Here is a 125,317-nt window from a genome sequence, read left to right as displayed (position 1 = left end):
CGTGATCAGAGAAACACGATCGTGTAGTTCGTCTGCTTGAATGAGCGGGTAAATTTATGTTTGATCTGGCACCGAGGGCTGGACATTTTGTACTCACCATCTTCTGCAAGATTTTTCTCTCCTGCAAGCATGCGGGTGAGTTCCACCACTGGATTAAATCTTTTTGTAACAGTTCGGGCTCGGCTATACAAGACAAGGTTGGACTTTTTTTGTCCCGCGGCGTCATGTCCTGATTTGACGCGGCTTCATCGGAATTACGACATTTCGACTCTTGTTTTGCAACCTGCTTAAAGTCCCCGGCTCTTCTACCTGACGCAAGCCGTGTACGTAACCAGTGCAGTGTTCGGCCAATGAACGATTTGTTTTGAGATAGACAACTACTGTCATTTTCTAAACGTATTTCAACAGAGAATGACGAATTATCGGTGGCGTTGCTTTTCGTGGAATCGAAAGGCAGATCTTCAATGCCGTGACTAGAAGCGTCACTGTTTACCGTGAGATTAGAATGTTTGACTCCTCTTGGCGGCTTTTTCTTGGTGACCGTCTTACGACTTCTGTTGTTCGTCGTCCTTTTCTTCTTGGTTTCTTTAGGGTGTATTGTGAACGTTCGAGAAACTACGTTATCTCGAGAAAATGGCGCCTGAATATAAACATCCTGTGTTTTTACGACTTCCGCCGCAACTTTACGCAACTTCTTAGTTGCAGACGTCGGCTTTGAAAAATCGTCTCCGTCCACGCAAGAACTAGTATTAATTTTATTTTTCTGATCCAAACGGCTTTCTTTTGATAAATTTATCTGGCAACTTTTTGTATTTATTTTAGCAGTACTTTCGTTTCGATTAGTTGTTGATGAAGATAATGCATTGCTGTAATCTTCTATTATTGTTGTATGGCGTGGTCTTCTAATTTCAGTCTGCGAGTCGTAAGATCCACCATTACCACAGTAATGACGGGAACTAGATTCTCCCTTACCATCTCCACTATCGCCTTTCTCGAACCCGGCAGAGCATTGTACGGCAAAAGGAGTTTGGTACAATTTCTGTAAACCAGCTTGGTCGTCAAAAGACAATCTCGTAGGAAAAAAGTTTTTTGCAGGAGCTTGCGTGTTACCGTCAAAAAGGCAGCGCATTCCACTCCAAGGAGTGAGGTACTGAGCAACACTTCCGTTTGTGAGTGCTGGGATATGGCCGATATCGGGGTTTGTCGTGACTGTAGTTGTTGGTACGATAGGCGTGGTATTGTCTTTGGATTCTGCAAGCGCGTCGATGTGTTTGGTTGTTTTTCGCGAGGCGAAGTATTCGGGGGTTAGAGGTGTACCGAAATATCCTGGCATCGGAGTAGCTCCAAAGTATTCAGGTGTGAGGGTGGGGACTAGGCTTCCAGGTATTAAGTTAGGGACAAGGCCTCCGGGTGTCTGGGTATTACCAAGGCCTCCAGGTGTTAGAGTAGAGACAAGGCTTCCGGGTAATAGGGTAGCAGCAAGGCTGCCATGTGCTAGATTAGTATCAGGGTCCCCAGGTGCTATATTAGCACCAAGGGTTTCAGGTGCTAAATTAGTACTAAAGCCTCCAGGTGTTAGGGTAGTAGTAAGGCCTCCAGGTGCCATATTATTACCAATGCCTCCAGGTGCTATATTAGTATCGCCTCCTGGTGTTAAATTAGTACTAAGGCCTCCAGGTGTTAGGGTAGGACCTAGGCCTCCAGTTATTATGGTAGGACCAAAGCCTCCAGGTGTTAGGGTACTACCCAGGCTACCAGGTGTTAGATTAATACCCAGACGCCCTGTTGTCAGATTAGTACCAATGACTCCAGGCGTCAAGGCAGCGCCAAAATAATAAGGCGTTAAAGTAGTACCAAAGCATTCAGGTGTTAGACTAGCCCTAAAGGCTCCTGGTCCTATCACGCCTCCAGGTGTAGTTCCAAAGTATTCAGGTGTCAGATTAGTGCCGATATATCCAGGTACGTCAGAGTACCTGGGTGGAGCTGGATTGTCAACGTGGCGATCCACAGAATTAGTACGGGGTCTATTAGATCCATGAGGGTCATTTTCTTCATTTTTAACAAATGTACCGTTGGGTTCAATATGCGTGCCTTTATTTCTAGATGGTAGAGTTTCGTTATATCTAGCATCGCCGGTGGCTTCGCTAGATCTTGGTTGGAATGAATTCTCACTACATCTTCGGCGGTGTGGAGTCTCGTATTTTCTTTCGACTGACCTGTGTTTGTACACTTGTGGATGTGTGTGATTGGGAAGACGGGTCGTGTAGATGTCATCGCGTTCATCACGTCGCGTTTGTTCTGAGAGACTCGAATGCGAAGGGGAAGGCTCCACCCCTTCGTGGATGCATTCAAGGTGTCGCGTTGAACGCCGTGCGCAGCTTCTGCTGGTGTGGAATCTACGCTGAGTGCTGCAGGACGAATCCTCCCCGCGGAGCCCTCTCGAGGTATCGTTCGCAGAGGAACTTGCAATGTCCTGCCTCAGCTGCGAACACACCTCGTTGTTTCTGTTTCTACACGCAAGGACTGCTTCATGTGGTGTTTTGGTCAGGAAATGTCGACCAAAACGAGAAGAACGAATGACTTGTTTCTGAACCAACCGGTCGTTCGCTGCTCCACGCTCAGGCGGAGGTAGAGCGTTCCAGCTTTGATCTTGTTCAACAGCTGCCGTGCTTTCTTTTGCTGGAGCCGGGGCTACAGTTTCTGGTATTCCATTAGGAACGTTTGGTTTTTGGGTTAGATCCTGATTTGAGAGTTCTGATTTAACCTCATCATAGGTGTGGTTTTGAGGTTGGTAGCTCTTTACTGAAAAGCACACGTTAAAAAATACCTGGGGGATTGTTTTCTCGATGAAAGGTTTGGTCATGTACGCACCCGAGTTATTACAATTGTAGTCCGGTTTCTTCTTCTCTGTGTTTAAGCAATGTTTGGAGCATATGTTGGATAGTTTTTTCTTGAGTTCATCAAGAGAGTCGTTCAACTCAATCTGATAACAAGAGTAGCTAGTTTGGCTTTCATTTCCGGTTTCGTTTTTCGGCGTGCAGGAAGTCTGACCTCGTTTCACTTTATTCGCTTCTTTTTGTAGAATTTTACTTTTCGTTATAATTTCCTCTATTTTTACTTTCAGCTCCTCGGCTAAGTTTTTCATACTTTTTTCCGTGGATTCCTTCTTGTAGGTGCCGATGTTGGTGCAGCTTGGCGACTTGGTCATTTTCTTGGCCTTGTACCGGATGTGGACGATGGGACGGCGGGACTTGGCGATGATCTTGTTGAACTTGTCCACCTGCAGCACGTTAAAGTCGCTGCAGGAGTCTCGAGGTTCGCACAGCGCGCAGTTGGGCTGGGTCGGGAAGCAGCTGGTGGACGGCTCGCTGAACTTGGTCACTGGAGACTTCTTGCACATCTTGCAGTCCGACTGGAAGGTGGAGATCTCCGCGATCGTGTCGGACGCGGTGTCTCTGTAGCCCGCGTCCCGCTTGTTGCTGGGTGGCTCGGCCGTCGCGGAGCTTGTCGGGGTCAGCTCGCTGTCCTCGCACACGTCCGTTGTCCAACACTCCGTGGCTGAACGCCCGCATTCGTCCACCTGCTTTCTGCAGATGATTTTCCCCAGGGTCTTGCCGTTGGTAAAGATTGGTTCGCCGGTACGTAAACCAGCGTTACCGATCTGACATTTTTTGTTGATTTTTGTAACTTTAGGGGTCAATTTTTCGCATGGGCACGTCGTCTTTGCGTGAGATTCGCCAGCTTTAGTACTTGGATATATAATCTTTTCTTGGGGTTCGTTAGCTTTAAGACAAGGACAGGTGGTTTTTTCAAAGAGGTCATGACCTTTATAGCTTAGGTAGGTTGACCTGTCATAGGGTTTGTTATCTTTAGCACACGGACATGTAGATTTTTTATAGGGTTCACTGGCTTCATTACTTTGATAGGTAGCTTTATCATAAAGTTCGTTACTTTTAGCGCAAGGACAGTTAGTCTTGTCGCGATCCTCATTATCTTTATTACTTTGATAGGTAGCCTTTTCATACGGCTTACCTTTAGCACATGGGCAGGTAACCTTTTCACTGGGTTCGTTATCTTGAGCACACGGGCAGCTGGACTTGACGTAACGATCACTTGTTTTTCTAAGCTCACGTGAGCTCTGATATCCCGGGCACGGGTCCACCTCCTTCCTGCACACAAGCTTGACCGAGCACTTGGGTCGATCTGACAGGGTCCCACACAGGCAGAGACCGTCGGGTTTAGACAGGCAGGCGCAGGTTTGTATGGCGCTGTGGGCCACGCCCTGCTGGCAGGGGTTGGGGGATTTCTTCAAGGAATCCATCTCCGCCTGGCAGCCCTTCGTCACTTTCCACTGCCTCGAGCTTGGCTTCCTTCTGGGTGAGCACATATCATCGAACGTGCACGGGAACTGTTTCCGTGACTCGCAAGGAGGGCTGGGGTAGGGTGGGTTCGGGCTCACATCTAACGTGGTTTTGCTGATTCGCGGCTTGTCGTAGTTTCTGCTCCGGCACGCCCGCGGAAGGTCGCGCAGGACAGACGTGACGGCATCGTCCGTGGGGTTCCTCCGGCACCGGCAGTCGTCCTGCCAGGTGCTGAGCACTTGGGAGATGTACGCCAGCGTCTCGCGCTGGATCTCGCACAACTTCCGGCCCAGAGTCTCGTCCATCTTGCTCGCAGAGTCCAACTCTTTTTTACTCTCGGCCGCTTCGGAGTGGATGAAACTATCGACAGCGGATAGACGTTTGGAAGTGGGCGAGTGAAAATACTCACAGCTTCTTCTCTCGTAAGGCGAATAACCGGAAGTCTTTGCGCTTTGCAGGCGATCGCAGCAGACGTTTCTTTTAAAGCAAGTCTTGGCTGTTTCCGGTCTTCGGCAGTAGCTTCCCCTGTCTTGTTTGATATCGCAGCGAAGTCTGGGACGGGGAAAAGTTGTCTGGGATTTCCGGCAAGGGGAACATGAGTATGGGTTGGACTGGGATAAGAGATTCGATGCGTAGCGCTCGGGTCTGGGTGACGTGAGTTTCTCGCATGGATCAAAGCATATTTGTCTGCTTTTGAGGTCAGCGCAGATTAAAGATGGCGTTCTGCAAAGGGCGGGGGTGTACTGCAGGTCTACGTCATCAGCTCGGAACTTGGAGCAGGAGAACATGGTGGAGGCGTCGTGAAGGGAGTGACGAGGCGAGATCTGCTTGGAGTAGGACGTGCCGGCCTCTGGGTGGTTGTAGCGCGACGTCTGCATGCCAAACGACATACGCGAGAACCTGGGCGAGTGGAGGCCGCTTTGTATATCGTGGTCGTACGGCGTGTTGTACGTTGGCGCCTGCTGACCCAGCGCGTGCGGGTTGGAGTGCGCCGGCTCGACCGGGTTTGCCGTGGACAGTTTTGAAGTCTGAAATTCGTGGCGATTGCTTGCAGATTCGTTGGTGGCGCTCTGGGGGATGGAGAGGTGGTTTTGGTTTGACTTCTGGGAGCTGACGTTAGACGGCTGTTTTGGTTCTTGCTCTCGGCTGGGTGCGCGCTTCATTTGGTCAAGATCCGACACGGCCGCTTCGTCGATGGAGTCCATCGCGTTGGCGGGAAAGGAACCTTGCGCGAACTCGGATGCCAGTTTTTTTAACGGCGGCGGTCCTTCCGATTCTTCCGTGTCGCTGTACTGCCGGTTCTGGGTTTCATCCGTCTCATCAAACCGGAGAACCGGATAAAAACCGGGCAGGCCTAGATCGTCCCAGTTTTTGTCTAAACTCGCCGCCTCCTTCTGGGGGAACACGTACATTTTCGTTCTCGTCTTCGACACGTCTGCTAAAGGCTGAAGACACCCGTGTGGGTCTTTCACCACGGCGTCATCATGCTCTACCGCTTGCGGGCCGGGTCCCACTCGCCAGCCGGAAGAGTTAAACGTGTAGGTCCGTGACTCCGGGAGATTCCCATCACTTTCACAGTCGAGCTTGGCGTAGCTGTCGAGGATCTGATCGAAGAGGCAGAGGATCTCAGCCGTGCCCAGGGATGTTGTTGGTTGTGGGGGCATCTTCTCCATGGATTTGATTGGTTGTTGGAGCATCGTGTCCAGGGATTTGGTTGGTTGTGGGAGCACCTTGTCCAAGGATTTGATTGGTTGTGGTAGCATCTTGTCCAGGGATTTGATTGGTTGAGGGAGCATCTTGTCCAGGGATTTGATTGGTTGTGGAGTCATCTTCTCCATCTCATCCCTAACGGCGACTGGTTCTTGCACAACGACCGGGTTCAGATAACGATTAAATAATCGGGTTATGGTCGGGCTCATGTCTTCATTTGTGCTTGTCACCTGGCATTTACTCACCTCATTTTGTTCACTATCCGACTGTGATTCTTGTGTATTGACGTTTGCAGTGTAAACATTAATTATTTCAGTTGGCGACCTCAGATCTTCGTTGGCGTACTTTGGGTCGAGGCTATTTTTATGCCGTTTGTTCTTAAGGTAACGACTCTTAAAATCCTGTCCCAGAATGTCTTTCTTGTAACGCTGCATGATATCGGCATAAAGTTCCCCAATCTCACGTCTCAGCGAGTCCGGGCTACTGTCACAACTTATTTCCTCGCAAGTGGGGCTCAGGGCCTGACTATGCAACTCCCCGGTGTCCCCCCGGGCCGGGAGATCGTCCACCTGGTCGGTCCGGCTGCCGGATCTCCATTGCTCGCGGATGAAATCCGTCAAAGCTTGCCGGGCAGGGTCGTGAAGAAGATTCTCTTTGGGGTCCGGGGGGTCTTTTTTCTGGTCCACGAGCCCGCGGAGGAACGACATGTCGCTTTTGTGGCACGTGACCTCCTCGCTGTCCTTCCGGTGGACGAGGTAGACGTCCCGAATGGGCGTGGCTTCCGCCAAAAACTCCTGCGAGCCGGCGACGTCGTCGAGTAAATATTTCCCCGAGTACTCGATCACGTTCTCGTTCCCGTGCAGGGAGGAGTTGCTTCTGTCCTTGACCTTAGGAAGGTCACTCGGGCACTGATCTACAAAGCGGACAAACTTTAGGTTAGCCTGGGTGTCGGGAGGCTGAAGCTGTGGTTGCTCGGATACCGCATGTTGAGTAATAACACCCGAGGCGCCATCTCCTGCAACACGTCGACCGCGATCTTTTCTTTTCGAGCTACCCGCCTTTGACGCCTTTGACGCCCTTTTTCGTTGTCGCTCTTCCAGCGTGTTGTCAGTTTTACCAGTACAGCTGTCGCCAGCCGAGAAGCTGTTGTCTGTTTGGATTAAATTATTCCAGCTTCTGTTAAAACAGCCCGCTGACGTCTTGATTTCAGTATCGATGTGTGGACAGGAGTCAGATGAATTCCCAACCTGCTCATCTTTTTTGACGGAGGTTGTTCGTATATTCCCAAAATTGTGAGCATTCGGCTGGTTTACTGGTCTGGATCTATTTTCATCGGTTTCAACTGTTGATGCCTTGTCTCGCTTCCGGTTTCGTTTTCTAAAAATTTGATCCATAATTTTAGATCTTTTCAACGAAAATTGTGTGCTTGATTTTGTATTCATATCACCGGCAGCAGTTTTCCAATGGTGACTGAAACTGAGGCACCGTTCAAGAGGAAACAAGTCGTCCACTGTATCATGATCTTCTTCGGTTTCGTTACTCTCTGCTTCTAAAGAGTCTTTTACACTGTGGGATACCAAAACCAGCGAGGGTTTGCTAGTTATCTCATTGGAGCTCTTCCTTTGGTGAGTTACGTTTATAACACTTTTGTCTATTTTTGGTAACATTGCATCACGTGACTTTTGACACTCGGCGTTTAGTGACGTGACCTGCACTTGACTTCTTTGTTCGACGAAGGTCACGAGGTTAACCCCATCACCGCCGGAATGACACAGCGGAATATTCCGGACCGCGAGCCGCCGCGGAAATGTGATCATGTCCTCCAGCTCGAGGAAGTTCGGCACGAGTTCCGTACCCGCTGGGGCGATGTCGATGAACGCGTCGTCTTCCAGAACACGGAAAAACCAATCCGGAAGTACAATCATCTTTTTGATACCCGGCAGCGCCCTCTGGCGTGACGCGTCAATCTGTCCTGTATTTCTCTCAGGCCACGGAACTTCCACGTCTTCTTTCATCAAAGCGTGGCGCCAGTCTTTCCTTTCACCACTCGTCTCCTTTTGGGTTTTCTTAGCGACCAACAGCTCACCGTCACCTTTGACATTCGCATTGACATCCGTAACCGACGCCGGCCGGCTGTGGAAAAATAACGGATAATACAACGGATGCCGCGATTTCCGCTGGTTTCGGTGACACCTCCGGAAAAAATTCCGCTGCGCTTTCGACATGGAAAGCTGGGCGTTATAATCCAACAGCTGAAATTTGGAGACGTTCCGGAGTATACGGCTTCCCATTTGGGCGATGGCGGCCTCTAGGTCGCTGAGCGACGGTCGTTTCAGGACACAAGGCAGCCAGATCGAGAGCTGGGTTTTCAGGTACTGTTTGTCGGCGTCGTTCAGCGTCATGTCGCAGGCGCAAGACACGCTTGACGCCCGCTTCAGCAGCTGTAACTCACGGCACGATTTTTCCCGGACCAGTTGCCTTTTCATCAAATCCATCGTCGCGGAATTTCGTTTCGATAAACTCGTCGGCATGCTTTTGCGTTTTAGCTCCTTGATGACGTCACTGACCGGCATACTTGGCAACTTTCTAGCGCTGGTTTTTTGCGCATGATAATGGGTTTGTCGTGCCGGAAACAGATCAGGGGCGTTATTCAAGTTCCGGCTGGGAACTGGTTTCCGTGGTTCCGGAGTTTGACCGGTCCGGCCAAGAACCGCTTGCTGCTGGCGTTTAACCATGGTCGCTTGTTGTCCCTGTTTGCCCACCATCTGCTAGACTTTCATCCTAAACAGCGGGTACAAGAACCAAATCTAGCCACAGGTCCAGCTTTAGGGCTACAATTCTTCTGTCACCTAGTCAGAATGTATATATATATATATATATATATATATATATATATATATATATATATATATATATATATATATATATATATATGCATGTATATACATATATGTATATATATACGTACATATATATATGTATATATATACAATGGGGTCACAGGGCTGGGCATCGGTTGTCACCATTTAGGAGCTGACAGCACGACGAAAAATGGTAACATTTATTTTCGAAACAAGTTTTATACAGTTAATAAAATGGTAGGGAGAGAGGGTGACACCTAACCGAAAATGCTAAATTGTTCGAGGGTGGTGGGGGTGACACCCTCAGTTACCGCACAGGTTGACACTCGACCTAGTGACACCCTTCCCCCAAGATTTACTAAACCTCTAATTGAGTATTGTGTAAAAAAAAATTTATTTTATCCTATGAAATATCACATCGCCTTGTCAAATTATTCTCCTCTAAAATTTCAGGACTCCGTGACTTCCATATACAGCGATACGCTCACTTTGAGTACAGAAACACAACAGAACAGCTACTCAGAGAGCAATACTTAAGCCATGTACTAGGCTGGTAGACGCTACTGAACCCTACAAAGACACAAAAACAAAACAGCTACCCAGAGAGCAGCAGCTACCCAGAGAACAACAGCTACCCAGAGAGCAGCAGCTACCCAGAGAGCAACAGCTACCCAGAGAGCAACAGTTGCCCAGAGAACAGCAGCTACCCAGAGAGCAACAGCTACCCAGAGAGCAACAGCTACCCAGAGAGCAACAGCTACCCAGAGAGCAGCAGCTACCCAGAGAGCAACAGCTACCCAGAGAGCAACAGTTTGCCCAGAAAACAACAGCTACCCAGAGAGCAACAGCTACTCAGAGAGCAACAGCTACACAGAGAGCAACAGCTACACAGAGAGCAACAGCTACACAGAGAGCAACAGCTACCCAGAGAGCAACAGCTACACAGAGAGCAACAGCTACCCAGAGAGCAACAGCTTCCCAGAGCAGCAGCTGCCTAGGGAACAACAGCTACCCAGAGAGCAACACTTACAGCCATGCGTCAGGCTAGTATCCACTGAACTTGACTCGGTAGTCCTCGAGCTAATCTTGAATACAACTTGTCGCATACTGCCGACATCGGAGACTACACTGCAAGACACGTGAAGCAAAGAGAGTTCAATAACTGTAACAAACAACAACACTTTTAAGATAGCCGGCAATGTAATGCCGTCTAATATCCAGGTTTGTTTTTAGAATCAGCTATGCGCAGAGGGGGAGGGGGGGAGTGCAAATGAAAAGTTCGAGGGGGGGGGGGGTGCAAATCGAAAGTTTGAGGGAAGGGGGTGCAAATGAAAAGTTCGAGGGGGGTGCAAATCGAAAGTTTGAGGGAGGGGGTGCAAATGAAAAGTTCGAGAGGGGGGTGCAAATCGAAAGTTTGTCCCCGGGCGCCGGGAAAGGTCGCTACGCCTCTGGCTATGCGTACGCTCAGTGATGGGCTGGGATGCACATAAGACTATGAGGGTAAGCAGAGTTTTTTCCAGGCATCTCTTCGGGGGGGAGAAGCTCCCCCCCCCCCCCGAAAAATTTTTACTGCCCCACCTTCCCCCCCCCCCCCCCCACCCCGAACGAAATGAAATTTATATAATTTATATAGAAAAAATATATATTTAACAGTGTCCGCCCCCCCCCCCCCCCGAAAATTTCAAGTGCCCCTCCCCCCGGAGAAAAAAGTCTGGAAGAAACACTGAGGGTAAGGCTTGAAGTTGGGTTAAGGCTTAATGCCAATGCCGGAGTTATGATGCCGATGCATGAGATAAGATTTGATACACACTATATGAGATCTTAGAAGTAGGCGTGTCCACACCAAATAATGTATCACAGTCATTCAAGTATCTAAAGGTTAGCTATGCTCTGGTTTCTTTTGGTCTATGTATTGGCTTTACTTATGTCCACAGCCTCACCCCCCCCCCCCCTCACCCCCCCCCCCCCCCATTTGCTTAAGCACCAATGAAAGTTAAGTTACAACTATCGATGGAAGTGTTCTGGTCTCGAATTATGTTTACACAATAGGTAACGATATCTCTTGACCGACCAGCTGACCAGAGTTTCTTCCAGGCATGGAAGAAATGGAATTTATATAGAAAATAAAGAAAACATACTTTTACTAGGGTCCGCCCCCTCCCCCCCCCCCTATAAATATCAAGTGCTTCCAGGAGAAAAAAAAAGTCTGGAAAAAGTCATTGGTTCCTACCTGTTGGTTCTCACCCCAAGCTACTCTCAACTGGTTGACCAATGGTTATCATTTATCTTACACTACTCAAGCCCTCCTGTCTGCTTGATTTATTTCTAAATATATGTCTCATCACTCTGTCACACTCTATCCCTTTATATCCCGAGGTCCTAGAAACAGGTGAACTCTACTTCATCTATCCCATGGAGCTTCAGGTATATAATAATAACTTTATTTTAGACTTAGACTTATATAGATCTAAACATAGATCTACATTGACATCTATGTAACAGAGTTAGATTTAGATGCACATTTATAAGAGAAAGGCCAAGATCTACAGTCTACTTTTAGCTAATAAATGGCTATTTAAAACATTTTTAATAAACACTGTTAGAGTTAATGCTAAAGTAGAGAAATAACCATCAAATTTAAAATTCCCTCAACTGATACATTCCTGCAAGAATGTACCAATAAATATTAGCGCTCTTACTTACTTTTCAATGTCGACACATCAGCGTGGTCAGTAACAGTGCTAGTTTGCGTGCGCCACTTTGAGCTTTTCACGTGGATGCAACACAAAGAATATCTCGTTTGTATTTTCCAACGGGGCAGAGGTGTCACTACACTAAACATTGAATTTTTTTTTGCCAGTCACTTATTTTAAATAACAAGACGCAAACTGAGCCAAACCCTTAGAACAGAAATTGTACCTGGGGTTCAGAGTGTCTGCCGCCACCCCCCCCCCCCCCGAAGAAAGTCTACCCCCCCCCCTCCCGAACGAAATGGAATTTATATAGAAACTATATACTTATAATAACAGTGTCCATTCCTTTCTCTCCCCCCCCCCCCCCCCGGAAAAAAAGTCTGGAAGAAACACTGATTAGTATTATTACTGAATAAATAATACTAGATCAATTATAAAAGTAGACGTTTTTTTTTAATTAAAAAAAAATAAAACATGTTGAAGTTGTGTCTAGAAGCCCAGTCTTGCCTAAGTCAATGTTAACTTAAAATTTAAAACATAACTTTCGATTTCCCACGCGTATAGAAGAGTGAAGAGTCAACATTTTAAGTCAAAGGGAAACCACTGCAAAATACAGTTACAAAAACATAACAAACAATCGATGAAAAAAGTTAAAACAATACATTACAAAACAAGATTTTTAGACAGGTTTCAACGAAACTCAGTGTTAGAGGTCGTTTTATTTTGAATAGTAACTGTAGTAAGCTGCAGATTGTCGATATTTTTATCACAGCATGTTCTTTTTATTTGTCGTGTGTAATAATAGAGTGTAGAGTCACTGTAGAGTCAGAGTGTACTCAGTGACAGTGTGAGTGTAATCAGTGTAGCAGTAGAGTAAATGACAAATCAAAATCAATGAGACTCAGTCTGACTCAGTAAATTACTAAATAAATTACTAAATAATAAATAAATGAGAACTGCCAAATCTTGATTTCTACTCATAGTACTACTCTAGTCTAGATCTAGATAGTAGATACTCTAGAAAGAATCTCCGTAACCTTGCTCCTTAACTCTTAACTTAAAAGTCTTAATCGTAAATGTAGATTTATATCTAAAAATAATCTAAATTATACTATTATTAGTATTAGGCCTAAGCCTTATGCCTTATTAGTTAGTTATGAAATGTTACAGTTATTACTATTAGTATTACTATTAGGCCTACTATTTAATTATTATACTTATTAGGCCAATAGTGCCATAAAGACACCTGCCTAACTAATTTCCGCAAAATTCTGAAAGGGAGAAAGAAACAAACACTCATTGTCTCTGAGATTTAGGCCTAGATTCTAGATAGGTAACTAGATCTACATATTTAGCTATAAGTTTAAATAGCCCAGACGCATGACCAGTAGAATAGTATCTTGTTAGGATTTTTTTTTTTGCACAGAGTACAACAGCTGATCTGGTTGCTTGTATCTCAAAATTTGCCCGTATTTTAAAGAATAAAATACTTAAAAAAAACTTTTTAAAAAACCACGTTTTTCTTGTGGACTAAAAAGTAGAAAATAACTATTTACATACATTTGATGACAAAAAACGTGGGTACGTTCACCATCAAATTTCCCGACCCATCTGCCCGACCCACGTTTTTTGTCATCAAATGTATGTAAATAGTTATTTTCTACTTTTTAGTCCACAAGAAAAACGTGGTTTTTTAAAAAGTTTTTTTTAAGTATTTTATTTTCTCCTTTTTAGTCCGTTGCTACACATGAAAAACGTGGTTTTTAAAAAAGTTTTTTATATAGTTTATTTTCTACTTTATCTAATGACTTGATTAAGTATGAATTGACTAAGTGTTTATAAATACACGGACTAAAAAAATCTTGAGCGACCAGGATTCGAACCTGGGTTGTCGCGGCCACAACGCGAAGTACTAACCACTATACGATCACGGCCAGCGCGCTCACATCGATTGGGGCCGAAGTAACTGTGTCTATAAGCCTCCAGTCTTGTCGGTATCTTTAGAAATCATGTCCTCAATTTTATGGTCCTTGGGGCGTAATTAAATTAAGCTAATTACCGTCTCTAATTGCTAGTTTTTATGATTGCATCTGAAATTGTTAGGCGAAAGTAGCCTACATGCCAAATTTCAGATCTATTGAGCAATCAGAAGTGGGTTAATTTTCGATGTCAATTTTAACAACAAACACACGCGAAGCTGAGTTAATAAAAACGTGTTAATAAAAAACACCCCTCACACAATGACTCATATTTTAAAAGTTCATATGTTAATGCACTCGCACCACTGTATAAGATTTTTAGATAGATATCTACAAGTTTCTAGATCTACTTAAATCTACTAGATTCTAGTAGTGAATCCAATTTATTAATTAGGTTAGATATTAAATCATTTAGTATCTAATTAGGCTGAGTGCTAATCTAGACTAGTAGTAGGCCTACACACAGCAGTAGATTTCTAGTACTTAAAGTAAGTATGTAGTCATAGAGTAGTATAGAGTCTACAATTACTCTAGAGTAGGATCTAGTGCTGTTTACTTCAGAACATTAAATTCAAAGAATAAAATGTCCATTAATTTTATAATTTCTATCTAAAAAAGTTCTCTATCTCTTAAAAGTCTGTAATACAATACAGTCTAACAATCATACCAGATTTTCTTTTGTGGGGGTCAGCTTATCAGTGACAAAGTTATCATGATAAACATGGTATTATTCCCCTTCTTCTTATCACTATCAGTGTCTTATGAATATGAACTCTAAACAGGTCATCATCGAAATTGTGTGTATGTTTCACTGTCCCTGATTGCAATTTGAGAAATCTGTGAAGGGGCATCCATGGGAGCAGTGCAGTAGTTTAGTTGATCTGATCTCTAACTGCAACATACAGTCTATATATGTACTGATAAATACATATAAATAAATATATATATAGGCCTATATATAAATATATATAGATATATGTATATAAATAAATATGTCCACATATGTTTGTGTGTGTATATATATATATATATATATATATATATATATATATATATATATATATATATATATATATATATATATATATATATATATATATATATATATATATATATATATATATATATATATATATATATATATATTAATATTGATTAACTACTTTTATGTAGGTAGTCAAATATGGATGTAGATGAAAAACAACCAGTGGCCTGGGATGCTGTTGTGCTGACCTGCTCCAACAAGGAATGGACCCAAACATTACAGCATGGTAAGTGAGCTGAAATATAAAAAATGTATTAAATTTGTAGATTTTTGAACCCAAACATTACAGCATGGTAAGTGAGCTGAAATATTAAAAAATGTATTAAATTTGTCAATTTTCTATATATCTAGTGTTGTATTGGGTTCACTTCTCCTGCTGATATAGCTGTTTTAACTAGGGTTATGATTAGGTTGGGAGCCATGGTTAGGGTAGAGATCATATGACTAAAAAAAATCCCAGCTATAATAGAAAAATCCCAAGTATTTTATATCTTTATCTTACATATATTTTTAATCATATTTTTAAAAATCTCCCTTTGTATAACTAGAACTGGATATTCACCATAAAAAAGGCTATTTGGGTAAAGATGTGATTCACTTGGTGGTTGAAGATCCCAAATCAAACGTTGGGAGTGGTGGAGCTACATTGAATGCACTCGTGACTGTTGTGGAATATATGAGTGCCAGACGTGGATTCACGGTTGGTAACACACAGACAAATTGTTTTATAAATTTCACATTGTGTTGGTAGCACACAGACATCAATTGTTTGATAAATTTCACATTGTGTTGGTTACTTCTCACCTAACACACAGACAATTTTTTTTATAAATTTCATGTTGTGTTGGTAACACACAGACAAATTGTTGTATAAACTTCACATTGTGTTGGTAACACACAGACAAATTGTTTTATAAATTTCATGTTGTGTTGGTAACACACAGACATCAATTGTTGTATAAATTTCCCATTGTGTTGGTTACTTCCCACCTCTTGTGTACATGATGGTAGAGTCACACTTTCAAGTTTCCCCTTCAGTCCTTGTGGTCCGTGGTGTAGATTAAGTAGAATTTATTTTACCATGGCTTATAAAAGGATAATGTCATCTTGACTTCCCCCTGCCCTGAATGAATATTGAGTACATATTGAAGCTGGGTGGACTCCCTGAAATCTTAAGGAAACAAACTTGGAATCCGAACCTGAGATTTAAGTTTGAGAGTCATGTGCACTACTCTTTGAACTTCCTCTATACTTTACACTTTTATATGGAAAATTGCATTTTATAAGAGTGGAGCAAATTTTTCACTACACCTCCAACTTGAGTTTGATTTCAAACTTTGATGATACATTTCATCAGTATAAATTATCTGATTTTATCACAAAATCCTTGTCTAATTTTTAATGAGAGAGAATAGAAGCTGTAGTATTACAATTTATTACATACTTATTAATTTTATTTTTAAAGCAATTCTTATCAGGTGTATCATTTCATTGCAGGTGATCAATGGCGATGTTTTGAAAAATGCTAAAATTTTGATACTTCATACTGTAAGTTTTTTTTTTAAAAATATAGTCCTTCCATTATCAAGTTTTCTCTTTTAACATAATTTATATAATAATATGTTACATTGACTTCTGTTATTAGTGCAGTGGCTCCTGTTTTTTTTGTGGTGTAGTAAAGTGAAGCCACAACTGATGTTGATATTTGTCTTTTACTTTTGTTTGATAGGGAAGGAGGTACACATACGAGGCCTGTAGTCGGCCTTTTGTCACTTTACCTGCTGTTCGAAGCCGACCAGAATTTGATGGGTTGATCTACAACTTTGATCTCATTTACTCCATCATAACACACAAGGTGAGTCAAACAAGCCTGCATGTATTTGTGGAGTGTGCTTTTTTTAATAAGTTGTGATGCATTGAAACGATGAGTTGCAAAAATACTCCTATAATCTGCAAGGTTAGTTAAACAATTTTTGGCTATATACAAATGTAAATAAAGAGTAAAATTACAGTGCTTGAAACCACACAGTGAAATAATACTTTGTTAAAAAAGTAAGTAAAACAATAGCCTTACATTACTTATGCAGATGTTGTAAAAAGAAAACAGGTGTTTGAATCTATGACTTGTAAAAATAAATGCTACTGAATTAAAACCATGAGTAGATGTAAATTTGTATTGTTTTTAAGAAGGAAAATTGTGTTTCAAAGTATGACTTGAAAGAATTCAAACAACAAAATTAAAAATATGAGCAGATATTGAGGTGTTTTTTTTAAAATTTCCAGATTGGTGTGTTCAGTGGAGCTGGTGTGTGGGTGTGTAGTACAGACATGGTTCTGTCTCTGCCAAGTTTTTTAGGTAAGTCAAATCACAGTGGATTTCTAACACCACAGTGGATATCTAACTATCATCATAGTGGATTTCTGACATCACAGTGGATTTTTAACAATCATCACAGTGGATTTTTAAGTAACATCATAGAGGATTTCTAACATCACAGTGGATTTCTGTAACATCATAGTGGATTTCTGAGATTGCAGTGATTTTCTGACTAGCATCATAGTGGATATCTGACAGCACAGTGGATTTTTAACTAACATTACAGTGGATTTTTAACTAACATCATAGTGGATTTCTAACTAGCATCACAGTGAAATTATAAATCACAGTGGATTTCAAAATAGCCAGTGGAATTTTACATTACAGTGGATTGAAGATTATCTTTTCATTTAATTTTTAAAAGTTGTACATTTATATCACAGCTGGATAATTAAAAATATAAATCTGTTTTCATAGCTTACTACTCCAAAAGAAATTAAGATAATAACATTTGAAATTTTAGGATGGATGGATCTTAAGTAATTTAGAAAAAATCTACTCTTGGTATTAGCTTACAGCCATTTGAATTATTACTATGAAACTCTCAGTGTGGAAATGATAATAGCAGAAAAACTGCTCCATAGAAAGAGACCAACTACAAATTACAAATTTAAGCTTTAAGAAAATATTTATAATACATCTTTTGTTTGAAAATTTAGTTTAAAAATATATTGAAAACACTTGATGCCTATTGTTTTTAGACTGTGAGTCAGCTTTCACTAATTGTGATGTGTGTGCTTTGAGTATCCCAATGCCACCCAAAATTGTCAAAGAACATGGAGTATACCAGCTTGACCCACAGGTACTGTATTTTAATGCCCCTTTAATTACCAGCTTGACCCCCAGGTACTGTATTTTAATGCCCCTTTAATTAGCTGCTTGACCCACAGGTAAATGGTAAAATACCTAACTTAGTCAAATAAAATATTTCACCAGAGCTATATAGACAACATCATATACCAACCTTAGTCAAATAAAATCTTTCATCAAATAAAATCTTTCACCTGGGCTATATTGAGAACATCATATACCAACCTGAATTAGTCAAATAAAATCTTTATATAGAGAACATCATATACCAACCTTAGTCAAATAAAATCTTTATATAGAGAACATCATATACCAACCTTAGTCAAATAAAATCTTTCCCCAGGGCTATATAGAGAACATCATCTACCAACCTGACTTATCAACATTGGAGGGGTGCACACGACCTGATGGAACAGTCCCTGCTGTATGTCATCTCTTCTAAGTCACCATAAATTTTCAATCATTGACTGCCGTGGGCATTTTGTGCTGAGATTTAATTTTTAAGTCTCTTGCTGTTTATGTCCAGGACTTGAATAAACTTTTTTACTTCTGTGTTACAGACTGTAGGGGCTGTGTTTCTGTCTGAGGCTGTTGCTGAAACTCTCCTGTCTTTTTACACCAAGCCACCGTTAGATGCTTGTACGTACGTGGGGCTGGACAGTGGTCAGCCACAACTGAAGGTCAGTAGCTCAGTGGAACCAGTCACAGTGGATCATACATCATTTGTTTGATCTTAACCTCTGTCTATATATAAATAACTGTATGTCTGTGTGTGTATGTGATAGTTGACTGTCTGTTATGCATTACTACACCATATGTATGATTGCCATGAAACTTTGGGAGTTGTTGGGTACACTTCAGAGAAGGTTTTATATTTAAATATTAGATGTCCTGGTGATAGTGTGCAGTTGGGTGCCCAGAGTTCTCTCTTAACCTCATTTCAACCATGCAGATAAAAAGAAAAAAACTCACAAAACTTTAAATCTAAAATAATAAATATTTTTCCATTCCTTGTAACTTGGCTTGTTCTGTTTTTCGTATTTCTTCAGTTGTTACCGTTATAGTCTCTGAGAAGCCAATTATTATGAATGAGAACATATACAATGTGTGTAGCATTTGAAAATTTTAAGTTTAGTTAGGAAAGGAAATATTTATTAATTATATTGAATATTTTAGTGAAATTTAAAAATTGAATATTTTAATGTAAAAACACTATAAAAATCAAAACGGAGTAGTTTCCCTGGATGTATAGAGTTAAAGGAAGATGGACAGACGAATAAAGCAAATTATATATCAAGTTGTTACTGTATGAATGGAAATATTTTTGCTCCCTTCCTCAGTTGTCCTTTTTTTTTGATGTGCTACTACCAATGACATCAAATATTTTTGCTCCCTTTCCTCAGTTGTCCTTGTTTTTTGATGTGCTACTACCAATGACATCAGCAGTAACAGAGGAAGATTTTGTCAGGGGAAATCGCAGCGGGCCCTATGGGAAGCCAGGCACAGCAGATCCCACCAACACAAGACTGAACACGGAGTACGCCAGACAAACACTGTGGAAGGAGCTCCATGGATACCGCATGAAAGCATGTGGGTAGTCAGTGTGTTTGTTTGTGTCACTCAGTTGATCTGTATTTGAACAGACACATGAATACTAAAATACTTAAAGAAAGCTCTTTTAGAAAAAAAGGGTAGAAAGAGTAGTTAATGTATTAAAATTATATTGAGGCTGATACTGATAGGAGAGTTATTGTTTACATTTAGTAAAATAAATACAATAAAATTACACAATTTTCTTTCTTAACTTTTAGCCAGTTTCTACTTGAAAAAGGTGAGTCTGAAAGAAAAGTACTTTGATGACTCTGAAGTTAAAGTTTTATTTGTTTTAAAATAAAATATTGCTGTACGTTTTAAATCATTTTTTTAAATTTTCAATTCAGAAAAGCTGTTGCATTTCTACTTTATTAAGATTAATTTATTTTTTGTTAAGTTTCTGAATATAAATTTTGTGTGGATATTTTTTTTCTCTTAAAACCCATAATTTTTTAGCGTATTAAGAATCAACTGTTACATAATATTTACATTATGTTTTATACTATAGAATACGATATAAAATTAGGAAATAGTGTAGTAAAATATGAATGCAAAACTAAGCCTAGCATCCACACTGACTCATGTTTTAATATATGTTCAAGCTGATTACCTGATCCTTTTTGTACAGTTGAAGGGAATCAGCATTGTTAGTATTCATTGTTTTGGACGTAGTGCGTCTATCCAATACTTTCTTCTCATTAGCATTTTCAATACTATTCTCTTTTGTTTTATGAAATACCACCTAAACAATATAATACACTTAAAAACTTAAGAGTTTATATTTAATCGTAGATCAGATGAAAAACTAGTTTCCAAAAAAAGTATTGATAATCTATATTACACATATATTGACTGTTAACCTTTTTTTAATATCTACCATTGATTTGGAATTTTGCACAGACTTTGCCTCTGCTAATCAATTCTTAAGAAGATTGTGATTTTCTTATGACCTTTGACCTCTGTAACAAGTCCAGTCACTAATTTTTCTGATGCATGTATAGAATGTTGCCTTGTCCAGTAAATAAATGTCTACACTTGTCTGATCTGCCAGGTGTTGTAGAGGGTGGCAAGTTCCATTACTTAACCCACACAGCCACTGAACACAAGAAGCTTCTGCTCAACTTTCCTGAGACTGACCAACTGGGCTTTATCTGGACCAAACAAGCCCATGTTGATATTGAGGTAAATAGTTTATCTAGACCAAACAAGCCCATGTTGATATTGAGGTAAATAGTTTATCTGGACCAATCAAGCCCATGTTGATATTGAGGTAAATAGTTTATCTGGACCAATCAAGCCCATGTTGATATTGAGGTAAATAGTTTATCTGGACCAATCAAGCCCATGTTGATATTGAGGTAAATAGTTTATCTGGACCAATCAAGCCCATGTTGATATTGAGGTAAATAGTTTATCTGGACCAATCAAGCCCATGTTGATATTGAGGTAAATAGTTTATCTGGACCAAACAAACCCATGTTGATATTGAGGTAAATAGTTTATCTGGACCAATCAAGCCCATGTTGATATTGAGGTAAATAGTTTACTTTTGTTACTTTTTCTCTCCAATATTATCTAGTCTTTGTGCTGCAATGAAGTTTTTAGGTATCCCCCTTTTATATATTCTGAAATACTCAATGGTAGGAATAAAATATTTGACATTGTTTTAGCAAAATTGATTCAAGTCTTTTATAATAATTGAAACAGTATCAATACTCTTTTGTTTCTGGTTAAATATGTTGCCATGTTCTGTGTTAAAAAAGGTTTTCGAAATACAATAAATTAATTGTTTACTATACTATGACAGAACTAAAAACAAATTTCTGACACTAGATTGTAAGCCTAAAACCAACTTTTTTCCCCCACCCCAGCCAACGTGCTCCGTCAGTGAGGAGAGTGTCATCATCAACTCAAGGCTTGCGGGAGAAGTCAGCGTGGGGGGCAGGACGGTCATATCTCACTCTGACCTCAGTGGGCAGATAACTGTTGGTAAAGATTCACTTTTGACTGGGCTTCAGATTGATATCCCCAAGGCAAGTCTCCATTTTTTTACTGTCATTGTCTTGTGGTTTTATAGAGATTTATTTTTTATCTCCTCAATTACTTTTTTGTTGTTATAGAACAGGGGTCTCCAAACTACGGCCCGCGGGCCGGATGCGGCCCTCGAGGTCCTCTCATCCGGCCCGCGGAGATCTTTTTGTCCAAAGAAAAATCGTTTGTTGGTGATGGCTAAGGAACTTGCCCAGAAAAATCAAAGACATGCCTAGAAGAAACTGGCCCCCAACTGAAATTTGATAGATAATGCGGCCCTCGGACTAAAGAGTTTGGAGACCCCTGTTATAGAAGCTTATTTATGATATTCTAGATTCCTGTAAGATAATGAAAAATCAAAACATCATAATTAGCTATTTTTATGTCTGTGTAAAAGAATAACACGTTTATTGTCTTCTATTAGATGCATTAGCCGTCGATACCCGTTACACGTGAATTATAGACCTATATATTTTTATGTTATATTTGTTTGAGAAAAATATTTTATAAAATAGTTATTGGTCAAAATGCAATGTGCTTTACTACACGTTGAACCATGCAAAGAAACAACTAAATAGTTAAAAATCCAACACATTTAAAATAACATACCAATAACTATTAGAAAAAAGAAATAATAATAATATATTTTATTAGTCAACACAACACCATATTAAATGCACACACTGATTAAGAGACTCAAATGTTTCTGTTAAAAACCCAGCTGTTTTGTGATATTTATGTTGTTTTTTAAAGTCATTTGTAATACTTTTGGCCAAGAAAATTGTATACATTTCATAGTGTTCATTTTGATAACTAGATCTACAGATCTAAATCGAATTTCAATGAAATAGTTTGTTTCTTCATATTCAAAATTGGAAGATGACGCCATTAGTTTTTTGTAATTTCCGTAATTTAAACACGTTTCATGTGACATCATTGTTTTTTGCATTCCTATCACAACAATAAATACTTATCCGGTTGCATAATTAAAAATGTGTTTCTACATTCAAATATGCGTATATTTTTATTTTCCTTCTTTAGATAAAATTTAGTTTATACATTTAAAACACCCAGCATATTATTTTCAACAGAAGTCCGAATCTTTAAGTTCTCCATATATTGCTGAACATACTGATCACATAGCCTCAAAATGTTGAGGACACAGAGAGAGAGAGAGAGAGAGATAGAGAAGTGTGCACATGGGCTTTTTACAAGCTTTTATTTAACTTGCTTTCTCTGTCTAGATCTAAACGCCCGAGGAAAATTTCGGGCACTTCTAACTGACAGATCCGGTTCAAAGTTGGCACATGGGTCAAGACATGAAGACAATACAATCTGACATTAAATTAATTTTTTATGAATTAATCCAACTATTCCACACTATTATACATGTGTTATCAATTTCATTAGGTGTGCAATGGTTTTTAGTCAGGCAACTTCATTGTAAATTTTTAAAATTTAAAGTACTGAAAAAAAAATTCATAAAAAACGTTTTAATAACAAGCTTTTATGTAATAGTGCACTAAAAAGTAGAAAATAAATTATACTCTACTATTTAAATTACTATAAAGAAAAGCGTGGGTCTTTTCCTAAATAATAGTAAAGATATCCAAAAGATACTAAAGTGACCCACGCTTTTCTTTATAGTTATTCAAATCAAAGTGTATAATTTATTTTCTACTTTTTAGTGCATTATTACATAAAAGCATGTTATTAAAATGTTTTTTATGAATTTTTTTTATATATTAAGACAGGGGTCGGCAACCTTTTGAGATGAAAGAGCCAAAAGTTACAATTTACAAAATTTCCCAGTTTTTAAAGAGCCACTAACATTACTTTTCCAATATTCTGGTATTTGATTAGAATTGAGTAAATAAATTTAATTGTTTATTTGAAATAAATACCGTTAAATATGAACTAATATTGATTCATAGAAAAACATGTTTTGCACAAAAAAAAGTGATTTAGCTAGCTGCTCTGATTAAGTTAGTTATCAAATAATATAACTATAGGACAATCCCAATCCACTTTAGAAGCCAGTAACTTTGTTTTTTCTTTCTTTACGGACACCACTGGCTGAGGAGGTGTCTCCCATAGCCAAGCAGCCCTCAGCTCTGACTAACTGTCTTAGATATAGGCTTGATTACTGAATCCGTCGCCTCTGTCCTTCGGTTCTCACAGAGCTTATCTTCCACCCTACTTGTTCCCCACAGTCCAGTAAGTGGCTCCACCGTAGGATACTAATAACTAAAATACTTCGGTAGAGGGATGCATTCGGAATAAAATAACATTCCCCATTTAACGAAATTCGAAAAAGTCGGCACTTCAGCAGTGGCAAGAATGGAATAGTCGACATGGGGCTGGCTACAGCACGGCTGTGGGGCTGGGCATGGTGCCAAAGCGGCTGTCAGCTGTCCATTTACTTTCTACCTCACCTATTCTCACTGTTCTCCGATGGTTTTTTTTATCCTATTTAAAGTTGTTTTTCTTTACAGTATAATATTTTTATGAATTTTGAAAATGAAACAATACAACTATTAATCATTGGGCATGGAACTTGAGAGCCGCACCTTGACATCAAAAGAGCAGCATGCGGCTCGCGAGCCACAGGTTGGAGCCACAGGTTGCCGCGAGCCACAGGTTGCCGACCCCTGTATTAGGAAAAGATAGATCTTTTAGATCTGAATTTCCGGAGGCACTATAAATAGAGATTTAATAAGTTATCATAGCATGTGTACATGTAATACACATTGTTATTGTTAAGATAAATGTGTTTTACTTATATAGACTTATAGCTGTTATTTATGATTCTTTGAATTTCAAGAAGCAAAATAAAGTGATTTGACTTTTTAAATTATTACCTCATATATATTTCACAAAGCACTGTAAAACTCAAAATATTGGTCATGGAAACTATAAGATTTGTTGTGATGTAACATCTTAGTTTAAGTATTCAAAGTTGTCTCCCTTACCCATTTTACTCTACCCTCTGACCTTTTGTCATAGGGCAAAGGTGTCCAGCTTCCAGATGGCATTGTGCTACAAGGTTTTAATGTACATCTAAAGACCATGGGGATGTCTAGACACATGATCACTGTGCATGGCCGGTTTGATGATATAAAGGTGGGTAATTGTCAGATGACATCAAGGTGGGTAATTGTCAGATGACATCAAGGTGGGTAATTGTTAGATGACATCAAGGTGGGTAATTGTCAGATGACATCAAGGTGGGTAATTGTTAGATGACATAAAGGTGGGTAATTGTCAGATGACATAAAGGTGGGTAATTGTTAGATGACGTCAAGGTGGGTAATTATCAGATGGCATCAAGGTGGGTAATTGTCAGATGACATCAAGGTGGGTAATTGTCAGATGACATCAAGGTGGGTAATTGTCAGATGACATCAAGGTGGGTTATTGTCAGATGACGTCAAGGTGGGTAATTGTCAGATGACGTCAAGGTGGGTAATTGTCAGATGACATAAAGGTGGGTAATTGTTAGATGACATCAAGGTGGGTAATTGTCAGATGACGTCAAGGTGGGTAATTGTCGGATGACATCAAGGTGGGTAATTGTCAGATGACATCAAGGTGGGTAATTGTCAGATGACGTCAAGGTGGGTAATTGTCAGATGACATAAAGGTGGGTAATTGTTAGATGACATAAAGGTGGGTAATTGTCAGATGACATAAAGGTGGGTAATTGTCAGATGACATCAAGGTAGGTAATTGTCAGATGACATAAAGGTGGGTAATTGTCAGATGACATCAAGGTGGGTAATTGTCAGATGACGTAAAGGTGGGTAGTTGTTAGATGACATCAAGGTGCGTCTATAACTGATGACATTTCATTGGTTAAATTATAAGATTATTAACCCATTGAAGTGTTTAATTGTTAAATGTCATCAAGGTGTGTCTATAACTGATAACATTTCATTGTTTAACTATTAAATTATAAGATTATTAACCCATTAAGGTGTGTAATTTTTAGTTGACATTAAGGTTATCTAAAACTGATGATATTTCATTGTTTAACCTTTAACTCAATAGATCATTAACCCATTAAGAGTGTGTAACTCTCAGATGACATCAAGGTGTGTCCATACATAAGCCTAACCAATAGCATTTCATTGTGTAACCATTAAATCATAGGAATACTGAACAAAATCTCAAGCCCTATTTAGGGGTTTGGTCAGTAGAGCCGTCCAAAAATCAACCCAGCTATGATAGGTCAATGACTTCAGTCATGAAAACTAAAGGCTCTGAGCTGTACTTTATCTGCCCCATGGATCTTCTGGTCTGAGGGTTACTTACTTACCTTTTAGATGCTGTTTAGTTGTGTGTAAATGTTAAATGCCATTTTAAGTGTGTGCTGCACATAACCAATACAACTTTTCAAAGATGAGTTTATTCCTACTTAAATTTCAGAGCAAATAAATTAAAAAAAAAAATAACAATTTTGTTGGGCTGTTTTCATAGCATCAACACCAGGGGGAATAGATCTGAGTTATGTCCCTTACCCCCAAACTACTACTCCTAAGTAATGTTGAGAAAAAAATTTAAAGCTAATTATGACTGAACCCTATAGTTTTTAATAATGTGACTAGAATAATATGACTATCAATAGTGTATGAATAATTTAAGCGAATTACATCTAATGATGATGAATGAATAATTTAAGTGAATTACATCTAATGATAGTGAATGAATAATTTAAGCGAATTACATCTAATGATAGTGAATGAATAATTTAAGTGAATTACATCTAATGATAGTGAATGAATAATTTAAGTGAATTACATCTAATGATAGTGAATGAATAATTTAAGTGAATTACATCTAATGATAGTGAATAAATAATTTAAGTGAATTACATCTAATGATAGTGAATGAATAATTTAAGTGAATTACATATAATGATAGTGAATGAACTCTTTAACTGAACTACCTTTACTAATGCTGTATGACTACTTGAACTAAACTAGTTTAATGATTGAGTAATAATAAATTTAAATAGCTACATGTAATAGCAGTGTATAAATAATTTAGCTGATCTATGTGTAATGATGCTGTTTTGCCTATTTGAATTAACCTATATCTAATGATGGTGTTTGTCTATTTGAACTGAATTACGTCTAATGATGGAGTATAAATACTTCAACTGAACCACGTCTAATGCTGGTGTTTGACTGCTTTAACTGAAGTACACCTAATGCTGGTGTTTGACTGCTTTAACTGAAGTACACCTAATGCTGGTGTTTGACTGCTTTAACTGAACTACACCTAATGCTGGTGTCTACTTAAACTGAACTATGTCTAATGCGGGTGTTTGACCATATTTCAGGGACCAACCTGGAAGAGCATGAGCACATTCTGCAACCAGCCGTGGCTTGTGCTGCTGGACAGGACTGGCATCACTAGGGAGGAGCTGTGGGAGAGTAACATGGTAGGTGGGGGTGGGGGGGGGGGGGGGAGTAACATGGTAGGTGGGGGGGGGGGGAGTAACATGGTAGGTGGGGGGGGGGGAGTAACATGGTAGGTGGGGGGGGGAGTAACATGGTAGGTGGGGGGTGGGGGGGTGGAGCTGTGGGAGAGTAACATGGTAGGTGGGGGGTGGGGGGGGAGAGTAACATGGTAGGTGGGGGGTGGGGGGGAGAGTAACATGGTAGGTGGGGGGGAGAGTGACATGGTAGGTGGGGGTGGGGGAGAGTGACATGGTAGGTGGGGGGTTTGGGAGAGTGACATGGTAGGTGGGGGGTGTGGGAGAGTAACATGGTAGGTGGGGGGGGAGAGTGACATGGTAGGTGGGGGGGGAGGGGAGAGTAACATGGTAGGTGGGAGGTGTGGGAGAGTAACATGGTAGGTGGGGTGGGGAAGAGTAACATGGTAGGTGGGGGGGGGGGGAGAGTGACATGGTAGGTGGGGGAGAGTGACATGGTAGGTGGGGGGAGTGGGAGAGTGACATGGTAGGTGGGGGGTGGGGGGGAGTAACATGGTAGGTGGGGGGGGGGAGTAACGTGGGGGTGGGGGGGTGGAGCTGTGGGAGAGTAACATGATGGGGATTGTGGGAGAGTAACAGTAGGTGGGGGGGGGGGTGTGAGAGTCACATAGTAGGTGGGGGGATAGCTGTGGGAGAATTACATGATAGGTGGGGGGGGGAGAGTTACATGGTATGTGGAGGGGGGGTGGGAGAGTAACATAGTAGGTGGGGGGGGAGGTCTGGATACATGGTAGGTGGGGGGGGGATAGCTGTGGGAAAGTAACATGGTAAATGGGGGGGGGGAGGTGAATGTTAGTTCATTCAGTGTGCTAGTAATGAATTTAGATGGGTCCAGTTTTAACAGGGTAATCAATTTAGCTGGGTACTAATTTCAGCTGGGTACTAGTTTAGCTAGGTACTAGTTTAAGCTGGGTACTAGTTTTAGCTGGATAATTTTTTTTTCTTTAGCTCGGACTAGTTTTTCCTGGGTATGATTTTAGCTGGGTACTAGTTTTAGCTGGGTAATGAATTTAGCTGGGTAATGAATTTAGCTGGATATTCATTGTAATGGGGTAATGAATTAAGCTTATTGTCTCCCTTCCCCATACACACACCCAGATTCAAATCTATTCAAAACATTAATTCTTGCTGCCAGTGTCTTTATATATAGAGTCAATCTATCTATATGGCCCTTAATGGTAATTCTCACCTCAACTGACCTAACCCGCTAATTTGTGTCCAGCATCTTACTCTATTCTCCAGGCTGATGACCTACAGACCATCTTGACCGCCAAGCTGTTTCCTGTGTTTCACATCTCTGAACTGGTGGGGCTTAAGGAAATCTTGTGGCTGATGGGGACTGTGCATGATGACAAGGACAGAACCATTTTAAAGAGGTTACAAGCCTGTACCTGTCTTTAGATGTGGTCTGCAGAAGTTCTAGCTTTTAAATACCTTAAGTTAAAGTTCAAATGTCAAGACCTAGTAAAATGTAAAATAACTTATCAAACCTAAGGGCATTGTAGAGCTTATTTGAATTTTACATTTTCTGCATATGAAATAATTGTGTAGTTAGTACTGTGCCTCAATTAGACAGTGTGGCCTAGCTGTACAGATAGACGAGCTAACCTGAAAGTCCACCCAGCACTGATGGATACCTAACTCACGTTAGGGAATATAAAGGCGGCTGGGTATAGTGTTAACCACACTATCGCTTCATATGCCGAGGTCACAGAAACAGGTGAACTCTACTTCACTTGCCCCATGGGCTGTCGGGTTCGAATAGGGAACTTTACTTTTTACTTAGCCCCAGCTGCCTTTACTTTCCCAGACAAGTCAGGTGTCCCTCTTGGACCCCAGGACCAAGTCTGGAAACTTCAACTGGGATCAAGTAATAAGTAACTTACACAGCCCATAGTGATTTGACCATAGTGATTTGATCATAGTGATCTGCCCATAGTGATCTACCCATAGTGATTTGATCATAGTGATCTACCCATAGTGATCTACCCATAGTGATCTACCCATAGTGATTTGATCATAGTGATCTGCCCATAGTGATCTACCCATAGTGATTTGATCATAGTGATCTACCCATAGTGATCTACCCATAGTGATCTACCCATAGTGATCTACCCATAGTGATCTACCCATAGTGATCTACCCATAGAGATCTACCCATAGTGATCTACCCATACTGATCAACCCATAGTGATCTACCCATAGTGATCTACCCATAGTGATCTACCCATAGTGATCTACCCATAGAGATCTACCCATAGTGATCTACCCATACTGATCAACCCATAGTGATCTACCCATAGAGATCTACCCATAGTGATCTACCCATACTGATCAACCCATAGTGATCTACCCATAGTGATCTGCCCATAGTAATCTACCCATACTGTTCTACCCATAGGGATCTACCCATACTAATCTAACCATAGTGATCTACCCATACTGTTCTAACCATACTGATCTACCCATACTGATCTACACACCCATAGTGATCTACCCAAAGTACTTGTAATAGTTCTCTGTTGTCACCCCCCTTCCACTATTGTTTACATCTTGTGTGGTCAATTTATTTTCTCTTTGTTCAGGTGGCGAGAGAGTTGGAGAATTTCTTTGTCAGATATTTTATCACATACTGATGTGGAGACAGAGTTTGCATGGAAAAGGTTTGTAAAGAAGGCAGTTTGGCCAATACTGTGACATGTTACTAAATGCTTGACTCTTACAATGGCAAGTTACTGAACACTTGGTCTTTATAGTGACAAGTTACTGAACACTTAGCCCCTGTAGTGACAAATTACTGAGCACGTGACCCATACAGCCACAATTTCTAAGACCTGTTTTCTGATAAGTTACAGAATAACTGTTAAAAAATAAATTATTGCTGATTTAAATTCAATATATTTGGGTTCGTTTATGTCTTTATGATAAAACTTTTTTTTTTCTATAATGCACTAAAATATGTATGAATCAAAAGGTGTAAGCGCAACATTAAAAAAATTAAGATACCCAAAAATTGCTAATTTGACAAAAAAAGTTAACCATCAAACCCTTTTTTTTTTAATCAACAATTGTTTATTAATTTTTAAAAATATGCCTTTACTTTGTCTTAGAAAAAAACATGTCATTCTTTTTTTCCATAGTGCTATGTTTCCTAACACTTAGTTTCATTGTAGCAGGTTGATAGTACAGTAAAACCACATTTTTATTTGTTCTCAGAAAACTGTTTTTCACTGTTGGTGAGCAGCACTTGAAGAAGACCTTACAATGTCAAGGTCACCTAGGCTTCTGTAGTCTCTACAACAGTGCTAGTGTTGAGGGCTACACAGGGGCAATTTTTAGTGTCTTGGACAAAGGTAAGTTTATTTTACTGAGCTTTATTTGCACTTTGGCTCATGTTAAAGAAGTTTTCTTGTTTTATAAAGTTAATCTTTTTATTTTTACAGCAAGTTCATGCCAAAAATAATAGTTTTATAAATATAAAACTAATTTATTTCAGTAGAGCTAAAGTACACATAGAAAAAGAACTGGAATTATCCAGTTTTTTTGTCACTCATTAGGACTTTATGTTCATAGCATGGATGAAGTAGAGTTCACCTGTTTTTCTGTTACCTCAGCATATGAAGGAATTGTAGGGTAAATTCTTTGCAAATGCCACCTTTGCATTCCTTAACATGAGTCAGGTACCCTTCTAAGCTGGGCAGTATCATCAATGTCCATGAACTTGAGTCCAGGAACCACATTTCAGGCTAGCACTTATGCACTGTACAGCTAGACTACCTAGTTTATCAAACCATTTTCCAACTACCCAAATAGCAAACTGTTTTTAATCTATCTCTAAGCTTTTTAATATGTTACACATGTATACTGTTTCCAAACTTCAAATTTCTCATAGCTAGACTAATTTATTTGCAGGTTGAGTTGTTTGTTGTATAAATTTGTGTTTATGTTTGTCAGTGGCTGGCGAGACGACATCACCAGGTATAGCAGCACGTACACTAGCCAACATAGCTGACATGCTGGGTGGGATGGCTGGTACACAGGGCGGGCTCAGGAGTGGACCTGCTGGAAATATGGCGTGGAAGAAAGCATTCTCTTATCTAGAGGTGGGCGCAGCTGTTAAACATTGTGTCACAGTAAACGATTGAAACTAAAAGTTGATTTCATGTTTAGTAACATTACAAAATTTACTTAAAATAGTTTTGATGCTACTGGATCTAAGTATTATTGCTTAATTCTAGAAATTTCTGTTGTTTCATATTATAAAATTAAAATATATTTCAACTATATATATATATATATATATATATATATATATATATATATATATATATATATATATATATATATATTTTTATATATATATATATATATATATATATATATATATATATATATATATATATATATATATATATATATATATATATATATATATATAGTTTAATTAAAGTCTACAGTACAGTATATATATTGTTAAATTAAAGTCTAGTAGCTTTATGATTATTTTTCAATGCTGTAGTAACTTTTGTTTGTACTATCATGAGATAAAATTTGAGCTAAAAATGTGCTCCATATTTCAGGCTGGAAACTTTGCTCAAGGAGTGGCTGCTATGGCTAAGGAACGTGAAAAGTGGATGGGTCGACCTGACCTGTTAATCAGAGCTGCACGTCATTACGAGGGGGCAGCCCAGATACTCATTAGACAGGCTGTTATGACAGCCAAAAAGGTTTCCGCACATTTCTTTATAATATTAAACCCTCAGGCTGGTTCTTGAACATATCTTATTCTAGATGGTGTCCTTGGTGTAAAGTTAGCCCTACATAATTTTCTTGATACTGTTCTTTTAACAAATGCTGTTATTTTCCAAAGGTATATATTGATATCCCTACAAAATAACAATGTGTTTGGTGGTATGATAATCGCGGTTATGATATGTTTTTATCAGTTGAGAAATGTAGCTTAACTTTATACTAGTTTTATTTTATTTTTGGATACTTTCAGTTTTTCAGTACAACTGATGCTGCTCTCCCTTTGATGAACAAATGGATACAAGCAGACTGTCCAGCCCGTATAGATATATCAGGTGGTTGGTCGGATACGCCACCAATCACGTACGAACATGGTGGTGTTGTCACTATGGTGGGACTGCTGGTTAACGGAAAAGTAAAAATTTATTATTCTAGTTTTAAAAAAATTAAAAATAGTCTTCGATTATTTTTTATTTAAATTTTAGGCAGTGCAACTCATTAATTAACTAGATTGAGGTATGGTTTGTTTTTGCTTAGTTGTCATCAGTTCTTTTTTTTGAGTGTTGGTCATTGAGTATTACTTATTAAAAATTATTTTTTCTATTATTTACTCTATCAATCTTTTATTTTCTCTAAGTATATACATAAAAAATTATTTTTTCCTTAGAGACCAATTGGAGCAAGAGCAAGAAGAATCAGAGAGTAAGTTTCTTCATCTTTTATATTCCTCTTACATTTTCTTCTTGTGCTTGGGACTGCATGGTCAACTCACAACTGTTAATCCAGATTAAGTTTGGTTCCTGAGCTTGATTCTATATAATGTTTCTGCGTCTACTGTTAAAGCTTTTCCAAAATTAAAAGCAATTAAAAGAACACATAATTTCATCTTTTTATTCTCTGCCTTTAGGCCACGGGTCGGCAACCTGCGGCTCGCGAGCCGCATGCGGCTCTTTTTATGTCAAGATGCGGCTCTTCAGCTCCATGCACAAATATTGATAATTATTTTAATTTATTTTTAAAACTCATAAAAAATATTAGTCTGCAATACTCGGTAATTAAAGATTTAGATCTAATAACAATGTAAAGTTTCTAATTTCGAGCAGAGCTTACTAAACTACTTTAATATGTTTTGTGCAAAACGTGTGTTTTTATATGAATAAATATTATTTCATATTTTAAGCTATTTATTTTAAATGTAATATATATATATATATATATATGTATATATATATATATATATATATATATATATATATATATATATATATATATATATATATATATATATATATATATGTTACGGTCAAAGCCCGAAGTCGGCCAATGCTAGGATTGGCCGGCCAATCCGCGCATTGGCCAATATCGCCTCCCATAGGTCGGTCAAAGTCCGAAACTTTGCTTGATTTCGGCCTTTGGCCGGCCAATCCGCAGACTGGCCATGGTGGACCGGCCAAAGTCTTAATTAGAAGATCATCTGGCTAGGGATGACCGGCCAAAGTCCGAATTAGAAGATCATGAGCAGATTTTGTTTTTTTTTAATGGCGTAAGGATCATGAAATTAAGTATTTATTGATTATTAATAAAAGTAAATGACAGAAACATTCAAATTTTTTATTGTACTATAGTCTCAATCTATCAATATCATCATTTGTTACAACAAGTTGAACTTTTATGGCATTTAGCAGCTTGTTATTTTTACACTTGCAGCGATTTGTTGTGCACTTAGTTGTGCAATTGCAGCGAGTGTAGCATTGGCCCCCATTCAATGATTGTGAAGATGCGATGGTTCGTAGTGATTTTTCCTCAGTGCCAACTGACGACAATAAGAGCAGTTTTTCGTGAAGAATTGAAAACTCACTTCTAGCATACAGTTGTTTTAGAACACCATGTTCCGCTCCTAATTTGTAGAAACCGCCCTCGACGCTCATGACAACTGCAATCACGCTTCGCGGATCACCGTGACCTCTGTCAACATCTGGAAAACGAATGCGTACATTGTCATCCACTTCACCATCTTTAAATTTTGTATTTGATGTTTTAAGCATCTTAGCACCTTGAGTTTGCAAGCCAGTATGAGCTGCTGATCTGTGTTCCATGATGTCTTGTTTGTTGTGTCACAATCTGCAGGTAATGTTCCCTCCGTACCCTTCGTCTGCTTCATTGGGTATTCCACAAATAGCATGGACATCGTTGCCACAGGATCCAAAAGAATGAGCTGCATTACAATGTTTTTCACAAACTATGCAGAATCTGTTGGCCACATTATTGTCACGCATCTGGTCTGGGCGTTCCGCCACGGCAGTAGATGTGTGAGCTGAGGATGTCGTTGCATTTATGGCAACCTCCATTTCTTGTTCAATGTTCTCAAGATCTTCCTCAGTTATAATTTTATCGAGAGCCCATATATGGAAACTAACATGGATTTATATTTTTTTTTCTTTTGACAGCCATCTGCTATGTCTGTCTCATGATCTGACGGCCCTTTTGATCCATGTCGCCTTGCATATAGAATGCTATACAAACAAGAGCTGAACAATACGTTACTCTCAATGAAAACGCACCCAGAATAATGAAAATGCGATCACAACTTAGTCTAGATAGAACATTGGCCAGGACATCCCGGCCAGTGCGCGCATTGGCCGGCCAATGTACAAAATACGCTGTCAAGTTTAAGCGCTTCGGACTTTGGCCAGTACGTCCTGGCCAGTGCGCGCATTGGCCGGCCAATGTACGAAATACGATCTTAGTGCTAAGTTCTTCGGCCTTTGGCCAAGAGAGCCGGCCAATCCGCGGATTGGCCGGCCAATCCTAGCTTTGGCCGCACTTCGGGCTTTGACCGTAACATATATATATACCTAATCAAATATCATAAAATTGAAATAAAAGTGTTTGTGGCTCTTTAAAAACTGTGAAATGTGGTAAATTGTAACTTTTGGCTCTTCTGTCCCAAAAGGTTGCCGACCCCTGCTTTAGGCCAATGTTCAAGCTGACCATTTGTACACTTTTATTATTATACCTTTTCCAAAATTAAAACAATACAACAATCACATAATTAGATCTGATTTAATCCTCCGTTTATAGGCGAATGTTCAAGCTGACCATCCCAGATTTTTTTACACTTTTATTATAGTAGCAGTAGAGTTCACTTGTTTCTGTGACCTATACATATGAAGAGATAGTATGGTCAGCAGTATGCCCAGCCACCTTTACTTACCTTTACTTGAGTAAGGTACCCATCAGAGCTGGGTGGACTCAGGGACAGTATACTGACTTGAACCCAGATTCAAACTTGAGACTTACTGGTTAGCTGTCCAACTCTCTACCATTAGGCTACTCCATCCTTTACACTTTTATTACAGCTTTTCCAAATTTAAAGCAATATAACAACACAATTTGATCTGATTTAATCCTGTGTATAGGCCAATGTTTAAGCTGACCGTCCTAGACGAGCATGCGGCAGACATAAACGTGGAGTGCCACCATTTGGCTGACCTGGAGGATTACTGTCAGCCGCATGCCCCGGGGTCCCTGCTCAAAGCCGCCATTGTGTGTGTGGACCTGGTGGACATCCACTCATCCACACCACTCTCCCAGCAGCTCATGGATACCTATGGCAGTGGGTTTGAGATCCAGTCCTGGTCCAACCTGCCCCATGGCTCAGGTACATCACAGTGTAGAAGGGGAAGTAATCTACCTTTAAGTAATGTAGCTTGCTCAAAAGGGGGAAGTAATGCACCTTGTTATAATATTCAAAAGGAACCTAATGTACCTTGTAAGAATTTTTCAAAGAAAGTAATTGTTAGAATATTTAAAGAGGAAGTAATGTACCTTGTTTAAATGTTCTAAGAGAAAATAAAAATGTGTGACATTGTTCGGATTTGACTATCACTGTAGAATATTTAAAGAGGAAGTAATTTACTCTTTTAATACCTGCTTATTGATAGACCATGGCGATTGAAGTAGAGATCACATATTTCTTTGACAGCATATTAAAGAATTGTGTTGTCAGCGTTACGCTTGAATGCCTTTACTTTCCCTGACTTAAGTCAGGTATCCACCAGAGATGGGAGACCTCAAACGTTGCAGATTGATACTGTGAGCTCTACAGCATGGGGCGACGTGGTCGGATGGTAGCGCATACCCCTGTTAACCCAAAAGTCTTGAGTTGATGGATACCCATGGGAAATGGACACACATAAATATCATTAAATGTCTGTCAACATTTTTGTATGACCAGTGTCTCTAACCTAGAATATTTGAAACCATTCTTCTAGTGATATAACCCTAACCCCAACCTATGGTAACATACAGTATGTATAGCCAGCATATATTTTAAGTATATTTTCTCACTATTGTCGTACCATTTATTCAGTTGTTTTAGGACATGCCTCATCTAGTGAATGTTAAGAGAGAACATATTATCACATACTTCCTGTATCCCCCAGGTATGGGCACCAGTTCCATCCTTGCTGGAGCTGTCTTAGCAGCTGTACTCAGTGCTGCAGGGAAAGGATTTGACACAAAAGGTCTTGTGCATGCAGTGAGTTGTCTTTCATTGTTGCTGGTTGTCCCCCATTTTTAAGATTATTTCTGTCTATGGTTACTGTGCTGTTTGTTAAATTTGGGTACTTTTATATTTCATTGTGGGTTGCCTCCCATGTTAAGACTATTTTCATTTTTAGTTCTAAATTTAAATTTTGTGTGGTGTGCTGTTTATTATATGATTAATTTAAAAAAAAAAAAAAAACCTGTTTATGATAGCTAAAACAAGTTGGAATGTAAAGAGTTAGGGTGCCTTGTGAAATATATAGACTTATCATGGTTGTACTGTTGGTTACCTGTGTAATATTTACAACTGCTATAAACACAGGTGTAATTTTGACTGTTTCCCTCACCAGGTGCTATATCTAGAACAGCTGCTGACCACAGGTGGTGGCTGGCAGGACCAGATAGGTGGGCTGATAGGTGGGATCAGGCTAGGTCTGTCAGAGGCCAAGCTGCCCCTGCAGGTGGACGTGGTGGACCTTCAAGTGAGGAGAGAGTACGTTGAGAAGTTCACTGATCACCTGGTGCTCATCTACACAGGCAAGACCAGGCTGGCTAGAAACTTGCTGCAGGTAAAAGTTTAAGGTTAATCTTCTACAGGTAAAACCTGGCAATGTTTAATCTTAATCTTCTACAGGTAAACCTAGCAATGTTTAATCTTAATCTTTTACAGGTAAATCTGGCAATGTTTAATGTTAATCTTTTACAGGTAAACCTGGCAATGTTTAATATTAATCTTTTACAGGTAAATCTGGCAATGTTTAATGTTAATCTTTTACAGGTAAACCTGGCAATGTTTAATGTTAATCTTTTACAGGTAAACCTAGCAATGTTTAATCTTAATCTTTTACAGGTAAACCTGGCAATGTTTAATGTTAATCTTTTACAGGTAAACCTGGCAATGTTTAATATTAATCTTTTACAGGTAAATCTGGCAATGTTTAATGTTAATCTTTTACAGGTAAACCTGGCAATGTTTAATGTTAATCTTTTACAGGTAAACCTGGCAATGTTTAATGTTAATCTTTTACAGGTAAACCTGGCAATGTTTAATATTAATCTTTTACAGGTAAATCTGGCAATGTTTAATGTTAATCTTTTACAGGTAAACCTGGCAATGTTTAATGTTAATCTTTTACAGGTAAACCTGGCAATGTTTAATGTTAATCTTTTACAGGTAAACCTGGCAATGTTTAATGTTAATCTTCTACTGGTAAACCTGGGAATGTGTAATGTTTATTTCTTATGGGTAAACATGGCAAGGGTTAGTGTTAAATGTCCTATATGTAATAGTTTTCTCACAAACTACACAAGTTGCAAAATGTTCATTATTGAGAACATTATAGAATTATAATTTTTGGTGATTTGTGCCGTGGTGGGCTTGGATCTATGCTAAAACTGTTTTCTCTTTACATGGACTATATTCTGTGCTTGTGCCTACCTTTGGCGTTAAATAACACTTTATTTCAATATTGCTGTTTTTGTAACAACGCCTGCTTCCTACCCTTCTGCTATATATTCACACAAGGAAGCTACTATTTGTCTGAGTGATCATCCATGTCTGTCTGTGTCACTTATTCAGTACAAATTTAAGTCCATTGTTGTGTTTCAAAGGCCTGTGTTCTGTCTTTACAATGACTATATTCTCTACCTGTGTCAACTTTAGTTTTGAAATAAAACTTAATGTAAATATTGGTAGAGTTAAAGTATTGTAACTTAAAGCCAAGATTCAGTCTGCTATACCTACCTGATTGTCTATCACTCTATTTTTCACCATAATGCAACAGTACCAATGCAACAAATTCAATATTACTTTTAACTTTTTCGTTATCCATTACTCCACCAACTCATTCTCAATATGTTAAGGTATTCTGGCTTGGGAAAAACAGTCCAAAATAAATACCTTAGTGTGTTCAGAATAAAAATATATAGATAATTGTTTTAAATACTATTTTGTTCATGCTGGTTAATAATATATAAAAACATTTTTCCAGGATGTGGTCAGAAACTGGTACGCAAGAAATCCTTTTATTGTCCAGACTGAGGATTCCCTTGTGGTTCTGGCTCAAGAATGTGCCCACGGTGTCATGGATGGTATATAAACACTTGTTTCTACTCTAGCATACTTGTTAAGTCATGATATGAACTACCTCCATCCATCCCATAAGGTTGCGGTATCAGTAAAAAATATGTCCACTTTGATATATGCTGCTAGAAATCATCATAGTATCATCCTGAAAATGTGTTGATGTAAATTTTCAAACACCATTTTTAAATTATTTAAAAAATTTTGCGCAGGTGATCTGGAAAAAGTTGGCAGCTGTGTCAGACGGTACTGGGAGATGAAGAAGCTGCTGGCACCAGGCTGTGAGTCCACCACCATCGCCTGCATCATGTCCGTGCTCAAACCCTACATGTACGGCATGTGCAGCGCCGGGGCAGGGGGTGGAGGTTTTATTTACGGCATCATGAAGGAGCCCCGCTGTCATTCCTTCATCAAGGAGATTCTGGCACAGCAGGAGGTGCGGCTCTTTATTTGTTTAATGCTTCAAATTTCATTGGTTTAGTTTATGGTTAAATAGTTAAACTATCTTGGGTACACAACTATCAGTGATATTGTATCTATAACTATAAAAGATTTCAAAACAAGGTAGTTATTTTAAGTCTAGTAAATTTAAAGCAAGGAGACAGCATGGCCAAGCGGTAGAGTGCTAGACTGTTAACCCGAAAGTTCAAATCCAGGTTCAAGTCAGTAGAATGTCCCTGAGTTCACCCAGATCTGATGGCACCTAACTCATGTTAGGGAAACAAAGGTGGCTGGTGATAGTGCTGACCACATAATCCCCTTGTATGCCAACGCTGTTGAAACAGATGAATTCTACTTCATCTGCCCCGTGAGTCTTGGGCAAAAATGGGAAAAGATGATTACTGAAATTGAAACGGAAATGGTTTTTCATTTTTTTAATGGTTCAGATATAAAGGGTTTAGTTTCCGGGTAAATAAGTTTTAAAAAAACATGGGCACAAAAACTATCAACAATATCGTGTGAATAAAATAATTGATTAACTCATTTTTTGTGTCACAATTATTTCCAGGGTCTTGAAGCTGTGGTGTATGATGCCTGTGTTGATGAGAATGGTCTAACCATCACACTGGAGGAATAAAATCAGCTCCATCTTTGCCCTGGAAGTCATTTGAAAATGATTGAACACAAATTTTTTAGAGTGTTATTTAAATATTGCAGTATTTTGAAAAAAAATGTTGATGAGAACAAATATGTATATAGCTGGTTTTGCAGTATTTTAGAAAATGCCATGAAAAAAAAGCCAAAAATGTATGTAAGTTTAGCGATATTGTTGGAAAATGGGGATGCTGTCAACTAGTGATAGAGCCAGAGATTGCTGACCAGATTTATGTGTCTTTTCCTTAGCCGAGGTCACTAGCCACACCTAGCTATGATAGCTATATGAACTCTTCTTGATCTGACACACTCATGTTCATGTTTAGAAAGAATCTTACTTTATATACATTGATATATTTTAGAAACTTTGCAATTCTTCAATCAGATGATATTTAAAAAAAAAACATCCATATTATTACATTAACAAATAATTTAATGTAGAAATGAAAAGATATTTTTACTGTTATGTATTGCCTTTTGATAGCAGAAATATGCATTGGGCTGTGTCTTTCTCAAAGTGCACTTGACACTGTGTGATAAACCATTTTTTTAAAGTGCTAAAAGGTGCAGGGGAAAATGTTTGTGTAAACAAAAGGTCAGAACCTTTGATCAAAACACATTTTGTGTAGTTTACAACATGAAAGATTTTGTCCTGTATGGTTGTATGTTGTTTATGAGAGGAAACATATTTGTATGTATAGTTCATTAGTCTTCTCTGTATGCAATTGTTCATTAATGGGATTCACTTTTTATGTCACCTAACTTAACAAATGTATTGATAATAAACTAGGCTTCTTTTTATTTTTATTAGAAATTGAATTAACTTAAATTTGTTGATTGTGGTTTTTGGTCATAATGAGCAATAAAAATGGAGATAGTGTCTACACTTAGGGTTTACCTATGTATTTGTACATTAGAGATTTAACTCAGATGAGGAGTGTGGGGTTTATTTGTTATAAGAAATACAATGTCTGGAGATATTTACTAAAGGCCTAATGATTTTTTTAAACATTTATTTTTACATTGAAGTTTGTAGTAACAAACATTAATATAAAATATAGAGGAAGTCTATATTGAAAAGTTACAGGTTTTGTTTTATATGAGATTTTGTATTCAGTTTTATTGCAGTTTAGAAACAAAATTCTTCTTATACACTATATACTTTTTCAGCTTTTTTTTTGTCTGCCACTATATTTTTATTTCTAGTTGTGTGCTTGAATGTTAGATTAACCATTAGGCTACGGAATTTTTCTGGACAAACCCTTAAGTTAATTAATCCACTGCCGTAGGGCTTTGTGTGTTTCTACAACTTGATTAACTTAGATTTTTTATTAGTTTTTTTTTTTTAAAATTTAAAATATTATAATTTAAAAGAACAACATTGGAAAAAACTTGAAGCCAGGGAATGGCCAAAAGATTCTATTGGCCTCATGAGACCAGACTGGGCTCAAAGACTTAAGTGGTTGTCATCACCTCCTGGCATTGGTTTAAAGTGATTCTCTGTATTCTGTATTCCACAAGTTCATTATAATTCACATTTTTTAATGAATTTAAAACCTTGCTATTTTAGAGCCAAGTGATTTTGTTTTAGAAGTTTTGTATTTTTTACATTTGTACTACTTTACTTGTGGGAAATTATATTTATAAGGTATCAACAAATAAGGTGAAGAACTTGGTTTACTTATTCATTTATGAAAAATGTTTATTTGCTTTATTTATTATACGTTGGCACTACAAAAATGTTTGCTTTGTGCAATTAGCTGCATGCTTTTTTTGCTTCATACTTTTGATGCTCACTTTGTGTTTTGTTTTAAAGATCTTTATTTTCAACGCCAAATAAAAATATTTATTTTAACTGTTAGCAGTTTTGGACTTTTTATTGCATTGAAAGGAAAATGTGAATGTGTTGGTTTTGGGCCTACATGACCAATATTGTTTGCATATATTTGCACAGTAGCTTTATCAACCATATTTTTTAGTTAGTCTAAAAGGGTCAACCTTAAATAATGTTACAGTTTTTAAAATGAATTTCACCTACCATCCCAACAAATCATTACTCAAATAACCCCCCCCCCCCCAATCAGCCTACTCCATCAATAAATTGGATATGTTTTCAAAACAATTTTTTTCTTAGCTATTAACAGAGCAAGGTCACCATTGGGTTTATTGATCACCTTTTATTACATTTACAAAAAGTATTGAAAAATGTTAAATAACTGCTAAAATTCTATTTAGAAATCTACATTCTGAAATGTAGTAAAAGTGTATGTTACACTTTCTGACCCCCCCCCCTCCCTATTGGGGAAGGGGGGGGGGGATTGGAGATGGTTCAAACTTTTTAAAATTATTAGCCTAAATATTATAGTTATAGGCCTAAATATATTTATATAAATACATTTTCCATTACAATTTTTAGATGTATATATATTTGGTTGCATGAAATGAATTATTACTAATTTTAGATTTAGACTATTACATATCGCATATATGCATTTTTTAAAAATTCAATGGGAGTTAATGATTTTTAAAGAAATAAACATATCTTGATATAAGACTAGCCTATGCTTTTTCTTTCTACCTTCCCTTCACCACCAAGTGAGAAAAGGGGAGGTAACAGCTTTAAAAATATCCGAAATTTCGTGTTTCGTTTTTAGATCAATATTTTTATAATCCCAAAGGACTGGAGGAGATAACTCTCATGTTTTAACAGTTCTAACAACGTCAACAATCTTTTTTTCACGTATAAACTGTAAACGAGTAACTGAAATTCTGAATAATACTCTTAAAAAGCATTCTAGTTATTTTACAACTCTGAATAATGGTATGTAGCTTATAGTATTGTATATTTGTTATATTATACTAAATTATAGAGTGTTTTGAAGCTGAGCTGTCTCAAGTCTCACAACTAACTCAACTCAAAAATGTCTGAGTCAGTCTCAGTTTGGCTTTTTTTTTTCTTCTAACTTTTATAATTTATAGGCCTATCTAAATAAATCTATTTACTTTTTAGAATCTAGATCTAGGACTTGAGGTCGATTTTGACAATTTTGTGATGGTCAATACACTTTATTTTTATACTACTACTAGGCATACTGCCTAGCTTCGCTTAGGTTTTTAAATAACATTTGAGAATTTGAATACTTAATTATTTAGCGATGGATTTGGTGTTGAGTGCTTTAATTTAAACAGTAATGCTAACTTTAGAAAAAAAATGTTCTAGTTTGTCATTTAAATACCGTTCCCAGAGAAATATCGGAAAGTACGCAATGTATAAGTAAAATGGAATTAGAACTACACAGCTTCCATGAACAGTACATCTCATAGTTTTTATTACATTGCCTTTTGAAATTTATTTATTTATTTAATTGGGATACGTAACTAAATTAACAACTTAATTTTGTACTAAAACAAATGCTATACTTCGTCATTTTCTGTTTCTGTTTAAAATAGTATACAATTATTTGAAAAATAATAATTTAAAAAACGTTACCTCCCTTGAAAACTGAACGTATGAGGTATGTCTTTGTTTTTTTTTTACAAACAGTTGCTATGCTTATATAAGAAATTACGGTATATGAACATATTTAACAACTATAATGGCTGTTTCCGACGGGATTAAAGTTTTTTTGTTAGCCTCCAGGGTCGGTCTACGACGTCACATAATATTAAGGGGATCGTTCGTCAATTTATTTATATATATATATCTCATATAAGGAGAATTTCACTCAAGATCATCTTTTAGCCCTCGTCGAGGGCTTTGAGTCTGACCAACAGTTTTTCCATACGGCCTAGTCATCTATAGTAGTGTATGCAAAAAATTAGCCAGATATACTGAGCTTAAGTACCCTAAAGTCTGCGTTGAAATGACCCTCTGTTTTTCCCATAAAATACAAAGATTATATAGGGAAATACAACTGGTCAGTTTTGACCGCTTTACGAAGTTTTCCCAGATATGCCGAGTTTTTTGTGACACCCCTAGGTGTTCTTCTACCACCTCACAAAATATCAAGGGGGGTCGTCGGAGGAAATTTTTTTTCGTAATAGAGCTCATATAAAGAGAATTTCACTCGCGGTCACTTTTTAGCCCTCGTCGAGGGCTTTGAGTGTAACCAACAGTTTTCCCTAAAGGTCAAGCCATTGACCTAGGAGCATGCAAAAAATTAGCCAGATATACTGAGCTTAAGTACCCTAAAGTCTGCGTTGAAATGACCCTCTGTTTTTCCCATAAAATACAAAGATTATATAGGGAAATACAACTGGTCAGTTTTGACCGCTTTACGAAGTTTTCCCAGATATGCCGAGTTTTTTGTGACACCCCTAGGTGTTCTTCTACCACCTCACAAAATATCAAGGGGGGTCGTCGGAGGAAATTTTTTTTCGTAATAGAGCTCATATAAAGAGAATTTCACTCGCGGTCACTTTTTAGCCCTCGTCGAGGGCTTTGAGTGTAACCGACAGTTTTCCCTAAAGGTCAAGCCATTGACCTAGGAGCATGCAAAAAATTAGCCAGATGTACTGAGCTTAAGTACCCTAAAGTCTGCGTTGAAATGACCCTCTGTTTTTCCCATAAAATACAAAGATCATATAGGGAAATACAACTGGTCAGTTTTGACCGCTTTACGAAGTTTTCCCAGATATGCCGAGTTTTTTGTGACACCCCTAGGTGTTCTTCTACCACCTCACAAAATATCAAGGGGGGTCGTCGGAGGAAATTTTTTTTCGTAATAGAGCTCATATAAAGAGAATTTCACTCGCGGTCACTTTTTAGCCCTCGTCGAGGGCTTTGAGTGTAACCGACAGTTTTCCCTAAAGGTCAAGCCATTGACCTAGGAGCATGCAAAAAATTAGCCAGATATACTGAGCTTAAGTACCCTAAAGTCTGCGTTGAAATGACCCTCTGTTTTTCCCATAAAATACAAAGATCATATAGGGAAATACAACTGGTCAGTTTTGACCGCTTTACGAAGTTTTCCCAGATATGCCGAGTTTTTTGTGACACCCCTAGGTGTTCTTCTACCACCTCACAAAATATCAAGGGGGGTCGTCGGAGGAAATTTTTTTTCGTAATAGAGCTCATATAAAGAGAATTTCACTCGCGGTCACTTTTTAGCCCTCGTCGAGGGCTTTGAGTGTAACCGACAGTTTTCCCTAAAGGTCAAGCCATTGACCTAGGAGCATGCAAAAAATTAGCCAGATATACTGAGCTTAAGTACCCTAAAGTCTGCGTTGAAAAGACAATCTGTTTTTCCCATAAAATACAAAGATTATATAGGGAAATACGACTGGTCAGTTTTGACCCATTTCCCGATTTTTCCCGGACATGGCGAGTTTTTTGTGACACCCCAAGGCGTTCTCCTACCACCTTACAAAATATCAAGGGGGGTCGTCGGAGGAATTTTTTTTTCGTAATAGAGCTCATATAAAGAGAATTTCACTCGCGGTCACTTTTTAGCCCTCGTCGAGGGCTTTGAGTGTAACCGACAGTTTTCCCTAAAGGTCAAGCCATTGACCTAGGAGCATGCAAAAAATTAGCCAGATATACTGAGCTTAAGTATCCTAAAGTCTGCGTTGAAATGACCCTCTGTTTTTCCCATAAAATACAAAGATTATATAGGGAAATACAACTGGTCAGTTTTGACCCCTTTACGAAGTTTTCCCAGATATGCCGAGTTTTTTGTGACACCCCAAGGTGTTCTCCTACCACCTCACAAAATTTCAAGGGGGGTCGTCGGAGGAAATTTTTTTTCGTAATAGAGCTCAAATAAAGAGAATTTCACTCGCGGTCACTTTTTAGCCCTCGTCGAGGGCTTTGAGTGTAACCGTCAGTTTTCCCTAAAGGTCAAGCCATTGACCTAGGAGCATGCAAAAAATTAGCCAGATATACTGAGCTTAAGTACCCTAAAGTCTGCGTTGAAATGACCCTCTGTTTTTCCCATAAAATACAAAGATTATATAGGGAAATACAACTGGTCAGTTTTGACCCCTTTACAAAGTTTTCCCAGATATGCCGAGTTTTTTGTGACACCCCAAGGTGTTCTCCTACTACCTCACAAAATTTCAAGGGGGGTCGTCGGAGGAATTTTTTTTTCGTAATATAGCCCATATAAGGCGCCGGTCAGTCGAGGTCAGTTTTGACCCCCTCTCCGTAGACTTTTTGCCGAACCGTCACCGGCCCTCGTGTTCTATCGCCATAAGGCACCTTCGTGCCAAATTTGACGCGCCTGCGGCGCCGGGAAGTGCCCTATCGGGCACCCGACCACTTTGCTTTATATATATAGATAATACTTAATACAGTTTTATACAATTATACTAATTTAATTTATACACTAATCATGAATAATGACTCTAGCTAGACTCTAGACTGGACTAGTCTAAGTAATTAATATCTAGATCTAGAAATCTAGATTTTATCTTCTAGATCTAAATATATAAATTTATAATATAGGCCTATACTATATTATATAAGCCTATAATTCATAAAAACAAAAGATCTAGACCTACTCATCTTGTTTTTTAGTATGCACTGCAGTGAAGCTAATGGATATTTATTTAAACTTACATAATTTGAGATATTTTTTTTGTGAGTAGAAGGTGTCTATTTTATCAGTATAAATGTAAATACAAAATAATGATAATATTTTTAGGACTATTCAAAGTTTATGGATGCCAACTTTGATGCTAAAGAATGGGTCAATTCAGCATTCCGCAACCACAAAGACTCAGGAGTTTCCAAAGATGTAAGTAAATTTCTGAGGAATACATTCAAGTGCATTCATAGAAAAAAGTAAATAAATACTTACTTGTAGAATAATGAAAAATTTAAAAAGTCTTAAGGGGTCGGCGTGGTCGAGTCGGTAAAGCTCACGTTTGCTAAAGCAAAAAGCCTCGAGTTCAAACCCTCAGGCAGATGAGGCTTGTTAGCTGGGGACAGCCACTCTTCTAGGAGAGACAACTCCAAAATCAGACAACTGCTGCCTTATAGTTTGTTTTAGGTTGGACAAAGGCTATGGAAGCAAATCCAAAAAGAAAAGCAGGCTGAAATCAGAGTCAATGGCCTATATGGCATAGAACAAGTCAATAGCCTCAATTGCGCATAACCAGTTGACACGTATCCTTAATTGTGATGGTCGAGTTGGCAAAAACTCATGGTTGTTAAATTTGAAACACCTTCCAACACCAAAAATTAAGAACCAAGAAGAAGAAGAAAAAAATGAAAAAGTCTTAACTAATCGTTTCATTAAAGTTTTGTTTAAATTACTTTTTTTAATGATAAATGTTGAATTTGCTGCAATATAACATTTTTAGCACCATTATCATGTTTCAGTAGTATTTAATGTATTTCAGCAATATGCTACAACAATGGTGATGAAGCTGCAAGTTTTCATTCAGGTAATCCTACAAATTAAACTAAAAAATGATTTCATTAACCGTAAATAAATGATCCCGTTATTTTTAAGTTATTTTTTACTGTAACCATTTATAATACTCAACTTTGAGATTCTAATTAAAGGTAGGTTTTTCAGCAGAAAGCTTATGTCTTTAAATGTTCTGAAAACACTTAATTATTATTAAATTACTATCTTTATTAAGCAGATTAACATTTTATTTGTGCCATAAACTCTACCAATACTTTCTATTTTAAAATCATTGTCAGGAAGTAAACAATGTATTGGAAGAAGCCAGTCAACAAGCTCTACAAAATCTACCAAGGTAAAAAATTTATACAATAGTTTTTAGGTCTACAAAATGTTTTACCATATTTTTTTAGAGTTGTTGGTTAGATTAGTTTGTAAAGAAACAGTTTTATTAAATTAATCCATGTCAGATATTAACTATAGTGAAGTCATTCATTACATTAATAAAAATAATTAATGTTGATTAATTTGATAAAGTGTTACAATTATTTTACAATGCCAAGTTCACATTTTTAGAAGCAACAAGATTATATAATACTTGACAATGTTGATATCTACTTTAAGAAACTACCAAAAACAATTTTGAATTACTCTAAATGCTAATCCTAAAAGTGCCCTTTTTTTAACAATTTAAGTTTGAATCAGTTTTTCAAATATTAGTTCTAAAGGGTGGATTAAGATAAATTAGGCAAACAACTTTTATGTATATGTTTTGTAATGTGTTTGATAGAGTGGTGAGGGAGTTAGATGCTGTGAAGCAAGAATCTGTACTTCTTCAAGACCAAATGAGAGTTGTTAAACAACATATTCAGAAGGTGAGTTAAGGGCATTTTTGTTTTAGTGTGTGTGTGTGCAACATGTTCAGAATATGTTGCTACATGGAACAAAGTTTGTGTTGTTTTAATAATCAACTTATTGTTCTAATAATCTAAGCTTTAAAAATATTTTTTTTAACAAACCTCAGTATACACAATTGAGTCTATACGTTTTATAGACTTGTATTTAGATTTGATTTTAATTATATAAAATTATAGGAATTTTAAAAATCCAGTATTTATAACTAAAAAGTACCTGTTGTAACATTATGTTAATGTTTTTTTTTCTTGAGAGATCTAATCTCGAGTTGTTTAATAATTTTGTACATAGGTAGAGCAGGATACATCACAGTCCATGCAAGCCTTGCTCAAGTTAGATGGAATCAAATCACGCATGAAGACTACAGCTGATGCTCTTAAGGTCAGTATCTTCAACAATTTACCAATAATAATTTTCCTGCAAATGGTTAAGGGAGGTAATAAACACATTAGTCTCTAACACAAGACATGTTTGTTGGTTTAACATTTTACACTAAATTTTATTGTTTGATAAAAATAACTGGGCCTTACACTATGGTATTTCATATCCATGTAAACAATAAGTTGTTTTGATTCTTTATTTGTGTACCAGGAGGCAGATAATTGGACAACTCTTAGTGCAGATATAGATGAAGTCTTCCAGTCTCATAACATCGATGAAGTGAGTTGCTGTTCTTGTTAAGTAGCTCTTATATCCACATACATATATGCATAAACAACACAGTAAGTGGATGAAGTCTTGATGTCTAATTTATATCAATATTTTATACAAACATACCTCTAGATACACATTCATGTTATTAAATATTAACACTAAGTAAATATCTACATGGTTTCCTTATCATAAGATTGTAAGCTGTATTGAAACAAGTTATTAAAATGTTTATTTCAGATCACTGACAAGTTATGTGGGATGCAGCAAAGCCTGGTGAGCTGAACACATTTATTTTGAATCAAGTAGTCAGCAAATTAGCTTCTAAGTTCATTAAGAGTGTTGAGAATAGCTCTTTGAATGCGTTATATAGTATATAATAATAAAGCTATTGAATAAATATAATTTTAACAGTAATTACTATTTTTCAAAGTATAATAATTTTTATTTTCTCAAAACATAATGAAGGATAAGAACTTTTCAGTATTATTATTATTAATTACAATATTTAACTCCAGCTATATTTGTAGATCAGAATTATAAAGAAATAGTCATTGAAATAATTTTAATATATGTATAATTTGAGTTGAGAGACGTTTTGTAGCACATGCTTTATAAAAATGTTTTCCCTATGTTTTTAGCTGATGTTGGTGGACACGGCAGACTATGGAGAAAAATGTCTGCAGCTTGAGAAACTGAAGAACAGACTGGAGGCCCTGTTGAGTCCTCAGTTGATTGCTGCGTTTAATGCTCAGTCCCTGGGTTAGTGTGGGTCCATTTTTGTGGGAATCTGTTGTTTGTACATGTATGTTTTTTGAGGAAACACCACTTCTTGACTCAGAATTAAGAACCACTATGTGCTCCACCAATATGTGATGGGGGGTTTATATATATGTATGATACTTCATCTATAATCTATATTCTAAATACTACTATTAACACTGCAACTATTAAACATTTGAAGGAGGATGGGAACACTCTTATTTTTCCGTAGACAATCATATTGACAACTCCGTTCATGAAATAACAATAACTTTATTATCACACACTTATAGATCTATTACACAATATCAAAATACGTCTGTCTTCTACTATGGCTAACCCCCAACTAACTTCACTGCTGCATCCTATGTCATCGGTAAATTGTTACGTCATGCTCACGTCACACTCACATCACAAATATTTTATTATACACACGCACAATACTCTCGCACCAAATCGTGTACCGTCAAGTTCAAACTGTCCTCAGTAACCTCTACTAGTCTAGTTTAATTCTATATATCTACGCTATGACACCTTATATGTTAAGTGTTCACATATTACTGCTGCTCATTTCACCTCCATCTCACATACAAATCCAATAACAATAATAAATTAAGGCATATCCCCCTTTTACTTATAACAAAAAAAATTCATGCAACTTATGTTTATAGTTTCTCAAACACTAGACCCAGCTATGCTGAATCTCAGTACATGTATGGTGTCAGGACATTAACTTGTTTTAGCTGTGTATTGAAATATTCAGCATCACAGTATAGGCTTCTGGTGTGTTTGGTCAAATAGTGTTGTATCTGGTAGTTCTATAGTGACTATTACATTTTTTTAATGACATATTTTCTAATCGTACTTGCGCCTTTTTTTTCTACAGATCAGACTCAAAAGTATGTCAAGATTTTTGAAAGTATAGATCGTCTTCCTCAGCTGTATAAATATTACCATAAGTGTCACAAGGTGAATTTTATTTTTGCACTATTTATGGCGAAGACTGATTATTTTAGAAAGGTTGTGTTTATTAGAGATTTTTGTGCAGAAATTGGTATGTCATAATAAGGAGATTGGTATGTCATTATAAGGAGATTGGTATGTCATTATAAGGAGATTGGTATGTCATTATGAGATGTGTATGTCATTATGAGGAAATTGGTATGTCATTATAAGAACATTGGTATGTCATTACGGGGTGATTAGAAAAAAAATATGGATTGTTTCTTTTGTCCGCAGAACAATTTCCTCCAGAGCTGGAAGACAACTTGGGATTCCAGCCAGACCAAATCTGCTGTGAGTGATCTCTACGACCTGCTGTTGTCAGCATGGCACACCCAGATCAAGTGGTCAGCGCAAGTCTTCCCTGAGCCTGTCTCCATTGTCCTTGACCTCTTGACCCAAACCCTGACATCACTGAGCCCACCTCTTCCTACTGTGTTTAACACATTGGTTGGGGAAAGGGAGAAAACCCTTGATGTTCTTATAGAGCTCAAACAGGTGAACATTTATTGTAGTATAAATTAACTGCTCTCATAATTTATACTACTGTATATCATTTAAGTTAATCTTGTTTGTATTATTTTATTATATATCATGTAATTTTCTTTGATGTTATGATTTTTATAATGTATGTTAAAAATAATAAACCTTTTGTAGTATTAGATTATATAGTTTATGGTGGAGGAAGGGGTCGTAGAAAGTTTATATAATTTTAGGTGTGGTGGCTTATGTAAATGTAAAATAATAACAAAGTGTAGGAAGTGGCTCAGAAATGTCAGATTGTTTTGTTATAGTGCATATGCCCTTATTTCGTTAAGCAAATATAATCAAAACAGTTTTTAACATCTCTTCTTTGTTGTGCCTACTCAGATTTCTGGCAGATTTGCCAAAAATTTAGTTAGTGCTGTTGAAACTTACATACAAGGTAGGTCAAAAAAATTTAAAAGTTATTTTTTTTTTTGTTCCTAAGTTTCAGCATATTTTTCAATTTTGATTTTTTTGTAATTCATATAATAGAATTGTTTTAATCGTTTCTTTGTTTAGATGCAAGTTTTCAACACTCCAGCAGCATCGAGCAGCTGCTTAAAGCTATTTATAGCCCGTACCAGTTGTATACAAACAAGTACCGTATATATGAGGAGGTGGCTCTCACTAAACATCTAGACTCAATTAAGTTGGTCAGTACTAGGTCCATTTAAAATTTTTAATTCAGTTTACTTATTGTTTACTTCTTTAATAATGAATGTTTTCATTTTGAAAAACATATAAATATCACAATCTTCTTCTTCGTTTTTAATTTTTGACCTTGGAAGGGATTCCCTCCAACACAATTAAGTATTACATGTCAACTAGTTCTGTGCCATAAAGGCCATTGACTCTGATTTCAGCCTGCTTTTCTTTTTGGATTTGCTTCCATAGCCTTTTTCCAACCAAAAACAAACTACAAGGCAGCAGTTGTTTGATTTTGGATTTGTCTCTCCTAGTAGATTTGCTGTCCCCAGCTATCGAGGCTCATCTGCCCAGGGGTTCAAACTCAAGATTTTTCTGTTTAGCAACCATGAGCTTTACCGACTCGACAATGCTGATGTAATATAAATAGGAGAAATATAAAAAACTATTTTTTTTCAATTTCAGGATCATGAGGAGGTCATTGACACAGTCCAGCTTTTGGCGGAATCTGTGACCAAGTTTTTCTCTGCCGCAAACTCTGTAAGCCATTTTATGATTACTGTGCTCTTGTAATAGTTCTATAAAGCAGTATGTAGGTTTTTAAGTTTTAAAAGCCGTTTCCACAAAATGTGTTTTTACTTACACCAGGCAAATGAGCGCTGTATAATGTTGACTAATGGCTTCTGTTACTCTGGTCTACTGGATGCTTACAAGGTAATCAAACTAGATAAATTTAAATCAGTTGTGTCTTGTCACCTCAGTTGATTCTGCTGGGATTTTTATCATGTGTAACCAGTCATTTATAGTTTAATGAAAATTTAAAAAATACTTTTGTGTTTACATAAGCACTTAATAGAGTTTATAATATTTATTTATAGACTTTCTTTGTCAGTCAGTTAATCCTCTCTGTGACATCCTAAAGTAACTCTAAAAGTCTTACTAGCTACTATTTTGTTGCCTACTCACTTAATCAGTCCTCTCTGTGGTGGCTTTAGTGTTCCAATTGTTTACTTAGAATTGTTTATTTGTAGACTTACTTTGTTGCCTACACAAGAGAGTTCCGGCGAGTCCTTATCAACATAAAAGAAAAATGTCGCACTGGTGCCAGGGTAGATATTGAGGATTGGTCAGATTTCCAGAACGCCCTTAGAATTATTCAAACTTGTGGTAACATCATATTTTTAATATTTTTGTTTTATATGCACAAAGTCCTTGATTATAATAAGTTAAATAAGAATCTGATGTAACCCATCCGTAACAATAAGATACCTGAGTATTTATTATTTATAAATTACAGTAGGATCAGTGTGGTTTAAAATAAACAACTAACTTTTTGTTTATACTGTTAACTGAAATAAAATAAACTTTTTTATTTTACTTCTTGGTCAGTTTATGATTATGAATCTTAAAAATATGTTTATTGAAAGTATTTGGTTGAATAACAAATTAACCTTTTTTTGCCTTGGGCACCTTCTGATCTGTTACTGTTTTGTTAAGGCAATTTACTGATGCAGACAGAGGAGCTGGACACACTTGTGGCTAGCAGTGTCCTGGATACCCTGGGTCATTTGGTGACCTGCCACTCTCCCACTAAGGAGAGCAGCCAACTGTAAGTTGTATTCTTTTATTGTCTGGAACTTACACAGCAAACATCAGGCAATGACATTTTTTATATGTAAAGGTATTTTTTAAATAATGTGGCCACGAAGTTTAGACGATTTTAATAAATATTTAAATTCTTATTCTATGAAAACTATTGTTTTTAAAAGTTGTATCTGTGCTTATAATGGTAGGATAATAAAAAAATAATTTAAAAAATTTAAATTACAGCAAAGCTAGTTAGATACAACAGTATAAAAGTTTAGTGTCCAAAGGTAAAATGTATGTCTAAACTTTAACTACTAATTGCTTAACCGAGGACTTTGGCAAAAATGAGCTAACTTTATTTTGTGGAATAGAATATTTGTTTTACTCGATTGAGTCAAAAGTAAAAGGAATGCAGACGTTGCTAAACTACATCCCTTTCAGTCCCTTGTCACATATTTAGTGGTTTAATTTCCCCTTTTTAACTGTAGTGTGCATCACATATTTAGATGTTTAATTCACTTTGTTCAACTGCAGTGTGCCGTACTCTTGTCATATATTTAGATGTTTAATTATCTCCCATTCCCCTACAGGGTGCTGTCCTCCTGTCACACATTCCAGTTCCAAGCCTCCCTGTTCCTCAGCTCTCACACAGACACAGAAAGCCTGGAGAATCTGGTACACAAGTTAGAAGAGGGTGAGTTCATTTCTTCATCACAAGACTAGACATTTTAAACATTAATTAAAGGGGACTTGTGGCTTAGCTATACCATTCTGTGGAGTTAGGCTTGTGTTATAAGATGAAGACTGAGGTCTAGTTAACATTGGTTTCCATATTATTAATATGTAATACATATAGGCTTACAAGTTATACCTAAGACAAAGTTACTGTTAGGCATACTTTTTTATACTAAAATGTCCCTTGGGTCCATCAGCTGTGTGGAGAGAGAATACATGGGCAACATGTGGCTCTTCTCAACTTAGGGCCCAGGCTTTGTACAATCATTTAATGGTCTATTAGACTCCAGAGCCATAAATGGTATATTACAGCTAAGACAATGCGAGACATGCTTTCTTGTTAAGCACAAAGGACTATGAATAGGGCTAAGTAATTAAGTAAAGTGAGAATTAGGATTGATATTCTAGATGGATATATGTCTTTGTCTTTCTTTCTCTCTGTACTACCATAAAAACACCACTGCTGAGTCATGAGCTTAAAGTTAAACGGAGCAATGTCTGTATTTGTTGTTTTTGTTTTCCCATCCAGGAGAGAGCCCGCCCGTGTTTGCTGAGATCACCTCAGACCTAAGCAAGCTAAGTGGAGAGGTCCATAGGTTTGCCTTTGATATTGTTTTCAGCCAGCTCAAAAACTTTCTCAGTGCCGTGTCTGGTATGGAGGTGAGTTGAAGATTGATGCTAGAGTGGTGAGTTAATTTGATTCGTGTTATGTTGATTCATTAAATAAATGGTGTTTAGTATGCGAGTTGGATTAAGACGTTCTGGTTTCATATTCTTTTACAATTTTACCACTTGATGGTTGAATTAGTTGTGTTGAAATATACTGACAGAAATTCCCCTCATTACTTATCCCATATTTAGTTGTTTTTTTACTAGTTTAACACAATTCTTGTTGTGTTCATTAACTTGACAGCCGCCCCCATTCTTTTGGCCATAATCCTGTCATTCAAATTTTTTTATAATATAGCAAAATATTTAATTTTTTTGTTTTTTTTTATGAAGATTTGGACCTCTCAGAGTTCAGGTGGTGCTATGACCTCTGACCTCCCGACCTTTAGCCTTTCACCCCAGGAATACATTACCAAGGTACTACTTGTATATTTGACAAATTATGTGGAACAAGTATTTAAAATATTCTGTGGTGTTATATTTTATTGCGATGTCACACATGGTATGGGTACAGTGAGGAAATAAGAACTCACAGTTCCAATCAGCACCTATCCACATTTATTATAATCTGAGGATTGTCTTTTATGCTTGACCTTGACATATAAAGGGATACTGTAATCAGCACCATGACCAAACTCAAAAAACCCAAAAGTTGGGTAATCATCATAGCTTTCTGGATTAAGATAATTTTGGACAGGGAAAGAACCTGTTTTGTTCATTAAACTAAAAGTTTATCATATTATGTTAAATTCGATTCTGTGTAACACGAACACACCATAATAACGTATCATAAAACAAACTAATTAATTTTGTGGAACACACACACACACACGCCATAAAACTTCATCATCAAATAAAAAAATTGATTTTGTCGAACACACACCTACACACAAACACACACCTGCACACACACACCACACCTACACACAAACACACACCTACACACACAAACCCCAGTAATACCAATAAGAATGTATCCCGGTGTATCAACTGTGACCCTATGTTTGACCAGGTTGGTCAGTACCTGATGACTCTACCCCAGCACCTGGATCCTTTCACCTTACAGGACAGTCCGGCACTGACCATAGCCCTCAAGCATGGGAGGTTACCCTACACAAACCACCAAGGTAAATGAACCTACCATGTGTTACCTTTGCCTAGAAATTCTGTAAAGCTTTTCATACTGTATGTTTACATTTATTCTCAGTATTTATAGTGAATGCTAACATTATTTTTTTCATTTAGAACTAGGTTAAAGTTTTCATTATAAAATGCCATTTTTATTCAACAGAAGTCCCTGACCACCTGGCTGATTTATGGCTGGAGTCTGTTGCCATGGGAACCATGCATACCTACACAGAGGAAATTCTAAAAATACCCCAGTTGACAGCACATGGCTGCAAACAACTTGTAACAGATATAGGTCAGTTTGGTGGGAAAACCTTCACTAAGTTTATATTAGGAGAGGCGTGGTCAAACTGTAGAGCCTGCAACTGCTGGCCCAAAAGTTTCGAGTTCAGATCCAGGGCTTGAGTCTGAAGGGCATTCCTGAGTCTTCACAGCTCTGATGGGTACCTGACTTGTTTTAGGGAAATTAAAGTGGCTTGGCATAGTGCTGCCCACACTATCCCCTGTATGCCGAGGTAATTAAAACAGATAAACTCTACTTCATCTGCCCCATGTGTCCTGGGCATGAAATCTACATTGATTAAATAGAAAAACCTTTTACTAGTTTTATATTGCCAAGATATAACTATCTTATAATTTTATGGAAAAAACAAAGGTCAAACTGTTTCTGTTAGTATCTCTACCCCACCCCTCTTCTGTGTTACCCCATATAACCCTGACCCTTGCATCTGTATTGACAAAAAAGTTTGGGATGTAGTAATAAATTGTCCTGGCACTATTTAAAACTAAAAAACTAGATTTCATTACAAATTAGAACTAAAAAACTAGATTTCATTACAAATTAGAACTAAAAAACTAGATTTCATTACAAATTAAAACTAAAAAACTAGATTTCATTACAAATTAAAACTAAAAAACTAGATTTCAAAATAAATTATAACTAAAAAACTAGATTTCATTAAAAATTAGAACTAAAAAACTAGGTTTCCTTTTAAATTATAACTAAAAATAACTAGATATAATTATAAATTAGAACTAAAAAACTAGATATAAATTAGAACTAAAAATAACTAGATATAATTATAAATTAGAACTAAAAAGCTAGATATAATAATAAATTGTTATTAAGTTGTACCAAACAAAGTCATCACCACAGTATTTTAAATGTAGCCATGTTTTTTTCACCTGAGCAGAATACCTGTGCAACGTCCTGGAAGATTTAGGCCTGAGAAGTTCGGACACGTTGAGCCACATCCACACCCTACTGCAGGTCAAGCCTGAACAATTTGCTGACACGGCAGAACTGCTGCCTCAGAGGGTATCTCACACCGTGGGCAGCATGAGGGGAATACAAGTGTAATATAGCGGGGTTTAGCCATACATCTGTATAAGTGGGTTTTATATGGGTTTTATATTGAATTATTTACTTATCTTTTGTGATAGTATTTCTTTAATTTATGTTAATTAATTGTTATAAATAAACACAATGTATATATGTATTTATATCCATGATTTTATATACCATATGAAATGTAATGTTACTGTTGTTGTTATTTTGCTGTTGGTTTGTGCCTAATTAGATCAGCAGCTTCCAGGCAAAAAGGTACAGAAGTTTATCTTAGCAGTAGCACAGGTTTTCTACTCAAACACCAGGAAAACAATATCCACCTTAAAGGTGATGTTTTAAAGTGACTTGAAAGTTGACTTAGACTGACCAGTGCATTTATAGGATTTATTTTAAATAGGTTGAGTGTCCACTTAGAGATGCAACACATTTTTAATATGGGTAATCATAAGTATCTAGACAACTTACACGTTGTCAGAAAAATAATTTTAAAGTGTTGGAAAGTGATGAGAATGGGCGACGGCCGCTTGATTTGTTACATTAAATAAAGGGAAGAAACTTGTGTTTCACAAAAATGATGCATGAATTCATCAGTTTGTTAAAATAAAGGATCTCCCCTTTGTCTACCGCCCCCCCCCCCCCTTTTTTATGAACGATATAAAAAATACGTATTTTTACCCGTGTCCACTCCCCCCCCCCCCCCCCTCCAAGTGCCACCATCCCAGGAGAAAAAATAAGTCTGAAATAAACACTGCTTTAAAACAAGCAGGTCTACTTTTAGTTGGGTGGGGTTTCGACTTAATTAAGAACGATCGGAAAGGATAAGATAAAATAATACTTAGGGCTACTTAAAATTGAAGTTTTGGCTTAGTGTTATGCTTATAGACAAACAAAAACTAGAACAAATTATGGGGCTCTAAATACAACACTTAGCATTCAGCTAAATTTTCATAGACGTAAAATATTAACATTGAAATTAAAATCTGACGTTCTTTCTTCACAGCAAGTTGCACCAATGAAACGATGACAGCGCTATCGTAAATGAATAGACTCAATAGTGTCTAGACTTGACCAGGAAGCTTAAAGCCTCTGTATTATGTTAACATTATGTTGTAGGCCTATGAGGTCAGGGGAGGTCTATGGAAATTTTAAATAGTGATGTTATTGTAAAGGGTTGTCCTATTTTTTTAAAAGGATTGTGCAATTAATTATTAATTAATAATGTACACGATCTATAAAAAAAATGTCATTACCAATCAATTGTTTTCATTGGTGCCGAGAAATTCAACCGATGTTGCGCCCACATCAGATCCTATTTTTGTCACTGTCTGTACTTCTAGACAACGGGTGCAGCTAGATCTGGACTAGCTCTCGTCAAAACAAAATGGCTGGAATCTTGTCTTCAGATCACCTATAGTTTATGCTTTCCTAATTGTGGAGAGCTGGTTTTATTCTCAACGACACTCTCGACTGAGAAACCACCAAAGGGTTAAGAGACACAATTGGAGAGAGGCTCAACGATTTTGTCGCTGAGATGATCCGCATGGGGTGCAGTGTTTCTTCCAGACTAGGGGGGGGGGGCACTTGATATTTTCGGGGGGGGGGGGTCAACATTTTTTGAGGGGGCGGAGACTAGTAAAAGTATGTTTACTATATAAATTCCAACTCGTTCGGGGGACGGAGGGAGGGGCGGTAGACTTTCTTCGGGGAGACGCGCCCCCCCCCCCCCCCGAAGAGATGCCTGGAAGAAACTGATGGGGTGACGTGTGAAACAAAATAGTGGAATAAGGATGTTATGATTTCTGAATAACGCAATCTATTCATCTTCTTATGAATAGACGAGTGTATTTTTCGTGGAATTCGCTTATAGATAGAATCCCAGCGAGGTTGATTGTAAGCTTAAGTGTAAACCAGAGCGTTAGGCACACAATTTTAGTCTAAGGTAGGTCCTATTAGGCTTATATTAAGAATCGAAAACAAAACACGCTTGAGTTTTAAAAAAGTTCCTTCTTACTTTAAGCATCAAACCCAGCGCCAGGTTATTTAGCGTCCTGGGCAAAACTTATTAAAACGTCCCCTTTCACACAGATTAATTAATTAATAAAACATATGTATAAGAAAACAATTCATTAAAAGTGACATATTAATTTATTATACACGTTATAAGTAGACATTAAAATCCAATTTTACTTGCCTCCTTCGTCTCTAAAGTTAGCAATTCCAGTTTGCAAGCGTAATCACAGTTTATTGAAATTATTGGTAAGTCCACGAGTCTACTTTGTACTTTACAACATAGACCCCACCCCCCTTAGAAAATTTTAAGTGCCCCCCCCCTCCCTACCGGGAGAAAAAAGTCAGGGAAAAAAACACTGGAAAAAAAGTTCTTGTAGTGTTCGGCTCTCTGCGGTCCTCACAAGGTGAGTTCCAAACGGACCTTACCTGTTTTAAGCTTGACTGTCTTTAGTTATAATTGTAAAATGTCCATATTGTGTGATTATGTAACGATTTTTCTTTTTTTTTTTTTTTTTTTTTTTGAAAAATAAAAGGTTATAAATGTTATAGATTCCAGCCTAAAATTCTTATATATGAATCCTTTAGGAGAGGGTGAAATATATGAAAAGACAATTAATTAGATGATTAATTTACGACTAAGACTGTATGTCTACTAACATTAAGTATTGCAATCTACAACAGATACTGATGTATTTGTTTTTCAACTTGATAATGCTAAAAAAACCTACCAAACTATTTTGTTTAGAACTTAAGATCTATATAATTTTTACAATAGCAAACAATAACTTAAAGTTGTATTTATATGTAAGCGGTCAACCTAAGGTGCAAGAATTTGAAATGAATGCGAAGCAAAGCAACGAATTATCTCCCATTTCAAAATCCAAATAACAAAATTTTAATCAAGGGAAATAATTTCACAAGAATAGCTAAATTAACCATGTTTGAAAAACACAATAAAACGCTCTAAATTTCATTACGTAATAATTATAATAAATCTTTTATATTAGCTATGTAACCTTGTAGAAACAATATATTTTACCTATTGAATACTTAACTGTAGGCTTTGTTTGAAATTCTAAAAATGGTAGCTTTATTATAACATACTTCTATTCAATTTTGATGACATGTCTATAATTGACGCTTGAAATAACTGTAACAGTATACAAAATTTTGGATCCCCTAAAATAAAGGGATGTCGTTAAAAAAAAAAAAATTAAAAAAAAAAAAAAAGAAGTCTTTGAAAAAATCAATCAATGGTAACTGTTTAAGACAGTGTTAGAATTATTGATTAAATACAAAAAAAAAATGAAAATTTGAAAAAAAAACAAAGTTTACAGTTAGTTATAAATGCCATACTATATAATGTTATATATTAATACTTTAAGAGTGGTAATATAGATTCCTAAAAAAAAAACTACAGATTTTTCACCTAGAGAACGTACCTAATTGAAAATTTGAATAATCTAACTTACGATAAACTCGACTACTCGATATACTCTACTACATTCACAACACATATCAAACTTCGATACTTAAACATAACTAGACTCGATGCTCCAAAACTACGACACCAACTCGTTTAACTTCACCAAGCTCTATAAACGGTACTCCCAATCAACAACGATTTCACTGGACCTACTACTACACTTTAACAGTCAATATAATTCGATACCTTAATACCACAAGAATCAATACTCCCGAACTCCAGAGCAACGATATTTCATCACCTGCATTATCATTTCTCTATTACCAATCAGATTCCACTAGACCAGTTGCGTAGGCAGGGGGGGGGGTCATAACCCCCCCATAGACCCCTCGGTATATATAGAAAGTATGAGGGGGGGGTGTAAATAGAAAGTTTGAGGGGGGGGGGGGGTGCAAATCGAAATCACGAGGGGGGGGGGGGGTGCAAATCGAAAAGTTTGTCCCCGGGCGCCGGGAAGGGTCGCTACGCCTCTGAACACATTATTAAGCACATGTGACAAAATTGGAAACGGGAAGAGTAACTGAAAGGGGGTGGGGGTGGGTGGGGGGACACACCTGGTCAGGAAAAAAAATGCAAGCTCGCTTGTTGAAGTTTGCCTGGTAAATGCGCGTAATGTCAATGGCAACACTAGGTCAGAAGTCACATGGTTGATTAACTGAGGGTGTCAACCCCCTCCCCCCTCTTCCAACGATTTTGTATTTTCGGTTCGGTCTCTATTATTGTACTAATTCAACAGGATAAAACATTGTTTTAACAGTAATTTTACTTTTTTTTCGATGTGGTGTCCCCGTTTTGTGACGCTACGTTCTGTTTAGTTTTAATTGCATGATTAAAAACATTAACATAAATAAATTGAATTTGTATAGAAAATATATACTTATATACTTAACAGTGTCCGCCAGTCCGCCCCCCCCCCCCACCCCGGAGAAAAAAGTATGGACGAAACACTGCGTCCGACTAAAAATATTCGCTTTAAAATCAAATCACTAGCTTGCCATTAAAAAAAAATAAACAGCAACAGTTATCTGCCCCTTCTTTGTCCGTGGTCAACTCTTTGGCAATAAATCAACCAACCGTGACCAACAGCTCACCGCCGGCGGCTAATCTAACTCTAATCTCTCCTTAGATTAAAAATTAGTCATTCTTGCATTGTTATCGAAGACTAATGTATCTGGAAATAGCTGCTTTTGAAGGTGGGTTAAAAATGAGGTACAAGATTTGTCACAAATAGGCAAAGAAACAAGCAGGCACAATGGACTAAATAATAAAATTAAAAGCTTATAAAAATAAGCATATTATATTTTTCCAGCTGTTACATACATAACAATGGGACTCTAAATAAGTTGGTGCAGAGCGTGGAGGGAGATAACATTGCTTGAAAAGGGGAGCTAATCCAGATTAAGTTTAACCAGAGAACAACCTCTCTCTTTATATTTCATACTTTGGAAGTCGTTGTGCACAGGAGAGAGTTCAAAGTGCATTGGCTGTTCATCGCTTTACGAAGCCATGGCAGGGAGGGCTCTGTTTAGGGGAAGACATGTAGGTAGGGCAGTGGGTGTTAGCATGCGCGCGCGTGTGTATCGGGGGTGAGGGTGGGATACAACACCAACCATAAAATTTAAGATGTATCATGTTAAGGTATAGATATAGAAGGTGAGCTCGTGAGCTTTAAAAATAATTCTTTAACATTTAAAATTTTAAAAAATTGTTATAGAATTTATATATATATATATATATATATATATATATATATATATATATATATATATATATATATATATATATATATATATATATATATATATATATATATATATATATATGTATATATATATATATATATATATATATATATATATATATATATATATATATATATATATATATATATATAAAAGTATATATAAAAGTATATATAAAAGTATATATAAAAGTATATATATATATATATATATATATAAAAGTATATATAAAAGTATATATAAAAGTATATATAAAAGTATATATATATATATATAATCTCACACTTGGATATATATATATATATATATATATATATATATATATATATATATATATATATATATATATATATATATATAATCTCACACTTGGATATATATATATGTAACCAATGAAGTAAACACTTTTGTCTTCTACTCAATGGTAGGTTCGATCTTTTATTGACAAATAACATCAAACTAAAACGAAAAACCCAACAGACCTCCAAAGTCCCTAAGTCCGGTAAACCGTAAACAAGTCGGTATTGGTTCCTTCTATCTTGGTCTGGATTTACAACTAGTACCACGACCAAAGTCTAGTCTCCCGTCTCTCGTGTAGCTTCTGGTTAAAAGGGCCGGTCTTGTGTCGATGAGTCCGTATATATACGCTACCACTAGAATCTAAGAATGTTCCTGAAGGTCAGGTCATACCCTAGCTGTAAAAGTGCCAGGTCGTCTTCCCCGTAGGTTACCTGTTCCTGCTATTCCCGGCCTATTGTCACGTCCCGGTCAGTTTCGGAGAGTTTATCGTGTCGTAAACTGTCAGCCGTCCTGTAGTCCGCGAGCATGTCTTTGTGTTCAATTTAACAGCTTGTCCAGTACAATGCTGTCAGCGATCGTCTTTCTGGGGGCCAAAGCAATTATGGTCACTCTGGCCACGCCCGGGTTGACACGTGGGTATAGGTGATACGTCGCGTCGCGCTGTCCCCACCCCTAAAACAGCAGGGCCACTGTTGTCGTAACTTACCCTAGTTACATCCTCCCCCTCCCACTTTCTTTGATGACCACATCAAAGCCTAAACATAACATCTAAATTATCTACAAAAACAATTATCAATTACATCCTTTCATATCTCATGACATACAATATAATAAAAAAAAACCTGGACAATTTCCTACCATATTAGTCTCTTACTTTCATCCTTCCTTCACACATATCTTCGTCTCACACACACAGACGAAATTCCTTAATATTTAAAACCCTGCTTTAACCCTTTAAACCAGTTAGATTTTGTATTTGAAATGTCTCATTCCTCCCCTCCATTTTTCTAACGTGTTAGCTAATAGATCGACTATTTTACCTAGCTGTTCTACTACATCCTCAACCTGACAGGCCTTTTCTTTACCGGCAGTTATTTTACATCCGTGTGCAAGGTTTGTATTCCTTCTCATCTTTCCCCTAAACCATGGTTTTTGTAAAGCCTTTTTATTCCTAGCTCTATTGTCCCCTGAATGTACTGCCTTAAGTGGACGTTTTCTCACACTACACTCTTCCTTATCTACAACTACTCTAATAGTATCTTGAACGTGATGGGCGCTATTCACCACCTGATTAGCGACCCTATCCCTGGTATCCCCACTGACTTCCTCCTTACTTCTAGACTTATCCCTACTTTCATGATTGTTCAGGTTTATGTCGCTACCCGCGCGAGCCATCCTATCAAATCGGTCGTTTAGCTTCCTCTGCCATCGTGACACGCCCTGATACCTGACCCGAGCATCAACTTGCCGGTCATAACCCTGGTTCCTCCAGTTGTGTCGGCAGTGTCTAGTTGTGTGTCCAGGTACTGAGCAAATCAAACAATGTGGTCTGCAATCTCCGCCCACTAGCGAAGGTACCCTGGTCACCACAGGCCGTTCCAGGCGATTGACCCCCGTATCAGTAGCGTTCCCTCTTTCAAAACCTGCTTCTATACGTGTTAGCCTGTGCTCTAATGACTGCCACGTATTGAAAAGCTTGGGCAACATGGACTCTACAGGACTACGGACATCGGCATTTGTCTCATGTTGCTGGTTATCTGAAGGCCTAGGTGAATCTATCAACTCGGTAGTCATGACGTTATCATACCACCGCAAGGCCATGTTTCGTATATCAATGAATCGTAGAAAAGGGTTTCTATGTACTTCTTCTCTAAGCTGCCGCGTCAAAGTACGGTTAGCTAGGCCCTCTATAAACTGATCCCTTAATAAAGTAGCATCCACTGACGGTAGCTTTAACTGAACAGAGTCGAATGCTTTCTTTAACCTATGTGAAAACTCCCTTACCCCTTCACCGGAATTTTGTCTACATGCACAAAATGTCTGCATTAACTGTGCACCCGACCTATTGTCCCCAAACGTCGCGGCGATCAACTCAAGTACCGCCTCTGGATCTTTCTGTACCTGTATATCATGACATCGAATTTCAGCCCTAACCAATTCTCCGACACTTCTAAGTATTAGTCGAAGTTTCTCCTCTTTTGTCATCGGTCGACACGCCCATACTTGTTTTATTTCTTCACAAAAATCTAAACAGCGGTCCCTGTCCCCATAAAATGTGTCTACTTCGTATTCTCCAGCTCCAACCATAACATAAGTATATGCCATTTTTTCAATCTAACATAGCAGCTACAAATAACATCTATGTACTAATCAGTCTAACAATAACACACATTGGTATTACTAATTAACTAATTACTTGCTTGCATTTGCCTCCTGAAATGTCACTTATAACTGTTGAAAGTTCCTGTTCCTGAAAAAGTAAACCAATACACGTCTAACGTTCAAATACTCCAAGAAATAATGCAATCACCTCTGCTACAGTCCTAATACTCCACGAAATTGTTCTAGATTTGGCACGGTTAATTAATTGAAAAACTCGCTCTGGGTCCCAGGAATCAAGAATGTCATCACACAAAGTTCAAACTTCTAAATCTTGGGGAAATAAAACAATCCACTAGTACAGTTCAGTCACCAATGTATGCATGTGTTGATACTCCACGACTGATGACAGTGAACTTTGTGCACGTCCAACATGCACGGGTCCTAACACAACCTCGCCGTCGGTCTTGTCCGCTCCTCCGGTAGGCTCAGGGTGCCCTCGTCAGGAAGGCCTAGGGTGCCTCCGTAAGGAAGGCCTAGGGTGTTCTCGTCAGGTAGGCCTAGGTTGCCCTCGACAGTTGACTCAGCGAACAATGGATGCCGTTAAAGGCTAGTCTTGTTGGGTTTTACTGCTCGCAGCGCCAAATGTAACCAATGAAGTAAACACTTTTGTCTTCTACTCAATGGTAGGTTCGATCTTTTATTGACAAATAACATCAAACTAAAACGAAAAACCCAACAGACCTCCAAAGTCCCTAAGTCCGGTAAACCGTAAACAAGTCGGTATTGGTTCCTTCTATCTTGGTCTGGATTTACAACTAGTACCACGACCAAAGTCTAGTCTCCCGTCTCTCGTGTAGCTTCTGGTTAAAAGGGCCGGTCTTGTGTCGATGAGTCCGTATATATACGCTACCACTAGAATCTAAGAATGTTCCTGAAGGTCAGGTCATACCCTAGCTGTAAAAGTGCCAGGTCGTCTTCCCCGTAGGTTACCTGTTCCTGCTATTCCCGGCCTATTGTCACGTCCCGGTCAGTTTCGGAGAGTTTATCGTGTCGTAAACTGTCAGCCGTCCTGTAGTCCGCGAGCATGTCTTTGTGTTCAATTTAACAGCTTGTCCAGTACAATGCTGTCAGCGATCGTCTTTCTGGGGGCCAAAGCAATTATGGTCACTCTGGCCACGCCCGGGTTGACACGTGGGTATAGGTGATACGTCGCGTCGCGCTGTCCCCACCCCTAAAACAGCAGGGCCACTGTTGTCGTAACTTACCCTAGTTACATATATATATATGTATATATATATATATATATATATATATATATATATATATATATATATATATATATATATATATATATATATATATAAAATCTCACACTTGGATATAGGCATATATATATAGGCATATATATATAGGCATATATATATATATATATATATATATATATATATATATATATATATATATATATATATATATATATATATCTAATATATAAAGCTCAGTTCTGTATGTAAAGCATATGTTTGTCGTTGGTCTTGGATGGATTTAAGTGTTAGACAATCATCGTGCGCATTTGTCTAAATTTATGAGTTAAAAAATTAATATTGAAAGTGTTGGAAAATAATTTTCATTTTTCAAATTATAGTAATAATTGTCGGCATGTTCATTAAACACAAGTTTTTAAAAAAATATCATCTTTTACAAAAATTCTATTTATGTCTTTATTTAGTCCTATAGCACTTACTTCCCTTTGATAAATTAGGAAAACACAATTACTTCCCTTTATAAAACCATTGCATTGTCATCATTAGTGGAAAATAATTTACTTTTTATTACTTTGTTTTGGTGTTGGGAAAAAAAAATAATTACATAATTAGCGGGGATTGATCAAGTGCAAATGTTGTAGGTATTTTACGGATAAGCTTGGAGCATTAAAATTGTTCATTAAATTGAAACAGGCGCGTTCGTTTAAGTGAGTGCAAAAGACTGTGAATAAGTTGGGGTACTATAGTCGTTCATTAAGCTAAAACAGGTGATTCCGCCCCGGGCGTTTATGTTCGCGTTAGTGTTTTCTTTGTGTTTAGGTGGGTTTGCGTTAGTGGTTGCGTTTTGATTTGGTTCGTTTTTGTTCTTTCTTTTTTCGTTTTTGTTTGTGTTTTTTTGTTTGGGTTTGTATTTGTGTTTTTGGTTGGTTTTGCGTTTGGATTTGGTTTGTTTTCGTTTGCTTTTTCGTTGTTTTTTTTGTGTTGGTATTGGTGTTTGTGGTTGGGTTTGTTGTTAGGTTTTTGTTTTCGTTTGCTTTTTTGTTTGTTTTTTCTTTGTGTTTGTATTGGTGTTTGTGGTTGTGGTTGGGTTTGTTGTTAGGTTTTTGTTTTCGTTTGTATTTGTAATTGTGTTAGCGTTATGTTTGCGTTTTGTTGTTTTGGTTGGTTGTGGTTTGGGTGGGCAATGCCGGGTTTATGATGATTACTAAACACACAGGTAATGGTCTTTAACAGAAAGGTTTTTCACAGAAGCCAGAGCAGGGCCTGGCCGGGACGGCTAGTATATATATATATATATATATATATATATATATATATATATATATATATATATATATATATATATATATATATATATATATATATATATATATATATATATATATATCCAAGTGGGATATATATAAATGCCTATAAGTATCACACCCTTGGATGTTGTCACCGGGTGCGGTCCGCACCTCCCCCACCCCCACCCCCCCTCCGGCCCGTCTTGTGACGCTACTGTCTTAGAGAGAGTAATAAAATATGAAAAAAAGGAGGTCAAACGTTTCTGTCTATTCCGTTAAGGTTAAGCAACGGAGAATTAGGCCTAAGATTTTGCACGAGACTTAGTCACGCGTCGAACTGTGTTTCTTTAAACGAACTAATTAATGACCAGCGTTTATTTCAGACATTTTTCTCCGGTTGGAGGGGGGGGGGGGGAGTGCGTTTGAAACATTGGGAGGGGGGCAGACTTCAATTTTAATGAGGGGTGGAATACACTTTGTACATTTTAAAATATATAAAGGCAATTTCGGTGGGGGGGGGGGGGGGGGACGACGGGGGGACGGAGAAGTCCTCTTCCGAAGAGAAGCCAAAAAAAAACTCCTTTGATGACTGCAATAATTTTCATTTCGTTAACAGCATAATTATGAAGCTTGTTCTATTTTTTTTTAATTATGAAAGATCTTAAAAATACTCTGGTCAGCACGAACGTTCTATTAACAACTTTACTCTTGGTGTAGGCCTACAGGCCTATTCAGTATACGGACCACCATTTCCACAGAGGCCTTTTACTACGATCTGCTGGTTCTTTTGTTGCTGTTGGTACTTGGAGAAACAGTCTCCAACAAATGGGCTAGACGACGATGAAGATTACTGGTCTAGAGAGGGTAACTCTTCACATCAGGAGGTAGCCCGCTATTTTATTCGGAACTTTTTTCCCCGAAACAAAAATTGCATACAAATTCAGGTCAAGGGTGTGATGGCTCCTTGGGTGGTGGGGGCTTATAACTTAGCCTACAATAGACAGCTGCTTTATAAATTATATTTAACCCCTGCGGTCGGCTAACTTTTTATGAGCGAATATACATTAGGGCATATTTTCCTAACAAATATTCTGCTTCTTTGGGGAGTTTAAGCTTAAGTTGGTGCAATGTTTCTTTTAGACTATTTTTCTTCGGGGCGGGAGAGGAGGGGGGGGGGCACTTGAAACTTTCGGAGGGCGGACTAAATTTTCCAGGGGAGGGGGGGGGGGGCGGACACTGGTATAAAATCTATTTCATTAGGTGGGGGTCGTTGAGATGCCTGAAACACTGGTTTGGGATTGTATTTTACTACTAATATAATAAATTGCATACTACTTTATTAAAACAATGTAATATCTAGCGTATGTCTACACACTAACCTACCCACCCCCTCCAAATCGCGTCTATAAATAGTAAACATTTATTTTTTTAAACAAAAAGGCGCCGCACCCAACGAGCCGCATCAGACATGTTCACGGCACTGACCTGGAAGTTCGGCAATGCACCTGCCAAGGCTACTACGTAACAGCGCGTGCGTGCATGAGTACTCACGGTAAGAAGAATGTGTAAAGCAGCTTCACGTTATTAGCGCCGGTTTTATTATTAGCGCACAATTTTATACACGTCTGTGAATATTAAATCCTCTTGTTTTCTGACGTAATCAGTTACTTCTTATCTGTGTTTATGTGCTCTATATTTAAGCGCGATGCACCTTGTAAGAATAGGCTATATTATAAGACTAGTTACTAACTTTATATCAACAATAGCCTTAAGTTTATAAACGAACAATCAAATATAAGAGTATTTTTAGAAGTTGGAAAAAAGGAAATGAAGCGGTGTCTAAGGTCCAAGTTCACAATGACTAATTCCTCAAATAGGCCTACTGTCTCAACCACGTTGGATTGATAGATGAACTGAAGACAACTCGTAATCTGAACTTTGTCCGTAGCATACCACGTGACCCGTGTAGCTTTTAAGCAAACGACTTAGGCCTATACACATTCAATCGTCCACATGGTTGGCTAACGATCAATTGTCTCCAAAACAAAAACTAGGTGAGTGGACCGTTTTATATTATTATTAGGGCCTACATAATAGGCCTACACGTTATCAAAAAGGCCATTGACGATATTTCTATAAACTTATAAACCTCTTATTTATTGCATTTATTTATATAGGGACCTAGATGGAAAATAAATTATTCTAAATTAAAGAAAATTAATTTTTGTTTTGATTTTTTTTTAATTTAGTGAAAAGAGTTGGCGAAAATTCTGAAAAAAAAAAAAAAACTATCTAAAATGATAGATATTTTGTGTCAATGTCTACAACTAATAGAGCCGAAGTTTCTTCCACAATTTAAGTAAAAAATTAAGGGGAAGCTACTCCATTACATTTTAAAAAATAATCCATTTTGTTTATGTTAGTGATAGACCGTCGGCGAAAGTTCCTGCACTCAAGAAAAACCAAAACTCAAAACGGATATAAGGAGACAGAAAAGCTATTTGGAAAATTTATAAGTGGATATTCATGATATTTAAAGTATTATGATGCTGTAGTAAGTATTGTAGAGTTAATTAATTTGGGAGTAAATTAGTAATGAAATGGGAGGCTCGTCTTGTTGACTACTGAACTTGTTGACAAAAGAAAAGTTGCATATTTTTGTATTTTGAGATAAGAGATTCAGAGACATTTTACATGAAAGAAACGTAGAAACATGGACTTTGAACTTAATTTACTACAAAATTATTAATCAGTCAAATCCTTGTGGACATGCAAGGTTATAACTTGTCTTTGTTTGGGCAAGTAGTGTTTTCTACACAAACTATTTTCAAGTATTTTGAAACATTAACATTTTTATTTAGATTAGATCTAGAATCTAGACTCTAGACCTAGATCTAACTAATCGATGCTAGACAAACAGACTCAGACCATTGCTGGTCAGAGATTGCCAGATTAGTTCAATAGTTGACTAGTACTAGATCTAGATCTAGTAGTATCAGTTTTTAGATCTATTTAGCCCCAATTTAGCCTAATAAACTTAATTTTTAATTTAGAGATGTAGTCTACTAGTCTAGTTTTAGTCTAGTAAGTAAAGTCTAGTTCACTAATAAGTTAGTAATAACAAAAGTTATGGCCTATAACTTATGTCTTATACTCTGCAGGGTTCTCCAAACTTTTCAGTCCGAGGGCCGCATTAACTATCAATTTTCAGTTCGGGGGCCAGTTTCTCCCAGGCATGTCTTTCTTTTCTCTGGGCAAAGTTCCTCAGCCATCACCAACAAACATTTTTTTCCGTGGACAAAAAGATATCCGCATCCGGCCCGCGGGCCTTAGTTTGGAGACCCCTGTCTTATAGTATAGATCCAGATTCATTAGTTACAGTATTGTGTAATAACTAGGCCTAACTAATATAAGTATTTTTTTTTGGAACTAAAATTAGAACATAAGAACTTTTGGTAATTTATTTTTATCATTTTGAGTGGAAAGTCAAAAGTATGAAAAATATCTCTAAATGCCGAAATGTAAAGTTACTTTTAATTTTAAATTTCTTTTGATTCTTTCTTGATTGAAACTAAGCACACAAAACAAAATTAAAAATTAGTATTAGGCTATAAATATTTTTATTAGTCTTAGATACTAAGAGTAGTCTAAGAAAGTCCACTTAAGTAAGGAAATAATGTGAGAGTTATACTGTCCCACTACCATTAATCTTAACTTAATTTGTTTTCAATCTTAATGTTCAATACCATTGTCGTGGCTCATCAAGCAACTTTAAATAAGTAAGCCCCCAAATGTAATTCTTTAGAAGTTGTGAAAAGGTACATGTAATTTTTCATTTTATAGAGCTTATTTAATTTTAAGTGTTGGAACTTAAATATAAATTAACTCCAATTTTAACCAGAATTTTTTTTTTAATGGTTGTTTAGTTTTAGATTAAACAGGTTTCAAACTTTTAGATTATGATTAGATATACAATACATATTATATAATAACATATATCTATATATAAATAATTCTCTTCTGGGAGCCGTTAGAAAACAAGCTGCAAGCGCCTCCTTGCAGTCCCCTCTCTTTCTCTTTCTCTCTATCACTATCACTACCACCCCCACCCCACCCCCACATTGTCTGGCGTGAGCTGTGGTCACGCTAAATGTTTACAAAGCTAAATGTTTACAAATCGTAGAGCCGTAGAGTCGGGTTTCTATTAGGGGCAGATAATTTAGTTCGATTTTAAACTTACAGGAGGTAACTAAGAAATAACTAAGAGGAGGCTGCTTTCATGGGGGGTGGGGGGGGGGGTGTAGGATCGGGGTTTGGGGAAAAGGGGGGGGGGGTTAGTGTTTTAAAGCAAATATTTTCAGTGGCAGCATTGGTACTGTCGAATTCACAAATTATGAATTACTGAAAAGTAGAAAATAAAACAACTAAATAGCGGCGTATGATACGCTGCGGGTCGGCTTGTATTTAATAATACCATGTATACATTTTTGAAACATTATCCAGGGGTGCCACTTTTCCGGGTTATCCCGGATTTCCGGATTCGAGAATCATATTTTTTTCCCTTTCCGGATTCGCAAGATTTGAGTTTGAAAATTTCCGGGTTTGCAGTTTAAAAAAAAATTTAGATCGTTTTAAGCTTGAACATTTTGGCATTGTAAAAATCGTTTTTATCGTCAACACCCCCGCTAATGGCCTTTTCCGAAAAAAAAGAATAGTAAATGACGTCAGCAACAATCTCACGCGTGCGCCAAGGACCAAATACAAATGGGCTGTATCAGATGGGTGAGGCTGTAGACGAAACTTTTTGATGTCATTCGTGGTGTGGTTGTCTGGCTATTTATGACGATATGGGTTAGGGGTAAAACTCGCATTAGTTACGTGATGTCATCAATGGGATACCGCTAGGCTGTGTAATAAAAATCCTACAATTACTAGATCTAGCTCACTAGCATCGCCGATCGACTTTAAAAAAAAACAACCGAAAGATTTTGCTCCGATCAATTTTTTTTTTTTTTTTGTATTTGGTATTACCAAAAGAAAAGAAAAAAACTATTTGAAGGACTATTTTATGTATGAAATAGACCTGTGCTGTTTTCACTCAACTTTACCGTCACTTTTTACCACCTCTTATCCGCTTCTTCAAGGTCGCGCTGACCGTAAGACCTACGTCACGAGACCAGGCAAGCACAGTCTGAGTCGTGTCTCTCGGTCAAGGCAGTTCTACAAGTACAAGCGCTGTTTAATTTTAACGTGGTTATTTTTTTAAATAAGGGCCTTCTTTTAGTTACACAATCTAGCAGGGTCTACATCTAATTGGTTTTTTTTTTACTTTGGTAAAACGTCATTGAAATGTTTAAAAAACCTTGAAGTACCGTGTCTGAGAAAATAGCCGCTATCACTGCCCCCTCCCAACCGCTTTTTTAAAAAATCCGCTTTTCACTTAGGGGTCATCTGACGTCACGCTTTTTTGACGATTTTTACCTCCCCCCCCCCTCCCCTCCGTCACACGTTGTCACAAAAAGTCAGACCCCCCCCCCCCCAAAATGACGTCACACCTCAACCTACAACCCCCCCCCCCCCTCAAAATTGCAGATGATTTTTTTTTAAACATCGATATTTTTCCAAAATCTTGTCTAAACTATTACAATTTATTAAAACAGTTATCTAAAACACGAAATAACGTCTAAAATTCGTTTTCTAACATTGCTTTTTTATAATGCAAAAGTGTGACGTAGCAACGTCTGAACCCCCCCCTCCCCCTCATCACACATCGTCACAAAATTACGGACCCCCCCTCCCCCCTACGAGTGTGACGTCATTTATGGATGACCCCTTAGTCGGGCGGCTACATCTCTGACAAGAGTATTACTAGCGTAGTTACTTCTAAAATTATTTTAAAAATTAACTTAATTCTGTTATTCCGCGATATGAACTTCCACGATATTTCACGATCATGTATATCAAAGGTGGGGGCATTGGGGTCGTTCATAAATGACGTCACACTCGTAGGGGGAGGGGGGTCCGTAATTTTGTCATGAGGGGGGGGGGTTCGGATGGTGTGACATCACACTTTTGCATTAACCAAAAGCTATGTTAGAAAACGAATTTTAGCCGTTATTTCGCGTTTTAGAATATTGTTTCAATAAAGTGTAATAGGAATTGATTAAAATACTCTATGTTGACAGAGCTCAGACAAGATTTTTGGAAAAATATCGTATTTTAAGAAAAATTCGACTGCAATTTTTAGGGGGGGGGGGGGGGGGTGTAGGCTGAGGTGTGACGTCATTTTAGAGAGCGTGGTCTGGCTTTTTGTGACGATATGTGACCGAGGGGAGGTGGGAGGTAAAAATCGTCAAAAAAGCGTGACATCATTTATGGATGACCCCATTGGTGTTGATTGGGAAAGCAGGGCTATAGGTTTTTGTTTTGGCTGTTAATAATTAAAGCCTTGAATAGCTACAGTAAGTCAACCCTGTATTTTAATACAGTGACAATCTTATTAGGGGTCTGCATATAGTGGGCTTATTATTCAATAACAAGACATAGAGGTTAGCAAAATATTTGTTACTTAACAGTTGGCTGACTACACAATTTAACTCAAGCTAGGAAGTTCTAAAAAATTAAATAGTTGTTATAAAAGCCCGGGATGGGGGGGGGGGGGGGGGGGTTCTACAATAGCACATTATGGGGTAAGCCTAGAGATGGGACTAACATTGTAAACTAATTTTGTTGTAAGCACAATCCTTTAAAGATTAACTTTTATTTGAAGCTTGTTACAAAGAAAATAAATCCATTTTAAAGGAATGTAAATTGAACATAACATGAATCAAATATCTCAAAAAATAATGAAATAATAGTCCATTTTATTTTGAAATTCCGCGCGGAATTAAGTTTCAGGGTTTCAAAAATTTCAAATTTTAGTTTCAGGATTGGTAAAATTTTGGGATTCATTTTCAGGATTCACTTAAAAAATGAGTGGCACCCCTGCATTATCATATGCATTATATCAATTTATAACTCTATCTCCATATCCAATGATAAATCATACCTTTAGGGCAGTGGTTTTTAACCTGGGTTTGATCAAACCCCAAGGATTATCATTGATTATGTGAGTCATTCTCAGGGGTTTTGTGGAGGTCAAGAAACATATGATTCAAGATAGGATTTTGTTATTGTGGACAATAGAACTATTAAGAAGGGTATGGTGAATACACATACCAAACTGGTGGGATTTTGCACATCCAAAGGCCCAGGACTGATATCTTTAATAGTGCTGCTAGTGATTTCATTCTGAATTTGTGGCTGAGAAAAAGTGCGGTTCACTATTAATGTTGTTACAAGACCCAGCCAGACCCCAACCCCCCAACCCCCAGACCCCCCCCCCCCCCCCCCCCCCCCCTTAAAATGATCCACAAAATAAGAAAATTCCGTCCATCATATCCTTGATTCTAACATAAATCAATAAGCTTTTCATCATTTTCGCTCTTCACAGCATAAAATAAATTATAGGTTACATAGTGGAATTCCCCTACATTACACTATCTAAAGTGACCCTTCTCATTCATAAAATGTACTTCTACATGGTAAATTCTTAACAGATTTTCTTATTTGTTAGAATCTAATACAATAATTTTAAGACTTAATGTATTTAGCTGAAATACAACAACTATTGTAGAGTTTTATTGTTCTAAAAACATAGAAATGGCATACTGAAGGCTAGTTTTTTTTTTGTTTGTATATTTAATCTGACTTCAGAAAAAGACCTTGATAGGATACTACATTTTTCTCCTGGAATTTTTATAATAATCGTTTTTTTTTTGCCTGGTATTCCATAGATTAGATAAGAATAAAACGATGCCCTATTTTTTTCCCTTTCTGTGCTGTAAATAGTAACTGTATCATTTCTGATCATGTTCTTCTAAATACCCTGAAATGTTTCTCTACACTTTAAGAATTTCTTAAACATATTTGTATCTTTTAGTTTACCCTGTTTTTATTCTATTTTCATAATCTCTGATAGAACAGGTGTAGAGAATGTTAATGTTTAATTACTACCAGTATGTTTCAGAGTTTGCATGATTTAAAATAATAAGTTAATTAAACATCTGTTACTCTTGTCTCTTCTTTGTTATGTTATGCTGCATGTAATTACCTTTTGTTTTCTTTAGAGGACAAGATAATGTTTTTTATTTGTTTTTTTGTTTTTTTAAATTTTACCCTACACATTTTGTTTACAGGAGAATCATGAAAGCTAAAAGACAGAAATAATGCCTTGTATTGTAAAACATCAAATGTGTGGGTGTGACTAGACTAGCCAATCAAAAGTGTGGGTGTGACTGGACACGCTCGTTTAAAAAAAAGGATGGAGAGAACCAATGTGGTGAGACAACTTGTCAATAATTGTTTTTTTTTTTTAGGTTTTTTACTTCTGTGAAGGACTTTATCAGTTCTTTTTGCTTGCCCAATCCTACCAAATTAATTGTGACCCTAAAAATGACTCAAAACTTAGTCTTAAATTTAACGATATTATAGATAAAAATTCATCTAAAGAAAGTTCATTGACCTGTAAAATCTCCTTTTGTTCACAGTTTCTATTGTGTTTTTCTAGAGTGTTTTAACTTTTCCTTGCCACAATTTAAAGTAACTGACATGAACATCTGAGTTATAAAAAATTGTTTATTTCTCTTGTTTTACTTATTGATGGATTAGCATATTCTGTTATTGTAAAGGCTGTGAGATTTATTTGTTTTGTTTTATCTTGAATTGAGAGGTCTGAGTATACCCTGGTTTAGTGACTCCCTAGTATTTAAAAACTTGAAATAGAAGATGGAATTTTACCATCTCACTTTTTAGTTTGCCAGTGAGTAAATGAGTTGAATGTGTTAAAATAGTTTGGTTGAGTTTTATAAGCACCACCTGGTGTTGTATAATTTTTGAATGATTGGGTGTCATAGTGTTAAAAGGTTTCATTCATCAATTGTAGAATGTGTATAGGTAAATATTATAATGTATATAGTTTGTAATTATTTATTTGTCATTTTATGTGGAGAGAATCTGGCTTTTTGTGATGCAAGGGCGTGGGGGTAAAATGAGCTAAAATAGCATGATGTCATTAATGGTTGTCCCTAAAAGATGATGTCATTCATTGTCACTGTGAAGCTTTGGTTTTGGTTCTTGTCTTTAGAAATAATGGATTTGTCTTGTTAGGCATTGAAGTAATACCATAATACCATTGATTTAAAAAGATATTTCTTGATGGTACTTCATGAAAATAAAAAAAAAATAAAAAAAATATTTTTGATGCGAGTTACAGTTTTTAAAATAGTAATTGATTGTGGCCAAATATAAAGTGTTATAACAGTTTATGTTTTAAAAGTTAATATATTGTATTGCTATATTAATATAAAATTATATGACTGAGTTTTGTAAAAATAATTAGGCTTTTGAAAATGTTTTTCATCTAATGTAGTGCACTTCCTATTCACAGGACCTGGAGCCTAATGATGAACTGACAGTTTTCATCCCAACTGACTGCAATGGAAAGAAAGAGGATGATTCAGAGGTCAAGCTGGTGAATGGTAAACATAAAAAAGTGGAAGTGGAAGAGGAAAGGGAACAATGGACCAGGGGTCTTGACTTTGTGCTGTCCTTGATTGGCTACGCTGTGGGTGTGAGTAACCTGTGGAGGTTTCCGTACCTCACTCTCAGAAATGGTGGAGGTGAGTCCCACATCACAGGTGTTTCTCTCTGTAAGTTCCTTGGCAGGGGAGTAGGTGGGGGGGGGGGGTATGGTTTCCATCACTTGTAGATATTACCTTGTACTATGAAAGTTAATGTGGAGGGGGAGGGGGGTTATGGGAGATGGGGATACATTTATTAAAAATAGTATCAAGAATGATTTCAGTCTTTTTATAAAATTAATTCTTTAAATATATTTTAACAGAGGTGGAAAATTATGTACAGGTCATAGTCATCACTTTGCATGATATGCAATCAATTATCTTTTGGTTATTAATGTCCTTTTCCTTTCACAGTTCATCAATATTTTAAATTGTACCTTGTTTTTTTTTTAATTTCAGGTGCATTTCTCATCCCATTTTTCTTTTTCTTGACCATGTGTGGTATCCCATTGTTTTACCTGGAGGTCTGCTTGGGTCAGTTCTCTGGGATCAGTTCAATGTTTGTATGGAAGTTATGTCCCTTGTTTAAAGGTAACTTTTACATTCTCTCCCTTGTAATGGTAACTACATTTTTAACTCAGTCAGTTACCCTCACTCCCTATCTTCACCTTTTATCTCTCCCTTAAAATTCAAAATTTACTTACAGTGTAAAATTTAGACCAAATGTGCCTAAAGGGTGGTCACAATATCCAATGAACTCTGCTGTAAGCCAAGTTAACTTATTAAAATACGTGTGAATTGGATTTTTGGCAGTTGTTGTAGTGGAGATCTTAATATGCAAAACTGTTAGGGAGTTAATCACCAATTAGTTATAACATGTTAAGACTTGGGTTTTTAATATTCTTGTGTGCTCTTTTGTTAAAAAAATAAAAAATTGGCCACTCTCTTTTTGAGAAATAAACTAACTACAGAAACTTGATGCCCCAAAGTGGGATGCTGTGGTCAAATGGTAGAGCATTTGGCTGCTAGCCTGGAGGTGTCCAGTCCAGGCCATAAAGTGGATATATATATAATATATATATATATATATATATATATATATATATATATATATATATATATATATATATATATATATATATATATATATATATTTATATTTATATTTATATATAAATTAGTCTTTGCTATTTAAGTAATTAATGGACTTTTTATTAAATACATAGTAAAAATAAATTGTATTAATTTTTCTCTTATTTTTTCCCCCAGGTATTGGATATGGGATGGTGATTGTATCCGGAATGGCTTGTATATATTATAACGCTGTGCTCTCCTGGGTAATTTATTACTTGATCAATAGCTTCTACCCCAAGCTGCCTTGGGCGCACTGCGGCCACTGGTGGAACACTGATCTGTGCATCGACCACGGGGGTGACCGTCCTGACCTCAACAGCTCCCGCCATCTGAACTTGTCCCATCAGCTGAACTTCTCACTGAGCACAAATGAGTCTCTGAATGCTAACTACAGCCAGGCTTGCAGGGGAGGTCACTGTGATGTCAAATATAGGACAGCTGCTGAGGAGTTCTGGCAGTAAGTTATCCTTGTGACTCCCCTTTGTTTATTTTAATTAGCAATGGTAAACAATTGAAGCCTGCTTATGCAATGCATGCTTAATTAGGGATTTAATTATAATATAGTGTGGGATGATTGGGTGGTAGAGTGAATGGCCTCTAGTTGAAGCATTTTGGGATCAAAATACTGGTAAGGTCAAAATTTTAAAAAAAATTAAATAGTCTGGAGCTTATTCAGCCAAAGCGAGTACCCCGCTTCATTGGAGAATGTTATGGAAAGTAATGTTTTGACCACACTATTCCGTCTATATGTCATGGCTATGAAAACAGTAGCAGTTTCTCTATTCCAGCTGTCCTATGAAACACCAGATCTTGGACAGGCACTTTTTGTTTGATAAATTCTGATCCAAGTGACATTATTTTTTTTCTAAGTTTTTATTAAAACTTGTCAGTAGCATTGCATGTGTGTGGGTGAAAAGGGGGGGGGGGGGGGGGGCGTTGCAAGGGGTGACACCATTAAGGGGGGGGGTGAAACCAAGGGGGAAAAAATTGCAAAATACACTTTTCTCATTCGGTTAAGGATTAATTAAAGCTAGTAGATTTGTATTCCTTGTGTGTTTATGAGAAAATGCCATCTTGCAGTCCTAACTGTATTTGACAATGCTATATATAGAGCACACCGACTACACTGTTAAGATCCTATACTCACAATGTCCTTGCAACATAAATACATCCTGTAAGTAATCCCCTGTCAGAGACATGCAGAGGTTATAAGCACATTCTTTCCCATAATAACACATCAGGGTATTCATTAATTTACCAGCATACCATATGACATGTATTTTGTGTAGTTAATTAGCATCCAAATTTAGACAAACCTACTAAGCAGCGATTAATTCTACTTATTAATAGAAAAAATATTCTGTATAGAATTCTAGGTGATAAAGTATATGAGATTAATATTGATTAGAAGAAAAATATGTTAAATATTTAAAATAATCCAGGCATGTAGTTTGAATTGCTTAAATAATTCAACAGTGTTACTGTAAAATTAGGACTTCAAGTTGAATTTAGGTTTGAGACCAAACTTCTACAATCTGTGCTTCAAATCCCATAATTGATTATGTGAAATAAATAAATAAATAAATAAATAAATAAATTTTTATATATATATATATATATATATATATATATATATATATATATATATATATATATATATATATATATGTGTATATATATGTACACATGGGACGTCATGGCCTAGTGGTAGAGAGCTAGACTGGTAACCCAAGTGACAATGGTAAAAGTATATATTTTCTATATAAATTGTATTTCTTTTACTCAAGAATTAATGACGTTATTTTATTGTGTCTACTTTTCCGGCTTAGAATATTTCATATATGATCCATGCTATGTTCCCTCTAAGTTGCGCGGCCGCGCAGTAATTTTCAACTGCCGCGCAGTCATTTTGTAAAATACATGTATCACTGTATAAGACTCTTAGTACACCACGCACACAAAATACACATTGCACACGAACTTTTTCCCCTTAGAGGGAATGTTGGTTCAATGTGATGTCATGTTTCATTTTCCGTTTGACTGTTAAAGTTTTTATTTTGCTTGTGTTTTCTCTATATTGTTCCTGAATGACAGAGTGACAGACAGAATAGTGAAACTATTATTATTATAGATTAGTGGATGTTCTCAATGCAAGCTGTTAATTAACATTAAATTGGTTCCTCTGCCTGTTGTCAGTCTGTCTGTCATCAGTCTGTCTCTAATATCAGCTTCTTAGAAAAAAACCACAAAAGCACTATGCTAGACATTTTTTCTTTCATAAATAAAACTTTGCTGAATTTCACCTCAGGTTTAATGTGTTGAGAAAATCACCTGGCCTGGAAGATCTGGGTGACCTGCAGGTACACAGTGCCATGTGCCTGCTAGCTGCATGGATTCTAGTCTGTCTGTGTCTCATCAAGGGAGTGAAATCTTTGGGCAAGGTAGGTAACTCAGCTCAACCAAGGGAATTAAATTTTTATTTAAAAAATTGTTTCTCCCCATTAAAATGGGGGTTAAATATTTGGGCGTAGTGGTGAAACAGAGGAGTTAAATTATAGCATAAAGTTGGTGAATGTTTTGACCAGAGGAAGTTATTCTATAGAAATTTGAAATGCTTTGTTATACCAGAAATATATATTTTTAAGGAGAGCTTGATTGGGGACAGATAAATATCTCAAGTGGCTAAGAAACAGTTATAAGATTAGAAAATAATTGCAAATTACTATTTAAAAAAATGTATTAATTTGAATATTTGAAAAATATATAGATCTCTATCTCTACGTATTTAAGGACATATCTATTAATATTTTTGATCAGGTTGTTTATGTGACAGCTCTTCTGCCGTACGCTCTCTTGACCATTTTTCTTATTCGTGGATGTATGTTACCTGGAGCTATTGATGGAATCCTGTTTTACATCAAACCTGACTTTGAGAAGCTCCTGAGCTTTAATGTAAGTGCAGCAGCTCATTCATTTTTTCTTCCTGCTTGACCATGTACAAGCATTATCTTTGTATAAATATATTTTTTATCAAGTTGTAACCAACATTTTTTTTCCCTGTCAATTTAACCAAGATATTTAAAAAAAAAGATATTTATGATATAATAAGGGTTCTTGTTGTACATAGAAATTACAAATTTTCTTACATTTCTGACATTCAACAGGTGTGGGTGGAAGCGTGCGTTCAAGTTTTTTATTCGCTTGGTCCAGCCTGGGGAGGGCTGATCACCATGGCCAGCTTCAACAAGTTCAATAATAATTGTTTTAGGTAGATTTCTTTATTGATAACATGTGCGAATTCTAGCAGTTTAGAAACATGGCCAAATTTTTCTAAAAATCTGGAATGCCTAATTTAATGATAAATCTTTTACGTGACAATAGAAAAGAATGCGAGAAGTAATCTTGAAATATAATTTTTAAATACTGTTAGGTTTTTCTCTTATAATGAGCATGTGACCTAATATGAATTATATTGAACTTAAAAAGTGACCCTTGACCTTTTTGAACCTGGAGATCCATGAGGCAGATGAAATAGAGTTCACCCTGTCTCTGTGACCTCAGCATATGAAGGGATAGTGTCATCAGGGAGGGGGGTGGGGGTGGTGTAGTCAGCACCATGTACAGCCTCCTCTACTTTACCTAGCCTGAGTCAGGTACTCTTTAGAGCTGGGTGGACTCATGTACATCCTATTGACCCAAGACTAGGATCCAAGCAAGAAAAGTTTAAAAGAATTTATTTTTTGTTACCACAGAAGAGGAAATTTAAAAACTTATTTAGGCTTTAGTGGAATGTTGAAGTATTTAACTTTAGCACATTGATAAAAATTCACCAAACTACTCTTGATATTTTTTAAGCATTAGTCAGTTACCTTACAAACCAAACCATCAAATATCTGAGCAGTTTATAGTATTGATTGTTATGAAAACACTGAATGAAATTCTGTTACAACTATTTTGTGTTGTAGAGATGTGATGATTGCGTCATTAGCTGATGGGTTGACCAGCTTTTATGGTGGTTTTGTTATATTTGCTGTGGTTGGCTTCATGGCTAAAGAGGCCAATGTCAGTGTCACAGATGTAGCCACACAAGGTACATTAATCTATTCACACAATTTTTTGTTATCTATACAGACATTAGTTGATAGTTGTACATCTAAATTCTTTCCACATTAGTTGATAGATCTAAGGTGTTCATAATAGATTTTACCCAGTTTTAGCAGACTTTTACCCTCAATCCATATTACTAATTGCCAGTATCAGATATCCACTATATCACAAAACTTGACACAATTTTAATGTTGACACTTAAAAATCTTTTTTTTTTGTTATTGAAAGTATACAAAACATGCTATGACCTATTTCTTTAGTTCAAAAAAGGCTCATTTTTAGAAAGTTCTGAAACCTCACTCCCAGTTGAGTGTTTAATGGTATTTACGGATGACCCTTAAACTGTGTACACAATGACATGTAGATGAAATCTCTATACACACAATACTTGTAGATCCAAACAAATCACAGGTTTCAGTCACTGATGTTTAATGCCAGGTACTGTTTGCATCTGCAGGTCCTGGCCTGGCTTTAGTGGCTTACCCTGAGGCCATCTCCAAGTTGCCAGTGCCTCAGCTTTGGGCTGTACTGTTTTTTATCATGCTCCTCTCACTAGGCTTGGATAGTCAGGTTTGTTATTTAGTTACCTCCCCTTGTATGTATGTCTTTGTGTACCTACAGTCAGGTTTGTTATTTAGTTACCTTTCCTTGTATGTATGTCTACTATGAAAAAGATTCATGTACCTATATTCTTATATTAAAAATTATTTTAGCTTTAGTACTGTGTGTAACAAAAGCAATTACCTCTTCTTGTATCCATGTCTTTGTGAGAAGCATACTATTAAAACAGTTAAATTTATCATTGCACTTTATTACAGCAAAAAGTGCTTTATAAAAAATTATTTTAGCTAAAGTACTGTGCATATCAACAACTGTACCTAATTATAGTGTGGGATCAGTCTGATGATTACTCTTCCTTTACTTTGTACTGATTATTTTTATTGTTTTCTTTTCCATCAATTAAAAAATAACAGTTTGGGATGTTTGAAACTGTTGTGGCTGGTCTCATAGATGCATTTCCAAAACAGTTGCGTAAAAAACGCATGTGGCTCACCTTTGGTCTAGCCTTGATAAGCTACTGTGTCTCATTGCCGATAGCATCCCAGGTAAGATTAAATGTGTCAATTCATTTATAGAAATGTTGATAATATTGCTTTAAAAAATTAGATTTATCATCGTTTGTTCAACAGTTTTGTCAGATTATAATTGCAAAATTAAATCGAATTTTAAACATGGACAATTTGTTGATCAAACTTACCAATTTATCAATCTATACATTCATAGAAATATGATAATTCTTGTAAAAAATTGCTTTTTTGCAGTGTTATCATCATTTGTTTACCAGTTTTGTCACATTATCCACAGAAGATTAAATATTGTTTTAAACGTGCACAATTTATTTATTTATTTTATTTAGCAGTTTATAAATCAATAATTTTATAGTGTATAATGAAAGTTCTAGTAAAAAATTGGATTTTTAGTTTTATTACGAGATTTTATAAGCCACTTTTATCAGATTATGTACGCAAGTTTAAAACATGGACGTTATATCAAAATGTTCCTTTACTAGAGGTATTAAATTATTAATTGATGTGTACCATTTTTTTCTTAGGGTGGTATATATGTGTTCACTCTTCTGGATTGGTTTGTCGCAGCTTTTTGTGTGATGATAACTTCCCTGATTGAATGTGTTGTTGTTGCCTGGGTCTATGGTAAGTCAAATTTTAATCATGACAATATTCTTCTTCTTCGTTCTTATTTTTTAGTGTTGGAAGGAATCGAGCCTTATCTGCCAGAGGGTTTGAACTCGAGACTTTTTTTAATTCAACAAACATGAGCTTTGCCGACTCGAACACGCCTCCAACACAACTAAGTATACATGTCAACTGGTTATGCACCATTGAGGCCATTGACTCCGATTTCAGCATGCTTTTCTTTTTGGATTTGCTTCCATAGCCTTTGTCTAACCAAGAACAAGCTACAAAGCAGCAGTTTTTTTTATTTTGGAGTTGTCTCTCCTAATGGCTGTCCCCAGCTAATGAGCCTCATCTGCTCGAGGGCAGACAATATTGAGTTTTTGTTTGTTACATTTAATAATTTTTGTTAGGCTCGTATTTTAAAACTGTTTACTTTGTAGCAAGCTGCTGATAAAAAATATTTTTTTTAACTTTTAGCTAGTGGTAAATTGTAATTTTCCCACGAATCAGATTTAAAATCTTAATATTTAACTATTTCTAAATTTAAATATATTAAATGTAAAACTTAGAAATTTTTTTTCCAGGTGTTGATAGGTTCTGTGATGATATTGAGATGATGCTTGGAAAAAGACCTGGACTTTTTATCAAACTTTGTTGGACTTTCATCACCCCTGTTGTCATGCTTGTAAGGAAATTCCCTGTGTCCATAATTAACTCCCCTGATCCATGCTTTGTTCCCCCTGGCCATATTCAGTGTTTAAAATTTTAAAACAATTTGTTTTTATGAAAATATTACAAAAAATGAAAAAATTTACTCAATCATGTAGAAAAAAAAGTAGCTTTGTGTTTAAAGTTTTAATTGAGTTCTTATTAACTGGTAATGTTTGTACATCTTTTGATTAAGATACTTCAATTCTTTAGGGATAGGTTTAAGGTTAAAAAGTTTCCAGTGGATAAGGTTGATTAAGTGATTGAGTTTGATTCATTATTATTATTGATAGTTACCTCCCCTTGTATGAATGTCTTTGTGGTAGTCTACAGCCAGGTGTGTTGTTAAGTTACCTCTCCTTGTATGTATGTCTTTGTGTCCAGTTTAGCGACACGGAGTGTTGACAACTTACCTTGAATGTTTACTTCCAGGCTGCCTTTATCTTCACCTGTGCCAAGTATAGTTTACCTGTGTATGATGGCTACATCTTCCCATTGCATGCCAATGTGATTGGCTTCTTCATTTCTATGATACCCCTCATCCCAATACCTGTTGGTATGGTCTATGTTATCTACAATCAAAACGGATCGCTTTTACAAGTAAGTGGCAGGATCATGTTTTAGACTTAGTCAATACATACCCTACGCAAATCAGCTGCAAGTTTATTTTTTATTTTGGGGTTACACTATGTTTTAGGATTAAAATTTTATTGAAGTTTTATTTTGCCAACATTTGAATTGGAGATTTTTATTTTACTGTATTACATTGCACGTAATTGTAGTTAGAGATTTTAGTGTGTTATTCTGCTGATGGGTTAGAGATTTTAATATTATGTTTTATTGGCCAATATTCGGGTTTTATTTTTTTTTAAATGGTTCTGAGTTATAATAAAATCATGTAGCCTAGACTGTTGTGTGCCTTCTATGTAATTTAAAGTATGCCCTAAACACAGAAATATCATTTTCTAATTCTACTGGGTATTAACTTGTTAGAAGTAATCCTTTAAGTTTCTTCTATTTTAGTTTATTTAAATCCATTATCTAATTTTCTTATTTCTTCGAAATATAAAAAAAGACTAATATCACTATCAAATTGAATATAATTTTTTTAAAAATCCTGTTTCATCTTACATTTTATTGAACTATTCTAATCTCCTTTGCAGCGTATAAAGGCTTCGCTACATCCATCTTCGGATTGGGGTCCGGCATCAAAACAGCTCCAAGCTGAATATGAGGATAAGAAAGAAGCCTACAGACAGCGTCCTCATTGGTTAATTAGTTTATTTCGGCCACAAAATTTATGATAATTAACCCTCATTAGGTCATATAGTTTTTGTTTGTTTACTTTTTGGCTGTTTGCAATGAAAAAAAAACCTGCAGGAATGCCATCATTAAAGTGAAAGAGCATTCTAACAGATGTTCAGTATTATTTGATCTTTAGAGGAACATACATCTCTATGTTGTTGGAGTTTATAAATCTTATTTGATATAGATTTTTTTTTTCTTGAATTGAATGAGATAACACATTATTTTTTAAGAAAAACTGTCCTACGTTAAAAGATAGCATTAAAAATAAATGGTACACTTTTTCTTATTTATATATATTTATCATTTTAAATAAGTAGTTAGAGGCATAAATTCAATAAATTTTTTTTAAATGTTCAAAATTTCCATTTTAGTTTTAAAATTTTCCAAATATAATTTTTGATCTGGCTAGCTTTAGGATTTTTACCATAGCCTATTTATTAGAAACTGCTATTGTAAAATGTTTAGAGTTTATTTCTGTTGATTAATGCTAAAACATTTCTCTTCCCAGTATGTGTGCAATGTATATTTAAAATTGTAATAAATTGTTCATGGTTTAAGTTAAACTGGTGACAGTTTTTTTTATTCTTACAATATAATATACAATTCTTCATCAGTTGGCATATCAATATATATCTATTTATGTATGACTGGAATAGTTTTGTTGTATTTGTATCAATTAAACAAAATTAGATTGATTATTAAGATGTATTAGAGATTGCTTTTATGAACAACTGTGAAATGCCATGTTTGTTTTTCCTTTAAAACTTGAAGCTGGTTTCACATATTTTTAATGTGAGAATATTTAAATTGTTCAAGTGACACATTTTTCTTTATCAGAAAACTCAGTGTCAAAATGGCTGATTATTATACAGTATACATTTATTTAACCATTAATTTAAAAAAAGTAGTTAACTAATCTTTTTTTATTATTACTCTGACATTGATAATCAAGTTCATTAACAAAATTGACTTTGTTGAACTGTTTCATGGGATTGTAGAACTTTTAAAGCCAGTGGTATGAGAATTTATTTTAGTTCATGCACATTTTTTTGTCAAGTATAATATTTTTTGTTCCTTTTATTTATAGTAGCACAATAATTAGAAGAATCACTACTTCTTTTTCAATTGAGCATTTAAAGTTAGTGTTATTCTTTTTTTAAAGTTAACTTATTTTAGAATTCAAAGATTTTATTTATTTAGAAGAAGTGTATTGATAAGAAGGGTAACTACTTTAAAAAAAAATAAACATGTTTGTTTCATAGCTAAAATTTAAAGCTTGAGTGTAAATAAACGCAGATACTTGTTATTTATAATTATCACTCCATACAAAACCTAGTCTTAATATAAAACAAAATGAACATTGTAATTAACATTTAAAATACTAAAATAAGAATATTATTCAACAAATAAATTATGACTATTGTAATGTGTTCCACTGTCTCATATATGTGAAGTGATATTGACCTTTTCATGACCAGATTAAAAAATCTTTATTTTTGGTATATAAATATCATTTATTTTGTATCCATTTGAAAGACAATACAATTTTTAAAAATTGAAGTTTGTGATAAATTCTATGACAACATTCTTTTGTGTTCATATTGACTTTTTGTAAAAAAAAATAATTTTGTATCAATTTTTGCAGTGTGCTTTTATTTTGAATTTTTCTTTTCTCTACATTACCTTCAATATCATAAACTTCAATGATAAAACTATCTATCAAGAATAATTAACAAAATATAGTTTGACTAAAATTTCAGATTTATTTTAGTGTTTTATTTCTGAGTCTGTTAAAATTTTTTTCAAAACTGAGGAAGTAATTTTTTTTTTGAAATATAAGAAAAACAAATGCAAGCATTACGATTTGAGAATGAGTATGCCATTTTTAGTTAATTTTAAAAATCAGCTTTATTTGATGTAAAAATTTCAAATTTGTGACCGATTGTCAAAATGAAGCAATGAAGTAGTAATGACAAGTTTTAAATGTACATTGGGTTTGAAAAACTCTCAATCATAGAAATTGAAGTATTTTGAAATAGAATATAATTTAACTTCATCATCTATTTTTTTCAATGATATCCCACCACACACTGCAATGGACTGATAATTTATTTGCTTAAAAATGTCTTTTTTGTCAATGTTTTTCAAATGTGTTCTGTTTTTTTTTTCTTTTATAACTTGTAATACAATCAAAGCTCTTCTGAATAATTTATGGACCTTAAATTTTATATATGTTGATACTACTACTAATGACAAACATTCATGAAATTTTGTGCTGAATGACAAGTGTTATATCCAAGGTGTATTTTGTTCATTTTATTACCTATGATTATAATAAAGAATTTTACATTCCACTAACAAAACATTGGGAATTTTTTTTTACTGTGTATGCCAGTGGTTCTTAACCTTTTTGGAGGTACCAGACCCCACCAGCTTCATGTGCACATTCAGAACAGTTCTTATGAGGCAAAATATAATTTTCACACAGAACTAAAATATTTACTGCAAATCAGTGACGTCTGCTTTTGCCTTTCAGATACCAGTTCAGAAATGCGCAGCTTCACCTTAAATTCAGAAAGCGCTGTAGTCTTGTATTTTTCAGTCTCAGTGCAGCTTTAGGATGTGTTTTCTTAGTTTTGCCGGTGCTACATTAGAGTACTTCAACTTGGCATTGCAAATCATGCAGTTAGAACGCCGATTCGCATTATCTTCAGTTATACAAGTGAATGCATATTGTACATATTCGTCCGACCATATTTTTTTTTTACTCGAAACAAGATACAAGTCGAGTACTGGGCCACAAAGTGTGTTCGACACAGCACGTGTGTACATGATCAACGCACGTCTGTATATGTGGCGTTGGCACGATTCGTGACGTGTGTCGCGACGTCAAGGGTTCCACTATATAGAAATATCACAATACTCATACGTATTGTCTCGCTCTGGCGCAGTTTGGCGTATTATTTGAACTGTTATCGACCGCGGCCGCTTTTTTCTATCCTCCGCTCTGACTAAATCTGATCGCAAATCATATGACATGAGTATGAGTCGGCAAAGAGTCGGGTGTGTAATCTTGGACTCTGAGACTGACTCACCCAACCCAGGTTGAGAACTACTAATGTATGAGTATAATCTACTTTATTTTTTAACAGCCCTTTCCAAAGTATTGAAAGATAAGAGTCTGCGTTTGGAAAGCAGGCAACTAAAAATTCTAGGTTTTTGACAACTCATTCTCGTTTGTGAAAAGTAACCGTTTCAATTTAGGCTTTTCTTTCTTGTTGAATCTGGTACTTAGCTTGACCTTTACCATAGCAAGGGGGCTTAACTCTCAACTAAAAATTATTACACAAGTTTATCACCAAACAACACGCCGGTAGGGATCTAGACTTCTCTAGATCTAGTCTAGAACTCTAGATTCTAGATCTGTTGATAAAAATAAATTTAGGCCTATAGATCTATAATTAATTAGGGTAAAATCTTAGTTTAGCGTCGTAAATTCGGCCAAAACTAGTAATGTAGGAGAGAGTGAATTAATGAATATGTCATTAAATAATAAAATATGAGTATATTTTCGTATATTTTGATAAAATATTATAAATAATTGAATAATAGATCACCATTTATGGTTAAATCAATTTAAATATCCTGAAATTAATTTTTATCAACCCTGTTCGAGATAGTAAATTTGCTATTAAAAACAGCAGCCATCTTAAGAAATTGTTATTTAGAGTAGCTTCCCTTTTATTTCTATTCGTATGAAAATGTATTTAAATATGATTGTCTTGTTGTATAATCCGTATTACAAAGCATTTTTTTTTTAAAATTCTGCTCTTTAAAAACTGAATTTCCTAACAAACAACTTTATTAATTCTAGAAGCATTGTGAGATGCAACTTGTATTCATGTATTAAATCACGTTTTTTTTTTTACTAATGTTAATTTGATCTTTCTATTACTATATAGTTTGAGTTTTTTCTTATTGTTTGAATGTTCACTATTTTCATTTCAGGTTTTTCTTTTCATCAATTAGTGATTCTATCTTAACTTATGACATTTTTTGCTTCTCTTTACCTTAATTAAACCCCAAACTCCGTCATATTTTTGTTGTCAATGTCACAAGTCATAATGTAAAAAATTACGCTTCACTCTGCCTTATCTAAGATCTCTAACCATAATTTTGACAACATTAAATGTTTGTCATCATTTATATATACAGAGAGACAAAATGTATTATCCACCAGCTTCCCTCGTAAAACATCATCTAAAACAATGAGCCAGTCCACCCCTTAAGTGCGTGTTGTCATTATGGTCGATCGCAAGTCTCCACCTGCCAGACACATGTTGGTTATCCTTTGTTGTCAAATTGTCAATATCAAGTACACAAGTGAGTGATATGGGGTTGTCCATAAATGATGTCACATATGATTTGCTACGGGAGTGAGTGAAGATTTGTGACGTCAACTCAGGCGGCTCCGCAATTTATGACGTGTCGGTCTCATGAAAGGAGGTGAACGGGGAAAAATACCTAGGTGGTTGATGGAGAAACTCTATAATGCTTTGTTCGATCAAAATAACGATAAATAAGCATTGGTATACGTATACCTTGCTTAAAACGAATCATCACAAATGTTGCAAGCCTGCTAGTTTAAGACATTCGGCAAAACGGCCGCAACACATTATCCCCGTCAAAAAGGCTTGCCACCAAATGCCTGCCGACGAATAAGCCGCGTCTAATGCGGGGCGTTAGGAATACTGCCATTAGCATGGGCCGCGTTAGTAGAGCACCAGTAGGCTATCGCGCTTTGTAAGATGACGTAAATACTTAAATTCAATTTCGCTAAACTGCGCGAAAATTTAGTAATGTTCCATCGTTTGAGGAAATTTATTTTCTTGGACTTAAATTGAAATATCATGTTGACTGTCTGGCTCTTAATTTCCGAATATCACTTTTAATGTATCAAGATTCAGAACTATAATTTACTTTAATATAAGTGTCATCTTATCGTTTATTGTGGTTTTTATAAAGCGCAGAGCAGCTACAAAATCGGGCGGCCATCCTGTTTTCACCAAGCTTCTTTTGGAGCTTAATATGGGTAGTCTAGTTCTATACGGTGTGAGCTTAATACATTTTTAAAGGGCCGAAAGTCTCAAGACAGCAAGCTTGCAGAAATAACTACGTACGTTTAAATGGACGAGTGATAGATGTGTTAGGGGCTGTTTAATGAACACCAACTTATGTAATCAAATTAAACGTCGCAAAAGCGTCAAAAAGGCAGTGCTTGTTGTTGTTTTTTTCTATAAAATTAGCCTAACGGTCGGCGGTACCGCTACATGACGTCACGTGCGAGCGTTAACTCGGTGACGATCTGCTAAGTGGGGGAATGAAAAAGGTGGGGTTCAAGAAATGCGACTCGGCAAGCTTTTTAGATTTCTTGACCCTTCTTAATAGTTCTTTCGTCCCCACTGAGAAAATGGATCACCTATGAATGACGCGTCATACTTCTACAGCTGGTCTTTCTCCCACAACCATCCCGTTTTCACGAAAAAAAAAACCTGACCCGTCTCCAAAATCACATCGCTGAGTTCTACTCAACCTCTCCCCACCACAAATCACTATTTCTATCTGAAACAATATGTTCATATGTTTGCTCTGTAATAATACACGCTATCATTACTATCTTAAGAGCGACGTCATTTATGAGCGATCTAATATTGATTTGCTTACTGCAAATAAAGTGTTCACAAGTTCGACCTCCCAACAATTGTTGTGATCTTGGATGCACACTATTAAGTCTGATAAGATCTATTAGTCATTCATGTCAACTATATTAAAAAAAAAGAAAAATTACTATACAGGGGGTCATCCATAAATGATGTCACGCTTTTTTTGACGATTTTTACCTCCCCCCCCCCTCCCCTCCGTCACACGTCGTCACAAAAAGCCAGACCCCCTCCCCTAAAATGACGTCACACCTCAGCCTACAACCCCCCTCAAAATTGCAGTTGAATTGTTTTTAAACAGCTATATTTTTCCAAAATCTTGTCTGAACTCTGTCAAAATAGATTATTTTAATCAATTGTTATTACAATGTATTAAAACAGTTTTTTAAAACGCAAAATAACGTCTATAATTCGTTTTGTAACATTGCTTTTTTAAAATGCAATGTGTGACGTAGCACCATCTGAACCCCTCCCCACACAACGTCAAAAAATTACGGACCCCCCTCCCCCCTACGAGTGTGACGTCATTTATGGACGACCCCCCCCCCCCCCCCCCCGCATATATTAAAACAATACAAAACAATCATATTAAACCACAAAATCAACACAAAAGACATGCGAATAGACAATTTATTGTTTTTAAAACATGGCCGCTGCTTGTATTTGCTCATTGTTGTCTCGAACGGGGTAGTTTAAAGTTTATTCCAGGATATTTATGACTGGTTTGGTCTTGGATTGTGATTTGTTATTCAATTATCTGTTATATTGTGTAAAATATGACATAAATATGGCCAAATGAAAGAAATATTCATTAGTTACCTTCATCGCACATTACTAGCTACGTTGGAATTTACGACGCTAAACTAAGATTTTACCATTAATTAGATATAGATCTAGCACATACATTAAATAACAGATTGATTATTGATCGCTAATGGGCCAAATGGCAAACTTACTGAACTGACAGACCCACAACCACCCATTCATTTATTTTGAAATTTTATATTTTATCATGTGCTTTGTCACATTTGTTGTGATTACACACTACTATTTCTATAATATTACACACTGATTTTATTTTTAGATTCAGAGAACACACACTGCTACCACAAGGCCTAATATATTAAGATGACCCTCCTTTTTGCTTTGTCACTTTGTCTTTGTACCTTGTCACGGCTTGTGGGCCTTATCCGCTTATCGCCTTCAGATGAGATTTATCACTTTCTAAACTCTAATCTAATCTGACTCCCATGACTAGCACTAAGCCTGACTAAGCCTAAGCCAGTTTATAGTAAATAGTATAGTTTTTATTGGTTACTTTATAGATCTATTAATTTTATTTAGTTAGTATTTTTAAAAACAATTCCAGATTTCATGATGGTGGTCGCATTTTAAACTGTTATTTTTATAAGCCTTATCAACAATAGGCCAGGATAATTATTAAAACAGGGTGCATTAAAAATACCCTCAGTAAGCTTTGGAAATATTACAAGCTTTTAGTACTTTAGATGTGATAATTTACTAAATTAATTAGGCCTACAACATCATAATATATTGAATAGGCCTAAGGCCTAAAGTAAATTAATCTAACCTGGACTAGTTTCTACAAAAAATAATTAAGAATTATCTCTGTAATAAATATAAGAAATATATTCATTTTATTACAGATAATAAGTTGTCATCATGTTGACAAACAAAGTCTTCATCAAGAAGACCAGGCTTGGAGGTGTGATGAAAATAGTGCGTGAGCATTATTTAAGAGATGATATCTGCTGTGGTTCTCAAGCCTGCAAAAAGAAATGTGAGCCAGCTAATAATGTTTGCTTAGAGAGAGAGCCAATCAGTGACAGCAAACTTGTTCCAGAGCCGCACTACATCATACCAGACACAAATGTAGCTCTGCATCAGGTATACTTTCTTATATAATGATTTAATATGTCAACATATAACAGCAGTTTCTGTCTCAGCCTGCCTTTCCATATTTAGATCTATCAATAAAAACTGTTTATTCTTCTCTTATTAGGCCTGTATATATATTATTTTTTACGGAAGTGGAAGACATGTTTATTAAAACAACTGAAGCAGCTTTAACTTTAATAGCCATTGCCTAAATCACATTCAAATGTTTTTAGTCTGTATCAGATGGCAAATACGATTAAACTTGTAAAATCTATTTCAGATTGATATCTTGGAAGACCCATCAGTTAAGAATGTCATTATTCTACAGACTGTACTTGATGAGGTAGGTGATGTAAACACACATACACAATAGTAGCTAAATTGTTTCTAATTTTTTTCATTAGGACTACAGTTGTTACTTAAATAATGTATGTTTTTTCTTTGTCTCCGTAGATCCGACACAGAAGTGCTCCTGTTTACAAAAGAGTAAAAGATATAATCAGCAACTCACAGAAATGCTTTTATACTTTCTGCAATGAATTTAACATGTAAGTCTTATAAACATTAGTCAGAATTTATAATGCAGTTTGTATTTTAAAATCTTATTTTCCCCAGATTTTGCCACTTTATTTGTTTTATTTCAAAATTTTCACAGGCATACCTATGTTGAACGGAAACCTGGAGAAAGTGCTAATGATCGTAATGACAGGGCTATTCGGAAAGCAGTTGACTGGTATTCCCAGCACTTGAAAGATGAGGGAATTGTTATTGTTTTGTTGACGAATGATGCAGACAATTATAAAAAAGCTGTCAGTGAGAAACTCACAGCATACACAAGTAAAAATAAATTTTTTATGGGAGATAACTTACTTTTTTTTTTGCTGATTTTTTTAAAGTTAGTTTTGCAGTCTCTTTTGTATCTTTCCTAAGCTTATAATTTCTAAAAATATATCCAAATACATCATGATACTAAAAATTTTGTCAATATATTTCATTGACTTCACTTAAAACTTATAAAGCCCTTTATGAGGAGAAAAAGGATGCAGCTACAATATTTGGTAGCACCATTAAAAAAAAACTATATATAATTTAAACTTATTGAGGTCTCTTAGGTTAAAAAAATATATAATGAGCAACATTAAAATTTAACAATTTTTTACATTGAAACACCAATTCCATAATTTCTATTTCAGTCCATGATTATGTAAGAAGCCTTTCTAATCAATCCCTGATAGACAGACTTGCCAATCCACTCAATCAGTCTGTAAGTTCTGAGATTTTCACATTTATAATGTATACCAACAAAGTCTCTGACTTTATTACAAATGTTCTATAATTGTCATGACTCTTGTTGTAAAAATTGTTTTTAAAATGTTAAACTTTCATTTTGGAGAATTCCGTCTCATATAATTTTAAAATCTTTCTAGTCTGCTGATACAAGTGGTAAAGTTTTATTTTCTGAGCATCTTGGGCTTGCGGATATACAGAAAGGCATCAGAGCAGGTAGATTCCTCCAGGGGACCTTGTTGATCAGTCGGGAAAACTACCTTGAGGCTAACGTCAGCGTGAAAGACAAGGATCACATGGTACCAGCTTATAGTTTAAATACTTTCTGATTTGGTTTCTGTTGAGTTTTTAAAAAAATGAAATAAGGCTGTTGGCCTTCTGTTCAAAGCGCAACCTGTGAACCAGGATGCTAGCTTTTGTCTGATACACACGCAGATCTTTTCAGCTGGGTTGAACATGCCAGGAGTTAACACTCCCACTGGTATAGCTTGGGGGTCATAAGTATCAGGATACACAACCTGCCAAGCCACTGCAATGCCCAAACACCAGATGGCAGTTGCATCACCATGTGTTCTTGGCATTAAAGGGAAAAGATGAAGCGATGATGATTTTATAATTATTTGCATTTACTTCCTATTTTATTAATTTCATATTTAAATCCCTGTAAAGATAATAACACATTTTTATGTTGTTGTAGGTTTTTGTCCAAGGATTGCAGAATTTGAACCGAGCTGTGAATGATGATATTGTTGCCATAGAGATGCTGCCTGAATCAGAGTGGAGTTGTCCTTCCTCACTAGTGCTGACAGAGGACGATGGAAAAGATGATGAGGATGAGGAAAACAGGGAACTTACGGATAATGTGAGTTTCTCCATGTTTTTTTTTCTAAGAGTAACCTTGAAGAATAAACAAATGTATGATGTATGGTTCACTTCTTTAATTAACAAATATGTCATTGTTTATTAATTGGTAAAAAAATAAATTTTGTGTGTGTGTATGGGGGGGGGGTCCTTGTTATATATATAGATATATACTATTACTTTAGATTGTAAAAATCTTCACATTTTATTGAACTGAGTTCAACAACTAATCAATGTTTTTTAATGTGGTGATTTTGCTGTCAGATCTGCATTTGTTGGGTATCATTTATACTTCAGATAATGATATATGATATGCTTTCAGCGTCAACATTTTAGACTAATTACTTCTAGATTCATGATTTTTGAGCTTTTTATGGCTCATTGCAGTTTGCTTGGGGAGTTCAGTATGTTATCTAAATATCTTCACCATGGACAAATATTTTCAGCTTTAAAAACACAAACGCTGTATGCTTGAGTAAACTGCAGTTGGAAGTTATTTTAATTTTATTATTATCTTATTTTCCAGGAATCTCTGATCCGCAACAAGGTACCCAAGGAACTCCGCCAGCCAACAGCTCGTGTGGTGGGAATTATAAAAAGAAACTGGAGACAGTACTGTGGTATTTTACAGCCTTCACTGCTTAAAGAGGTTTGTGACATGAGGTCATTTGTTCTTGGGCTGTTTCTCTGTTAGCTATTTGTTCTTGATGCTTTAGTTTTCTCTGAAGTTTCTTATACTTATAGAGAACTGGTTTTTAAACATGCTTTACCTTAATGTAGCTTCTCTTTTAAAGATGCTTTACCTTTCTCTTGCTTCTCTTATTATTAAAGAACTGGTTTTTAAAGATGCTTTTACTTTCTGTAGCTTTTCTTATTATCAACTAAATGATTTCTACAGATGTTTTAGCTTTCTTTAGCTTTTTCTATTTAACAAAAAAACTAGTCATTAAAGAAGATGCTTTACCTTATGCCACACAGAGAACTCGCCATCTGTTTATACCAGCAGAGAAGAGAATTCCAAAGATTAGGATAGAAACCAGACAAGCTGAAAACTTGGCCTCTAAAAGGATAATTGTGGCCATTGATAGTTGGCCACGGAACTCAAGATACCCTCAGGTTTGTTAACACCATGTAACTTAGTGTGGGTAGCTTGAAGAATTTTTAAATTCTCTGACACTCATGTACATTTCTCTGTTTAGTTTCATTTAAGCTTTTGATTAAAACATTGTGCATTTACTTACATTTAAATGTGGTAGCTTTGTTATAATTGGATTTTTTTCCCCCTCAAGTTTTTATCAGAACTTGTTAAACCAGAAGCAAAGGTTTCTATATCAAAGCAAAATTGTAGAAACATATTTCTGTTTTAATTGTGAAACTTTCTTTGTGAATTCAGGGCTACTTTGTTCTGTTTTAATTGTGAAGCTTTCTTTGTGAATTCAGGGCCACTCTGTTTTGTTTTAATTGTGAAACTTTGTGAACTCAGGTCCACTTTGTTCTATTTTAATTGTGAAACTTTATTTGTGAATTCAGGGCCAATTTGTTCTATTTTAATTGTGAAACTTTATTTGTGAACTCAGGTCCACTTTGTTCTATTTTAATTGTGACACTTTATTTATGAATTCAGGGCCACTTTGTTCTATTTTAATTGTGAAACTTTATTTGTGAATTCAGGGCCACTTTGTTCTATTTTAATTGTGAAACTTTATTTGTGAATTCAGGGCCACTTTGTTCTGTTTTAATTGTGAAACTTTCTTTGTGAATTCAGGGCCACTTTGTTCGCTGTCTTGGTGGTGTGGGAGACAAGGAAACAGAGAACGAAGTGCTGCTGTTGGAGCATGATGTTCCCCACTCCAAGTTCTCAGAGGCTGTGCTCAGTTTCCTGCCAAAAATGCCATGGACAATCACTGAAGATGTTAGCTCATTATTTCATTCATAGATTTACACTTTTAAAAATTAGTTTAAGCTGGTTTTTTAAAAAATCTTTTTTTTTAATGTTGATAATAATGTAATAATTACCCACATGTTTAGGACTTGAAAAGGCGGCGAGACTTGAGGCACCTGGACATCTGTAGTGTTGACCCGCCAGGTTGTACAGACATTGATGATGCTCTTCACTGTAGAAAGTTAGAAAATGGAAATTATGAGGTACTGTCTGAAAAAAATCAGCATATGTTTAGCCAGGTGCTTTAACTATTTTAAGGCATGGGTTTTATTTACCATGTTTATATTTTTATGCATAGTGTACATTTAGAATGTTTCTTACACATACATATGGATAATTAACCCTTTGGTGGAATCTAGTAAAAATACCAAGAATTCTTATTTAGTTAACCACATGTGTAAATGGTATATGTTTTATATGGATAATTAACCCTTTAGTGGAATCTAGTATTCTTGTATACTTAACCACATGTGTAAATGGTATATGTTTTATATGGATAATTAACCCTTTGGTGGAAGCTAAGGAAAAATACCAAGAATTCTTGTATAGTTAACCACATGTGTAAATGGTATATGTTTTATATGGATAATTAACCCTTTAGTAGAATCTAGTATTCTTGTATACTTAACCACATGTGTAAATGGTATATGTTTTATATGGATAATTAACCCTTTGGTGGAAGCTAAGGAAAAATACCAAGAATTCTTGTATAGTTAACCACATGTGTAAATGGTATATGTTTTATATGGATAATTAACCCTTTAGTGGAATCTAGTATTCTTGTATACTTAAGGGGATATGCTATGTTTTTTTCAATTTTTTACAGTTTAAGATCTAAAGCCTTTTGAATACTTTTATCATATTTGGCATATAAAAGTAAGTATTAAACAGCAAAAAAAGGGGTCTAAAACAATTTTGGTTGTCATGGAAACTCAAAAAACCTCCGCCATTTTGAATTTTTCGGTACTTTTAAAAATACTAAGGCTTTTTTATTTATGCACCTATAGCAATCAAACTTAAACTGCTTATATTTCAGTATATATTAAAAATTTTGTCACGACAACTTTTTGAAATAATTACTAGTAAGAATTTTACAAGGTCTAAAATATCGTACCCTTTTAGTATTCAAAAGTTTCAAAATTTGCATATTAATTACCAAATACTTTTTTTCTATCAAAGCAATCACAATTCCCTCGTGACAAAAGTTGTATTTTTGCATCAAGAACAATTACTGAAAATATGGTTGGCATTGTTTAATAAATAAAAAAGTAGTAGGCTTTTTAGTGTTAAAAACATGCAAACTGAGAAAAACAGCCAAAAGTAACGAAAACTAGGTCAGGAAAGTACCATATCTGTGTGAACTGCAAAGCCGATTGTAAGCTTTGGGTGCTTCCGACATGTAGGAAATTAAGTTTATTAGATACATGAGAAATCCAACTTTCCGATGATGTCAAATACAATATAATGACGGATAAAAAAACTTTTCATAGAGAGCTTGTTAGATTGGGAAAAATTGATTATTTTTTAATTAATACGGTCATAAAAATCGTAATTCAAACACATAAAATATTTTTTTCTCTTTAAAGTTATTATTTTCTTTATACAAAAATGGACAAAGTATCCAAAAGTGCAAGAAACCCATCATGACGAAAAACAAGAATTTTTGTGATTTTTTTCCGCGCATATCCCCTTAACCACATGTGTAAATGGTATATGTTTTATATGGATAATTAACCCTTTGGTGGAAGCTAAGGAAAAATACCAAGAATTCTTGTATAGTTAACCACATGTGTAAATGGTATATGTTTTATATGGATAATTAACCCTTTAGTGGAATCTAGTATTCTTGTATACTTAACCACATGTGTAAATGGTATATGTTTTATATGGATAATTAACCCTTTGGTGGAAGCTAAGGAAAAATACCAAGAATTCTTGTATAGTTAACCACATGTGTAAATGGTATATGTTTTATATGGATAATTAACCCTTTGGTGGAAGCTAAGGAAAAATACCAAGAATTCTTGTATAGTTAACCACATGTGTAAATGGTATATGTTTTATATGGATAATTAACCCTTTGGTGGAAGCTAAGGAAAAATACCAAGAATTCTTGTATAGTTAACCACATGTGTAAATGGTATATGTTTTATATGGATAATTAACCCTTTGGTGGAAGCTAAGGAAAAATACCAAGAATTCTTGTATAGTTAACCACATGTGTAAATGGTATATGTTTTATATGGATAATTAACCCTTTGGTGGAAGCTAAGGAAAAATACCAAGAATTCTTGTATAGTTAACCACATGTGTAAATGGTGCATTTCCTAGGTTGGTGTTCATATCGCAGATGTCTCTCATTTTATTCGACCTGGAAATGCTCTAGACCAGGAGGCAGCAAGCAGAGGAACAACAGTCTATCTAACTGACAAAGTAGGTTGTTTTTGTTTCTTCATTTTGTATACATTTGTCAATTGGAGTATAGTTTGTGTAGTTTTACAATATTTTTTTGGTTGTTTTCAGAGAATAGACATGGTCCCAGATTTATTGAGCTCAAACCTTTGTTCACTGAGAAGTGGGGTCAATAGGTCAGTTTGATTTTATTTAACATTTGGATCATATTTAAGAATTAAAAAAGGAATGTAACAAAGACGAATATCTTTTCTAGGTTTGCATTTTCTGTGTTATGGGAGATGACTCCTGAGGCTCATATCATCAGCACAGATTTCACCAAGAGTATCATTGATTCAAAGGTAAACAAATGGATTGAACTGGCTGACTTTTATTGTAAACAGCTTCAAACCTCATCACACATATGCTACTCTCATTTATGATGTGACATTATATAGTCATACGTTACTCATGTTTTTTTAAAGGCCTCATTAACATACGCTGAAGCCCAGATGAAGATCGATGACCCCAATGCTTCAGATAGTTTAACCCTTAGTTTGAGGGGGCTGAACAGGCTGGCCAAGATTTTAAAGAAGAAGAGGCTCGACAATGGGTGTGTACTTCTTTAGGATTTAGGTCTACATTGTTTAAAAATTTAGTGTTATTTTTTTACCATTTATGTTTGTTACTGTACTGTTTTTTAGCATATATTTAATGAATCACTTAGAATTTGATAATAACAAGTAGTTATGAAACTTATATACTTTTTCAAATTTGACTTTGCTTTTAGTGTAAAAATTACTAAAAAAAAATAAAGTTTGCGCTTAATGTAACTTTAACCTTTAATTTCAACAGTGCCCTCAGCTTAGCCTCAACAGAGGTGAGGTTCTATGTTGACAGTGAAACCAACGACCCAATAGATGTGCAAACTAAAGTTCTCAGGTGGGTTTGAAAATTTAAATTAATTTGTGTTAACACTACTCTTTCTAATGTTTATTTACATTTTAGTCTGTAATTATGAATAATGAAGCTGGACTTTTGTTTGTATGCGAATATATTTTATGAAAATGTTATCAGCTGATATTCTGTTATCTTTTAAGTTCTTTTGACAGTTTTAAAAAATTCCTTAATCTACATTACAGCACCCTAGAGTTACATTTTTATACTAGCCTGTATATAATGCCTCATTTAGAACCTTGTTCTTCTAGATTGTATTTAAAAAAATATTTGTCCACAACAGAGATACTAACTCCATGGTTGAAGAGTTCATGTTGTTAGCCAACATTGCTGTTGCTGAAAAAATCCTACTAGAGTTTCCAGATAATGCACTTCTCAGGCGCCATCCATCCCCACCTGTATCCAATTTTGATCCTTTGATCAAAGCAGCAGCATCTAAGGTAGCATTGGTTTTTATAAATTAAAAATCTTTGTTAGTTTTATAAGCATACCACACTTTAGTTGCCTATTTGTCTATTCCCCTGTTTTGTATTTAAGCATTGGAAAAGTGGTGGATGATACATCATTTAAAATAAAAATCTCAACTGGTTTGTAAATATAATAATGGATTTGTAGAATGTGTTTGTAGGACATCGCTAAATTCACTCAGTTTTGATGGGTACTTGATGATAGATTTGAAAACTAACTTTTTTTCTTACAATTTGTATTAATTTCCCTATGGAATTTTAATTTTACTGTTTACAATCTTGTTTTAACTTCCCAATGGAATTTCAACTTTTCTGTTAACAATCTTGTAGATTTGCTTTAGAGTGGTTTTGGAATAGGTGAATTAGAATTCAAATGTATCTACCCTTTTGTCTATATTCACCCCAATCTTGTTTTATACATCCCATTGACTGTCAACCTAACCCAATATTATATATCTGCTCCAGGGCTTCAAGATTGACGTATCATCTGGCAAAGGCCTGGCTGACAGCTTAGACAAGGCTGTGGTGGCGGAGAACCCGTACTTTAACACTATGTTACGTATCATGACGACCCGTTGTATGATGCAGGCTGTGTACTTCTGCAGTGGGATGTTGCAGCCGTCTGACTACCTACATTATGGCTTGGCCACGCCCATTTACACTCACTTCACCTCACCCATTAGAAGGTAATTCGTTACATTCCACCATTAGAAGGTAATTAGTCACATTCCACCATTAGAAGGTAATTAGTCACATTCCACCATTAGAAGGTAATTAGTCACATTCCACCATCAGGAGGTAATTAGTCACATTCCACCATCAGGAGGTAATTAGTCACATTCCACCATCAGGAGGTAATTAGTCACATTCCACCATTAGAAGGTAATTAGTCACATTCCACCATCAGGAGGTAATTAGTCACATTCCACCATTAGAAGGTAATTAGTCACATTCCACCATTAGAAGGTAATAAGTCAATCACCCATTACAAGGTAAAATATTAGTCACATACCCAGTTTGAAGCTAAAGTATTAGTCACATGTCCCATTAGAAAGTAAAATAACTGATCATGTTGTGAAAGAGTTCACATCCCCCATCAAACAGTAACATTTTATCCTCTGGGGAATTAAAGATATAACTATTATTATAAAACACAACATTTGAATCAATTCTTTGCCAGAAAAAAACAAAACAAAATAAAAAACATAGAAGTTTAGTTGACACAGCCTTCAGTAAAAAGATCAATAGAAATAAATATTTAGGTACAAATATTATTGTTAACTGATACTTTAAAAAAAAGGATCAAAGTTTATACATGTTAATTGATATTATATATGTTTCACATACTATTTAGTTAATGAAAACTAGAGACAAATGAAACTTTTCACTTCCAGATACTCTGATATCATTGCACACAGACTTCTAGCTGTCAGCATTGGGGCTGATGCATCCTATTCAGATTTGCTGGACAAGTCCAAAATTCAGGTAAACCTCAGTGTAGTTTTAGTAAACATAACACACTAGTAAACAAAATTCAAGTAAAGATAATACAACAAAAATACATGAAGATTCAGTTAATCTTCTAAGCAGTTACACCACACCCATACTTAAAACACAGACAAATGTATCTTAGCTAGACCACAAATTTTTCCTGTGTTATCTTTTGTCAGAAAAATCTTTAGCAAAACACTATACAAAAAGTAGCTAGTTAATAGTAAAGAAGATGGGTGGTTGTATCAAATTTGAGTGTAAGGATGCGTGAAATATTTTAGATTCATGCTCTAGAGGTGGTAAAATCAGCTTATTATTTAAAGTCACTCATCACTTTGTGCCATTCTGATAATATGATAAGATAGTATTTTGTATTTTATTGTTACATGTATGCTTGACTCCAGTTTAATGAGGACGAATGCCTTATTTTACACACACATTTTTTGCAGACCTTGTGTAACAACCTCAACTACAGACACAAGATGGCACAGTATGCTGGCAGAGCTTCTGTTAACCTACACACACATGTAAGGTTTGATTTCACTGCTTTCATTTATTTGATTTAATTTTATACTGCTGGGCTTGCTAATAATTTACACTTAAAACATTGGCTCTCACATCAGTTTAGTTTTACTGTTGGATTTTCTGTCAACAAGTACTATTTGTAATTTTTGCTTTTATTTGTTAGAAACTAAATAAACGAATAATTTGTTTTTTTTTTCAATTGTTATTCTTACAGCTTTTCTTTAAGACAAGGGTGCAGGATGAAGAAGGGCATGTTTTATTTGTGCGTAAAAACGCCTTACAGATCCTTATACCCAAGTATGGGCTAGAAGGGACTGTGTTTCTTAATGATGAAGGCCAGAAGTCCTCAAGTATATTTGTTTACAATGAAGAGGTTGGAATTTTTAACATTAAACTCCAGATAGTTGACTTCAATTTTATTCTAGCACTCATTGCAAAAACTATGATCATCTGCTGTTTCTTGTATTTAAACAGTTACTAAAATATTTAGTCAGTGATTTATGTTTTCTTGTTTATAAATGTACTGTTTCTCATGGGAACCCACACATTTGAGTATGGATCATATGCAATTATATAGTGCCATTTTTGTATAGAGAGATGTGCCATGGCAGCAAAGATCTTTAAGATCTTTATGTCATAAAGCAGATAAAAAACTTGGTATACCTTGTCAATGACATAATTTTTCACACATAAGATAATTTTTTGGGTAAATATCGTTAGAAGGGGCTGAGCGTTTTATACAATGTCTCTGTTAGAATACAAAATGATAAACCTTTTGTGTCTATAGATGAACACCCAAACAGCGGGGGATGTGACTATTCATGTGTTTGATCCAGTCATTGTCCAACTAAGTATTGACCGCACCAATGTCCAGCATATGAAACTATCACTTAAACTTGTCAAACCTAAGGTAAGATGTTGAGTTGTTTTTTTTTATCTGGGTTGTACAATTTAAAAAATGCCTTATAAATTGTATTCAAGTTACAGATTTGTTTTATGTCAACAAATATGTGTTGAAAGGAAAACCACCAGCCTCTAGTCTTAAAGAAAAACGAATGTTTACTTTTCCAAACTCTTGTAATAATGTATGTGGTATAATTCAGGTAACCTGACCCAAGTGTTAGCCTGCACCACATTAATATTTTCTACCCCCTCCAGATCCCTGGTTTCAGTGTACCTTCAGCTGCCACCTCATCTACTGAATCTCAGCCAGCTACAGCACAGCCACAAGAGAAGAAGAGACGCATGAAATGATAATGTAAATAAAATACACTGCTTGGATGGTAACTAAAATGTTGAGATAAATTATGTTAAGTAAAATGATACGTCACCATGTTAACACAGTTTGTTTACCTATAAGGATTAAGTAATGGAATAGTTGGTTTTTATGTAGCACTGCACCATATTGGTGTCATATTTTAATGGAGCAAAATGTTACATTCATGTACATTGGTTATGTAAAATGGTTACTTTTTAAAATTATGTATTCCTCAATAAAAAAATTGTTATAAATATTAATTTTTGTGTGTTCTTTTTAATAAAATCATGATTACTCATTTTCTTTGTGAAAATTCTTAAAAAGCTTAACATCAAAATTCTGCTTAATATTCTCAAAAGCAAAAGGCTAACACATATGGGCTTATCTGTTAGTTACTTTATTTGATATACCATTTTAAAAAGTTTAACTTCAATCTTCAGTCAAGCATAGGAATAACAAAAATAAATGTTTTATCATAAGTAGTTGAATTTTGCATGGTCAGCAAACTAAATAGTAATTAAAAAAAAAACAAATGTTAAAAAATGACCAGAGAAACTGATTTCTTTCTTCAGAAATAATTTGTTTGAATAATTGAAATTATTTAAAAAAAAATGCTTGGAATGTTTTTTTTTAAAAAAATGCAAGTAATAGTGAAAGAAAAAAAAGGTTTACAGTTCAACAATGCATTTTTTGGCATACAGATACAACTAAACATCTGCTGGACTAAAGGAAATAAACCCCTTATTTTTTGAAGCGCTGCATCTATAAGGCTTTGCTGCATAGGAATAAAAGCTAAGTAATATAGAAGCTTAAGCAGGGTTAATCAGCCTTGCATGCAGGATTCTGTCACAAGTGTCAGTACAACTCAATACAATGTGTCAATCAGTAGTTACTGTCAATCAGTAATGACTGTGGCTGTCAATCAGTAATGACTGTCAATCAGTAATGGTTGTCAATCAGTAGTGACTCAATCAGTAATGACTCAATCAGTAGTGACTGTCAATCAGTAGTGACTGTCAATCAGTAGTGACTGTCAATCAGTAATGACTGTGGCTGTCAATCAATAGTGACTCAATCAGTAAAGACTGGCTGTCAATCAGTAATGACTGTCAATCAGTAATGGTTGTCAATCAGTAGTGACTCAATCAGTAATGACTCAATCAGTATTGACTGTCAATCAGAAATGACTGTCAATCAGTAATGGTTGTCAATCAGTAGTGACTATCCTGCCAGTTATTACAACACCCTAGATAGAACTTAATACATACAGCATAGTGTAAAATTGTAGATACTGCTATACCACAAGAGTTTGATTTGAAGAGAGTTCCTAAAGCAAATATCAAACTGGAAGTAAGATTGGTGTGAAACCAGTGGTGTCTATGCTGTTGATAATGTCTAAAAAAATAATTATGAACTGGTTCAAAATTGTCAATGTTTTAACTAAAGTATACATGGTGATACAAATTACAATAACGAATGAACTTATATGTATGTATATTTAAAAAAATATATATGTGTGTGTATTATGTATGTATATATGTGTGTATGTATGTGTATATTATAATCATACACATAGTTATACACACATAGTGGTATCTCAGTTAATGAAATTACTCAATTCCTGGTCAAGATTTGTTCACTGTTAAAAAATTTAATTTGTTACTGTTTAATTAGTCTGAATCAGCAGAGATAATTGGTGGTTGCAGGAACTATAATTTTGTTTACTCGATTTTGTTTGGTTCACTAAATGAAAAATGATCCAAACATTTGTTCTCTGCTATGTTTGTTCATGGAGTTGTTCGTAAACTGAAATACCACATTATTTGTTTTGTTTTATCTTTCATCACATAATATCAAGGTGTTAAAAGCTGGTGTACAGCTGCCAACAAAACAAAAACAACTAAAAGCTGACTTATGAATAGTTGTGGTTAAGATAAAAAGCTACACATTTAAAAAAAAATTTTGTAACATAAAAGATACACAAATAAAAACAAATGAATGTACATGTTCATTGTGTGGGTAACACATGTTATTGGAATCAGTCACTTCAAAGCATTACAATACATTTTTAAAGCAAACCTTAGACATACATATGCATCACATGCTTTCTCATTTAAAAGCATAAAATTATAAATATTCTGAAAATCATCAAGATTAAAATAAACTACTACATTTTTAAAAAGCAAAAATTAATTTTTAAAAATACAATAACATTACATTAAAAAACCTTACAATCAAATTAATGCTTTGGAACAGTCATGAAATTTTAAAAATATAAATAAAGAGACATTAATTTGAATCAAAATAATGTCGATTTAAAAAAAAAATTATGTACTTGGATTTCAAACAATACTACTAATTTCACAAATCAAATTCTAAACTGGCATGATGATACGACCTATAATATTTAAAACTAAACAGATAGTAACTTCTAAGCTATATTCTTTTTTCATACACAAAAATTACACATGTAACATAAAGTGCTTTTTAGGATCTAATTAAATATAATTAAATATATTTTCACAGCTGCTCTGAAGCCATTGACATGAGATGGCAACTGGTCTTCTCTCAGTGTGTTGTCTCTATGCTACTTCTACAGTCCTACACACATCCATGCTGTCAAAGGTCAGACATCCAGAACATCATGGTGTCAAATGTCAGACATCCAGAACACCATGGTGTTAAAGGTCAGACATCTACAGCACTATGGTGTCAAAGGTCAGACATCAAGAACACCATGGTGTCAAAGGTCAAACATCCAGAACATCATGGTGTCAAAGGTCAGACATTCAGAACATCATGGTGTCAAAGGTCAGACATCCACAACACCATGGTGTCAAATATTAGATAAAAAATTGGGATTATATCACAACAATAAAAAAAACAATTTTCATAGACAATGGAAAATTTTTTTTTTTTTACAATGGACACTAATGGACGGCCAAGTTTACATTGAAAAAAAAAATCGTAATTTCAATGAAGTCATTAATAAAATCCTTATTATTCAAAAATATTAATGAAAGACATTAAAAAATATTTTGTACATAAACACAAAAAAATAGAATCACTGCTGGTAAATTAAAATTATATAAAATTGTTAAATATATATTAATTCTATTTTGGTGTAATACTTGGAATGTAGATCTATATTAAAAAAATGTTCAGATACAAATTTAAAAAAAAATTCTCCACTAGCTGAACTTTGCTTGTTCTTCAAGAAATAAGAGCTGATCCACAGCAAAACAATCCGATGGATTTTTGACCAACTTTCTCAAGCCATCCATTATTTCTTTCTCGGATTTATTTTCCTTTGTCCTTGCCTGTTTTAGGTAACTGTACGCTTGTTTGAATCCTTCCTCTCCCAAAGTACGGATGCACTCACTGTAAAAAGATTATTAAAAGCTAACTTTACTATAGAGAACTCTGGTATTATCAGTTGTAGTATAGTTTACTTACATAAGTGATTAAAAGAACATTTACTAGTCAATTGGAAAAAAAAAACTTAGATAAAAAATTTTGTGTGAACTTCATTAGCATTTTAAATCCAGTGGTAATATAAATAGCCAAAATTTTATTTTTGTAATAAACATATTAAATTGAAAAAAATGAAATATTTAGATCTAGTGCATATTTCAACAATTCTTTAAAAAATCCATATTTTAAAAAAATTCTTAAAATATCTTATTCTTTTGTCTATAAAGATAAGAAAGATAACTCACCCTTTCAAATTTTTTATTTTTGTCTCCCTTGCTGCAGGGCCAAAAGCCCCTGAAACAGTGTCATCACTCACCAAAGTAGATTCTGTAGATAAAGTTTTATATCAGTTATTGACCTATAAAGAATCCAACTGTATTTTTTTTTCATCTAATCTAAATAGAATCAGGGATTGATTGTTAAATTTGAAACTCACATAATGTAAATTAGTCTTAATAAGAGCTAACCTTCTCAGTCATTGTTATTTCTTATTTCATTGTTTCAAATTCCCTTTCTTAAAATAGCTATGTATATATATAACATATTAATTAATTATGCCTAGGGGTCATCCATAAATGACGTCACACTTGTAGGGGGGAGGGGGGGTCCGTAATTTTGTGACGATGTGTGATGAGGGGGAGGGGGGGGGGGGGGGGGTCAGATGTTGCGACGTCACATTTTTGCATTATAAAAAAGCAATGTTAGAAAACGAATTTTAGACGTTATTTCGCGTTTTAGATAACTGTTTTAATAAATTGTAATAGTTTAGACAACATTTTGGAAAAATATTAATGTTTAAAAAAAATTCAACTGCAATTTTGAGGGGGGTTGTAGGTTGAGGTGTGACGTCATTTTAGGGGGGGGGGTCTGGCTTTTTGTGACGAAGTGTGACGGAGGGGAGGGGGGGAGGTAAAAATCGTCAAAAAAAGCGTGACGTCATTTATGGATGACCCCCTATCACCATTTGTGGCCGAACTACTTCTATTACATCTGATTGAAATTCCACCTTAGAGTGACCCCCCCCCCCCCCCACTTGAATATCATCACCCAAACTGGGCCAGATATATATGGACATTTTTTTTATACTGTTACATTTAACCCATGTTAACTCTTCAGCTACCTTGAACTCTACTACAAATAACTGTCTTTATTTGCACACAAATGAAACAAAAGGTAAAAACAAAAGAAAATAAAGAAAAAAAAATGTTCCAACCAGTCTCACCTCCGTCATCTTTGTCCAAGGCCATCTCAAGACAATTGATAAAATTTTCCTCATCATCTTTTACAGTGACAGTTCCTTCATTATCATCATCATCTTCTTCACTGTCGTCCTTATCAAAGTCTTTGAACTGCTCGTAATAGGTGTCTGCCAGGTCAGGCGTGTCTGGTATACCTGGCAACACATGACAATCACTAATGAACCCGTTAATTGGCTGGTTATATCTGGCTAACATAGGATAGATTAAATAGATTTTAATTATTCAGTTTGAATGGTTTGTGTATGTAACTTGTAAGTCCCAAATGTATATTCCAGTGAATGTCCACATAACATTAGTAAAATGTTATGAGTGGTAGTTTTAGGGTGGGGGGGTAGTTTTAGATGGGGGGGGGGACATGACTGATACACTTTCATCCAGGGGCCCAAACGAGCTGTCTCTGCATGTCACAGTCATATGCCCACCTGTCATATGCCCACCTGTCATATGCCCACTTGCCCTTTACTTTCTGTATCATGGATCAGCTCACCTTATTTATGGGAAGCTATGCTCCCATTAACTGTCACACTTATGATAGCCCCACCCCTAAAAGCCTCATAGTATAAGCTCTTTAAAGATAACTCACTCTCCCATTAGCTGTCACACTTATGATGGCTCCACCCCTAAAAGCCTTAAGACGACTCACCATCCTTGAAGTCCAGAGATGAATACTCTCTATTATACACCATCAAATCCTTCATCGGCATGATGGGACGCTCCGCTCCCATGGTCAGGCTGAGCGTGTTGGGTGTTCGGTCAGTCAAGGTCCGAGGCATCCTGTCCGACATGGTCCGAACTAATCGATCCTTACTTTTCAACTGCCTGCTGTTTGTGTATGAATCATCAGAGTCAAAATCCGAGCTGCGTCTTTTAGTTGACATGTCTACCACAGTGTCTCCTTCGTCTTCAGAAGAACCGTATTTGTCTTGACGATTTACTACAATGCAAAAAAATGTATTTAATTTTGAATATTTGAAATATTTTTCTTTACAGCCTTTAAATAAAAAAGCTTAACTTTGGAATAGAAATCTTTCAAAAAAGTTTTAAACAAACAAAGTTTAAATAAAAATGTATAATAGTTTTTGAGCTGACTTTTAATAAACTCCCCTCCCCACAACAGGAATAGAAAACTCAGTTCAAATCCCTATTTTGCAGTCATTTTGAAATGCCAACAATTTTATTATTATAACAGTGTCCAGTAAATGTTATAAAAGTCTTCCATTAATTCATACCCTGGTCACATTTAGAAAAAAATATTTCTAATTCCATGAAAAATGTTGATTGAAGGAAAGCACATCAACATTTGCGTAAGAGTAAATAAACCTGGTAACTAATGTAGGCTGTGCTTTATTCAGCATGCTAAGATCTTTTTTACGTCATTTGATGGCTTAAGAACCAAAAACTGAGTTGACATTTCACACGTTTAAATCATTATTTAAATGTCAGTATACTATCTAACACAAAAATAGTCACTTACTAATGGTTTCATAATAAGAATGCTCAAGCCGTGGGTCCTTGACTGTCAGAGCGTTCTTTAGGCCTTTACCTTCCCCTTCCCCTCCTTTCCACACTGGCATCTGGTCACAGTAAAATAAAGTTTAAAATTTCTGTCATAAAGTTGAGCTAGTTATAGTAGTACATCTGGTCACAGTAAAATACAGTTTAAAATTTCTGTTGAGCTAGTTATAGTAGTACATCTGGTTACAGTAAAATAAATTTTAAAATTTCTGTCACAAAGTTGAGCTAGTTATAGTAGTACATCTGGTTACAGTAAAATAAATTTTAAAATTTCTGTCACAAAGTTGAGCTAGTTATAGTAGTACATCTGGTCACAGTAAAATAAATTTTAAAATTTCTGTCACAAAGTTGAGCTAGTTATAGTAGTACATCTGGTTACAGTAAAATAAATTTTAAAATTTCTGTCACAAAGTTGAGCTAGTTATAGTAGTACATCTGGTCACAGTAAAATAAATTTTAAAATTTCTGTCACAAAGTTGAGCTAGTTATAGTAGTACATCTGGTTACAGTAAAATAAATTTTAAAATTTCTGTCACAAAGTTGAGATAGTTATAGTAGTACATCTGGTTACAGTAAAATAAATTTTAAAATTTCTGTCACAAAGTTGAGCTAGTTATAGTAGTACATCTGGTCACAGTAAAATAAATTTTAAATTTCTGTCACAAAGTTGAGCTAGTAATAGTAGTACATCTGGTCACAGTAAAATAAATTTTAAAATTTCTGTCACAAAGTTGAGCTAGTTATAGTAGTACATCTGGTCACAGTAAAATACAGTTTAAAATTTCTGTCACAAAGTTGAGCTAGTTATAGTAGTACATCTGGTCACAGTAAAATACAGTTTAAAATTTCTGTCACAAAGTTGAGATAGTTATAGCAGTACATCTGGTCACAGTAAAATAAATTTTAAAATTTCTGTCACAAAGTTGAGCTAGTTATAGTAGTACATCTGGTCACAGTAAAATAAATTTTAAATTTCTGTCACAAAGTTGAGCTAGTAATAGTAGTACATCTGGTCACAGTAAAATAAATTTTAAAATTTCTGTCACAAAGTTGAGCTAGTTATAGTAGTACATCTGGTCACAGTAAAATAAAGTTTAAAATTTCTGTCACAAAGTTGAGCTAGTTATAGTAGTACATCTGGTCACAGTAAATTAAATTTTAAAAATTTCTGTCACAAAGTTGAGCTAGTTATAGTAGTATATCTGGTCACAGTAAAATAAAGTTTCAAATTTGTGTCACAAAGTTGAGCTAGTTATAGTAGTACATCTGGTCACAGTAAAATACAGTTTAAAATTTCTGTCACAAAGTTGAGCTAGTAATAGTAGTACATCCAGTCACAGTAAATGAAAATAAAGTCAACATTTGTGTCACAAAGTTGAGATAGTTATAGTAGTACATCTTGTCACAGTAAAATACAGTTTAAAATTTGTGTCACAAAGTTGAGCTAGTTATAGTAGTACATCTTGTCACAGTAAAATACAGTTTAAAATTTGTGTCACAAAGTTGAGCTAGTTATAGTAGTACATCCATTCACAGTAAATGAAAATAAAGTCAACATTTGTGTCACAAAGTTGAGATAGTTATAGTAGTACATCTGGTCACAGTAAAATACAGTTTTAAATTTCTGTCACAAAGTTGAGATAGTTATAGTAGTACATCTTGTCACAGTAAAATACAGTTTAAAATTTCTGTCACAAAGTTGAGCTAGTTATAGTAGTACATCCATTCACAGTAAATGAAAATAAAGTCAACATTTGTGTCACAAAGTTGAGCTAGTTATAGTAGTACATCTGGTCACAGTAAAATAGTTTAAAATTTCTTTCACAAAGTTAAGCTAGTTATAGTAGTACATCCAGTCACAGTAAATGAAAGTCAACATTTGTGTCATAAAGTTGAGCTAGTTATAGTAGTAAGTAAGTAAGAAGGGATGGTGTAATCAGCAATATTCTCAGCCACCTATTCTTTCCCCAACTTAAGCCAGGTTCCTATTAGAGCTAAGTGGACTCAGGGACGTCCTAAAGACACAAGTTCCAAACTCATAAAGTTTGGGTTAGCAGCCAAAGGCTCTACCATTCAACCATTGTAAAGTCATGTTTATAAAAAATCCAAGAGAGACTATAAGTTTACCATATGAACGTAATTTGGTAACTACTAGAAGACTGAGCTACTTAAAGACAAACATACGTACAGCCCAACTTTTAAATTTTAATACTTAACAAAAACTTCTGTGTACAAATGCTGACCCAACAAACAGTTACATAATAAAACATGAAATAAACACAACATGTTCTAAATGTACCATAAAGTGTATGATAAAATCTGAGAGAATACTCTACTAAAACTTACAGTGGTTTGTTCAAAACTGTTTTTTATTTTATTTCGTCTCTCGGCGTTTTCCTCCAGTTGAATTTTAGTCGCTTTTCTGTTAAAAAAAAATTTTCAAATAAAATCTAAAACAAAAACAATTTCCCAAATTTTTTAGTGAAGATAAAGAGATGCATATGTCCTTATGTTATGAGACCTTCAGTGAGGCTGTTGTGTGTGAAATGATCAAAACAAGAACGTGACATATCGAAGACTGTTGCTTGTGATATAGTGGAGATGTTGCCTGTAATATATTGAAAGTTTTCTGTAATATAACTGAGTCTGTTGCCTGTGATATATAGCAGGTTTCCTGTGACATAACTGAGATTGTTGCCTGTGATATATAGGAGGTTTCATGTGATGTAATTTAGACTGTTTCATGTGATATATAGGAGGTTTCATGTGATGTAATTGAGACTGTTTCATGTGATATATAGGTTTCATGTGATGTAATTTAGACTGTTTCATGTGATATATAGGAGGTTTCCTGTGACATAACTGAGATTGTTGCCTGTGATATATAGGAGGTTTCATGTGATATAATTGAGACTGTTTCATGTAATATATAGGAGGTTTCCTGTGACAAAGTTGAGACTGTTGCCACCGATATATTGGAGACGTTACCTGTAATATATTGGAATTTTTTTTTATATAACTGAGACTATTGCCTGTGGTATATTGAAGACTGAAGATACTAACTTTAAATCCTGAGCTCTCTTGTCTGCTTCCTCCCGTTTGCGAAGAATTAACCTTTCTCTGGCAGTTAGTTTTTTCTTCTCTGTCCTGGTCTCCTCTTCTTTGTTTGATTTGTCCATGGTTGACCTAAGGTCATCTAGGTGAGACTTTTCACGTCTGGGGAGGGGACATTTTTAGAGGTTCAGCACGGTGAGGATATTTTTAGATTACAAATGAATGTTGAAACTAATATTTATCTACTACAAGGTACAAGAATACAAGAGCTGTCAAGTGTACAGTATTTTAACCCTCCGTTGTCTAATAGACCATTGGATGATTGCGCATTGGATATCCAAGCACACAGCCTGGGCCCTAAGTTGAGAAGAGCCAGATGTTGCCCATGCATCAGGCCGCCTCTCTCCACACAGCAGATGGACCCAAGGAACAGGATATAACCTGTACCGCTTGAGCTTGATACCGGTTTTCTCCCCTAGATGGGTTGCTGTTCCCAGCTGATGAGCCTCATCTGCCTGAGGGTTTGAACTTTGGACTTCGGGCTAGCAACCATTTGCTTACTCGCCCAAAAGCATTTCATGACAAGGATATTAACTCTGTATATCCAAAGGGCAATTAATGACAACCAAGTTTTAAAAACAGACGAGGTACATACAACAATGAAGCCAGCTCCAGTGCCTCCCTATCAGCAGTTTCAGGGTTCAAGTTATGCTTGGCTTTGTATTCTTCTGTCAGCGTCTCTTTCATTTTCTACAACAGGCAGTAGATATGGAAATTATTAAAACAAGTTTCAATTTTGGAATCTTTTTTTTTCATTATAGTAAGCAGTGTGCAGGCATGAATCTTTTCTACTTTGTCTAGAATTTATTTCATTGCATAAATTTGAAGAAACTATAAAAAAAAATGAATGTATTGACAAGTCTAAGTTAGCTGTAACACAGCAGACTTCCTGTTTTCATGCTTTTTGATTGGTTGAATTTTTTTTTACATAAAACAAGACAGAAACTTGCATGTACTTACAACCATGTTTTTGGCTATGAAAGGAAATTTTGTGACGTCTGTAGCTGATGGCCGCTTTTCTGGATCTTTAGTTACCATTCTAAAATATTGCATATATATTCATGTAAAATTAAACAGTCTGTTTGATAACTCAAGTGTGTCAAAGTTTAAATTTAGTGTAATTATAAAAATAATATAAGAACACTATATATATCTAATTGATTTTGTAGAAAGAAAAAAAAAACCCAACATATTATCATCTGTGAATGAATAGGCCATACAATTCACCAGCCTAAATCGATGGGTTGGTGTTGAGTTTTTTAAATTTTTAAGCGAGGATAAGTTTAATCTCATTAATGAACTTACTTCTTAAAGACCTCATTCAACTCAGGAGAATACTTGGATGGTAGGTTGGGTGGATCTTTCTCAACAATTTTATACATGACAGCCATCAAACCCTGGCCCATGAAGGCATGTTCTAGTGAACAAATCTCATACAGTATACAACCAACTGACCTGTGGATGAAGTTGGACTTGGAAACTCAACAAAATTATCCAACAATGCAAAGACAAGATATTTAGTAAATAATACAATGGCTATGGAGGAGTATGGTTAAGGGGGGGGGGGGGGGGTAGAGTGCAAAACTGATAATCTGCAAGTCTTTGAGTTTAGCTTCTAAACACACAGGACTACCTAGAGTTCACTCATCTCTAACGGCTCAAGAAATTAACTCAATGTACGGTCAAATGTGAAGAAAATATACAGATGAACTCTACTTCATCACTGATACTGACTGTCAAGGTCAGAAACGGTGAGTAAAATATGATGGCAAACACACTTTGACAAACTGTATCCAATTAATCACTAAGACAGCAAATATAACTATGACAGAATAAATAAATTACAACATTAATACAAATATAAACTATGACAGAATAAATAAATTACGACATTAACACAGCAAATGTACACTTTGATTATGAGTATCCAACTATGAACTAAGACTTTTTAATATAGTTGTTGACAAAAAGAATCCAATAAAAATAAGCCACTGACCAGACATCGGACTTTGAGTTGTAGCCCTCATGTTTGAGAACCTCTGGGCTCATGTAATAAGGTGTACCAGTGAATGTGGAGGCCATGTCGGAGGAGTTCATTAGAATACGAGAGATCCCAAAGTCCCCAATCTTGAGCAGGTTGTTGTGGAGGAATATGTTTCTAGTTGAGAATAAACACAATTTAAAAAAAAAATTATACAAACAATATCATGAGTAGACCTAATCATTTAAATCCCAAAGTCCCCAATCTTGAGCAGGTTGTTGTGGAGGAATATATTTCTAGTTGAGAATAAACAAAAATTTTAAAAAAATTTGCAAACAATATCATGAGTAGACCAAATCATTTAATTTAGTTGCTAAAATTATAATCATGTTTTTTAAATTTCCATATAATCATATAATAATAATAATTTTAATTAATTCAAAAATTTCAAAGTATAATAAGTAAATTAAAAAATTTTCTTTTTTACATTTAATATAAATTATATCTTTATTTAAATAATGCATTAATTATAGTGAAATTTATTTGTTTTGTTAACTTATTAAAAAAACAAAACCAAAGACCAATCAAATCACTGTATTTACCTGGTCTTGAGATCTCTGTGCAGAACTCTTCTACTGTGCATGTACTGAACAGCCAAAACCAGCTGGATGGTCCAGCTAATGACCGTGTTCTCATCAAAGTTTTTGTTTAATTTTTTCTGTTCTGTTATCTTGTGATCCAAGTCCCCACCCTGTAATAATATGAGAAAGTTTGAAGGAATAAAATTACACAAACCGATTGCTCAAAGATTTGAATAACAGGAATGTTATTTTTAAAACAAATCTTTTGTTGGGCTTTTGTGTAAAAATGTGCTGCAACTGATGATATGATATAAGAAAAAGTATCTTCTCAACGTCTTTTTCCCCCGTTTGTGCCCAAGAGACATGGGCCAGATGAAGTAGAGGGTATCTGTTTCAATGACCTCTGCATGCGTGGGGATAGAGTGGTCAGCACTATGACCATCTGTCTTTTTCCTAACAAGTGTTAGGTACTCATCAGAGCTGGGTGGACTCAGGGGCGTCTGATAGGCTGGAGTGCAGGATCATTCAACCACACCGTCCATAAGAAAAAAATACTTGCTAATTTACACTGAACAGTTGGCAAATACTGTTCAACAACATGTTACAATCAAATTTTTAAAACTAAATGAAGCTAAAACTTAAGAAACAAATCAATGTGCACAATTAATTATCCCTTAGTATCCCATAACCCTGTATTTCAGCTAAGTAAATATTGTCACTAAATACTAGCCCTGACCTTGTTATATGGCTAGTGTAAACAACAATCAAAATAAATGAACTTACTTGACAATACTCTGTAATGATACAGAAAAACTCTCCATCAATAAAACTGTCATGAAACCTGACGATGCCTGGGTGTTGGAGCTTAGATAGAATTCTAGCTTCATGCATGGCATCTACAGTCTCATCAGGTTCCAGTTCACCAACAGATATTTCTTTCAATACTTTGCTAAAAAATGATTTTGCTTTAATTAAATTAATCAATTTAATTATAGCCTAATGTTTTCTTTTCTTTTTGTAAATAGAGTAATTGTTAAAATTAAAATAACTACAAGCTGATCAAGAGCGGATAGTTTCTTTTCAGGTTGGTGTTTTACTTTCTTGTATATACAAAGTATAGAGAAAGTCTTGTAATAGTGCACAAAAAAAAAATCTAGATTTTTGCAAATCTTGATGTTTTACAGCTCCCTGAGTCGGAAAAACATAGTTTTGCAATCTTGTCCATATGTCTGTGTGTGTGTATGTGTGTGTGTATATAAACACAATAACTTGAATACCGTTACCGCTAGGTTGATGAAATTTCAGATTTAAGAGTTATATCAAAATCGTAGATCCGTATCAACTTTTGTTTAGGGGAGATCACTCCTGGGTTAATTTAAATATTAATAAGCTACAAAAAAATTTACTTACAATTCATTATTGCACTTTTTATCTTTGCACAAGAATGCTGTTCCAAAGTTACCACTGCCCAGTTTTTTCACAATCTCATACCTATTAGCTAACACTCTGGCCTCTTTAGTCTCTCTGTCTTTTGTTGCTCTACTTGGAGGCATTTTAGTTTATTGGTTTGATAACTTTAAGTTAAAAATCCTGAAATAATTCCGTTAAGTATATAAAATGGGCAAATGATTGCAATTATTAAAATAGTTTTAAGATTTTAAAATTGACCCAATATTTAAAAAAAAACCACCCACTACATGGCACTTGCCATTGATAGTGTATTTTATATTGAAACCACACATTTATTTTTACATTTTTTCATTAGGAGTCTACACAACTACATATTTTCAGGGTTAACACTTAACATTTAGGTCCTTACACCATAGGCCCATAATACTAATAGCCTACATGAGTATGGGGGGGGTGGGGGGGGGTGCCTGTGTGTTAATATGATTAGAGGCAAAAAGCAAAATAAAGCCAATGACATTTTAAACTCAGGTGATGTTTTTAAAATCTGCACTGTATAAAGGAAATTAAATAATCATCTTTAAGAAAGAAATTGCAGGTGGTTCATACCTATAATCCATATAATATATATTTGAATATAGACTAGACTCAGGTTAGACCATGCCATTTATAGATAGATTTTGAACAAAACTATAAGCTGGGTCTAAATAGTGAGTGATGGCTATATAGTATATAGATCTACTAGGGTCTGAATTGCCACTTTACTGACTATTGATTATTTTTCATCATCTTTTCCCGTTCATTTGGGGCAGATGAAGTAGAGTTGTTTCAATGACCTTGGCATATAAAGGTATAGTGTTGGTCAGCACTATGCCCAACTACTTGTTGTTTCCCTAACATGAGTCAGGTAGTCAGGTACCCATCAAAATTTCTCTCACCCTAGCTGACCTGCCATAGGCTGGCATAGGGGCTAGGCTAGCTACTAAACTAAACTACTACTAAGTAATTAAAGTATTAGTAAGTAATAAGTACTCTAATACTAGTACTAGTAAATAAACTCACTAGCAGACTAACTTTTTTAACTGACTAAACTAAACCTTGCTAACCGCAGCCTGCCTTTGCTCAGGTCTAGCTGCAAACAACAAAAGATCAAAAATCAAGATTCTAGAATCTAGATCTAACTAGCATGCTTTTTTAGACTCCATAACTAGAAATCTAGTCTAGATTTAGAAAATGATAGCCTAGTTTAAAGAATAAAGATATAAAACTAAAAAGTTTTGTAAAACATGAACATGCATACAATTATATTAGTAACTAATCTACGTACTACGTAGGATTGAGGGATAGAACTAGAGCGTCGGTAAGGTTCGGCGTCCATTGTTACCCAGTGACAGGACATGTCGTAAAAATTTACGACATGCAGGCTAAATGGTCACACTTATCCTGAAAAAGATTTTACGACAGGCAAACTACTAGCAGGAAAACCCAGCATAATAAACGCGGACTAGCTTTGATTTCTTCCTTAAAAAAAAAAACGAACAAAGAAATATATAAAAAGTCACCAAAAATTAAATTTAGAAAATAGAAGAACAGTTTGAGTTATTCAGTGGCACAGCTCAGGGGTATCTGCTGCCTGGCTCACTCATAACGTTGACCCCCCCCCCCCCGATGATGGCCAAAAACTCTGACCCCCCCCCCTAGGAATATGACGTCGTTTACGTTAGACCCCTTGATATCAGTAATATTTTACCACTTCATGTTATTGTTTTGAAATGTTATGCTATGCACTCACACAAATATAGAACTTTTTCAACAAGGAGTTATCCGTATGCAAACATCACTCATTTTTAAAAATACCCCCCCCCCCCTTATCATGATGTCACAGTTTCAGCCTTTTGAAATTCAAATAATTCAATGTCTTACTGGCAAAAAAAAATAAACAAGGAAAGCTCCAAATTATTTTTAAAATTATTTTTATTTATAGATAGTTTTACACAATGATAGAAGAAAAATTAATGTGGAGTACAGTTTGATGCATGATTATCATTCTGGATTTCTTACACAACAAAGTTAGTATTTTTTTCCTGTGTATTTTTGAAGTAGGTATACATGGCCTACTTCACAATTACAAATACTAGAATCCCATTTAGTCCACTAAAAAGTAAGGCTTGAGTGAGCATGCTAGATGCTTAAAACCAACACTGAAAACAATAATCTCTGGTAAAGTTTTATTGACAGTAATAAAAAACAACACATTTTATATTCATTTTTGAGAATATACTTTGGACATGTTTAGAACTAAAATGTAAAATAATAATAAAAAAAACACGTCGCGAAATAAAATTTATAATGCTAGTTCTCTACAAAGGTTTTTACATACTATATATATACATTATCATTTGATGAACGTTAAATATTCTACCTAGATACACACCAAACTGGTCCCAACTTATTACACACAATCTGATGAATTTGTTCAATAAATAAAGTGAATACAAATAGAACTCGATTACACACCTGATTTTACTTTTTTTAAAATATGGTTTTACTTATACTTAAAATTACTTGATTTTTAAAACTAAAATGGTTTCTTTAATGTTCATAAACAGAATTCACTAACTGCTTAAAATTTTTTTGTTTCGATAAAGTTTACACAATGAAAATACCAATAACATATATAGCATAAAAATAACAAAATGCATATTTCTTATATGTTGCCTATTGTTAACAAAAATAAACATTTTGTTTTGTTAGCAAAGAAATAACGATTTTCGTTTCGGTATATTGAATATTAAAGAAAACAATAACTTTAGTGAAAAGGCACTTGCTACTATATGTTTAACTGACTTTTTTTTTAAATGTGTAAAAATAGAATATTTGTTAACAAATAAAATACTATGTAAACAAAACGCAACAGTTTATCTTGGCTCTATTAATTGCCCTCCTCTGCTGCCAATTTGCCCTTCTCGACGTCCGTCTCCGTGCTAGCGTCTTTCTCGCCGTCCAGCTTGGTTTCCTCGATCTCGATGACGTCATTTTTAGCTTCCTCTAGCGGGGCCTTCTCGGGTTCGGCTTGTTTCCTCGGCTTCTTTGTTCTCAGCAGGCATTTTTTAGCACCAGCGAATGTGGCACCAGCAGCAAAAATGTAGTCGTAGAGGAGTCCTGCCAATAGGGCGCCTGCAATGGGACCAACCAGAACACCTGTGGGAATAAGAAGAATGGGGGGGGGGGTCATTGTAAACATTTGAAACGTCAGTACAAAGGTTATGCACATTTAATAATACAAGGCAACGGTACTGAATGCAGTGGCGTATCGAGGTCAAGTTTTTCTCTCTATATTTTGCTATTTTTTGCCTTGGTGTCACCCCCCTAAATGGTGTCACCCGGTGCGGTCCGCCCCCCGCCCCCCCCCCCCCCTCGCTACGCCTCTGACTGAATGAAAGAGTAAAACTAGAAAATTTCTCAAAAGATCCAACAGAAATAACTCGATAACGAACTAATCATTTGAAAAATAATTTTTATATGTTTTTTTTTAGCTTCTTTTGTTACTTATTATAAAGTCTAGAACATCATTTGACGGTGTGGCCGAGGTTAGGAGTACATGACTGCTTAAAATTGGGGTTCGGACGACGGGACGGCGGGGGAGGGGGGGTATATGACCCCGGGCGCTGACCTAAGGGGGCGCCAAAATGGGTTGGAAAAATAAAAATAAAGCTTGAGGGGGGTGCAAATCGAAAGTTTGAGGGGGGGGGGTGAAAATCGAAAGTTTGTCCCCGGGCGCCGGGAAGGGTCGCTACGCCTCTGTCTCTGGCTAGAGTCCGTAGTATGAGTCCCTTAGTCAAATGAGCCCACCCTGCTCTGACTCGCGTTAGGGAAAGAAGAGGTGGCTGCCATAACGTAATACTCTCCGTTAATATGCCAAGGTGACGGAAATATGTAAACTCTACTTCACCTGTCCTATTGACCGTCAGGTCCGAAAAGGTGTCTTTACTGTTACTCGAGAACAGCATGAAGATGATTCTTTCCAACCCCCGAGGGATGTTCTTAAATTTTTGAATGATAACTAGGGGCCAACTTAACACATGTTGATAATGTAGAAAATATTTTGTTTATTTGACCACTGTGCCAAACCGAGCAGTTAACAATAGTCACGACAACTCTCATTCACTAAAAGGTTATCGCCCCTGATTTTGTGGTTTAATACTTATTAAAGACCTATTGGTCTTGAAATGATGACAAAAACATACGCCTGGGATTTTAAAGGCAGGTAAAGACACATTTAGTGTAATGTTCAGATATAATCTGTTTACCAGCACATCCGTACTTTTACAAGTGTTGTGTACTGTTATTTTTTTAGCGCAATTTCCATTCTGGAGAATTGCGTTTATTAACTCGTCATTTCTGGGAATGGATGGATGAATGAATGAATGTATGGATGTATGAATGTGTGTCCGGGCTTTAAGTCGTATCTCCTCCTCAACGAAGCAATATTGATGACCAGTTCCAAAAGCAATTATGTTAAGCACGTTACGAGAATGAACATAGGCCATACAAATTTCGGGTTTCTTTCATGGATTTCCAGGGAAAGCCAAAAAACCTCGAAAAAAATGCAGTTTTTTGGCCCATATCTCGGCAACCAGACCACTTAGCGACTTGAAACATGTACCAATCGATTTCTGCCATAATTTAGAACAATATTGCCGAAGAAAGTTTTCAAAAATATCCTCTCGTTCGGGTCACAAAATTTTAAAATTACATAAACACCTACAAACCGATCGTTCTTCTAGCTTGAACGCACCCCAGCATTATACGTCAGAGCTATTTTTAGATAACATAAGAACATTGCGCATAAATGTTACTAGACTTTTTTAATTAACTTGTTTTGTTATGTATATTCCTTCATTCGCAGATATTTTACCAGCAGGGCGGAGAGGAGGGGGGGGGGGGAGTCCTGTAAATGGTGGACGGAAATAGATCAATGGTCTAAGAAAAGCAAATAGTTGATGATAAGTTGTTTGCAATAAAAACACTACCCTAGTCAAAGCCATATTCAGGATCACGCAGTATCCGTATATATGTATATATATATATATATATATATATATATATATATATATATATAGATATATATATATATATATATATATATATATAATATATAACTAGATCCAATTTGTTCCATGATAAATAATATATTAAAAGTAAACAATATGTCTCGACATAACTAAAAAAAAAAACCGTTCGGGTTTCCCCAATACTGTTTACACCCAAATAAATTGAACAATTAAGTTCAAAACCCAGATTTCTAGGTGCGTTGTCTTACAAGGGTATCGTTGTTGTCAGATCTAGCGCTCCAATTCAGGGGGCTTATCTCCCTTGCTCCATCCATGTTTTCCTCTTTATCTCCCCTGCGATAGGAAGGGAGCTCACTCGGTGTAAACCTAAACAAAGGCTCGGGTTGTCTGGATTGGTAGCGGTGGGGTCCGATACAAACCAGAGCGTAAGAAAAGAAAAGGGGGATTTCTTTGCCGCATAAAACCCTTGGCATAGACAGGGTGTTTTCTGCCCACATGGTTAATATAATAGAAATACAAGATGATTACAGCGAGATATCGCTGTGTCTACATACATGTATACATACATACTTACATATATACAGAGACATACACACATGTAGGTGTATACATTTAAATGAAAATATCACACACGCACACTCACACACTTAAGCATCCGCGCACACACTCACATACACGCACACACGGACACTATTAAGCTAGTACACGCACACATGAATACGCACACACGCGCTCTCACACACACACGTACACCCAGACAGACACACATATATATATATATATATATATATATATATATATATATATATATATATATATATATATATATATATATATATAAGTATGTATATATATATATATAAGTATGTATATATATATATATATATATATATATATATATATATATATATATATATATATATATATATATATATATATATATATATATATATGTAATGACGGAGACGTTTTCTGAAAGTGAGTTCTTTGTATTCAAAGATGATTCTCTGTTTACAGCAGATGTTCCGAGATAGGGTGAAAACGTAGCTGAGAGAAAACACGAGTGTGTCATGTACTTACACATACTTTAACTAACTACACAGAAACATGAAAAGGACCTCCGCCATTGACCTCGTTGCCCCGGCAACCAATCAACACAGAGCTACCACGCCCTAACAGGGGAGGTAATTGTAAAAAAAATATTAACCACATCAGAAAACAGTCCAGAATTAGCCAATTATCTACTAATGACAGACCCAATTTAGACCCCCATTAAAGTTTCTTGTCATATTTGCCTACTCCCCGTCCCCTCACGTCACCACCGCACAACAGCCCGCCCCCATACCCCCCCCCCGACTATTCTTTCATCGTCTACCCCCCCCCCGACTATTCTTTCATAGGAACTCACACTCTAGTGTTCTACTACCACCCCCCTCTTCCCTCCCCACCAGCAAACATTCACTCACACTCAACACTGTGTTTCAAACAGATGACTTCGGGGCGGATAAAATAAACCAGGGCAAAAACAAGTGGTAACACCGGAAAGATGAGAACAAGTGGGGGATGGGGGGGGGGGGGGAGGGGGCGTTGAAAGAAAGAATCGGAGATATACAAGAGCTACTCTTTTACAAAGCATTGCGTTACACTACAATTACGTTACAATGATATTAATTAGGAAAACGTATATTAATATTAGGCTTACTCTCTCACTCACTCACTCTCTCTCTCTCCACACACACACACACACACATTCAGCCACACACAAACACGCACGCGCATTACAAACAGTGTTTCTTCCAGAGTTTTTTCATCCGGGGGGGGGGGTGCACTTGAAATTTTCGGAACACTGTTAACACTGTTATATTTTCTATATAAATTCCATTTTGTTTGGGGGGGGGGGGGGGGGCGGTAGACTTTCTCCGGGTGGGAGGGGGGGGGGGAGACGAAGAGATGCCTGGAAGAAACACTGATTACAAACATATATTAAACAAACTATTTTTACAAAGGAGATTTTAAAAAGTAAGTGAATTCATCTCGAATTTTTATAATTCATATATCTTTCATATTTACGCTATAGTTATTTCAATTATTTTATATTTTCCTCGCAAATGATACATTGTAATGAGTAACACAATACAAGAACAAGGGACACAATTCTCAACAACTTGGGATCAGTAAGGGAAATAACTGTAAAATATAGGATTTAAAATAAAATCATGCGAGTATTTTCAGCAACCTGACAGACGCCCAACCCTTGACATAGAAAAAAAAAATTCTTTAGCCCCGGCACGTTAAATATCTTCTTCCGCCCAACGCCCAGCTCCGTCTATTGGTTCCAAGTGCTGAATCCGATGCTGCCCCACTACAAGAC

The 125,317-nt window shown here is 35.8% G+C and overlaps 5 protein-coding genes and 1 long non-coding RNA gene across 10 annotated transcripts; 4 read left to right on the top strand and 2 right to left on the bottom strand.

Annotated features, from left to right (window-relative positions):
- Positions 1–8,833: 8,833 nt before the first annotated feature.
- Positions 8,834–11,663, bottom strand: LOC131929771 (uncharacterized). The gene is made up of 3 exons (XR_009383996.1): positions 11,636–11,663; positions 9,963–10,060; positions 8,834–8,920 (listed from the first exon to the last, which is right to left on the bottom strand). It is a non-coding gene; the product is annotated as an uncharacterized LOC131929771 (long non-coding RNA).
- Positions 11,664–12,244: 581 nt separating this feature from the next.
- LOC131929777 (L-fucose kinase) lies at positions 12,245–41,260 on the top strand. 4 transcript variants are annotated; one of them, XM_059286143.1, is made up of 27 exons: positions 12,245–12,330; positions 14,778–14,875; positions 15,198–15,349; positions 16,147–16,197; positions 16,379–16,504; positions 16,933–17,005; positions 17,728–17,828; positions 18,180–18,260; positions 18,397–18,516; positions 19,240–19,426; positions 20,481–20,611; positions 21,301–21,462; positions 24,467–24,583; positions 26,805–26,906; positions 28,203–28,336; positions 29,546–29,623; positions 30,177–30,313; positions 30,915–31,063; positions 31,541–31,687; positions 31,963–32,124; positions 32,377–32,411; positions 35,129–35,370; positions 36,155–36,249; positions 36,608–36,826; positions 38,249–38,348; positions 38,553–38,776; positions 39,350–41,260. In XM_059286143.1, exons 2-27 carry the CDS (start codon positions 14,788–14,790, stop codon positions 39,416–39,418), a joined length of 3,282 nt encoding a protein of 1,093 aa, XP_059142126.1. In that variant the 5' UTR covers positions 12,245–12,330; positions 14,778–14,787; the 3' UTR covers positions 39,419–41,260. The 4 variants fall into 4 exon arrangements, with proteins under 4 accessions (XP_059142126.1, XP_059142127.1, XP_059142125.1 ...); XM_059286144.1 differs by having other exon boundaries at positions 12,245–12,364; XM_059286142.1 differs by having other exon boundaries at positions 12,256–12,337.
- Positions 41,261–42,127: 867 nt separating this feature from the next.
- Positions 42,128–56,906, top strand: LOC131929778 (conserved oligomeric Golgi complex subunit 7). The gene is made up of 23 exons (XM_059286146.1): positions 42,128–42,256; positions 46,080–46,172; positions 46,780–46,824; positions 47,090–47,145; positions 47,581–47,665; positions 47,997–48,086; positions 48,297–48,365; positions 48,597–48,632; positions 48,998–49,118; positions 50,005–50,087; positions 50,358–50,618; positions 50,991–51,045; positions 51,165–51,298; positions 51,756–51,830; positions 51,939–52,004; positions 52,322–52,457; positions 52,788–52,899; positions 53,468–53,571; positions 54,142–54,272; positions 54,615–54,698; positions 55,294–55,408; positions 55,573–55,704; positions 56,603–56,906. Exons 1-23 carry the CDS (start codon positions 42,254–42,256, stop codon positions 56,767–56,769), a joined length of 2,253 nt encoding a protein of 750 aa, XP_059142129.1. The 5' UTR covers positions 42,128–42,253; the 3' UTR covers positions 56,770–56,906.
- A 12,685-nt stretch (positions 56,907–69,591) lies between these two features.
- Positions 69,592–88,096, top strand: LOC131929774 (sodium-dependent proline transporter). Its single transcript, XM_059286138.1, has 15 exons — positions 69,592–69,722; positions 75,406–75,548; positions 76,656–76,887; positions 77,248–77,379; positions 78,058–78,379; positions 80,231–80,363; positions 80,740–80,874; positions 81,087–81,190; positions 81,888–82,012; positions 82,487–82,599; positions 83,004–83,135; positions 83,642–83,741; positions 84,311–84,411; positions 84,867–85,034; positions 85,598–88,096. Exons 2-15 carry the CDS (start codon positions 75,531–75,533, stop codon positions 85,736–85,738), a joined length of 1,956 nt encoding a protein of 651 aa, XP_059142121.1. The 5' UTR covers positions 69,592–69,722; positions 75,406–75,530; the 3' UTR covers positions 85,739–88,096.
- A 947-nt stretch (positions 88,097–89,043) lies between these two features.
- On the top strand, positions 89,044–104,755 carry LOC131929776 (exosome complex exonuclease RRP44). The gene is made up of 24 exons (XM_059286141.1): positions 89,044–89,115; positions 93,130–93,370; positions 93,642–93,704; positions 93,815–93,909; positions 94,017–94,198; positions 94,555–94,625; positions 94,789–94,947; positions 95,346–95,510; positions 96,036–96,158; positions 96,488–96,625; positions 97,275–97,421; positions 97,538–97,654; positions 99,783–99,884; positions 99,975–100,039; positions 100,120–100,204; positions 100,328–100,455; positions 100,698–100,784; positions 101,083–101,239; positions 101,732–101,952; positions 102,661–102,751; positions 103,207–103,284; positions 103,497–103,655; positions 104,070–104,192; positions 104,441–104,755. Exons 2-24 carry the CDS (start codon positions 93,146–93,148, stop codon positions 104,534–104,536), a joined length of 2,877 nt encoding a protein of 958 aa, XP_059142124.1. The 5' UTR covers positions 89,044–89,115; positions 93,130–93,145; the 3' UTR covers positions 104,537–104,755.
- A 2,969-nt stretch (positions 104,756–107,724) lies between these two features.
- On the bottom strand, positions 107,725–119,358 carry LOC131929779 (serine/threonine-protein kinase Nek11). 2 transcript variants are annotated; one of them, XM_059286147.1, is made up of 15 exons: positions 119,199–119,358; positions 117,875–118,054; positions 117,248–117,413; positions 116,486–116,634; positions 115,899–116,060; positions 115,208–115,357; positions 114,863–114,941; positions 114,498–114,592; positions 113,852–114,004; positions 113,135–113,210; positions 110,748–110,847; positions 109,917–110,207; positions 109,237–109,407; positions 108,260–108,341; positions 107,725–107,921 (listed from the first exon to the last, which is right to left on the bottom strand). In XM_059286147.1, exons 2-15 carry the CDS (start codon positions 118,015–118,017, stop codon positions 107,732–107,734), a joined length of 2,007 nt encoding a protein of 668 aa, XP_059142130.1. In that variant the 5' UTR covers positions 118,018–118,054; positions 119,199–119,358; the 3' UTR covers positions 107,725–107,731. The 2 variants fall into 2 exon arrangements, with proteins under 2 accessions (XP_059142130.1, XP_059142131.1); XM_059286148.1 differs by lacking the exon at positions 119,199–119,358 and adding an exon at positions 118,946–118,990.
- Between the last annotated feature and the right edge of the window lie 5,959 nt (positions 119,359–125,317).

Source organism: Physella acuta, unplaced genomic scaffold (assembly GCF_028476545.2).
Source record: "Physella acuta isolate Inbredline_101_S28 unplaced genomic scaffold, ASM2847654v3 ptg001674l, whole genome shotgun sequence".
Lineage (NCBI taxonomy): Eukaryota > Metazoa > Mollusca > Gastropoda > Physidae > Physella > Physella acuta.
The sequence above is the reverse complement of the archived record's forward strand: the minus strand, read 5'-3'. Positions and strand labels throughout refer to the sequence as shown.

Coding starts and splice junctions, on each gene's coding strand:
- LOC131929777 (XM_059286143.1), top strand. CDS start 14,788: ATGGATGTAGATGAAAAACAACCAGTGGCCTGGGATGCTGTTGTGCTG. Junction 18,517..19,239: donor GTGGTCAGCCACAACTGAAG/GTCAGTAGCTCA, acceptor CCCTTTCCTCAG/TTGTCCTTGTTTTTTGATGT. Junction 32,125..32,376: donor GACTGCTGGTTAACGGAAAA/GTAAAAATTTAT, acceptor TTTTTTCCTTAG/AGACCAATTGGAGCAAGAGC.
- LOC131929778 (XM_059286146.1), top strand. Junction 48,366..48,596: donor AGTCTCATAACATCGATGAA/GTGAGTTGCTGT, acceptor TGTTTATTTCAG/ATCACTGACAAGTTATGTGG. Junction 52,458..52,787: donor TAGAATTATTCAAACTTGTG/GTAACATCATAT, acceptor TGTTTTGTTAAG/GCAATTTACTGATGCAGACA.
- LOC131929774 (XM_059286138.1), top strand. Junction 76,888..77,247: donor CACTCTCAGAAATGGTGGAG/GTGAGTCCCACA, acceptor TTTTAATTTCAG/GTGCATTTCTCATCCCATTT. Junction 83,742..84,310: donor TGTTGTTGCCTGGGTCTATG/GTAAGTCAAATT, acceptor TTTTTTTTCCAG/GTGTTGATAGGTTCTGTGAT.
- LOC131929776 (XM_059286141.1), top strand. CDS start 93,146: ATGTTGACAAACAAAGTCTTCATCAAGAAGACCAGGCTTGGAGGTGTG. Junction 93,705..93,814: donor TACAGACTGTACTTGATGAG/GTAGGTGATGTA, acceptor TTGTCTCCGTAG/ATCCGACACAGAAGTGCTCC. Junction 104,193..104,440: donor TTAAACTTGTCAAACCTAAG/GTAAGATGTTGA, acceptor TACCCCCTCCAG/ATCCCTGGTTTCAGTGTACC.
- LOC131929779 (XM_059286147.1), bottom strand. CDS start 118,017: ATGCCTCCAAGTAGAGCAACAAAAGACAGAGAGACTAAAGAGGCCAGA. Junction 110,848..113,134: donor ACAGTTTTGAACAAACCACT/GTAAGTTTTAGT, acceptor TACTGTGACCAG/ATGCCAGTGTGGAAAGGAGG. Junction 107,922..108,259: donor AAAATAAAAAATTTGAAAGG/GTGAGTTATCTT, acceptor ATCTTTTTACAG/TGAGTGCATCCGTACTTTGG.